At 38.9% G+C, this 144,179-nt stretch overlaps 1 protein-coding gene across 1 annotated transcript; it reads right to left on the reverse strand.

Moving 5' to 3' along the window:
• Positions 1 to 61,210: 61,210 nt before the first annotated feature.
• LOC137173783 (uncharacterized) lies at positions 61,211 to 111,729 on the reverse strand. The gene is made up of 4 exons (XM_067578857.1): positions 111,537 to 111,729; positions 65,701 to 66,007; positions 63,292 to 63,386; positions 61,211 to 63,084 (listed from the first exon to the last, which is right to left on the reverse strand). Exons 1-4 carry the CDS (start codon positions 111,727 to 111,729, stop codon positions 62,840 to 62,842), a joined length of 840 nt encoding a protein of 279 aa, XP_067434958.1. The 3' UTR covers positions 61,211 to 62,839.
• Between the last annotated feature and the right edge of the window lie 32,450 nt (positions 111,730 to 144,179).

The following is a 144,179-nucleotide window of genomic DNA, read 5'->3' on the forward strand; positions in this document are numbered from 1 at the left end:
ATAATGCTGATCTCACTGAGAATCAACAGACCAGTTTTCAGATTTTTACAGATTTCAGCTCCTTGTTTAGGTTCAAAGGACTGTATGGTTTAATCTTTGTGACACACTCCAACCCTTCCGTATGTAAATATGGTTAAGACAGTTCCACCTTATGATCTCACTGAAGCTAGTGTATTGAAGAGATGCTGAAGTAATTAAGTGAAGAACACTGAACGTCTGGCAGAGCATAGAGGGCCAGGTATTGTTTATAGGAGTTGCTCAACCAAACTGGAACTAAAACAACAGTAAATATTGGACTGTTGAGCACATGACAGTCTATTGGACACATGACTCCACTGGGATGCTCATGTTGCTCTGTGTACTGGATGTTTACATATAGGCAACTGTTTGGTAACACATTAGACATACCAACTTGGTAATCCATTAGTACATCAACACTCATTACTGTGAGAGTGTTTTCAAATATTTCTGCAGCCTTGTGGTCAAACATTGCAGAATGCAGTTTAATAAATCCTTTTTGAAGTGGAGCCAGTCTTGTCTGGGTTGGATTTAGCCAAATTAAGGGGCCAGTATGTTTCAAACTAAGTGCTTGTTGGATTGTTGAACAGCACTGAATCCTCCTCTTCCCACAGCTTCCCAATGTAGAAATATGAGGTCTGTTTCCAACAATTTCTGTGACTGCGAAAACAGACAATCGAATAATCATATCCACTTTGCTCAGAGATTGGCCAGGTGTGTGGAAATGTGACAGTAAGCAGGGTTTTAAAATCTCTCTTTAAAATCTCTTTTGTTTTAGCTTGTTTTTTTTCATCCTTTACACAATGTATCATTTTTTGCATGTACAACTACAACTAATACACATTTTGATCACTGTTGTTTGCATAAATGCTATTAAAAGTAGCATTCTTATAAGTAATATTAGCAGAACAATCTCAAGTCTAAGTGGTTAAGTGGTTATTTTAAAACTTCCCTTGTGAGTTTTTAACCTTTAAGGCATGAAAATGGTCAGATTCAAACTCTTTAGATACAGCACTTTCCTACCCTCCACCCATTACACACACACTCAGAAGTTATATTATAAAACCAGTGATTATGTTTTATTTTGTGTTTTATTTTTTTTTAAACCAAAGCTTTGTGGGTCGTTATTCTAATTGTCAAAGCCGTAGGCCTGTTCTGTACATCGCTGTGATAACTCCAGTACATTATCATTCGGTGCCACCATGGGCACCCATTAATAAGCACCCATAAACACTCTCATCATAATGCATGTGGAACCCCAGCCCAATCCTTACTGAAAATGAACAAGGATCTGATCTGGGATTCGGAGGCCTAATTCATCCCTTTAGTGGCAATGGGCGAGCCTCAGCCGGCTAGGCTGGGGAGCATCATTTATGCTAACAGGGCCTGTGGAGACTCAGCCAAAAAAGAGGGGAAATATCATTAACATAATGCTTCATTTACATACCAATCCTAGCATCCACACAAAGACACACACATAAACACATGCATACACACATGCACGAATACACATACTTTGTGTTGGTTTAGGAGTGGATTTAGTCTTACCACACTCACACATGTACTCATGCACATGTGCATTCATGTACATGCTCACACATATGCATACAACCATGTACAATATATATATATATATATATATATATATATATATATATATATATGTTTGTATTTGTGTATATATATATATACATACACACACATATATACAGTATATATTCTCTGCACAAACACATACTGTAGATGGACACACATGCAGATACACACACACAAATACACAGTCATTGTGAGTAGAGCAGACAGCGGTGGGGGTTGGATCGGGGTTCAGTCCCAGCTCTTTGTTTGATGCCTGTATGGCTGTGGCTCCTTTTAATGAGCTCTAATGGCAGTCCAGAAGGATTCTAATTAATCTGCACACACACAAAAGGCCTGTCTCTTCCTCTCTGTCTCTCTCTCCCTCTCTGTCTCTGTTGACCTCTCTCTCTCTCTCTCTCTCTCTCTCTCTCTCTCTCTCTCTCTCTCTCTCTCTCTCTCTCTCTCCCTCTCTCTCCTTATCCCCCTCCTACTTCCATGCACTCCATCTCCAGCTTTTGAGAATCCTCCCTTTCTTCCCTCCCCAATCTGTGGTGGATATTAAAACCAAGGCATGTATGTGACAGGAGGTGAAGGCCATAAGGGGAAAAATGGATGATTTAATTGCACCAAAGATGGCTATTATTATGAGATTGCAAAAGCTATTTCCAACAGCACCAGCAGCCAGGAGTCATCCAAGACCCCCTGTCACCCACCATCCCCCAGTCTTAAGTGCCCAATGTTCAGCTAGCAAAGGTCTTGCCACTGTTGTCACCACTCCCCAAATGAAGACACTAATGAAAGGTTTGACATTCGCTCTATGGCCCAGTAGCTCCATCAAGATTCCCCCTTTTACTGGTAAATCTACTTCATTCTTATTACACTAGCTTTGAGCTAAGCTCTTGAATAACCAAGAGGCTGACATTAGCAATCAGAGGGATGGTTCTAGAAGCACAATGACTCAAACAACCCTTTGATAATACTGAAGATCCCACTATGGTTCTTAACAATGTTATGTATAGCATTTAAATATTTTTAAACACCATGAACACCTGAAAGGATAATTTCAGTTATTGCAGAGTTAAATCCTGAGATATGGGAACATGGCTGCAGATGATGATGCTCAGACAGAGCTAGAAATACAGTCACTCAATCAGGGGGGTTAAACAAAGCTTCAGCTTAGAGAAAACAAGGTTGGGCACTTGATTTTGTATCCGATCTGTCAGTTGAGTGCACATACAGTGTTCCTCTGCAATGAAGGATTATTTTCAGTTTTACCTCCAAAAGTGGTGGTTTAGATAGTCTGGATAAACTGTCCAGTTGTTTGACTGTTTGACTTTGCAATAGCAATGTTGCTATTAATTTGGTGAGTACAATGTTACCTTAACCAATACATGAAGACTAAAGGTGTGTTCAGAAAGAAAGCAAAGCAAATTTTTGCGTTGTGTCATTCACACAAATTCAGTTTCTGGACTGTTTGTGAAGTCCGTGTTGATTCGCCTCAGCCACTATATCGACTGTACAGACTGTAGATGTAAGCTAGCTAGAAACAGACACACTGGCCGTGTGTGGAAATGTGTCTGTGTTCAGCTCAGCTTCTGACTAATCTTAGAACTTACAAGAAATTCAAGTTCCTTCTTCCATTTCCCTCCAGCTTCTCTAATTTTTTCTCATCAGTGTACATTCATTATTAGGTTCATAAAGTTCATAAATCTGAACTTTTTTGCTTAAATTGAAACGTTATGAACTTGCATGGATGCAATTTCACATCTAACTGTGCCAACTTGTGCAAAATGTGCTTTCACTTGTGTTTTTCCATTGACTTTTTATGTAGTTGTGCAGTGTCTTGCACTGCCTACAGCCACACACAGCTCTGTGAGGCTGTACTCAGGCAAAGCAGTACTTTGAGCTAAATGTTCAGCATGCTAATATGTGTACAATGATGATCGATACTTGAGACTTGAGACTTCCTTGTCACATCCTGCCAGGACTTTCTGTATGTGTTGGGATTTTTAGTGTAATTCCTGTTTTATTTTGAAATGTTTTCTTCTTGTGTTTTGTTACCTTTTACTTCCTGTGTTTTCCTGCTTTTGTTGATTACCTCCTATGTTTCACCTGTGTCTTATTTCACTCACCTGTGTTCAGTTTGTAATCATTCCTTGTGTATTTAAGTTCAGTTTTCAGTTCAGTTTTTGTTGAGTTCTCTGCTTCTCTGGTCAGTTATCCTTGTTCCGGTGTCTCAGTCTTTTGAGTTATTCAATAAACATTCTGCATTTGAGCCTGCCTGATAGACAGTCCAGTATTTGTATTTGTATCTGTACTTGTTGAGGCAGCAAAGTTATTTGTATTGTATTTGTATTTGAATAAAAGTGGAAAGAGGCTTAAAAATCCTGTTTTTGTTTTTATTACACTTTTAATTTTAGAAAATTAAAGTGTTGCTGTCCCTAGATGCTGGAATCCATGCCATTTTAATTTTATTTGACGTTTCTGCTGCTTTTGATACAGTTTTGATACAGTGAAAATACTTACAATCTTCAGTCTCTTTAAGTTGTCTTAAGGATGTTAGATGCTGGATGGCCAAAAATGTTGTTCAGCTAAATGAAAGTAAAACAGAAGTTCTTATTATCGGTCCTGAACATGTCCCTACTGGTTTAGCCAGTTCTCTGGGGTCTCGGTCCTCAAATTTGTCCTCAATTTTCATTTCAGATTCTTTTATTTCTTTTCAAAGCTCCAAATGGTCTGACACCAGTCTACATCTCTGATCTCTTCAGTCTATATTCTGTATCCAGACCCCTCAGATCCTCTGCAGTTACTTCTCTCTGTCCCACATTCTCAGTCAAAATCCAAAGGTGACTGAGCTTTTTCCATTGCTGTTCAGTTTCCCCCTCTGCCAGGTCTTCCCCATCTATCACCACTTTTAAATCCCAGCTAAAGACCCACCTTTATAAAACTGCCTTCTATTCCCCTTCCATCCTTTTTAAATATCATGATAAAGTTTTTAACTTTGTAGCTACAAGTATTTATCAATTTATTTTTTGTTTTGTTTTAATTATTTAATTGTATCTTAAATTTCTCTGTAAAGTACTTACAATACAAATATTAACTTAAATCTACATTTATCCATCAGCCTTTAAAAACCTACCTGGGGATGTAAAGGAACCTCATCTTGGTAATGTTAACTGAAGAATGTAGGACTGGAGGGAGACAGGGTTCACATAGTCTTACTTTTTTTGAAAAATGGAGTTTAAATAGTGGTTTAACATTTTCTATTTCTATTTACATCCCTAAAAGACAACTAAAGCTTCATCAGCATCCTTTGGTAAACAGCAAACCATTTACTGATGACATTTGCACAATGGAAGCTTACATTATACCATGCAATTACAAAATTTGGCAAGTCATGTCTTATGAAACCTCTCTCATTCTCAGGGATAAGATCTCTGTAGGCAACATCAAGAGATGCTGGACATTGTATTGGCCAATAATGGGAATATGTGTACTTACTAGGGGTGTGCCTAAATACAAATAAGTTATTCGGCAAAGCACAAATAGTGTTTTTTTTTTTGTTTTGTTTTTTAACAAATATTTGTTTCATACAAATATTTAAAAAAATATTTGTTTTTGGGAAGAAAAAAAACCCATGTCAAATACCAAGCAATAATTGCCTTTTTAAGTTCTTCCCTACACATTACACAGTGTGCTGTCTCTGTGTTATGGGTGTATAAATAAGTAGAGGTCTGTCTGCAATGAGCCGATGAGTAAAGTTTTAGTTCAGTTGTCAACGCAGTCATCTATGATCTGGGAGACTCAAGTTGGAGATCTGGTGTGGGACCTCCTTCATAAGATTAAATTAAGTTAAGTTTATTCATGAACACTTATTGTAACACTTTAATTTTCTAAAATTAAAAGTGCAATAAAAACAAAAACAGGATTTTTAAGCCTCTTTCCACTTTTATTTGAATACAAACACAAATCATTTTGCTGCCTCAACAAATGTAGATACAAATACAAATACTGGGCTCTCTGCACATCCCTAGTACATACACCATTCTTACATATTGCAGCACACATTGTTATATTGCCCCTGCATTAGTCTGGCACATCCACCATGGCTTGGTGGTCTATAATATTTTGGCCACCTCTCCTGCCTTTCACCAGATTGAAATCAGCCTCATCCACGAACAAAAGGGTGTGAGGGATTTCATTTCCTTCCAGTTCCATTATTCTCTATAATACAGTAAACATCAATTTTAATGTAAAATTGTACAGTTATATACTGTAAGTATCAACAGGCCATAATGAAGGAAAACCCATAACACTGCACAATATACTACTGTATAGTGCACACCACGGCTTTATCTGTACATACTGGTACCACAGCTCCTTCTCTCTGTCACAGTTTCTCTCAAATGGTACCTTGCAGAGTTGTTTCATGGTCATCTGATGTCTCTTCAACACTCTGTCTATTGTAGAGATGCTGACAGAGTTGATATTTTGATAGACACCACTGTCCCCTAAGATTGCACTCTGGATCTCTCTCAATCTAATAGCATTATTTACTGTCATCATGCTGCAGCTCTCTTGCTCTTGCTGAGGTGTAAAAACTGCTCTTCTGCCATTAGCACAAGGTAGTTGTTCAGAATTATTGGAATTCAGAAATAGATCATATTACTGTATTTGTACTGTAATGCACTGAAATGTGCTGTACAGTGCAGTATGAGTTTCAGACATGCATTGACTTTTAGTTACTGTATTGCTGTAACTGGAATACTATAACATGAATAATTACAGTATTGAGTGAGTACATACCTGTTTTCCCTGCGGAATGTTTGGATAATTGAAGACACACTAGATGGGTTTACATTAGGCTGCACTTAGTGACCAGCCGCTGCCACTGTAAGGCCATGCTTAATTACATGGCCTTTCATCTGGGACAGTTCTATGTCATTGTACTCTTACTCCTCTTCCTCTGTTTTGCTGTCTTCCCCTCCCTACACCACTAAACATCCTTACTCCTCTTCCTCTTCCTCCTGTTCCATGAACAGGCAGTTGCCTCTGTTCATTGTTTACCTGTTTACCAGGTTCCTCCGTGTTCAGAAATTGCAGTGATTCTTTTGCAGCCAAGGTCTATAAATATGTTTGACAATAACCGTACTCATGAATAGCACCTGTCATCAAACTTGACAGGATGTGTGATTGGTTGATGTAGAATTTGATTTGATTACTTACACATTGAAATAATTCCTACGTGTTTTGGAGAGACCACTATTCGAGAAACACAATCAGTTTTGATAAGCAAGACATTTGGTAATTGTGCAAATTGTAGACAATTGTACTTATTCATTTGCATAGATGTGCCAAAACATTTGCAATTTGTCTAAAATAATAAGAAATTCAAATCTATTTTGAAGAAGTGGCCAGTGGTGTGGACATTTTCACATGTTACTTTGAAAATATTCATTATCATTTGAGAATTGGGCCAAAGCAACTAGGAAAAAACTGTAATATGCCTTTTTGAAAGAAAGTCCTGTTTGAGGCAAATAAATATAACTATTTCAGAATAATAGTATTTAGACATTATTTGTGCAAAGCCAGTTGCTTGGTAGGCGATCATGGTGGTACTACATGTGGCCAATAAGACATTTATGACTCAACTGTAACATAATATAAAGAAATCCATCATGAGCGGATGTCAGCTCAGGCTGAAAGTAGAATAAACTGTTGGAAACCAAGTGTTCAGATCCATCTGAAGCTGGTGCTTTTTGCACACAGGGATTACTTCTACATACGTTTACCTTGTTATTTGACACGTTGGCCACTTTTAATACGAACATCTGACATTGTGACATTATATATATGACTGAAAATAAGTAAAAGCATAATAGGTTCTCTTTAAGGAGTTCCAAGTTTACAAAGTGCACTTCTTGTTAGTCATTCAAGGAAGTCGACTGAATCTGTCCACGTGCCTTTCTATATCCAATCAAATCCACACTGTAAACACCACAATGTTGCAAGTTGTAAGTTAATGTTAAGAACATTATTTACATGAAAAAGCATTTGTTTTGTTTGTAATTAAAAGCATTTTATTTACATGTATTTACATGGGGGAAAACAGTCAGCCAACAAAATGGTGACTGTGTATTCTGTCTTTGTTACAGTTTTCACTCTGTCTGTATAAGATGGTATAAAGAGCCACAGTAAACAGCAAGTGAAGCTTACTACCACTCAAGTCATCATTTTGCAAGCAAGAGTTTAGCTAGTTGGATAGCTGCAGTTCCTGTAGTAAAGTAGCCCCTGTAGCAACAAGATTGTATCTGTTTGGTTCTCTCTCTGTTTACAGATACCACAGGAAGCTGTGCTGACTGAGTGACTTGGCATTTCAGCCAGTGATGATGTAGTCCTTCTTTTTGCTAGCGCTAAAGACACAAACCGATCTCCCACAAACACTGAGCTGACTTGCTTCCAAACTGCTGCATTCTTAAGCCAAAAAGAAATCATCTTAATTTTATACACCACACAGTACAGACAGTACACAGTATACAGGCAACATATTAAAATATACCCAGTTTTCTTACTGGATTATGGTGAAGTTGGTAGTCAAATACAAGCAGAAAAACACTTCCAGCTGGTGAAGCAGCGGGGTAAGGCGTCATGTTATATGGTGGGTACGCTATGCACTGTACTGCACAACTACTTCCATGATGAATGGGTCTATCACAGGCCAAAGCCAGAAATCAGCATCAGTGTGTGTTTGTGTGCATTGTTGTGTGTTTGTGTAAGTTCTGTTGAACGGTGTGTGTGTGTGTGTGTGTGTGTGTGTGTGTGTGTGTGTATGTCCTACAGTGGGCGTAGGACAGTGGTCTTAACACCAGACAGATTAGAAAACCGATTTCCTGGAGATGCTGACACACACACAAAGACTTTTCTTCATTTTTCACTCATTACACTTGAGTCTGAGCTGGCTGTTTTTTGCGGTGTTATTTGTGCGGCAGCAAAGGCTGGCGGCCCGCACTGTGTCAAGGCTTGTTAGGGGGTTTAGCTTCTGGTAAATAATGAAGCCACAGCTCAGAGGGATAATGCTGTACTAATGGTCGACCGGCAGTTGAACATCTAAATCTTCCTTCAAATGTTGACTAAAGAAATATCACTATTTTATCCCATATCTCAAGCTAAACGCAGACAGTAACAGTATATTAGTGAACAGTTGAGTGAATGATCTGCTGCTCTTAAGTGGAGAGCACAAATACGTAGATGTGCAAATGCAAATGCTAATGCAAGGTGAGCAGGAACGTTCTGTTCAAACACTGAGGAAAGGCAGTCTGTTGTGTTACCGCAGAGCACAGTCATTTGGACACTAAACACTAACCTTGAGATAGATGGGAACTACACCCGTAGCCATGGTAACTGTACACAACAAAGATGGTGTCAGCTGTAGTCTCAAAATGTTTAGAAGACATACAAGTAAAACATGCATGACAAAATATATAATATCTTCAGTTTTTGTTGACCCAAACTAACAAATGACAAACATTTGACAGAAACTAATGTGTCAGTTTGATAGGCACTAGTGTGGAAAAACAAACAGCAAAAATTCTTTAAGGCTGTATGAATGAAACCTTGTCTGACTCGGTGTCTTGTGTGACTCACTCCAGGACTACGTCCTGCAGTAGAAGTCTGTATACATGGACTGTTGGTCCCTTGGAAGACACACTGCCTGTGGCTGCTGAATGACTGGGGTTTATGTAATGTAATTGTGTTTGCTGAATGCATACAGGATGAGCTGTGCTGTGTGTGAACGTGGGCATGGACAAAGACATGGCATGACAAAGTGATACAGTATGTAGGCGTGTTGGTACATGAATATTTATCTTCATCTATCTGTGGACTGTATGCTGTAATCATTTGTCTGGCCTGTCTTTGGATGTATCATGCCCTCCATTTACAGGTGTGTGTCTCTCATGTGTGGCAGCCTGTGACAGACACAAATACGGACAGATAGCAGTAAGCTATAATATATCTGTTCATAGCAATAAAGCCAGTCATGGTTGAAGGTTGTCCCATCTTTTCACAGGGGCAGGAGTGGTCCGCAGGAAGTAGGCTTGTGACTCTTGGGTTGTGGGTTTGAATCTCTGCACTGACCAAAAGTAGAAATGTTATGTCTCATAAAGTCTGTGTAAAGGAAAATCAGAGATTTCTTTTTAAACACATTATACATGTTAGAAAATAAATTGCTGAAAACATGAAAAGACTGTGAACTATGTAGTATTGAATTGTGGAGTTAGAACGTTAAACTATTTTTCACCATTTCTGTTTTCAGGATTTTTTGGACGGGCCTGAAATGGTAACTCAATGACATAGAGGGATTACTAGCATGACCCTTCCCCCACTATATAAACACTAGAGTACAAATACTCAGTTACTATTTTTACACTGGGTAGTTTTACAAACTTTCATCAGAGACAATTGGGATTCACTTCGGTTAATCCGCTGTTACTGGTGAATGGGGCCATTTTTGTTCAATGTTAGCGCTCATGGAATTATTTTGAACCCTGAAGCATCTGTTGACAGGTGGCTTCAGCACCAGCTGTACAGCTGGGAGGTCCCCGGCCAGAGGAAGAGCATTTGATGGGCAGCACTTCACCAAAAAGCACGGTGTGAGAGGCAATTGCTCCAAGGGTGATGGCCACTATGAAGCCGCCAAGGAATTTTCAACAGAGGAGTGAGTAATGCACCGATCTCCATTGAAAAGAATGACAATGTAACATAATGATGATTGGTCTTGGATCGCTAGTTAACTAGTCACTTAAGTTATATTTTTACTGAAAAAAAATCCACATTTACCTACAAAATATGTGCTAAATTAAACAGTGGCTCCTAATTTTACTTTATCAAACAAGGCCTATTTTAAATTGTGTATTTTTATATGAGAGTTTAAAATCTCACAATCTGATTGGTTGATAGCCATGGTATAATGAGCGAATTCTATGGCTATAACATTTAATGTCCTTTTACAATTCTATTTTTAAAATCACTCTTCAGCTACCATTACAGTGTTTCCTGTAATCTGTAAGCAAGCAGGGATGATGCAGAGCTACACCAACCAAGCAACATGGTGCAAAAGCTTTGTACGATTCTTGTAATGTAATTGTTATTTACTAAAACTGTTTTTATTGGATTGTGTCTATAATTTCTATATTGTAATATTTGGTAACTATTTTATATTGTGGCGGTGTATTGTGATTTTATACCATGGTCTGGGTGAACACTCTTTTCTGATTGGCAGGCAGGTGTGCGTTAAAACCATTTAATGCAAGCGCAGTTCAGCTCAAGTTTAATCACGGTTCTAAATTCATCTGCTACCCAACCTGTAACCATAGTAGCATTAAAGAGCACAGCTGTCAAAGCTTACTCATTATGAAGTTTTGAAGAATGGGAAACAGCAGAGGAAAAAGAAAAGGCACAAGGAAATGACACCTGAAGAGCTTAAAATGATAGAGGAAGAGAAGGATGAGATTAATACGAAATGGGCAGTTAATGTACTGACTTTCTCTACCAAAAACAAAAGAACACTGATTTTGTGACATATTCTGTAGTTATGCTTAATGACACTTTAAGTGAATTTTATGCCTCGGTGCAGGCTGGCGGCCAAGGAGCAGCCTACTTTGCTGTGATATATCACAATATACCACCGCCAGTCATGAGATACTGTTTAAGTATGTAAGTTATTACACAGTATATATGTGAAAAACAGTGTATCAAAATATATATCTATATATGGTATGTAAAGATATATAGTGCATTATAAAACATGTTTATGATTTTAATGGGAAACATTAGTAGTTAAATTATCAGTTGTAAAATGGGACATATTCTGCACATTTCCAGGTCTACATTTTTATTCTTGGGCTCTGCTGGACTATCTTTGCTTGATTTACTGTAAAAAAAAATCCTATTTACTATTTCAAACCTACTATTTTATACTCTTTAAGAGTCCCTCCCAATGAGCCCAATCTGCTCTGATTGGCCAGCTCCCAGAAGCTAACCCTCAGGAGACTTCCACCAGCTCTGGAGGCTACGTCAGTAGCAGTAGGATTTCACTTTTTCTTCTCATTCTTTACTCGAAATGTCAGCTTCTAAAATCCATCCCTACATGTTGGAGCCCAAAATCCAATCCGAAACTGGACAAAGCAAACACCATAGCAACCAAGGCTATTGAACAGACGGCTGTTTGTGGGTATGCGCCAACAATCTGACGTCAGTTCAGTGGAGAAGTAATGGGTACTTTACAAAGAAAGTGTTCAGAGCAAGTTGAAGCCCTGGCTTTTGAGTTTCAGGGAGCACTGTTACATACGTTCATCTCATACTTTGTAACTTTGACCATGTTTTAACAAAGATATCCAACATTATAACAGTATATAAATGACAGAAAATCACAAAAAGAATGATATGCCCCCTTTAAAGAAGGAATAAAATTACTAATATACAATAAAACTATAATTTAAAAATATGTATTGTGGCAAAAAGGTGAATTTACCCAACATTATATATCTAATAATACATTATAATAATACAAATAATATTAACCCTGGTATTCAAAACCTCAGTAAAATAGTAATTCCAACTTTGCCTCAGATATTGTATCCTCAGTTACCTAAAAGTTATAAAAACAGCAGTTTGAAGTTCTTTCTCAATCTTTTGTCAGCAGGACTCTTGCTCTTGATCCTTTGCTGTGACCCAGGGTGGTCAGAGGTCAGGGTTCAGGCCTACAGCTGGAAGTCGTGTTTGAAGACACCACAGCAGGACGCACTACAAACCACAAAGACACCCTGCCAGCCCAAATCACCCAGACACAAAATAAGACCATTTTAAAGTTTTCGTTTTGTCAAGTTATAGAGATATTTCTACCCCACACTCAGGCATACACACATCCATATACCATCTTTTTTCTTAATCATAAATGCAACTATTGTAAGCCATGAGCATGCCCGTAGCTATAAATGATACATTATTGTCATATTGTAGTCTCTACAAGTGCTTTTTTTTTAACATGTGCTGTATTTGAGCAATAATCCTTGATGAGCCATGTTTTATGGAAATATCATAGCTGATATACAATCTCTTTCTGACTAACACTACAGCCTTAGCTGTGATATAAGCTTCATTTATCACAGCCTGGAGGGTTATTGTTTTGATATACAATTTACTTATTTCCACATGATGTGTAATAACTTGCCGACATAGCCTTACTTTATTGAGAGCCTGAAAGCAGTGTGACCTTGAGAAGAAAGATGATGAGTAAGAAATGATCAGATGAGTCTAAGAGAGGAGTGTGTCCAGCAGGTTGTCTTCAAGCAGCTGCTGCTCCAGTTTGATCACAGTAGGCAGTCTTAATCAATGCTTGTTACAATGTTGCTATTTCTGTCTAATGATCATCCAGTGATATGTTCAGAGTCTGTTGCTGAGGAGGCTGTGGTACATGACAACCACAGAGCAGTTAGAATGCAACACTGAAGTTACACAACAAGAACACAGTATTGTTCGGGGACTCTAAATTCAGGTGTCTTACACACCTGCACCTACACCAAAGATACACTTTTCACTTAGTGAGGCATGATTTCTACCACTGTAACATATACAATACCTGTTTGTAGGTAGGGCTAAAATAATGATATTGATAGCAATAATACTGATCAGGGTTATACATCTTTTACAGTCTATATGAATGATGAAGTAATAAAAGAAAAATAAGCTCTTTAACAAAAGGATTTCTGAATTTTTAAAAATTTGAACATTAACAACATTTACTACTAAATTTTTTTCCCCAGCTATGTTGGACTGACGTATTCGTATTATGTTCACAGGAGTTACTGATAGAACGTCGGGGTGGATGGAAGTTGTACAAAACACAGGACTTTGACACCAGAGACCAAAGTTTGCATCCTGAGTCCAGCGTGTGTGCTTAGGTTTAGAGTTAGTTAGTTAGTTAGTTAATGTTAATAAATATGTTATGATTCAAGTCACCATGGACTTATTTCTGTTTATACCAAGACCATGAACTCCCCCTAACCTTAACCAACTGCTGTCTAAACTTTTTGATAACCATTGAAAAGTTTTATATTGCTGTAGTTACCATCAGTGGATGTTGGACTGCAAGATCAGGGGAAAACTGAAATGCATTGTCACTGAACATTTCACTCATACATTCAGTATGAACATTTTTGCAACTTGCCAAATATGTTAATTAACTTTTTCTCATTAGGTTGAGAGAAAAACAGCATCAAAGTAAGACCTCTAAAAACTCTTAGGCAACTACAGCCTGTACATGATGCAGATACTGTACCAAAACACAAAAACACTCAAAAAAAAAACAAACTCAAATCTCTACCAGTTAGGCAGATAAGGGATTTTTGAATACTGCTACTGGTCTGTAAATCACTTATAAGACAAAGACCCAATTATAATTCTGACATGCTTTCTCATTCTAAACCTTTTTCGTTTTTTTCATTTTTGTGATCTGAGCAGAGTGTTTTTGTTTGTGTGCTTGATTGTTTATTTTGCACAGGAGGACTGTAGATTTTGACCCCCATCACTTACATTGAAAGCACATTTGAAGGGGATCTTTTAATAGCCAGTATGAATAGGGGGATTACAGCCTCTTTCAGTGTTCATATGGGCACCTGTCTGTTGTTTTAGGACAGACTTGAAAAATCGTGAACCTGTCCTTTAAGCACTGTCCATGTTTAAATCTAAACATAAAACCTTTTTTGTTCATTATTGCTGATATAGTAATTGAACCTTTGCCCCGCTTTGTTTTTACTATTTATTGATCTCATTTAAATGTTTCGATTGTGTTGTTACTTTCTTATTGTCTTACTCTGTGTATGAAATGTAAGCCTTGCTATTACACTTGAGTGAAGTAATATCTTCCAAAAAATACATGCTGTTACAGAAACGTAGTTCCCAGAACCTCCTGTTTTCTGAGTCTTCAGTTTCCCAGTGAAGCTGCTGCTGGACAGACAGATGGATACATTGTTTGGTATTTTCTGCTTTTCTCCTGTTGGATAAAACTTGGATAAAGTCTGCCAGCGTGACTAAACACACATGGCCTATAAGTCTCCAGAGTCCTCTAATAGACGATAAGAATAGATAGTCATTATATATAATATCTCCCCAACTCCCACATTACATCTTAATAATGCCGCCTTCCTATTACAAACATAATACCAGGGTCCTGATATGAAAGCTGGAGCGATGCCCCAAAATAGTCGTGTCGCTCGCTGTATCACCTTGCATGGAATTAGGCCTCAGGCAAATGGCTTAACAAGATTAGCTGGCCAACCAATTTAACAAAGGCGCAGTAATTGTTTAATGAAGATATTGAATATGCAGGCCATATTGTGTTCCATAAGCTATGACTTAATAACTGTCTGCAGTCCAAATGAGAGCCATCCTTTAAAATACTAACTGCTGTTCCAGGAGAAAAAAAAGCGCTGCCTCTGATGGTAACAATGAAGCTTTATTTCTTTGTTAACAAAATCAGCTTTAACAAAGATCCAAACTGCTGTCCATGCACTCAAAGGAAAGGGACCGAAACACTGACAAAGGTGTAATCAAAGCTTATATCACAAATATTCACTGCACACTAGACAAGCAAAACATATACTGTACCTAAAAAAGATGGTTACAGATCTTGGTTACAGATCTTATTTGGATATAAGGAGCAATCTTTGCTTGTAAAAGGCTGGTGACCACTGATGTAAGCATAATGGATGATGACATTTCATTGAGACAAATATGGGCTCAGTTTTCCAGTTTTACAATTTTGGTGACCACAGGGGCAGCCCAGCACAACATAGAGAGAGTGTGAATACATTATTAATATGGCATACAGAATCAGCATTTGGAGTCAGGGCAAGTTTCAGTAACGACCAATCGCATGAGCTCTTCTCATCAGGGGAGAGGTTGAGCTCTCTGAGAGAGAGAGAGAGAGAGAGAAAAAAATCATCTACATGAAGAAGTTCCAAAACACAAATTCACAACATCCCAGATATTAATATACATCCCCACAAATATGCTGACAATGGCAGAATGAACAGACTAATGCATAGTGCTGCAGCTGCTGAGATAAGGGCCCTGGCAGTTACAGTTGTGCAAACTGTTAATAAAGACTCGTTAATACATTTAAACTCCACGGTTCAACTCCTTCTCTGCATATTTGAAAATACTCATTTTTGTCTTTAAAGTCCAATAAATATACATGCAAAAACTTTACATATTTATCTAGCAATAAATAAATGAATAAATAGTCCTCATATCTTTACACAAATAAATACAAAATGGGGTTTGGAGACTTCTAGTGAGACTATGAAAAGCGCATAAATTCTATCAAAAATCCTGATGTTCTGTTGAATGGTATGTTCAATAATTAATGAAGGTATTCAGCTGTGCCAGATGTGCATAAAGTTAGCAGGATTTTTCGAGAGACATGAGTGTGATCAAGTTGGTCTGAAACACAAAAGGCAAAGACAAAAAAAACATAATCCTCTGAAAACATGGAGGGTGTTTCTGCCTCTGTAATCTACACGTATCAGTAGGCTTTTTAAAATGAATTTATTTTGATGATGTATTTATCTCACCTGACTGTTGTGCGTCTCTACAGTGTCCTGCACCATAAGCTCTTGCCCGCACTGTCCAGCAGCAGCAGCAGCAGCAGCTCTGAGCCTGGTTCTGATTACAGGTCAGCTCATATTTTGACGGGTTGTGTCAGGTCAGAAATTGATTTAGAAATAATTGCAGGTAACAGTTTCATGTTCGTTCAGTTCATGCTGAACTTTGGTGGTGTGGGGTGAGTTGAGGTGTGTAAAGTGGAGCTGTGCAGGGCTCCAGAGTTTAAAAAAAAAGCCCTCATATTTTAAAATTTGTTTTTAATGTTTTCACTTCTATGTTTTATTTGTTTATGAGGGAACATTCTCACCTCCCTACACTGGCTCCCTGTTAGCTTTAGAACTCAATTCAAAATCCTTTCACACAGCTCTTATTCCTGCTTACATTAACTCCTACTGTCAAAGACCTGAGCTTTTCTGACCAAAGACCTCTGTCAACAGATCAGGGGTCTCATTTATAACCATTGCGTACGCTCAAAATAGGGCCTGAAAGAGGCGAACTCAAAAGTTGTGGTGTATGCGCAATTGTACGTAAACTCTGACCCATGCGTATGAACATTTTGGAGACAGGAGAAATTGGCAACACAGATGGTGAGGTGGTGAATTGAAGTCTGATTGTTTAATGATGCCTCTCATCATTTAATTTCATTTAATATCAAAAATGAATTGTAGATCCACTTTATCATAAACATTCAGACCAGCAGTGTTATCTATACTTGTGCTCGTAGTGAGCCATAACTATTCCATAAGCACCTTTCAATTTGAAAAGATATAAACCAACTCAAATCTTAAATCAAAGTCGGCTCAACATTTCATCAGCGCTCTCACCTGGAGCGCAGAGGAGAGGGTCAGCTGAGGAGAAGCACAGCAGCTGCTGCAATGAATGATGTCAGGATGTGGCAGGTGGAAGGATTCAGGAAAGTCTGGCTGGCCCTTCCTCCATATGAACCCTGAATATACTGATTCCTTTTCAACTCAACCACGTTAACTAACTGATCAACTTATCATCATCGGTTGTAGAAATCCAAGATGACATCAAATAACTTAAACAAACGTAAATTGCAGAGCAGAGCACTAATAGATTATTAATAATATCTTCTAATACTGTGCATATATCAGCAGGTTTGATTTTAGTTTCCATATAGTTTATGTGTGTAAAATCACTGCAGTGAACACAACTGTGCTGTCAGGCACACAGAGCGCACTGGAGACACCACGGTGGCTGCCACACACTCTTCCTTCTCCCGTCACCTCACCGGCACATCTTCACAACCTGCACTCATATATGGACTGTGTAAATTAGAGAAACACATGCATGCTGGATTTTGGAGTAAATATAAATGAATACAGTGTTTATTGTATTGTAGATATTGAGCGTGTGATGTAAAAACTACTTAAATCTAGCTAACTGGGAAGTGGCCCACTGACTTTACGATCCACAGGACTGTTTATTGAAGTTGTGTACGGTTGTTTTGGGTTACACACATAACTTCAAGAAGTCCGAAGCTGCTGCCCGAGTGCAAGTGTCTATCGAGCAAGGCATCTAAAGACAGAGAGACCAATTGGTCTGGCGAAAGAAATGTATGCACATAAATATTCGTGAGTACTTTTGCAATGACCATTTGAATGTCGGCATGTAGACGGCTGGATACGAGGCTGATCAATGTCAATGTTTCCAGGTGGACTGTGATTTATAAAGGGAAAAATACCTGCATTCATTTGTATGCACAGATTTATAAATCTATAAATTATTTTTTGGCGCATGTCATTTTCGGCTTTTGTGCTCATGTACACTTTTAGTGTGGATTCTATGCACTGTTTTATAAATGAGACCCCAGATCAGCTGTTCAGATATTTCTTCTAAACCCTCTATTTGACCCTGTGCCTTTATTATTATAATTATTATTACTATTATTATTTATTGTCTTTTCTTCTCTTGTGTTGTTGTCTCCTTTCTTTCTGTGTTGTGTGTAAAGTAAGTAAGTAAGTAATAAAGTTGAGTTGAGAGTTGTTTGCGGCATGCAGGATGGATCATATCGTGGTGTTAGCAACTTGGAATGTGCTGCTGACATAGAAATATTCTTTGTTTTGGATGACACTATTTCAAATATTGGTTATATGTATCCATGCACTGAAGCCATAATTACTGCAAAGATGACAGCAAGTGACAAACTGAATTTAGACTTTTGCTTAATCAGAATGTCCAGACAGATTTGACTCATCTTGTGGACAACCGCATTACTCCAAATGATTTCACAGTTAAACCTGGAACTTGTGAATACTAGCTTTCCAGTCTGATGTTTAGAGAAACACAGAACATTAATTACTGTTAGATCCTGAAAGATCCTGTCAACAAGTCAGGAGATTTAAATAATTAATGAAGTCACCACTGCTGTACCATGTGTGCACAAAATTAAGCATGGCCTCTCTCAAATCAGATGTGCTTTTTCTGTTAGGTGCTCATTTGTGCCCACTGCCTTCAGACTGAAATCAGTAACATCCCTAAATATCTCTCTCTCTCCCTCTCTCTCTCTCTCTCTCACACACACACACGCACACACACACATCTCATGTCATTGACCTGAGATGTCACACTCAACACCCCCCTTTCACCCTCTCCAGCTTCCAGAGCTTTGGACTGTAGTGACTATTTTATACAGTCAACATACCTCTAGACCTCCCAGTATTTGACTTTAATGTTGCACTTTACAACAAGCACTTAATAATATACCTGCACTGTGTCCTCCATTCTCTATCCCATTTTCACTACTATTATGGAAGTGGCAGTATAAGAAGTAGTGGCATATCTAACACACACATTGCTTTATATTACTTTACCACTAGATGATAATACTTTTTACTACTACATTGTTATTATATTTTTATAGTATATGCTACATCATAGTATTCTTTCCAATTTCTGTTATATGTATTTCATATTATTGTATTATTACCGTGGTGTCCATATATTACATATACCGCACATATATTCTATAACACTATATACTCCAATATATTACAATATATTACTTGTGTATTGTATTTATAATTTATACCTATAGTCCTATTCTAATATTATACATCATTCCCAACAACTGTTAGAGTTGCACAACTGGATTTCTGGATTTCTATGCACAATCCCCATATATAGGTATTGTAATGTATATATTGTAAAGTATATAGCCTCTAATGTCATCTGTCCATGTCCTTAATTGTGTATTTTATTTGTATTTATTTCATTCAAAGAGTTCTTTATCTCTTTTTCTTACCTTGCAGTCTGTCTCCTGTACTGCTGAAATATGTGGATTTTCCCAGGGGATAAATAAAGTCTTATCTTATCTCTTACATGAGTCAGCCTATGAACCATCCACCATATGTGAATTTGGCGTATTGCTATAGTCCTCAGTATAGTACTCCAAAGTCCTCAATAGTAGTTACAGCCCTGAATGTGGGTAAATACAGTATATACGGTGTATGACTTGTTATACAGTATAATGCATGCTTTATTTGTCAGACAAAAGAAAAGAGATTGCCAATGTGAAAAAAGAACTTTATTGTATTATATCACATTTACAAAATGCAGACAGCACCTGTCTAACTCAGATGAGTTGACTTGAATGATCCCACAAGACTAGTTTAATAAATACAACTGAGTCCATTAGATTTGGAAATCCAGTCTTGAATTATGTAAAATTTTGAGATTTCATCTTTGATTCAACTTTAAATAGTATGTCTCTCCACTCTATGCATGTTCTATGATTTGTAAAACACAATGTGAAAGGTTTTTGCAAATGATTCATAAAAGTTGGATATTAGTGTCCATGGGAACAACTTACCATGTAACTTGTGTAATGTGTTGAATAATTTGATATTTTTTTACTTGGATATTTTGGAGTCTTATTTGTTATTGCAATGGCCTTTAGTATTCATAGAGGAACAAAGCAAAGACAAAGCAAGCAACAACCTGAATGAAATCAGCAGAGGTAAATAAAAGGTGTGTAAAACACATGAAAGCAGTGTTTCTCAGTTCTCTCAGTGCACCCAGAGACGACCTTGACTTTGAAAACAGGAGGCAGAGGAGTCAAATCTAGAAATACGTATCCCACTACAACAGCAACCACTTCATGCTTTTCTGGCAACATGATGAAACTTCCTCGAAATATCCTGCAATGTTGGAATGTCACTCATCCTATTAGTGTGTGTACTGGAGGATATTGAATTGTACTGTGTGTGTGTGTGTGTGTGTGTGTGTGTGTGTGTGTGTGTGTGTGTGTGTGTGTGTGTTTGTCCTGCTTTCCATTCAGACCTACATAGTTGCTCCCTGCTGTGAAATTGGTGAAACACCATGTTCCACAGGGTCTGATGCTGCATTCAGGTATTATGGGAAAATGTTAGATGTAAGTTTTGTACTATAATATTCCAAGCACAGTTTCACTCAGTTACAGTCATATTGGACAATTCATAATTTATGTCAATGCCAGTGTTTAGAACCAATACAGAAAGTAGACAAAAAGAATGGGTGTGTTTTAACTGCCCTGCATTAGAACAGTACAAGGGGCTGCAGTGGTGGGGACGTGTTGTTTGAGGAATGAAATGAAATACAATCCTGGAGGTCGAGCTGGAGTTACACATTACTAATGCATTCAAAGGCTTATCAGATGCCAAAACGCAGCAACACAACGACTGTGAGGTAAACAGTCGAATATGGCATTCATGTTACAAAGTTATCCACCGGCAATGTACGTTTGTATGTGTGTGATTGGTCAAAAGTTGAGCCTGGTTCAACTTTCTTTTGCCAGATGACCGCTGTGTTTTTTTACCATGCCATATGCGGTGACATCCCCAATGTGTGAACACACTGTCCCCATTCAAATGAATGGGAGGGCTGCGATTTTTCACGCAGAGCTGATGTCGGTCTGAACATCGCCTAAGGCTTAAAATTTCATGGCTGCTGTTACCGGCAGTATAGGCAAATGTTAATGGCACAGGCAGACAAAGGACACAGAAAAACTGATACATGCAACAATTGCAGAGGCAACTGAGCTGTTGAGAGTTTATGGTCATTTAAAAGGTTTGTACCAGACGCTGTAGAAAGAAACCCTTTCAGGTTTTTTCACTTTCACTTTAATAAGCCCATGATTCTTATTAATAATCTCACACACAACTGTCCTCCCAAGAAAAATGAGAGCCCTAAAGTGACAGAAGATGTCCAGCAGCTGTAGTAATTATGATAGGAGCAAAGGAAGAAACCTTAACTTTAGTGTTTAAAACATACGTATTTTTCAAAAGTGATTTGTAATGGTTTTGTAAATTGCAGACAAATGATTCCATGCACCAACACTGTAATTTGTTGTTTAATTTGGAGGATTTGTAGGTATAATAGTAAGCTTTTTGTCAGTTAAATACCTGTAGCCATCAGCAGCAAGAGTGTGTGTACTGCTTCTGCAGTCTTCAGTTTTTGTCTCATAGCATGTAATTTTACGCAGGTAACTTCATTAATTATGTTAATGTTCCATCACATCCAACACATTTAGATCTAAATCACTTGGAATTGGGTCTCTGTGCTTTTTGTATGAGCTGTTCCACACAGGTTTAACTGAGATGATTTGTATAGCAGCGCTTATTTTACTCTCTAAACCCTGTTTCCTCTGGATAATTAAGGTAGTAAAGGGAGTCAGAGAATTAACAGTTTATGTAAACGGCTGAAGTATTTGCAGGAGTGTTGTTATTATGCACATGTAAATGTGCGCTTATATCACTAACTGAAACAAACATTTTTAATCAACTAGTTTAAAAGGCACCCTATAGCTTATGTATAAGCTGCACAGGGCTTTTAACTAACTCCAATGTAAACCCATCTGTGGCGATATTAGAGGCCTAGAGCAACTGCTCAGGCCATCCATTCATCCCAATGTTAATCTGACTGCAGTGCTGTAAGATGCTGTGAGCACCAGTCTGGTGGGCGGACCAGAGGACGTGCTGCCTAGAAATATTTTCGTTATTGTCAATTCCCATGTTAAGGTTTTATTTTAAAGGTATCTTTAACATTTCTTAACTCAACAATATGATAGGTTAACTTTATGGCCATCAGTTTTATTTCTCCTTCTGAGAAATTTAAGGCCAAATCCACAAAAGGATTGCAAGGCTTTTGCGGCCGCTAAATCTGTGCAAATAAGACAAATAGATATGTGTATAACTGCACATTCAACGCAAAATTGGCCCCTTTCTATGCAAATAAGCCTTGTTGTAAAAACAATCTAATTCACAAAGACCAGCGTTAACCGCCACATGCATTTAGGGTGGAGTTATTAGCTTCTTCAGAGAGTTGGTGTTAACTGCATGCACACTCACCCCTCCCTCTCTCCCTCTCTCTCTATCTTTTCAAGCTTGTGAGGCTTGAATGATATTGAATTGATATTGAATGATATTAAGGGTGCAATCTTCAGTCAGACATGGGGGGGATCAAGTGGGGTTGTGGGTGGAGCTCAGGATTCAGTGGATGTTTGTTGTTCGCTATTGTTTCATCTGTACATTTATGTGTAAATAGGCTTGGCCTGTTGTGTGTGAATTTTTGTGTCGGATCAGAAGGATTAATCTGAGAACGTGTATGTGTGTGTTCATCATGTATGTAGATGTGTCGGTGTGTGGTGTCGGACTACAAAAGTGCTCTGTAACATCACCTTATACTCATACATCAGTAATATAATATAATAAAGTATAATATAATAAAGTTTTTCTTGTCAGTTTTGGATGGCTGAAGGCTACGTTACCCATGATCAATAGTAACCAATGCTATGGGGATGAAGGCAGTCTTCGTTTTGTTACCCGTTACAATTTATTCCAAACTGATTAAGATTTTGTGTGTTCATGGAGTCCCCCCCTTCACACACACACACACACACACACACGCACACACACCATGTACCATGGCCACATAAGCCAGATGAAGATTGTCTTATTATGAAATCGAATTTTTGGGCAATATGCACACAATAATCAAAGCTTTTCTGCTCATGTCAGGATGCTGCATGCTTGGAAGCCCCTTCGACCCTCTGGCTCAGGTGACCTCACAGAGCACACAGGCTATAAACAACAAATAACAAACAACTTAAATGGCTGCCATCACTTTATTGGCTGAGGACATTCAGTTGTGGTGCAGCCCTTTTATAAACACCTGGAACACAATATGTGCAATTAAGATACAAATGTACTTCTTACATCTTGTTCCATAAGCAACATATTATATATATCTGTAATCCTACAACACAATGATCCACAGGCATTATATTTATATATGATTTGTATCTGTGTATAACTGATAATCGTGTGCAAATAAACAAAAACAAGCAGTATGAATGATTTGTGTATGAAATTTATTTTTATTATTTATTATTCTGAACTTTATTATCCTGCTTTGCCTATACCATGGTCAACCAAATGTTATCAAATATGAAACATCAGTATCAGTGTATAAGGCGTTATGATGAATTTATCATTAAGGGGAGAAACCAGGCTGAAAAGATGCCTGGGCATATAAACATATCCAGTAGACTTCTGACAGAATGCATAGGCTGCTATTTACACAACCCTGGAGATTTTTATATCTGTATGATTCTTGGTTTTGGGATTTTATGTCAATCAGAATCTGTTTTATTAGCCAATGCGAGCATACAAAGAGTGTGTCTTGGCATTTGCTCTCAAAAAAATGCAACACAGAAGAATAAAAATAGACAAAAGTAAGGTAATAATAATAACGAAATAAACAAAGTGATATTAAAATCAAATTAAAATAATTAAATTATGTAATAGTGGAGGTTGAATGCAATACACACCGTAAAATCCAGTTTGATGAAATATATGAAAGTGACAAATGCAGGGATTAAATAAAGGATGTGAAATGTAAAGTCCAGTTTGATAACCTCATCTTCATCCTCTTTATGTGGCCATGGTACAATATTTGTTGCAATTTAGTGCAAATACAGGTTAGGGTTAGGGCAGGGCATTGTGTTGTGGGCAAATGCAGCACCTGTGTCCATAGCAACAGTGGCCAAGGATTATGGGTAATGTAGCCTTCTGCTATCCAAAGCTGACAAAAAAAGCGTTATTTCTCAGAATCAAATGAAAAATAATTAAAACTGATGTCCATAACATTAACCTATCGTATTGTTGAGTTATTAAGGACACTTTCATGTTTTTGTGTTGAGAATGTTAAAGATATCATTAAAAGATAACCTTAACATGGGAATTGACAATGATGAAAAAAAAATACTTCTGGGCAGCAGGTCCTCTGGTCCGCCCACCAGACTGATGCTCACGGTGTCTTATAGCACCATGGTCAGGTTAACATTGGACTGAACGGATGACCGGAGCATTTGTTCTGGGTGTCTAATATTGTTGTGGATGGGTTTACATTGGAGTTAGTTGAAAGCTTGGTGCATCTGATACAGACACTAAAAGGTGCCTTGTAAGTCGGTATCAGATGCTGAGGGATGTGACAAAGCAGCAGTATTTAATGACCTGGGAATGACATTGGGTTGATTTGTTCCTCCTAAAGAAGAAGAGTCATCAAACATAGTCTTTACTGTTCACATTTCTATTGTTTTCACTAGACCACTTATCCAGCTGCCTTACAAGACATGTTTATAGTGTTACATAGTGTTTCCTTCTTCTGTTATTGCATATGTTTATATTGTTTTATGCTGTAATTGCATGTATATTTGCTGTTTTTTAATCCTTTTTATCTGCCTTTTGCACCATCTCCTAGTAGCCACAAGACACTTTTCTTTGTATGTCTTCTCTGCACTGTATAATGACAATAAACTTGTATTGAATTGAAATTTTCTTCGGAAAGCCAGCTTTGTCTCTCCTGTCTACTGCTTTTAAAAGGTTAAAGAGAATGAGAGGAGCTGATGTGATAATTTTATCATTTTAGATAAAGGCTTAAAGATATTTAAAATGGAAGGGGTAGGGGAGTTGCATTATCAGATCTTACATCAGGTGCCACTGAGGCTAAAGCTGGAACTGCAGACCTGCAATTAATGCTCACCTATTTATAAACCATAACCATGATATTTCTCTAAACTTAACTGAGCTAAACATAGTTTATTTGTCATGATCACAATATTTCCCTAACCTTCACAATAGAAAGCAAACATTTAAAATTAAAAAAACATTAGGATTGAATGCAAGATGTTTTCAAGATGCTGTAATATTCAGTCTGTAGCTAAATCACTGAGTATTTTTACGTGTGAAAAAAGTGCAGCTAAACTCTTTGTAGATATGAATACTGTCTCTGTCACTGTGTTTTTTTGTTGACAATGTCCCAGAGGGAATCATTACAGTTTCCTCCTTTACTTTAAGTGTCACATCATTTCAGTTTATATTCCCTGGAGAAACAAATGCAGCATCATGTAGTCTTTGTGTAATGGGAGTGACAGCTACGTGTTAACAGGAAAGTCCACAAGCAGCAGCTGTCCTCATCTTCACAAATCTCTCACATTCCAGGCTTGGTGCACCCATGGGTGCTGGTCAACTTCTCACACCTGCACAACATCACACTTAGCAGAAAAAAAAGAAAAAAAGAAAAAAAAAGTTTATGCTAAACGCAGCTTTCCAAATTATAGTATAACAACATGCTTCATACAAGGGCTTGTTTTTCACACATGCCTGTGTGTATATACAGTAGAGCTACAAACATGCACACATACAGACTTTTTTCTATTACTATTATTACTATTACTGTGATTGTATTATATCATTAAAAGATAATCCCACTTTATTACATATTGGGTCTTATCTTCATAGTTTTGACCATCATTTCTAATTGCTGAGATCCTGGAATCCAGCAACATCATTAGAAACACGTCTGACAGGTCATGAAACATGAGCAGTTAGACAATCAGACAGGTTGGAAACAAATCCCCAGGTTAGTCAAACTTATTTGGAAGACAAAACAAAAACCAACAGTAAAATTATTCTTCAAACTGTCTGCTGTAAACATCCATCACAGTTTACAGAGCCACTTACTGCTTCAGTTATGACCTTCTATAGTAACTCTATTTGTGTGCACAGTTTTCCTGTGAGGGATTATTAGTGGCACTTCATTTGCACTCAATTTCATTTTTTTTCTCAAGTGGTTTAGATGATATTTAGATGAAAGACTTTGTTGTAGTGATGTCACTGTGTACATAGCATTAGCATAAAACATCACTAAGAACGAGGCTGTCAATATTGCTAACTAATCTCATGTTTGGAGCCAAACCAACAATGAATTGATCTACTAAGAAGTATTGCGTGTGTATCAAAGCCTGATATATCTTATTCCTCTGTCCCATAGAGCTCCATTGTTGTCCAAAAACTATTAATGAGCCACACCGCTGCACTGGATGACATGTTTCTTCATTACCATGAACACTCACTGTAGTTTATTTTGACTCAGTCCCACACACACCATCCTGCTGCCACAAATACTGAAAATAGTCCCCAACGAATGCACTATTTCCTCCTGTTTGAGTAACATTTTGTAAAAACAGTGACCAGCTGTTTTAGGTTATTACTGAGACTTTTATAAAAATAAAATTCCATATTTGTGAGCTGTTGTTAAAGATTTATGTCTTCAGTAGGAATGCTTCGGGCTGAAAGCCACAGAAAGAGAAGACAGGAAATATTGAGGAACTAACACATTGTTGGTTTTGGTATTTTTATGGGATTTGTTGACATTTACAAAAATGTAGAATATTGCCAGCTTTATCATTTATATCTTGACTTTATTCTAATTAATCCTAATTGTAACAATGACCTCTACCCAACCTAAAGATAATTAAAATTCATCTTAAGCCCATTTTTGGTCCTCACTAATATATAGTATTACAACCACACACAAAGCACACAGACCACAGGAGGAAGAAAAAAAATCTAGGTAACCAAAGCAAAATGTCACAGAGCAACTTTTAATGAGTGGGTAAAGCCCAGTGAGAGGGATGTATTTTCCATGGCAGTTGGCAGGACTGTACATTAGGCTGCTATATCCCCAGCTCTCCAAACTCAAGTGTTCTCCTTAATTGCAGGTCACTGTGAATCTGACGCGTCAGCTGCCATAAGCCTTAATTAATTCTGCGTTGAAAAGAAACCTGCGACACCCACCCATCTGTTTGTCTTTAACCTGTAAGAGAGAGAAAGAGATAAAGAAATAAAGGAGGAAGCGAGGAAGAAAAGTCGCTTCGGTTCAGTTAGGATGGCCCTTTACCTTGTGCAGCCGTGACCCACTGAACTCACTGCATTACAGACATCATGACCAGCAACCATAGAGGTGGGGGGTGAGCAGAGCTTTAATGATGATCTGAGTCGTTTGGGAGACACTGCTGCCTCTCATTTCAGCACAGTTTGTTTGGACTGTTCGTAATAACAATATTTATCCCAGTTACTGTGGATTAAGATTCAGAATCAGTGTAGGACGTAGTGATGTTCATATACACTATCCTTGTTCAGGGGCCAAACAAGGGTATGTCCTTCAGAGGATAGAAGACTAGAATGCTGCACCTCTGTCCCAAATGAGACAGTTCACAGCAGTGGTTCCCAACCTGGGGATCAGGGTCCCTATAAGGGCTTACAAGATAAATCTGAGGGTTTGCAAGATTATTAACAGGAGGGGAAAGCAGAAAAGACATTTTTTTGTTTTCTGTTTTCTTTTGTTGGGGGTTTTTGGGTTTTTTGGGGGTCATATTTTCCTCCACTTTCTGTTGAGAACACTGCGGTCAATGAGATTTTTTTTAGACCTCTGTATTGTTTTCTGGTAATTTGGGTGGTTTAGCAATGTGTAGGGAGTTACATTCTACAATTAAAACCTTACAAAACCAGCCAGTGTTTTTAGACTAAATATTGTGTATTTAGCCTTTCAAATATGGACATGTGTCATGTAAAATATATAGTATTATATGTTAATCACATGTGGAGCACCCTTTCACATTTCACAAATTTACATTTTTGAACATGTGGTTTTCAGATATTTTACATATATTTTAAATATCACATTATAACATATCTGATATCTGTCACTGTTTATCATATGAGGAATTTACATATAGACATAGGTGATTTTCATGTGAAATAGTGCTATTTTTGTAAGGGTAAAGTTAACTAAATAAATGAAAATAGGATTCAGTATTTCTCTCCAATAATTGTATTAATGGTAGTGTCGTGAAGGCTTCGAAACAGTATTTAGACCTTTATGTTGCAGTATTTTTAAAATCCTGACTATGGCCCTGCAACCAGCTCACAAACTGTTTGCAACTTGTCTTTGCTTTATGGGGTAACAAGCTAAAAAGGAAACATTGTTTGTCAGAGGATTCACCATAACATCAGTGTGTAACTGTTCCTGTCTCTATCCTCACAGAGAGCAAAAGTAAAATTGTGTACAAACAATTTTTGTCAGGGAATGAAGCCAGAATTTTTCAAGATTACACATCTAGATGGCTAACAAGAAGAAGATTTATATATTTTTTTAAATTTATTTTCTTGGCTGACCTTAATAATTCCTTAACAATACTTCAGTCGCCAACATTGACATTGAAAGAATATCAAATGGAAAAAGATTAGCAGTGAACATTTTGCAGATACTGTCAAGATAAATGTTCAGTCTGATAGATAAAGAAAAAGGAGAATCCATGCATTATAAACAGCAGTTTAAAGAACTTGACTAGGTGATTCATGCAGAAAGGCTTCCACAGTCTTTTTCTGATCTTTCTTCTTTGTTCTTTGAATTTTTCCTTACAGAGAAAAACAAAGAACTGTAAGAACAAGCTGCTTCTTTGTCATTTCTCCTTGTCTATCCATTCTGCATCTCAGATTGGCACTGCTGCAATGTATCATTTATGTACATGATCCATGTGATGAGACATGATACAGCAGACTGATAACTGACCTCCTGCCTCTGATAGTTTGTTGTCTGTCAGATGGAACAGCGTTATCCAAGTATAGGCCAGGCTTGCTGCCAACAACACAATAACACTGAGTCTTCAAAAAGCATAAGAAATAGAAGTGGTGAATGAATTGGAGGTGGCATTCTTTGGAAAGTGCAAAAAAGTTAGTTAGTGAAAGCATAAAGGTAGGTTGTTTAAAATCATGTTCTTCTAGTTGTATCATACTGCTCTGTGAGTCTGTCATTTGCTCTAATTTGAAAAAAACCCACAAGAGAAAATTTATATTTTATATTTTTTGTTTCTTGAAGGCACCTCTGTCTGTACATTAATTAGTCAGAATGAATCAGTACCCTGTCAGCATAGATGGATAACTTGGTTTCATATAGCCAATCAGCAGCAGCACCACAGCACAAAAAGAGCCACAGACTTTGAACAACAATGTTAACTTTATGTTAATTTCTCTTTGTATTTAAAAAAAAAGCATGGGCATATGTCTTGTCCTGCACCTTGGCCTGCTGAACAAATGAGCAAATAAACATCCTCTGCTTGTGCTGTGATTAAAGATGCAGAAATTGTGTCTCTGAATGTACAATTGATGTACAATCTGTACATTAGCCAAACAAATGATAATAATATTGAGATGAAACTTAAAAGGTTTGCTGAGTGAAATATCAGCCTTTAGATTAAGCTACAGTTCAGCTAAGAGTTTAAGTCTCTAGAGTGATCTATCGACCATTAACGACATTCACACTGTAGCCTGCAGGTCTTTGAGAGAGTCATTACACCCGGTAATCACAACAGATAGAACAGCAGATAGTTAGAAACTAGCATTAAGTATTTTGCAAATTCCCATTTGCCAATAAGCTGCACAAACTCCCCCACTCCTCCCAAGAATCTTGCATAGAGTGACATGAAAAGCACAGCACAGGAGCCTCATTTGTTCATCTTAATGTCAATACAATATTAAAGGCCAAAGAGGATTTTGTGATGTACCTCAAAAGATGGGAAACCTATCACCTGAAGACATAAAATGATAAACTGAAGCCAATGTGTTGAGGGATCTTTTTGTGTTTGTAGAGTGCTAGCTATCCCAGTGAGTAAAATATAAGTTTTTTCTTCAATAAGTGCTGCTTCACTTTTCACTTTACATGCTGCCTGCTAGGTGTCTGCTGTATAAGTCCAATTAACAATTTGTATGGATAATGGAGTGCTTTGAAAATGAAAATGTACAGTTATATTCCAAAGTTCAAAAGCTATATTTTGTGGCCAGGGTTCAGTCTGCCACAGACACAACTTAATTTGCTTTTTAGGTAAAGCTCCACCATGGATTATGGATTCAGGATACAAGATGCTCTGCAGGGAGCTCCTGCCACTGGCCTGGCTCCAGGAGGGGGCCACAGTGTGTCTCGCCCAGGTGAGGTGACTGACAATTCCAGCCCCTCAGTTGGGACAAATTTCACAAGGATGTGCAAATCCCTCCAGCCTGATGAGGTGCCAGTTCTCTGAGGTCTTGAGTTTTGTAACCAAATGAGACTGTGTATATAATGTAGGTGACTGAAAGGGGAAAGGGTGAGCAGCTCAGGGGCAGACCCACGACGTGCTGGAGGAATTACATATTCCATCTAGCTTGGAATGCCTCAGGATCTCCAAAGAAGAACTAGAGATGTGGCTCAAGGGGAAGACATCTGTGCTTCTTATCCTGCAGCAACAACCCATTCTCATTCCCAGGTCATCGAATACTGCTGCTTTGTCATGCTCCTCAGCGTCTGATACCAAGGCACCCTATAGCATATGTATGAGATATGCAGGGCTTTGAACTAACTCCAATGTAAACCCATCCGTGGCAATATAAGAAGCCCAGAGCAACTTCTTCGGCCATCCATTCTCTCCAATATTAACCCGACTGTGGCGCTATAAGACACTGTGAGCATCAGTCTGGTTGGCATACTGGAGGACCCACTGCCCAGAAGTATTTTCCTCACTGTCAATTCCATGGTTAAGGTTTTCTTTTAATGATATCCTCAACATTTCTCAACACAAAAATATGGAAGTGTTTTTGATGACTCAACAATAGATTAATGTTATGGCCATCAGTTTTAATTATTTCTCCTTTGTTTCTGAGAACTAAAATTTCTTGTAAGTTTTGGATAGTGGAAGGCTATATTACCCATGATTGTCAGCCAGGGTTGCTATGGAGACAAAGATAGTCCAATTTGCATTACATTACACACCTTTTATTTACTATCATATCTGAAACGTTGGAGTGTTTTAGGCAAGTTTTTTTTTTGTATAACACATTTCAACAATACAATTCAAAGTGCTTAAATAAAACATAAAAGGCATCGAGACAAAATTTAAAAACAACATAAGGCAATATAAAAAAGAAACAGAAACAAAAAATAAAAATAAACTAAAATAGAATGAGACAGATAAGACAGGAGAGTTACAGTGCAGTGTAAGGTATTAATCAAAGTTTCAAATTTGATTTAATAAAAGGCAGCAGCAAACAGAAGTTTTGTTTGTTCCAGATACATGGAGCATAAAAACTGAACGCTGCCTATCCATGTTTAGTTTTGATTTTGGGGACAGAAAGCAGACCTGTCCCAGGTGACTTGAGAGGTCTGGATAGTTAATAAAATAGCAGCAGATCAGAAGTGTATTTTGGCCCTAAACCATCCAGGGCTTTATAAACAAACAGTAGTATTTTGAAATCAATTCTTTGACAGACAGGAAGCGAGTGTAAAGATCTGAGAACTGGACTGATATGATCAACTTTCTTAGTCTTAGTGAGGACTCAAGCAGCAGTGTTCTGAATCAGCTGCAGCTGTCAGACTGATTTTTCAGGGAGACCTGTAAAGACACCATTACAGTAGTCGAGTCTGCTGAAAATAAACACATGGACAAGTTTTTCCAAATCCTGCTGAGACATAAGTCTTTTAATTCTTGATATATTCTGCAGGTGATAGTGGGCTAACTTTGTAATTATCTTAATGTGGCTGTTGAAATTCAGGTCTGAATCCATGACTACACTAAGATTTCTGGCTTGGTTTGTGGTTTTTAACATCACCACTGTCTTGGCTCCTAAAAACAATTACTTCAGTTTTGTCTTTGTTTAAATTCTGGCACATCCAATCATTGATTTGTTCAATGCACTTACTCAGCACTTGTACTGGACCATAGTCCCTGGTGATATGGTTATGTAAATTTGTGTGTTGTCTGCATAATTATGAGAGCATGTAGATGTTGAACAGAAGAGGCCCCAGAATGGAGCCTTGGGGAGCTCCGCATGTCATTTTTGTCCACTCAGATGTGTAATTATCTATAGACACAAAGTAGTCCCTGTCCTTTAAGTAGGAATCAAACCAGTTTAGTACTGTGCCAGAAAGTTCCACCCAGTTTTCCAGTCGGTCTAGTAATATGTTGTGGTCAACCGTGTCGAATGCAGCCCTGAGATCCAGCAATACTAATACTGAAATTCTGCTACTGTCTGTGTTTAAGTGGATGTCATTGAAGACTTTAACAAGAGCAGTCTCAGTGCTTTGGTGTGATCAAAATCCTAACTGAGGGACATCAAAACAGTTGTTTAGTGCGAAGATGTTGTTCAGCTATTGAAAAACAGCCTTTTCAATGATTTTACTTAAAAATGGGAGGTTTGATATGGGCCTATAATTGTTCAATAGTGAGGTGTCTAGATTGTTTTTTCTTTTTTAAGAGTGGCTTGATGACAGCAGTTTTCAGGGCCTGTAGAAAAACACCTGAGAGAAGAGACATGTTGACATTTTTTAGAAGATCTTAGGCCATGCAATTAGAAATATTTTTGAAAAAGCCTGTTGGCAGAAACTTTAACTTAATCTTGTGGTACTAACTTAATCTTGTTATACTTGTACAATGATGATAAAGATATTCTATTCTAATATCAAGGCAGCAGGAGGAGGATTTCAAATGTTGCATATGTCCTCCAAGTATTTATGGTTGATAGGATCAAATTGTCTACCTGGTATGGAGGCAGTTGCTGCCTGTCTAATTTTCTGAAGTTAGCCTGTCAACAGTAGCATACAAGGCATGTTATTATTATTGTTTTTGGTGATGATGTCAGAGAAGAAGGACCACATTGCATTTCTCATTTCCAAATTATAAATGCAATGTCTCTCTTTATAGATGTGATAATGAACCTGGAGATTTGTTTTTCACCACCTGCGTTCAGCTTTTCAACACTCTCTTTTTTTCTTTTCTGACCAGAGTGGCATTTCTCCATGGAGATCTTTTCTTACTAGAGACCACCTTCACCTTAGTGGGTGCAATGGCATCAATAACATTTGTAATTTTAGAATTGAAATCATCTACAAGCTCATGACTGAGACCCATGAGAGGGCAGGTGTGGAAGAGAAAGCCTGAATAAATATCTCAATGGCGTTTTCAGTGATATACCTTTTTGTGATTACCTGTTTGAATACTTGTGCACATAGAGATAGTGCTCTCAAAGACGCATAAACACACAATAAGTACAAACAAGAATAACAAATAAAATGAACAGTAATCATATACTGCAAACTCTCGGTAAACAAATTCTCATAAACAACATAAATACACATTATAAATAAATATTACATGTCCAAAAGGGAGTAGGAAGAAGTATACTCTTATATGGTCCTACCTCATCTTCATAACCAATTAACTCAATATTTATCATATATACAACTCACAAGAAAACTACCCCACTATTATTATGTACAATCCAAATATCCACCCAGTGTCAATCAGATATAATCTAGACAATTACCTCAACATTCATCCTACCAACCCTTCTTCATCACTATACCTCTTAGAAGTGATTTTTTTGTGCATATTATTGAATCAATTCATATTTGGACTTTGCTTGAGTTCTGTATCCAAACCATTCCACAAATTTATCCTGTTTCTTGCTTTTATTTCTTGCTTTATACATTGTTTGTGCAGTCTTAAATTCTACCAGATACATGAACTTCAAAGCATGTGACTTTAAAAACAACATGTTAGTATATTCACAATGTCCTACATTGTTAACTGTCGTTATGGCTCTTTTTTGTAGTATGCATATAAATATAAATATATAAATATAAATTGCTTTTGTATGTGTTACTTCACACCTCCACACAGTAATTCAGATATAGTAATACAAGTGAACAATACAGAATGTACAATACTTTATGATCCAGAATGTGCCTTGTTTCCCAGAATTGCAGCACTCCTTACCAACTTTGCTTGCACATAACTTATATGAGGTTTCCATCAGATTTTGTGGTCTAATATCACACCCAGAAATTTATTTTCATATACTCTTTCTATGTTAACATTGTCTATCATCACTTGTGCATGAGTGTTAGTTACACAATTTCCAAACAGCATAATCTTTGTTGTGTTCAACTTTAATGATAATTAATTTATGTCAAACCATGATTTACTCATTTCCATTGTGATCACCTCCGAAACCTGCTGTAAATTCTCCCCAGAACAAAAAAATATTAGCAAATAAAACAAATCAAATAAAACAAATTTCAGTATTTTTGATAATATATTATATGAATATATCATTTATGTACAAAACGAACAATTTCAGGCCTAATCCTGACCCCTAAGGTACTCCACAAGTGATATCCATGCATGTTGATTTCTTTACAAATTGTTGCCTGTTTCTTAAATAGCTTCTCAATCACTTCAGCAAAATCCCTGATACCATACCATTCCAATTTATCTAGTAATATATCATGATCAGTGGTATCAAAAACTTTTTTTAGATCTATAAAAACTCCCACTGAATACTGTTTTGGTCTATTCACTTAGTAATTTCTTCTTTCAATTCAATTAGCGCCAAATATGTTGATCTGTTTGTTCTGACTCCATACTGACTGTCAGTCAGCAAATTGTGCTTCTCAATGAAATTGTCCAACCTTTCAATGAAGAGTTTTAGAGAATTGGGAAAGTAAAGAAATAGGCCTATAATTTGTAAAGTGGTGTCTGTCCACAGATTTATATAATGGTATTACTTTTGCAATTTTCATTTTGCATGGAAAGTTACCAGTTTGGAAGGACGAGTTACAAATACCATCAATGACGTTCTTAACTATTGTGATGTCAATTTCATTCCAGTCAGTAGACATTTTATTCTTACACTTGCTAACAATATTGATGATTTCTTTTTCCTCTACTGCTCTAAGAAAAATTGAACTTGGATTTCTTTGCCCATAATGATCAACAGCCCCCCTTTCTTTTGTTTCTGGGTCTTTGATTTCTTCTGCCTATTCTGGTCCAAAGCTTACAAAAAATTTATTGAAACCATTGACCAAATGGTCCATATTAGTTATGGTCTTACCGTTATCAATAAAATACTGAGGATAACTTGAGTTTCTAGATCAATTTCTAATAATTCTGTTTAATACACTATATATGCCTTTAATACTGTTTTTGTTATCCTCTAATATTTTATTATAGTATTCCTCCTTATATACTTTCATAATACTAGTTAACTTATTTTTATACTTTTTACATTTATTTTCTGCTTCTGTATTTCAATACTTATGAATTCTCTATATAGAATATTTTTCTTTTTGCAGGCATTTTATATTTCTTTTGTGATCCATTGACATGTATTTTTGTTTTCTGCTGTATTGTTTTATTGGGCAGTTTTTGTCATACAATGCTTTGAATTTTTTTTTTTTTAAATTACACATATGTTGTCTATATCTTCTTCTTCATATATTGTTTTTCAGTTTTGTGTTAGTAATTCACTCCTAAACGCGTTCATAGATTCTTCCATTCTCATTTGTTTGTATTTAAAGTTATTGGCATCCTTATCCTTCCTATAATTACAATCACAGACTACAAAAACTGGTAAATGTTCACTGATGTCATTTATTAATAGCCTGCTCATTGTATTGTAATTGTAATATTATCTATTAGAGTGGCACAGTGTGATGTCAATCTACTAGGTCTAGTGATCACCAGATATAAACTCATACTATACATTGTCTTGATAAACTCTTCAGTCATTTTGTGCTTATTTGGGTTTAACAGGTCTATACTGAAATCACTGCAAATGAATATAACCTTCTGATTTGTCTTAGCAAACATTCCCTCCTTAAATACATCAGTGTTAGATCCAGGTGTTCTATATACAGCTAATAATTACATTTTTCTTTTGTTCACATCATCAATGCTAGTAGTCATTTTTTTTAACTACCTTTATAATTGAAGCTTTTATCCACATACAGGGTCACACCCCCTCCTTTGTTGTTCTTTCTATTCATATAAGTCAATTCATATGCATTCAACTCAGAATCCACATTCTTCTCAGAGCTGAGCCAAGCCTCAGACATAGCTATTACATTGAATGCTTTTCAAAATATTCTCTGATGTTTTAAAAGTTTGCATATACACTTCTGCTGGTAAAGTAATATTTGACATTTTATGATCTAACTTGACCTTCAGGTTGGACTGATTATCTGTGTATTAACAGCAATGGTTGTTAATATCGTTGAAGAAATTATTTAAAGGGTCAATATCATTCTCCATATCTTGTAATTTATGTTCTGTGTGTTCAAAAGTTTTCAATCTCAGCTTTCCATATTCCGTAGTCGATTTTATTTGTTGTTCATTCATCTCCAGATGGAGATGACTGACATCTGTCAAAGCTTGTTATGGAAGTGTCATCACTGATACTTGTCCAGATCAGTGATCCTCTGGTGATCCATTCAGTTTTATGAACACTTAACAGTTTGTTGTCCACGTGGATTTGATTTTGTTTTGTTTCCTCAGGAAGCGTGCCTTTCTGGCAATGTCAGCATTTTTCTTAGTCAGGTGTTAATTGACATACACGTTGCTTCCTTTCAGTTTTTTCCCCTGTCTTGGCAGTGCTTGTTTTTGTTTCCTGCTCATGAAACAAATCATTATGGACAGTTTCTAGCCTCTGTTTTTGCATATGACCGGGGCTTGGTATCTAACCCACTGACAATAATGTCATTCATTCAGGTATACTGCTCCAGGTCTGCCACTCAGCATTCCAAGAGGGCAATCCTCTTATCCTTCTCAGCATTTTGTCTTTTCAGTTCCTTTATTTCACCCATCAAATCCATTATAATTTCATACTGATTAGAGACAGTTGTAATCTCTTCTGACAGAAAGTTGAATGCTTTCTTTATCTCCTTGACTTCCTTGTCCATAATCGCACCATTCTTCTTTGGTGGCATTTCATTTGTTTGTGCAATGTATGCTTAGAAGACCAAGCATAATAGGTATAACATTAGTTGCAGCAGCCACTGCAAGCCGTGAAACAGCCAAATTGGCTAGCAAGCTCATCGGCATCAATCTTTCAAGTCTGTGTTCCAGAATTGGCATTGCAATCCAGGCAATGGTCAAGACCTAATATATCTCTGGTGTAAATAGTCCTAGGTCCGAAATCCAAAATAAGTTGTATTTAGTGAAAATACTGTCAAAAGGCATAAGATGAGAGGCATGAAAAATATAGATACACACTGTGACACAACAGATACACAGCAATCACACAGTGGATACACCAACTTCTTCAAGGAATGATCAAAAAGAGCAACATCAGTCACCACGGCCTTAGAAATTTTCAGACCCTTGGAAATGATTAAGTCCAGAGTGTGCCCCTTGTTGTGTGTGGGCTCTGTCACATGCTGAGTCAGATCATAGTTGAGTCAAGAACACAACACAGTTCTTTATTCCCTCTGTCCTGGGGGTTGTCAACATGGATGTTAAAATCACCACATATTCAAAAGAAGCGAAATTGCCATAAGATATCTTCTTGCATTGGAGGGATTCATTAAACAAAACGGAAACTCCACTTCCTTCTTTATTCACTCAAGATTCACTCATGAAACTGAAGTTGGGAGGGGTTGACTTGATGCGAAAACTTTCACTGTTATCTTTTTCTAACCAAGTTTCAGTTAAAAACATAAAATCAAGATTGTGCTTGATGATAAAAACACTGATTAAAAATGTTTTTCCTGCCAAAGACCTGGCGTTTAATAACACTAAATTTAGTGTGTTAAAAGCATTAGGCCTATCTGCCCGATTTTTTTGGGAGAGGCTGTGGTTAATGAGGAATGGATGTTAAATTTGATACATTTTCAGAATTGGTTGAGTGCTTCCTGTTTCTTAGAAGATTCACCATTCTTTTTCTATATCTCATCAAGACAGGAATCGAGGAAGCTAACAGCACACTAGGCCCTTGCTTGTCCTGGGAATATTCATGAGTGCCATAAGCCTTGCAGCCTGGACCCAGCAGATATCAGTAAGAGCGTGATGTATTTTATACACAAAAACTGAATGTGCTGTGCTTTTATCAGGCTGGTTACCTTGTGAGGCAGCTGGATTCGCAAGATCACAACATCACAACATGGTCCGAACCACCGATGGTGGACCAATCAGCATCCTATGAGGATTCTTACGTGATCTTGTGATCTTGCAAATCCAGCTGCCTTGCAAGGTATGACAGTGATAGATGGTTCATCCAATCACCTGCCAAGTGTTTTTGAAAGTTTTCCAACAATTCCAACAGTCAGAAGATGATTCTGATGTTGTTTGGGGGGGGACATAACTATGACAAATGTGTCAAAACTGGCTGAGAACGTAAAACCAATGGTTGAGGGGGGTTTAGGGAAGACAAAATGGGAGTAGGGTGGGGGAAGGGGCGGGGTGTAAGTTCCCAGCAGTGACCACCTCCTTCATCTGGTCAGTGAACTCCAAGAGAGGGGAAGAGGGAGAAAGGGTGATTGGAAAGGAGACTGACCTTGATGGGCTTTGGGGGAGTGAAGACTCTACTTCTCAGCTCTAATGTCTCATGTTTAAAGTTCTCTTCAGGTGGAGGCTGAGGTGGCACTCTTTCAAGGTTTCTGCCACGTCGTGTTATGTCTTCCTGTTTTGATTCCTCTTGTCTCTGGTCCTTGGCGGAGGGAACAGATGGGTGACGCAGGAGGTAAAATAGGTGAGAAATGAACAGTTTTACTCCTGACTTGTTAAGGCAAAGTCCATCTGCCTTAAAACGTTGTCCCAGAAATTGTTAATAAAGTGCACTGAATGGATGGTACATGCAGTTGAGAGTCATGTGTTTAGTGCCAACAATCTGCTGAATCTCTCAACTCCTCTGACTGGCAATAGAGGGCCACTGATACATACCTCAGCATTCAAAAAGCTGACTGGGTTAGACAGATCAATAAATTCTCGTTTCAGCACTTCAGACTCTTGTTTCACAACATCATTGGTCCCTATGTGCACTGTGATGGTTTTCACAGTTGGATGTGCAACCACGACATGCATGATTCTTTCAGTCATGTCAGCGACTGAAAGAATCCTTATCCTTGGGAAAACAGTATTTTGGTGTTTTTACCACTTGTTTCTTATATATTTTACAGCAAAGTCACCCACAATCAGGGTTTGAGTCCCAGTCATTGGCTTTCCCTGTACACTTTTATTTTCTGATTTACTCTCAGCCCTTACCCTGCTGTGTGTAGATGAAAGAAGGTCATCAGACAGCGACCCAGGGTCCTGCAACAGTGGAGCAAATCTGTTCTCCAGTTGCATACTTGGTTGTTGGGGAGGTTTGTTGCTAGCTCTCCCTTTCGCAGCTGTCCACAGCCATGTCCTACTAAGAACAGGGGTTGAAGAAGCGCTATGCCTGGATGATAATGCAGGCCAGCCAGTCTGCCTGTTACTCGTCCTCCCATTTCCCAGGGAAATTTACTCTTATGGTGTGTTCACGCAGAGCACAGCAGCTTTATGCCTGATAAGAAACGGAAACAAGACTAGGCTCAGAGTGAGAGGTTTTAATCCTGACAGATTTTCAACTCAGGTCACATCACACACACAAGGAAAAAAAAATCACTGATCTGTGCTCAAATCAAGAACATACTCAAACTACAAGATTATAAAATAACAATATATTACACATAACAGGATATTCAGATTATCCTTACAGAGGGAGCTTCCTGTCACCCCTCTCTCTCTCTCACTAATGCACTCTCTCTTTCTCTAATACCATTTTAAGGTGCAGATCTGCTGATACGCTTTCAACCTGCATTGGTCTTGTTCATATCTGACTGTTGGACACATTATTGCAATTCACATAAAGCCATTAGTTACAGCTTTACAGTATACAGTATAAGTTTAATCAAATATATCGCTTCCTATTAGGGGTGGAGCCAAATCTGAATATGGTATTCAATAAAACATAAATAGTGGGTCTTTAAAAAAAAAAAAACATATGTCATAGTTGGTTTTCCTCATTTGAGTGTGTGTGTGTGTTTGTGTGTGTGTGTGTCCCTGCTAATCTGTATATAATAAACAAAAAACATAAACAATATGGGATATTTTCAGAATACAAGGCAGTCTTGGAAGTACACCATGAGTTGGACATCAGGTGAATCTTCCAGTAAAATTGCAAAGTTGTCTGTGTTTGAAAGTATTGTTGTTGGCTTGGTTAAGTAAAAACTTTGGGGTGAATTCACAAAAGGAATTTGTGGAATTTGAGGAATTCTAGCAGCCACTAGACCTGTGCAAATGACACAAAAAGAAACCCTGTAAAACGCATCCCAAACTGCACTGCCAAGGAAATGGCATTTCGGTGCGGCCAAAAAAGCATTTTCCCCATAGACCACTATTGTAAAAGAGACATCTGTAAAACTGTTGACAGGATCCCTTGAACTGCAAACAAGATCAATTATGACTGTTTCTATTATGAATTTTTGATGCATGGAGGTTTTTTGGGTTTTTTCTGTAAAACTTTCATCTAGCCGAGAAAAGCGATTTAAAAATCTGTGATGTCATCACAATGTAAAGTCTATGGGCTGAGCGGGAACTCGCGGGTGGGGCCAGCGGGGGAAACACTACTGCACATATTCAGTGGGCTGGACAACACGGAAGCAAACGTGAGAGCTAGAAACTTTTTTTGGCATATGCGCCAGCCAAGCAATTCTTATAAGACTGAATGGGCGCCAGTTTTAGTCCCGTATCCAGCTCTTGTAATACATCCATGGATGGTAGAATTATCCATGACTTTCAGCTACTTAAAAATAAAAATGTCCTGACAGCACTGATGGAGCTCAGGATTCATCCATAAGCGCTGCTTTATTACAAACAATTCCACGGTATAAACCTGGAATCTGTGTGTAACAGCTGACCTGTGTAGATGTGTAACAGAACAAAATAATTACCATCAGATCCTGACCATTAATGAAGTTACCGCTGCTGTGTCGCATGCGTAAATGTGCACAGCCTCTTTCTCAGTTTGGGGACGCACTTATGGTTTCAGCTGCTGTGTGATGCTGCAGCCAGCTGTGACACACAGCCAGCTGTGGGCAACAAACAGAACATCAGTACTGATGTTTCTGCAAAATTCTGGATACATTCAGTGACACCTGAACAACATTACTATAAGATTCAAACATTAATATAACATTTTTCAGACCCGCCCGAGTCACATTAGTGGTAGTTGTATTTTGACATTTGACATTTCAGTAGATGATGTTATAGATGCAAAATACTAGAGAAGTAAAGCAAAATACATGAAAGTTGGTTTATGATTGTGGAGTGCTCCTTGTGTGCGCATCTCATCATTATGGACTAATCTGTGTGCTGAAATGTGGAGAAACACCTGAAACACTGGAAACCGCGCTGATCACTCAATCAGACGCAAAACAAGGGCAAATTGCACTCAGCTGCAAAACTTTAAGAGCGTGTTTGTGCCGTCATATCATTAGCGTAATATCTTTTGCGAATCAAACCTTAAAACAGGGCAGATCGCAGTTGCAAATGACAAGACAATATGATGGTATCAGTGGCTGCAATCCATTCTTTGTTAATTTGCCCCTATGTCTACATTTCCCCTGACTGAGCAGCTGTCCAGAGCTAACAGTTGCTAACATTAAGTTTAGTTTGCTGCTGACTGAGCAGTTTGTCTTGACATATTGGTGCCAGTGATATGTTGGTGGTTTCAACTTGTTTTTTCCATCACAAGCTCAGTGTGACATGTTTCCCAGTATGAGCTAACACTATTCTCTCTCTTGTGAAAACGGGAGTGCAGAGCAAATTATGTTCTTTTTCTGCTATTTTGCTAATTGTAGCTCATGGCAATGTGGGTTAGCTTGCACCCGTTTTTGAGCTTTCACGACTGTTAGTGAGTGTATCCTTATAGCTGTCCTCTTTTCAAAACAGTAACTTTATGTGTGTTTGTGTGTGTGTGTGTGCGTGCAGGTGTGCGCCACATTGTGCACAGTAATGTTAAATTTTAGGCTATGCAATGCATATATTCACAATGTTCACATAGGTATTTGTTTAGAGTTTAGTTTATTGGTTTGAGTGTGGATTAGGATATGCATGTTAGTTTTAAAATGATTTTCTTTTCAGTCATGTTTATGGTTATATGTGTTTATTGCTAGGCTTATTAAAACCATAAACCAGTATTACATTTTAGGGTTCATAATTATAGTTTATTGATGAACACTTATTTTAACACTTTAATATTCAAAAAATAGAAGTGTACTAAAATCAAAAACAGGATTGTTACACCTATTTCACTTTTATTCAAATACAAATACAAATAATTTTGCTGCCTCAACAAATACAGATACAAATACAAATACTGGGCTCTCTGCACATCCCAGTTTCCTACAAATTTTCTTGTTACTGATGTCACATGTTGCACATTTAGTGTTTTACCATCTGAAATCAGCATTTCAGATTTTTCATTTTTAGCAGAAATTATCTATGATGTGACAACTAAGGTGTGAAGCATTTTCTTGTAAAAATGCAGTCTTGTTTTGGACACGACGCTAACATCAGAAGTCTCTTTTGTTACATTTATGAAATGTGTTGACAGCTGTGAGGAAAGTGTAACACAAACTGTGAGGAACAGTAAAGTATGTGGTGATGGCAGATCACTGAGTGGGTTGGGATTCATCATCATCAACAGCAGCAGCAGCAGCAGCAGCAGCCCAGTTCTCATCCCCCCCAAACTGGAAAACAGCTCTCCGTCTGCCCACTCATGACACAAGCCGTTGATTCACAAAATGGATGCCTACACATCACAGGACGGCATGCAGCCTCATACGAACAGGAGTGTGTGTGTGTCACCCTGGGGTCCAACTCTCAAACAGTATACAGGTATTTACACTGCAGAGTTCAGCTGAATGGGCAAGTCACAAGTACTTACTGTCAGAACACACACACACACACACACACACACACACACAAACACACACACACACACACACACACACACACAAACACACACTGAGAAGGCTAGCTTGTAGATGTCTCAGTACTCACAGGCTGTGTGTGTAATCACGAGAAAGGAAAGATGAGGAGAGGACCAAAAGGACCAACTCCACTTGATATGGTGACTCACTGGGGATCCTATCAAGTGGACACAGGTAAGAGAGAGACATGGATCCACAGTGAGAGAGTCAGAGAGAACTAATATCACCATATTAATATCATTATTTTTGTTTTTTATGCAAAAAAATACACTTCAAAAATTTTGCTTTCTGCTGCAAAAACATGTTTGACCTTATGCAAGACCCATTCATGGCAACAAGAGAATTTCTCATACATTCATTTTATTGCAGTTAGAATTTTCTCTTAGGTACGAATGAAATTTATTAATGATCCAGACCTGTTGTATAGATCATAAAAAGACAGTTTGCCTGCCTCATCATCATCATCATCATCACTGTCACATGACAGTGTAACATCACCAACTGTAGGCTCTAAAATTCTCTCCTCTAATAACTCTGTGACTGTCACATGACCGCATCTCATATTAGTCATGGAGCACTTTGCTATAGAAAGACGTTTTTTAGCATTTAACTTAATGTCAAAGCATTCCGTCTTTATTTCTGTCACAGTACAGTGCTGCTCTGATGGATTCATATTTTCTAACTGTTTCAGCTCCTCTAATACGACTACTGATACTGATAAATGTGTCTCCTGATTTCTGACTGCAGGACTTGAAGCTCTGGAGTGTGAAATTCTTCTTTTTACTCTCTGGTTATATTTTTGTGAATGAAACTCACCCACAAACAGAGTGGAACAGGAAGCCATATATGGGTTTTAAAACTTGTACGAGCAAACTTCACAGAAAAAAATCTGAGAGGTTAGGGATAAAAATAAGAAAATGTTCTTGGATGAGTCACAATGTTGCCTACAATAAATGACAACTCAGCAAAGGTTTATATAGAAAGAAACAGAGGCAGAAAGTAAAGAGAAAAATAGTGAGAAAAGCCAGATGAAATGTTGATTATCAATTATGCCAAACACAAATATCACAATATACATCATGGAGCTGTAGCCGATGGATCACAATGTCAAGCAAATCTTATCAGTTGCCTTCCGAAAAATTATGAGCATAGTGTAGAGCGAAAGTGGAGCAGTGTTGTGTGCCTTATTGTATTTCAAAATATTCCCATATGTTATATCTGAGCTTTGTAGATTGTGGAAGAAACACTCTTTTCCTTGACTTCATCGTATTGGAAACTGTGGATGTGAAATGAAGCAGTTAAACATAAATGAGAGTGATAACTTAAATCATGACAGGATAAAACTTTACTGAAAGTCACATATTACAGAAGGACAACAGACTAAGAAGTACAGAAACACACAAAGTGCTATGTAATTAAATAAATAAAAAAAGGAAATGAAAGACAGACAGATAAATGACATTCAAACAAAAGCTTCATACATTATTACAAGACCTTAAATGAATGAATTGTGGAAATAATATTATGTGCAAAAATAATACAGCAGTGCAGCCTATAGAAATAGGCAGCAAAATGTATGTACTTTACATAATATAAATTTAGCTATGAGTAATAAAAACAATATGCACACAACACAAAGCAAGGCTAAGCAAGACATCCCACTGTCCCAATGTCCTCATCCTTAGCCACATTTGTAGTTCCTCTTGGGGGATCCCGAGGCCAGATATAATCCCTGCAGCATGTTCTGGGTCCGCTGCAGGGGCCCCTCTGAGCTGGACGTTCCTTGTCAGTTTTTGTTGCCTGGGGTCAGCAAATCAAGGACCTTGCTTTAAAATGGTGGCCCCACAAGGAGCCAGCCCCATGTCATTCCTTCAGGCTGAACCCTTACCGGGCCTCATGGGTATGGGCCCCAGGCCCCCTAATCTGGTTGAGGGAGTTTGCCTCTGAAATTGCAGCTCCTTCTGGCCTGGGACCAATTTCACCTTGGGTGACCCTACCAGGAGCTACTGACCCAACAGCATAGTTTCCTCATAGCTGTCAACAGGTTCATATCCAGAGCTCTGTGTGTGTGTGTGTGTGTGTGTGCGTGCGTGCGTGCGTGCGTGCGCGTGCGTGCATGTGCATGTGTGCGTGTGTGCCTATGTGCGTGCATGTGTGTGTGTATGTGTTCGTGGGGAGGCTGTGATGACAGCTGGCTGTAGCTGTTGTCACACATCCTGTTGTGCAGTCTGATAGGTACAAAGCAGCACCTGAAGCACTCTGTCTTGGATGGAATTAGAAAAGTTGGTTAGTACAAGTTTATCTGAACTCCGTATGGTTCCTACAGATTTATTGAAAAACTAGTGGTTTACCTTTGCACATAATGATGTGTGTATGCAGTGTATGTACTGCTGTGTAATACTGTTGTCTAAGAATTGGGTATACAATCAAAGGAACGCAAGCATTGAATTTTCATGGCGAGCTGGTGACAGATGGTACCTTGGTGCGTGGGTCACTATGTATGTTTGTGTGTGTGTTTGTGGTGGTGTATTCTAATACTGTGAAAACAGGTCTGCTGATTCTAACAGGGTGTAGAGGCATCTCTTTGTTTATAAGAATGCTACTGTATATAGCACATGTACATATGTCAGTTCTCTTGGCAGCTCACACCTCACAGTCAAACGTGAGACTGTGTGAGTGTCCTCACAGGTTTCATTTCAGCTGCTTCTTCCAAATCATTTACAGAAGAGCAGCAGTGTCTTTCAAGTGTGTTGTATACTGTGCTGTAGTTATTCATCCTGTATAGCATTACTACATGCAGTAGTGTTTTAAAGTGATGCAATACTGCATGTAGTAATGTTATACCCAATACATCTGACATGGTCTGACAAGACACGACGATGGACGGCAAAACATTTTCCCTTCTTCTGGTAGTTGATGTCATCTTGTGTGATCCCAGTCAGCAGGTACATTCTCTCTATAAATACTGAAAGTAGTTTGTTTGCATCAAATATTAAATGTGTATTTGCCAAATGGAATCAGTTTTGAATGAATGATGCTTCATTACAGCTAGAAGAGGATTCTCTTCAATGAGAACATGAATGACAGCCTGAATGTTCTCCTCTGTATACTGTAAGTGGATGCACCAATTACCCACAGACCCAGAAGAAGGCCGAATGGCATTATAACAAATTCATTTTCTTCATCTAATATCGCCTGTCCTCACAAAGACCATTTCCTGCTACATCTCCAGATGCAGGTCATGGGGACAGATCTTGAGGTTTTCCCAGGCCATTGTGTTCTGCTCTGTCCTGGGAGTACCTCCATGGGGAAGTATCTAGGAGGCATACCGATCACATGCTTAACCACATCAACTAAATCCTTTCAACATAAAGGAGCTGTAGCTCTACGCTAAACTTCGTCTGGATGCCTGAGCTGTTCATGCTGTTTCTAAGTCTGAGCACAGACACCCTGCAAAGAAAATGAGGGCTGCAAAGTAGATCGACTGATGACTAAATGAGGATACATTCTAACTAATCAATAACACAGGATCAACACATATACATTAAGTCATTTTCGATGCAACACAGATGCAGAACATCAACAAAATGATTTATGTGGACAAAGCTTGTTCACATTCAGGCCTACAGATGGGTGGCAAATTAGAGGAAACACCAACAAAACCTGTCATTCAAGTGAGACTTTTGCTGAACTGTGGTGGGAAGTGGCAATGGCAAGTTACAATTACACATGTTTTATGTTTATGATAAAACAACTGGAATGTTTATCTGTGGCATACCAAAATGTAGTGTACCAAGTAGAGAAGTAGCGTAAAAATTCAACAAACTGACTCAGTAATATCAGTTAAACAGCAATATCTATCATGTGTCTATATGTTTTCATCTCTTTTAGTTTTTTTTTGTTTTTTATGGCCCACAACTGTTATGTTTTGGTTCAGTCTCGCAGCGCCCATCAACTGGGTTTCCAGCAGCAGACAGTGGTTATAGGTGAAAAAGCTCTGATAAAGCCTTTGTATACTACCTGCCCAACACCAACGGCAGACACACATAGTTAGAGACTACATTCTCATGGAGTTTCATAACATGACCTAAGTATGGAACTTTGGTCACGTGATGGCAGGTATGTTGTATAACCCCCGGACAGTGTTCAAAGATGGCAGGAGATGTGAATGTCCTGATTGATCTTTCTCTGGTCATCCACTGACTCCTGGTCGATGACCTTTGACCTCTTCTCAGTGGATGCTGTCAGTGGTTTTGGTCTGGTGTTCAGACAACTGATGTCATCTGTTGATGGTGTTCATTCAGTGTTTTTGAAATTAATTTTATTCAGTGACTGAGGTGCCAGGCTTCACGTAATGGTAACTCAACCAACTCCATGACAAGTGAGCGGTTTCCTTTTGCTGACAGACCATGAAAAACAGTTGAAAGCACTATAAAAAGCAAAAAAGTGGACACTGAGTTAATAATAATTTGGTCAGATGACTTCAATTTGAAAATAAGATCAGTTTAAAAATAACCTGTTAAAACTTTGTGTTTCAGGGTTTCTTTGTGTGTTTATGCATTATGTGGGTGTATTCTCTCTACTGAACTCTACCGCTACTGTAAATCATCATGACCAGCACTGTTTGATGGGCTCCATGCCGGCTGTTTGCCTTAATTTTCTACTGTTTGCTAAGAGATCAACAAAACAGATACAGCAAAACATTGTGACTAACAAGAGACAACTACCTTGGCTGCTTAGTGGATATGAGCAGGACCACCAGAGGCCTAGACACCACACTGCAACTAACAAACAGCGTGCATATTACTATTTCTCGTTTGCACTGTATTACTGAGTCTCCCCATTGTTGTTGGACCTAGTGCTCTCAAACTAGCATGGGATGAGAAATGAGCTCTCATCAATAACCAAATCAACTAATTTGCCTTGGACAACCAGTACCTGTAACATTTTGGTTATGCATGCTATGCATTCTATCAACTGTTGTAAAAGTCAGGCACACACACATGCAGAGTGCAGGCTAAAGACATAAAAAGAGTAAAAAAGAAAGACTATATGACCTAGCAGTTTTCTTTCGTTGACACTAATGGCTGGAGACATACAACTAAACCCAGGCCTCAAAGACCAAGATCACCTGGAATGCGACCTTGGAGTCACGTTCATGGATCTGCAGGGAGCATGGGAGCCGTACACGGGGGAGCTTCTTGGGCGGCGCACCTGCCTTTGCCTGTGCTGGAGGTGGCCTGCTGCTGCTGATGGTGGACCAAGCGCTGTGCTCACTGTATCCCACGGGAATGCAACACACTGGTGTCTGGCTGGGCACTTGCCCCAATCATCGGACAGCGGCAGGTGCCAACGCTGCCTCGTATGGCCTCTTTGTTGACATTAACAACAATGGATTCTTAAAAAGTCGCCAGCCCACTTGGGAAATAGAGATGAGCAAACAGGGAAAAGCTTGACAGGCCTCCTCAGCACGCAAAATGACCAAGGACAATCAGCTTGCACAGGCACGAATGGACACAAACATTTCGCAAGGTAAAAGCTCAACTAACAAAAGTGGTAGCATCAAGGCTCTCAACAGTAATCTCAATCTGAATAAGAACAGAAAACAATGCTGTTTCCTCCAGACTGTAAACCATGCCAAAATTATTTGGGATCAGACATTGAAACCCAAAGGTGTTTTTGGAGGACATCTGAGCCTGCTGCCCAAACATGGCCAAACACATAATCTCCTGATTCATTCAAACTTGGAGTTCCTGACACTTTCTGAATCATGGCTTATCCCCAACAGGGAATGCTGCTGGATGTTCAGGGGAAGATGGAGGTCTAATAACGTATGTTAAAAATATCATTAAAATCTGTGAAATGGAACTAGAATCCTAACTGGAATGTATGGCTGTATATATTACGCTCTCACCCCAAATGTCCTTTGATGTGCTGGTCATGTTTAACCCTCTATAATGATTCTGAAGTACTGTTGAAGAAGTTGGATCATTATAAAGAAATATATGTCCTTGGTGATTTTAATATTAACAACAACAACATAACTTCAAAGTTCAATCTGAAACAAATGGTCACTAGACCAACAAAAATCACCAGAAATTCTCAGACCTTGATTGATTTGATTTTTTTCAAACAATCCATGTTGTGTAATTAAAACATACAATTTGATCACAAGTCTATCTCAGTGTAACCTGACTTTATTTGCTCACAAATTAAACAAAAAAAGATTCCATGCCAGTAATTCAGTGACAATAAAATACATTCCAGAACACAACTGGGCACAATTTCAATCTGAAACATCAAAAACATTATGGAGAAGTATACACAGATTTGGAAAACAAAGCCCAGGAAGAATGAATTGCCTTGGTTGACAAAGGAAATCTGGGCTCTAATGAAAAAGAGAGATCAGGCCCTAAAACACCCACTGAAATCAAGAAGTATCACTGACATCATAACTTTTAAATCTCTAAGAAACAAGGTGTTCAAAGAAATGTGTGCTGCAAAAGCACAGTGCTTTACCAGGCTTATTGAAAATGCCAAGGGGAATGGTTCTAAAGCTTGGAAACAAATATACAATTTGGTCAACCCTAAACCTCAGAAACAAAGCTCTGTTAAGGAGCTTAACACAATTGCAGACCTTACAGAGATTGCAAATGGTTTTTATGATTTTTTTATTGACTCTGAAGATGAACTTGCTAGAAATGTTCAGTCAGTTCAACAAGAGAATAATACTACAAGAGACTCAGACAGCTCTTTCTATATCAAAATGACCAATCAGGATACAAAATCATTACCGATCTGTTTAATTCACATGCTAAAGATGCCTTTAATCTACACACAGCATTCTTGAAGAGACACTCATTCCCTCTTGCAGGAACCAAACTCATAAACTTGATCAGGTAACAGAAATGTTACCTGATCACTGGAAAACAGCTCTGATTACCCCCATTTTCAAGCAGCTAACCTGGCTACAGATTACAGGCCAATTTTCCATACTTCCTTTTTTTCCAAAGTATTTTTCCACAACAATTAATGACATACTTGTGGGATAACAATCTTTTTCACTCAAATCAATTTGGCTTCAGACCCAAGCATTCAACGGAATCTGCTAATAGCTATCTACTTGAAAATATCAAAACCTTTTTGGATAGGGGAAATATAGTTGGTGCAGTTTTTCTAGACCTCAAAAAAGCATATGATACTGTCAGTCATGACATCCTGCTGTCCAAATAAACTAAATTTAATTTCTGTTCTCAAGCAAAAAGATGGTTTGATTCTTTACTAAATAGGAGTCAACAGGTCACCATTGGTCATTCTAAATCTGAATGCCGTGAAAGTAAAATGGGCACATCACAAGGATCAGTTCTTGGACCTTTGTTGTTTAGTATGTATATCAATGACATCTCTGAGCATTGCACAGGAATTGGACTTTTGTTGAATGTCATACCTATCTCTCTCGCTCCCTTGTTTCCTGTCTGCCTCTTTACTACTGCCTGCTATCCAAAAAAAATAAATATATATATTAAAAAAAAAAACACCTACTATTGCTGCAGCCAAACTAACAGACTGCTTGGGCTAGGTGGCACACTGGCTTGACACTTCCTGCTAACAATGAATGATGAAAAAAAAAAAATTGTCACTATGTGCTTCTCAATCAGAAAGCACCCAATCACAGACGCTTTCAAAACGAGAATGAAAGACAATGAACTAAGGACAGTACAGGAGTTTAAGTAAGTATTAGAATTGTTTTGGACCCTCAGCTAAGGTTTGACAAACATGAAAAAGTTAAGTAGAGCTGTTATGGCCAATCTTCAAACCTTTAGACAAATCAGACACTACTTACCATTTCATACAGCTCTAACATTTATGCATGAAATTATGTTTTCTTATCTCTTACACTGCATAACCTTTTGGTCTCAGGCATTAGCCTCCACCATTAATCCACTAACATCCCTTTATAACCAAGCTATCAAAGTTCTGGCCAAGAAACCACTGAGATTTAGTCATTGCACTGCTCTAAAGAATTATAATCCTCTCAGTTTCTACAATTTCATTAATTACTCTAACCTCACACTCACATTTGTCTCCACCATCTAGCTCCACCCATTTTCAAACCTTTCAGAACTGCTGAGAATACTGTCTCATCATCTCTTTTTTTTCTGTCTCTGTCTCTAGTTTATTTTCTCTCTCATAAGTGCTCATCTACCCTCTGAATGCTGCATATAACAACTGCAGTAAAAACATAAGTCACATTGGAAGGGTGGGTTTCACATATTAAAGGATAAGGCTGTCAATATTTCTATTTTTTCTTACAGTCAACAAATCTCATGCTACAAATCCATACATACAAATCCATCAACGGACATGTACCTCCCTACCTACAGGAACTGATCATACCAAAACACCCAGTACTAAGCTCGCACCATGGAGGATCGAGCCTTCTCCTCTGCTGCACCATGCTTGTGGAACAGCCTTCCTAACCATCTGAGGGCAGCACAGACCCTTGTCTCTTTTAAAGCAGGCTTGAAAACCTTTTTATTCAGGAAGATTCTTTTTTTTTTTTTTTTATCTTAAATCTTGCTATTTTCTTCATGTTGTGTGTTGTATGTTTTTAAAACTGTAGCATGTAGCATTTTGAGATTCATGAAAAGTGCAGTACAAATTAAAGGTATATATTATCATTATTTCATTATGTACAGAGCCAAACCTACAATGAATCAGTCCACTGAAAAATATTGTGTGTGTATCATAGCCTGATATATCTTATTCCTCTGTGTCATACAGCGCTGTTGTTGTCCAAAAACAATTAAAAATTCATCAATGAGCCACACTTGGTGACATGTGCCTTCCTTACCATGATCACACACACGTTGGCTTATTTTGACTCAATCCCACACACACTGATTAATCCACAACTGAAAATAGCCCCCAACAAATGCAATATTTCCTCCTGTTTGAGTAACATTTGTTAAAAACTACATTGGCCAGTTGTTTTAGGAAATTGCTGAGCCTTTGTTAAAGATGAAATTCTATATTTGTGAGCTGCTTTAAAAGATTTACATCTTCAGTGGGAACCAATGGGTTTAGGGCAGAGAGCCACAGACACGGTAGGGAAGTCAAAAAGTAGACAAAAGGAAACAGACTAGATACTTTTTTGTTGGTTTTGATCTTTTTATGGCATTTTTGACAATAACTCCTGAGTGCACAAAGCAACCAGATGAGCCATCAGACATTCTAAAAACAATTCACAAACCCATAATGTCTAAACCACAAAGACAAATGTTACAGTTATTACTGGAACTCAGAGCCACTACCTGGTCCAGCTTTGACCCTCTGAACCTACTGTCATTGTGAGAAACTGGGCGATTTTAACTAAATATATAAATATTTATTTTCTGTTTCTCCCACCTCCAGTTTCACTTCCACATCACTGGTTTATCAGGGTGTAATGACTCATTCACTGCATCAATGCACTAATGATTAATTATGCTGATTTCTCTGCATCAGTCTTTTAAGTGAAATAATTGGATTGAGATTAGCTTCAGCACCAAGCAATATGCAAAGTTTTGAATCAAACTAATTACTATTATTCAAATAAAGATGTAATATTTTCCTGAAGTCCTCTGTAACACAGTCGTCAGGTCTCAGTAACTCAATCATCGGATCTTTTTCTTTCAGGGGTTTCTGTACTGAAACATGCCCTCTGACCTTACAAGCCCATACCACCTGCTATTAACCTGTGATCTGTATGTGAGTCATGTGTTAATGCAAGTGTAAATGCACGCAGGACACATTGTAACTGAATTGCAATCTAATCAATTAGACTTCATCCAGAAGTGTTCTGATTCACAGTGTGACCTCATTCCCCCCCCCCCCCCCCCCCTCCCAAAAAAAGAAAAAAATCCACCCAACACATTGATAGGTCACCTGACTTCACCTCTTCCTGTTTCCTGCAACCTGTTAAAAACCTACAGATGAGCCCATACAACACATCACTTCAGAAGATGCTCAAAGGACAACTATGATATGCAAGATGAAGGTGATGAGAACATCAGCGTTATTGTTGAAAATCAGCAAGCACAATTAAAATGTGGCAAAGTATAATTTATAGTTTTTTTTCTTTTTCTTGTCTCATAACACTGAAGACTTCAGTGTTAAACTGCAATCCTTGACTCAGTTTTCATTGAAATAAGTGAAACATTTTTATCTCATGAAGAATGAATACATAATTCATGAATAAATAAATAAAGTCTAAACCTGAAGATGATGAGCTGTTCTTTGATATGATATTTATGTGGACTCCATCCCCAGTTGAAATTACATGAACGTTCTTCTTCGTATATGCAGTAAAGGTGTGTGTGTGTGTTATGATTCCAGTTATGAGGAAGGTGTGCAGGTTTTGAGGCAAATTGTGTCAACTTTGTGACAGATTAATTTAGAGGAAAAATACATTTGACCTCACACATTTAGATGCTGTTTGCATTTATTGACTTACTGGTTGCATTATTTGTTCATACTTGACTTGTTTGACAACATGTTATGACTTAAAGAATTTCAGAATGAAAGAAAATTAAGAATGATGGCCACATTTACAACAAAAAGACCTGGGTTGACAAACATTTGATGAAATCAAATCAAATATAAAAATAAAAACAAAGAACTCAATTTTGATTTTCCCAGCACTTGATATTGCAGTGTAATGTTATTCATACGGTCCAAATAAACTGTGCTGACTGTAAAATCTATATCTTATTGGCCTGTTGGAATGTTTTACAACACCCTTCTTCTCAAAGTGTCGGCTATGAAACATGAGCAGAGGGCGGTTTATGAGGAGTCATCATCTGTGCTCAGATCGTTTGGGGTTATTTGTTTTAATTGGATGCATCGCAAGGAGAGAATGCTTGTCATATTCCTGTTTCTTTTTTTTTCTCCCTTTTCTGTGTAAGCAGCCCAGAGAAGAGGAGTTGGAGAGGAGCTGTGAGATAAAAGAGGAGTGGAGGGTGGGATGGAGAGGGCCGTCCGCTGAGGATCGGACTCCCCCATTCAATCTGTGCAATCTCCACAACAGCGAGAAATAGATTGCTTTTTAAATAGATTGCTTAGCTCCCTATCTTGGAGCCACTGATGTGGATACATTTCATAGCGGCTCTTGTTTAAATGAGTGCCAGCGTATTTGATAGCAGAGCCACTTACCCCGCTGTTATTAAGGCTGCAATACTGTTAGTATAGCCCTCATCCCCTATTTGGACTCCAAAAACAAATGGGTAAAGAGAGTGAAAGAGATGCATTATAGACACATTAGGAAGGAAGGAAGGAAGGAAGGTGGGAGGGCACCCTCCTTTTGGCATCAATGGCTAAGAGAGATATATTATATAGTTATTAATTGCCAGATATTTTGTGTGTATAAGCTTCACTGAGTCCTTTATTAGAGTCAGTATTATGCTCAAAGACGAAAGAGGGGATGAGAGGGGAAAGAAAAAGAGAAACAGAAGGAAATGTCTGTGTGCTTTTGTCTCAGGACGAGAGGAAATGCAGCACATTTCCAATTGATTAATACTGCAGACAGGGCTTGTTGGCGGAAACCACATTATGCTGCCGGTTGGTGGGTGGGTTGGGCAGGGGGGAGGAGGAGGAGGAAGAGAGCCAGAATTGTTATCACGATTCAGTGAGGGGAAGAGAGCGGCTCAGGAGACACTTTAAGCTTCCTCTCCCTCAGTGCTTCAGTCCTGCTGCTACTGACTGTCCTGAGCCTGCTCGTCCCCAAACATGATGCTAGGGTTCCTTTACATCATGGGATAAAGGCTTTGTTACCAAGAGCGGACGACAAGAAAAAAAAAAAAATCGAAAAAGAGAAAAAAAATCTGCACTTAAAAAATGTATTGTTTTGAATAATTGCTATATGACATTTGGTCCATTTAACAAAGAAAAGCCATTTGATTTGAAGAAAAGAAAGACAACTTAAGGGGCTAAATGCAAAATAATGTTTACATACTACTAATTTATTTTGACAATTATGTTTTAACAGACATGATTGTTGTCTGGATGAACTGCTACATTTTGCTTCCATACGGAGGTGATCAGTGGACGATGGGTGAATGAAGCAGGACTTTGACAATGTAGATCAGTTAAAGCTACTACAAAAAAAAAAAATATTGGATAGGGGAAGATGGTGGTTTTGTTTAAATATTAATAAAGTAAACACATCCTGTGTCTTGCTTCAAGCCACTTGACTTTCTGAATATGTAAATGTGACAGTAAAACCTTAACCCAGTGCTTTGAGATGCCAAAACAGAATTTAAAAAACCAAAGAAAAACATTAACATGCTTTAGCTGCAATGAGCAGATATTGTAGAAAACATACAATTCATTGAGAGTGAATATTTTGCATAAAAAACATAAAGTATTAACATTTCATTATTATGTTAATAAAAATTGTAATTCAAGCTGCATTACATTTGCCTCAAAACATAAATAAATAAACATAATTAAAATAAATATTTTTTTCTAAGGTTTGGCTGTGGCCCCAAGTCCATTGGTTCCTACTGAAAAATAAATCATTAAAAACACAAATATATAGTTTCATTTAAAAAAATAAGTATTTTCCTAAACAAGCTGGTTAGTGTAGTTTTTAGCAAACGTTACTCAGACAGGAGGAAATAATGCTTTTCTTCAGGACTCTAGTGAGTATTTAATAGTTTTTGGTCAACAAAAATAAGATATTCCAGGATTTAGATATGAACACAATTCATTGACAGTTTGGGTCTGCATACAAGATTTGTTAACACAAAGAAACATCTAGAATATCACCAGACTTATACTTTATGAACAACTGCTCACCACATTCTGTCCTATAACCCTGCAAAAGCCAGCGGGTGTTGAGAAGGAAAGAAGGCCAATAAGGCAACAGCACCTGAATAAACTTTTTTAATAAACTTGAAAATGTTTGAATACAACTCAAGCTTTTTGTTATTCATAACACTCACTCCATTCAAATCAAAATTTGACTAAAATGTAGTTTGATATTTATCTCATAATACAGCATTTTTTAAGTTTCATATCAAAAGGGGCACACAGTAGTTTATATTTGTCAGTTATGAGGATTTCTTCCTTTCTACCCGCTCAGGCGTGTTCTGCTACATTACACCCAGTTTCAGTCTACAGAGAGAGCAAAGTAAAGATGATGCATAATTAATTGGTACAAAAGCTGAATATTTCCTGTGGCGTTTCTGCCAAATGAGCCTGGGTCCTATCCTTCCCATCATTACCGTCAATTTTCCTTAATAGTGTGCTTAATAAGTAATGAGTTGCCTGAAAACAGCTACAACCAATGGCTGCAGAGCCTTCATCAAGCTTTAAACTCTTCCCTCATGTTGTCAGTAACACACTGCAACAGTCAGAAACAAATACTGTCGCAATTTTGACCAAAACCTGATGAAGTCTTAGATTTTTTATTAACAAAGTATCAACATAAAAATATTATTCTTGATTGAAATTTTGAACTTTAACATTGCTGGCTCATTGATAAAATAGGATTTGAGCCTATGAAACAAATATAAATTTAAAAAGAAGATATTGTGAAGTATATTGCATCTGTGGATACACTGGTTACTAATGAAAAACAATGGATTGTGCTTGGCTGCACTGTGTGTGTTTTCGGTCCAGCCGGGTTGGTTTTGGGATTCTAATTACTGCGGTTTTAACAGGATTACAAGAGATAAAATGTACTAAGATGCTCGGGGTGTTTGCGGGCTAAATTAAATAGGATGTAATATGGTAAATCTGCTGCATGGCGATAAGCGGATGTAAATAGCCAATGACAGTAGATCAGTTATCTCGAGTGAATAACAGATTTTTTTGTTTTTTGTGGTAGTTGTAGGTTGCAACTATCTCATTGGGTCAGAGACATAATCCATTTCATTGATTTACATCAACATAGGTGCACATTATAAATACAATATCAAGTTGTAATTGTTGTTTCTATTTTTTTCAGATTTTACTTGTATTTTGCTGTTTGCTCCTGGACTGAATTAATTGTGACATTTTTGACAAGGAAACTAAAGTTATGTTCCCTTCATCCCCAGTTGAAATTATGTTTTTGATTTAGGGACAGATTTAGAGTTATAACAATTACTTCACTGCATCATTTTTAAAGAACAGCGTACACTGATTTGTGTGGAGTTTTGTTTTGTTGTTGTTGTTTTTTTTCTCCAAAAACAGTTAACAACCCTCTCATGTTGACATTTGTATCAAGAGTGAAAGAACTGATGTAGTCACTGAATTTAAATAACTTGGCCTTATTCTGGATCCAAATCTTAATTTTAATAAATGTCAAAAAAAGTCAAAGAATTAAATACAACTTGGCAAATTTGAGATGAATTAAATACTGCCTCTCTGTGGATGTAGCATGCTGTTGTATGACGTGTTGGGGGCAGGCTGGAGAAACTTATAGTTATGGAAATATAGTCTTCTGAGTTTAAAGGAATTTAAGATTATATTTAAATTTTTGTCTTGTGTATAAAACATCACACAACTTTTTTTTGTGACTATTTTCTTTCCTTCATAGAACACTTTAAAATCCTCAAGAATATCCTCCATAAGATTGTACTGTACTGTTTCGTCACACTGTTTTCAGCAGTCAACCAGACAAAACACAGTTACACTTCTGTCTGTAGCTTTAGAGCCAAATTGAAACGTCTGAAATGAGAGGAACTCATCTATGTTTTGGATTTGCTTTGTATAAAATATCTAACTTTAATTTGTCTAATATACATTTCTTGCTGGTGTGTGTAATTTTGTTTATTCAGTGTTGTTCTGTCATTGTTTTAATCATGACCTGCCGCGGGACAGCAGATGAAAATTAGCTTTAAACTAACTCTGGTAAAATACATCAAATTGTGATATTTTCATGTAATATTGTGCATGGTCCCTTACAAATTAAATAAAGAAATTCATCATTTGAAAGTTACATATTTAAATTCAAATTCTAAAACACTATCAGCAGAGGCCGGATCTGTCTTCAAAATAAGTGTAGAGAAGAAATGAAGCAGAAGTTAAAAGCCCAGACTGGCTTTTTCTTCTTCTTTGGAATGTGCTGGTATAACTCCCAGTGAGAAGGCAGAGCAGAGGAGGAAATGGGTTTTAGTTTTTAATCTTATGGTTTGTCTGTGAGATCACTGGAAAAGGCCTCCGGAGTGACATCCAGGAGGTTTTAAAGTGCAGAGACAGAAAAATGTTTAGGCAGCAGTCCATAGCCGATCCTCCAGCTGAGGAGGACGTGTTTAGGGTTTCAACTTTTACTTCCACAGGGCCACACGTCTCTGTATTTTTACAAGGAGGACAAACATGACTGTAATCCCCAGACCAATCTGAGTCTTCTTTAAAAATATAATTTAGAATCTCATACCATGCTTCTTTTTAAAATTAAGAACAGCTAAAATGGGCCTCAGGTGCTAGAATTAAGGCCTCATTTCACATCTCTCTTGTATTACGTTAATTAAAGCTTCATTTCACATTTCAATTTCAAGAGAGGCATTTATTGATATTTATAGCCACATTTTATTGACAGAAATAAGGCACACTTACAGGGGAAAATGACATTCACATCACTGCTGCTTTTGAAATGATTGAAATGCATGCAGCATTCGTCTCTAGTTAGCTTTAAAACAATCGTTTCCATCATCATCATCATCATCAGCATGCCATGAGTACAATAGCTCTTTGACTGCAGAGAAAGATGTGCGGAAAAATGGCATTCACATTAGATAACCAGCAGTTTAGACATTGCAGTGCCACCATCAACAAGTATTACAATACTCAGTAAGAGGACATAAAGCTTCATCAATTAAATCATGAAAGAAATTGTCCGTTGCATTTGATATTTCAACGAGGAGAATGTTTAACAGCATGGTAGCTCTTTAAAACAGAGACAGTCCAAAAACAGGCTAGCACACAGAGAATGACACTACACAGCACTTTATACCACATCATTGTCACTGACAAGCCTTTTTTTTTTTTTATAAGTGAGTGGTTATTATCGTATCAACAACGCATTCAAAAACCTGATGTGCTTTTAAATCCATAAATGTGACAAGAATGTAGTTTTGAGAGCATTTGCAATTATTAAAGTGTTAAATTTGATCTATTATTATAGGATTTTGAGTTCACTGTGGACAAACGTGGCCGCTCATTAAAATAAGTCATTTAAGGCTCACAGTGTATCAGTGAAGGTAAGTATGAAGTGTTCACATGATGCAGAATGACTGGCAGCAGTGATGTGAGCCAGCCGAGGCCCTGCAGCAGCAACAGCAAGCAACCCAGAGACACACGGATGTACAGGAAACAAGCAGCAAGAGGACGTCCACGCCACACCAGCTCAGACTACACGGAAATGCGGGGGGGTGGTGGTGGTGGTGGTGGTGTGGGGGGTGAGGGGGTCGGTCATGTGAATGTGTGTGTGTGTGTGTGTGTGTGTGTGTGTGATTTTTACTCATTTGCAATTACGCCACAAATGCTCCATTTTACGTCTTCCTACACACATTTTAGCACGTCGGTGTGTTTGTTTCCATGAGAAAAAGGAACAGTAATTATCAGCTAAGCCAAGTGTTAAACATATAATTGTATTATTTGAATAATCTGCAATGGTAATGACCGGGATGATTTGTATAATTACAATCATGAGCATGTCTGAGTGACTCTCTTAAAATGAACTCGTGTGAGTAATCCTGCCTGGCAATATTCTACATAACAATAAAACAAGGCACAGAAATGGACTTCCCATTTCATATTCCATACCAGCTACAGAGAGGCGTGTAAAAAATGATTTACACCAGCTTGGTGCGATGAGGAAATCTCCAGTGTATGATCATGGGAGGTGACATGTGTGAGGACATGGTTGTATGAGTCAAGTTGATCCTATTAGGTGTTTAAATGGATTTTACATGGGTGTTAAGGTTCAGAATGTGCCATCAGACATGGAGAGGGAATCCATATTCATGGTGCGTCGCCCTGGCCGACAACACGGAAAAAGCTGGTTATAGACCATTTGAGCCAGGGGTAATTGTTTATCTAGACGCCTCCCTCCTCAATGCATAAATTGAGCTGTCGACCGCTCATGGTGGACATTTTGTTTTCTCAGCCGTATGTGTGTGTGTGTGTGTGTGTCTGTTGTGTGTGCGAGGCTCAGCAGCAGTATTACATGTGGCGTAAACCTCACTGCGATAAATGTCATTTGAGCAGCCATTTGCATAAAAAAGGGGTGTAAAGGGGGGAAGGTAAGAGTCGGCTCGGCTCGGCTCAGCCCCATAATAAATGCACTACATGGAGTTGAATAAGAGGAGGTTCCACTCTATAACCACAGCCAGAGGAAATACAGCACAATACTGTCTGCTGATACCTCATCAAATATTACAGACACACAATACTGTTGAAGGTGACGCCAATACTTTTGGAATGAAGGTGCTGCGACTAATATTGGGTGAATTTTCATGTTATTAAATGCAGCAACATTAAAAAAACGATTGTTCTCATTCTAGTCTGTTTTCTTATGAAACAGCTTTAAGACCACCAGCAGATGTTCAAACATCCCGCTGACATCAAACAGACTGGTTTTTATTTGATTATTCATTTTAAGCTCTTAATAAGACCCCTTTTTTCATGCTCAAGCCCGAAAATCACATAAACAAAATAAAACGGTTACTGTTTTAGAAGCCTTTTGATTACAGTTATGATTAAAGCTATTAGCAGTTAGTCAAGTAATTGATTAATTGATCCACATAAAGTCAACAGACTACAATTTTGATAACAGATTAATTGTTTAATTCATTTTCCAGGCAACAATACCAAACATTCTCCGGTTTCTAGCTTTAGAGGATTTTCAGCTTTTCTCAGTTTTATGTCATTGTAAACTGAACATCTTTGGCTGGTCAGATGAAATTGAAGACGTCACTTTGGACTCTGGAAAATCGTGACAAGCAGTTTTTATGTCTTCTTCTAAGTCTTGATGTTTTACAGACTGCACTGTTATTCAATTAACAATTGAAAAAACTATCAAAAGATCAAAAATAAAAACAATGGGTTTGTTGTAGCTTTATGTCAAGATTATTGTATCTCCTGAAAGTTAGTTTATTATCGAGAAGTCCACATTATACTGGACCGACTTTACATTTACATTTTTTTTTACATTTTTTTTTTCCTCATCTATTTCTAATTGTTTTTATTTCTTGTTTTTGCAATGTATTCTTGTAGTTTTGGCTGACAGCAACTGCCCTGGGGCCCCACAGCTCCAGGGGCCCCACAAGCTCCAACCTTGTGTCAACTGGTTTGTGCTAATTTCATTAAAATACAATACACACTGACATAATAAGGGCCTTATGGTGGGTCCTGCTTCAGTTCCTGATCCTGAGGCCTTGTTTTAAATCTAGTTTGTAGACTTTCAGTTTTTCAGTTGCTTACATGTTGCCTAATCCTAAATTAATTTCTGTTTAATCAAATTACCACACGGCAAACCTGGTGCCAGGTAGTATTGCACATTGCACAAAGGGTTGGTGGAAAAGGGCCCCTGGGCCCCTTAGCAGGTTAAGTCAGCCAGGCTGGTCACCTTAGAGACACAATGGAGCCATAGCCACAACAGATCCTGCTCCACATGTGACAGAAGCACTAAAACTGAGCAGTCTTTTTCAAGGCCATGTCAATGGTTTACACAGATAGACTTTTAAATGATGTATAGTATGTTGAGGTTGCAATTCCTAAGTGAGGGAACAAACTCCCCTACCAGCCCATGTTGAGACTGCAGCTTATTAAAGCAAATATCGACCCCACATATCTGCATACCAATAATCAGGCCTGACCCTCTAAAATATACATTTGTGTGTTAGTATGCAGACTATCATGCTGGCTTTGCACAGACAGTGTTCATGCAGAAAGAGTTACATGATCAGAAGTTGCTGTCAGACAAGACAAAGAGCCACTTTTCTCTGTGAGACCAAACAATCTCCAAGCAACATGTCCGACAGACACACACATAGAAACAAAACACACACACTACGCTGTCCATCACCACAGAGACAGAGACAGACTGACAGATACATAGTGGGACAGACGTGAGGACGCTCGACTTCGAAACCGTGGCTCAGCAGACAGGAAGTGGGCAGGGGAAAAAAAACATTGCAATGCAGTACAGATCAAAGAAGAGGAAGGTGAGTTTCTCTTTTTGGAAGGGTGGAGAGTGGAGGTGTGGCTTCACCCAACCTGACAGTCCTCCATGGGTGGGTGGGTAGTCGGGGTGAGGTGTGGTGAGGTGGGTGGGTGGGTGTCGGGGGCTGGGGAGGTGTTGCTGGTGTTGGGCGAAGAGAGGACTCTCCTCGACTACGCGTATTCTTAAGCAATAACAACGTGATCCGTATTATCCACCCAAGAATACCCGTCACCGAAGAGAGTCTTTCAGTAAACACAGGGAGCTAAGCCAGAAACCATGTGAGCAGTGCCACTGCCATCGCATCATCATCATCACCACCACCATCACCACCATGGCCATCACCGCCGCCATCAGCAGCCCTTCTTCAGGCTCCAGTGGCAAACAGACACATACACATATAGAGAAAGTGGGGCAGTCGCATTGATTGAAGACGCCTCGCTGCAGCGTGAGGCAAGGCTCCATCAATGGCTCCTCTGCAAAGGAGAAAATTGACAACGGTGGCATTTTAAATCCGAGCCAGCAGCGTGTGTTGAGGGGAGAAACAGAGAAACAAAAAAAATGGGTGTGTAAAAGCTGAGGTTAGCTTGATTCACTCTCTTGGTTCTGTACACAAAACTCTGGAGGTGACAGGGAAGAAGGGAGTGTGGTGCAGACCAAACCCCCCACAGCAAGACTCTTACCTGGGCTGTGGCCTTGTAGCGCTGCCCCTGACTTCTGGTCCTCTTCCGGTGGAGACATTCGGTTTCCCTGCTGCTGCTGCCACTCCTGCTCGGCCCTATCTGAGTGTAATGAGATCAGGGAGGGGGGTAGCAACGGAAGGGGTGGGGGGGTGGGAGGGGGTGGTATAGGGGGTGGGGTGCACACACAGGGGAGACGCAGGGTTAGGGAGGTCAGGCCAGGAGCTGCTGCAGTGTGACAGTAGCCCCGTACACTCCATTACCACCACAACCCCCCACCCCACCCCCCACCCCCCTGCCCACCCTCCCCACCCCTGCAACACAAGGAGAGAAATCAACACATGGATTTTACCACAGGAGTGAGGGTAGAGTGCATACAGAGAACTAATTTGTTTGATTTTATAAAAATAGTGTTGCTTTTTGCAGCAACACACCAGTCTGGGTGATGCTGCGCTTTACTTTCCTTCAGGCTGTTTTGTGTTGCATATTGGAAAATATATATTCAGTACAATTCAAAATCCTGAGACATGTCGCAGCACAAGACATTTATTTCTTTCAAATTTGAAATGTTAAAATGGCTTTTAAATTAATTCCTAAATGTTAATTTAGCAATCATTATTATGATTTCCTCTCTTCTTTATTTTCAAATTAAAGCGATGAGTTTAAATGCCAGAGCGAGGCCATGAATAATGTATGATAAGTTCAAGCAAATTTATTCCATTTTATTCTAATTGAACTAGCTGGCTGACTACAAAGAGCATGCTCCAGCTAAGCCGATCCAAAATCATTCCATTGATTTGTTGTCTCTAATCAATATTTACAATTACTCTGTGGATGGTTTGGTGAGACGAATAGGCTTGTCGGTGTGTGTCTCCTTGACAGCGAGGGCTGTTAGATTAACTGTTTCCAAATTATAATTTCATTGTACATATTTATCAAAATTTAAGAATAAATCATTTGCTGCTGTTATCTCACAGCAGAGATTGACAGGGAGAGAAAACGCATTTAAAATTTTTAACATTTAACAAAAGACTGAACGGAGTGGATCTGCATTCAAATCAGTGCAGAAAACACACATTCTCATTCATCTGAATGAAAAATTCAAACTCTACAGAGGGGGCAGAGCAGGATGGACACACTGATAGACAGAATCAACAGCCCCGAGCAGGGTGGAGGGGTGGACAGAGGAGGGAAAAAAGGAAAGGAGAGGAGGAGGGGGTTAAAATGGAGAAAAAGTGAAACAAAGAATGAACAGATGAAGCAGGAAGAAAAGAAGAAAAGCAGATGAGATGCTAATCCGCAAGTTTTTTTTTTTCTCTCTCTCTCTCTCTCTTTTCTTTCCAGCTTCTTCTTCTCTATGTCCCCTCTCATCCTCCACTCAGCTGGCCGGCCTGGACCACTCGGTCTGAGAGACACACACGCATGGACACACACACTTATACAAACACACACATACCCTGAGCCAAAACCAGGAAGACCCCCACCCATCCACCTGCCCCCGAGCTGCAGAGAACTGGGATTTACCACCCGCAGCCAAACACACACACTCATACATACACAGACACACACACACACATCGTCGGCTAGCCTGGCCCAACCCAGGCCATCTGTAGAGAGAAAAGAGAACCTAAGGGCTTCAGCCAGAGATCGTCACACACACACACACTCACACACTCACACAATCACACACACACACACGAACAGAGGTCGGCTAGCCCAAGTATCATTGATTGTTCAGTGGAAGCACCCCGGAGACTCATCAGATTACTCTGAGAGCAACAGCTAAAATCAAACACCAGGAATCTTCCCTTTGCTTTGCTTTGCTTTCATTCAAACTTACACACACACACACACACACACACACACATGCACACACACTTATATATTCACCACACAGCAAACACAGAGTAGGCTACCACAGGTTGTCAGGAAAGAAAGCATGGAAGATGATGTGGAGGATGGGAGTGATATACCCTCTCTGATGCACATTTTTTTCCCTTTCTTTTTTTCTCAATTCATTTGCTTTCATGCAATCCCTCCTTCTCCTCTCTTCTAAACTTATGGGACGCTCCTTCCTACCACACACATACAGACACCCACCTCCTAATTGTTCTGATTTAATTGGCCACAAGTCCTGTGAATATGACAATAGTGGACAGGGCTGATGCCGATGAAACAGGGATGAAACACACTTACGGCAACCAAGAAAAGACAAAAACTACACGTTATGGTTGGAAAATTTGGAGAAAGATAAAAATAAAAAAATCTCCTACAGTCAGAGAGAGAAAGAAAAAAAAATATGTTAATTTTTTTCAGAAATTTTCCACAAGAGGAGAAGGCAGTGGAAAAAGAAAAAAAAAAAGGTGAAACTGCGACAACAGGTCCACTCTGTTGGCTGTGGTGGCCTCTTACCCTCTTTCTTCTTCTTTTCTCTGCTCTCCTGTAACCCAGGGTGTTGCCTCTCCTCTCCTTTCCTGATGTGCCTCTTCTAAAATTCCCTCCCCATCCTTCCTTCTTTCCTCCTGATGCCTTGCCGAGGGTCCGCGGCAAGCTGGGAGGTGTTGATCTCCCTCCCCCTCCCAGTTCCAGGAAGAGCTCCCTGAGGAGAAGGAGGAGGCAGATCCCGGTAGGAGACGGAGGATCCAGCAGCGGCAGTGGTGGAGGCAGCGGTGCTGATGCTGCTGCTGCTGCTGCTGCTGCTGCTGGAGAGGGATGGATGCTTAACAAAAGATCTCCTCCTCCTCTCCTCCTCTTCTTCTTCCTCTCCTCCTCGTCCTCCTGCACTTCTTCTTCTTTCACTCTTCCTGCTGCTCTGCCTTCCCCTCTCCGCTCCCAGCGCCGAAAGAAGCCAGTTGTTGCTCTGCCGCGGCAAATGAACTGACAGCCGGCGACGAGCCGGCGGAGCGAATGAAAGAGCAGAGAACAGACGGCCAAGAGAGAGAGAGAGAGAGAGAGAGAGAGGGAGAGAAGGGGAGAGAGAGAGAAAGGGAGAGCGTGTGGTGTGATGTGGCATCTGCAAGAGAGTTATAGAGAGGAGAGAGAGGGATACGGAGGTAGAGATGGACGGGGGGGCGGGAGGATGGACGAAGGAGGAGGAGGAGGAGAAAGACAGAGAGAGAAAGGTGGGGTGAGGCAGGATTCAGGGAAGGATGAGAGAGAGAGAGCAGACAGGAGAAAATAAAGAGAGAGAGAGAGATGTAAGGAAACAGAGAGAGAGAGAAAGAGGTATTGCAGCAATGAAAACCTTCAGCCACCAGCAGTCTGTCTAACGGACTCTGTCCCTGCTATGTGGAAAGCCAGAGAATAATTAGATTTGAGCTTCTCACACACACACACACACACACACACACACATCCTCTTCTTTCTCTCTCTCTGACACACACGCACACACACCCACACACACGCTGGCACCTAGTAATGGTGGATTAATTGATGTGCTGTGCGCTTCACGGCCCTCAGCCAACACTTCCACCAGCACCACTAAAATCCTGGAAAAAAAAAAAAAAGATCAGAAATAAAGCGAGGGAAGATGATGACGATGATGATGGGAAGAAGGAGAGGAGGAGAAGGAAGAGAGGAAAATGAGTTGCCCCTCAGGACTGATGAAAACATACAATGAGGATGGGGGGAGAGGCAGTGGAAATGAGATGCATTGACACACCACGCACGCTGCATCATCGACTGTGATCAGCGCTCACAGCCGACAAAAGCCTCCACACGCTCACACACACGCACTCATGCACGCACACACACATCAGCGTCTGTGTGAGGAGGATGACATGCAGAAACAGTGTGTGTGTGTGTGTGTGTGTGTGTAGAGAAAGGGTGAAGTGTGACAACATTTCATTTTTTCCCCTCTGCTGAAAAAAAGAAAGGAGACAAGGAAAGGTAATAAGGTGTTATGATTCATAAAAATGTCCCTTTTTCCATTTTTCTTTTCATTTAGTCTCTAATGGGGAGGAGTTCCACTGATATTGCTCACTGAAAGCCAATATTGAATGGATTTGACCATTTTCCTGTCTCAGAATTCTAGATGAAAAAAGGCATTTTCAGATGATTTAGTGAAACCAACACCAAAGCTGATGCTGATATTCCTAAAATGTTAAGTATTATCCCTGAAACTGTATTTCTTAAAAGCATTTAGACCTTCAGAAGACATTAAAACTGCTAACCAAAAGCCAGTAGCTTCTTAATTCAGGACTAAGACACATCATCACAGACCATCAAGGAAAATCCTCCAACACCACAGTGAAATCATTTGTCTGCTTTCATCTGATATGAAAATAAATTGATTGAATATTCACCAGCCGTTGTCAGAGAGAATCATCACATCACAGGCAGACGACACAATGACCACACCAGATCAAAATTCTTAATGAAAAGCCACAATCAGCAGACCAGCCAATATATCGGTCTGAAGCTCAGAGGGAGGACGCCACTGCCTGTAGAATTTCCCTGAAACAAAAATGCAAAAAGATAGGGAGGGGGAGAGAAAAAAAAAACTGAAGAATGAAAGCAAGAGGAAAAATGAAACCAATTTCCTCAGGGCTGATTTAAGGTCTTCTTAATGCCAACTGGTCTCTTAACTCTCTGCAACAGGCCCTGACTTTTCAAGCTGACATTTTCAATTAGTAAGGCTTAAAATTATTTGAGGAGAGAGAAAGGGAGACCCTGTTTTTAACTACAGCTAATGGTCAGATAGTATAAGATTCCCTGTAGGTGTCGAGACACACACACACACACACACACACACACACACACACAGACACGCACACACATGCAGAGAAATGCAGGAACAGATCAGTGGTAAAGGGACTTGTGATACTGTGCCATTCTTTTTCAAAGCAGCGAGGGACATGAAATGCACACAAACATCAAACAAGCTTTCATGTTCTTTTTTTCTTTACATTAGCTCCACTGAAAGGCCAAAAGCCTGAAAAGCCACACTGCACGCAGGAAATCTCTTTCAGTGGCAAGAGAAAAATTAGGGGATACAGCCGTTTCGATTGGTTTGCATGTGATAATGATTCTATTTGAGTCTATTTTGTCCTCGTATGATTCCCCCTTCCTTCTCATTTTTGAGGAAAGTCGACCATGAGCAGACAAAAAGCCATGCAAATGCTTCATTTCAGTGGCATCTTCATTTCAATGGAGCAACAGAGCAATTACATTTACATTTCTCTGCTGCCTTTGACATGCCTGAATCTCCAGAGTCAAAGGAAATTAAAATCTCTCAAGGATTCCACAGCGATCATCGGCTTCTTTGAGGGCGACTAGGGCGGTAAAATAATCATACACGGTTTTATCTTGGATGGAGATGGTTCCTTAATGTATAGCAGACAAAGGAGCCGGGCTGGGGACAAGCTCTGTTTCATGGCGGTGTAGTGCCCCCTAGTGGCAGCTGGCAGTATGTCAGCCGCTGCTGCTGCTGCTGGCTCATTGTTCAGCCACAGCAGGTGCTTTTAGAGGTAAAACAGCAAGAGGAATACAAAAAGATGGAGGGGAGACAAAGACACTATGTTTAAGTACACATGACTGATCTGTTTTTCTGCATTTGCCTTTCATTAGATAACAGCAACATGACAGCTACCGCATTCAGGTTGAGCTTAATCCCTGACCACAGCATGTGTTAAAAGACTCATTCATTCATCCATTCTGACATGTTATGTGAAAATATTTATAGAGATGTAATCCCGAAAAATAATGTTATTGTCATCAGAAGCTTTTTAATGTAAAACTGCGGTTGGTGTTTTTAATCTTGAAAAAAGATAAAGAAATACTGAACATATGTCACTATTGGCCTTTTAAATACATACATATAACACACACACACACACACACACATAATTTTCAACTGGCTTCTATTGAGATGTTTTGGCAAAAGCATTCATCTAACATTCATGCCTAAAAATCAGATTGGACAGAGAATTGCATTGATAGAAACAGAAGGAGCTGCATGAAGACAGAGAGAGAGAGAGAGAGAGAGAGAGAGAGAGAGAGAGAGAGAGAGAGAGAGAGAGAGAGGTACACAGAGGCTGGGGTGTGATGAGGCCGTGGGCAGCTTTTCTTCAGCAGGAATGTCTCATCTTTTCAAAACAGCCAGCCTTACAAAAGGCAGTGAATTGGGTTTGAAGCGCCACAAGGCCAAATATCTGCACAGCAACATGTACGGCACAACTGTAACAGAGAGAGAACAGTAACAGGAAAAAGAAAAAATCCATAAGCTATTAGCAGCTAATTAATCCCATGAAGCAGTTTACAATGACAAGACGGAAAAAGGGTTGAAAGCCGCCGTGTTCAACAAACCAAGTCTGTTCTGCTAAAAGTGGCTTCTACATGTGTCCTTCATTAGGGAAAATACACTTGTATTAAAGGAATAAATTAATAACCTTTCTTATTATCATAGTCTTAGCCAAAATAGCTTGAATAAGACCTGTAGGTAAATCCAAGCAGACAGCTTTAAGACGTTTTATTCTCACTCACCAACAACCAAGAAGTGATTTGGAGATCTAAACAAAATTAAAGAAACAGAGCTCTAATTTTCCATCTTTGTCTTCCGTTGATATTGTGTTTTCATTTCCTGTTCATGTATTGTCCCTCAAGCTGAAATATTATCTCTTAATGTTGAAGTGAGTTCCTTAATGCTTCTGGGTGGAGATGTTGGTGAATTTCCACTCTGGTTACCTTGTCCTCACTGCTTATTGTAAATTATTTATCTATTATTTGTTATGAGTCATCTGTACGCTTTGCAGGCCATGTAGGTAAGTGATATGTAGTTTGAGGTTACCTCATGGATTGCCATGAAATGTGGAACAGACATTCATGTTATCCTAAGGGTGATTTGTCAGAATATTAATGTGTCCAATACTTTGGTTTATGGACAAATACCTGCAAAACTAATGACATTCCCATCAGCCTCAGCTGATTGAACATTGAACTGATTGAATGTAGGAAAGCGCATCAGCATGTGTGTCTGTTACCATGGTTACTCAATCATTGGTGTGAACAGAAACATAGCTTATAGATGACTTATTATATGATCACTCAGCAGTTTAGCTCTTGAAACTATTCTAAAATCCCATTTATACCATCACAAAATTCAGTGATTGGTCTGTTTGCTTTCAGATCTTAAATAAACTGCACCAGAGTCTGCTTGGAAGTGGACTGAGACCCTCCTTTTCAGGGTGTTTTCAAACTTGTGATGTTTACGGCAGTTACTAAACTAGAACGCAGGACTTTCTTCCTGAGTTTACGTTCTCACTCCCGCCCCAGGCACATCTTACAAATGAGAGGAAAGAAAGTTCTCACCTGACATTTAGTGATGTATTTTGGTTAGATTTTTTACTGTGTTTATTCAGGGATTCAACCAGAGCAAACCAACTATAGGCTTGAAAACAGCCTTAGTTGCGTAAACATAACCAAACCTTACAGAGGAAGTTCAGAAAACATTCCTATGGGTGGATTTGGAAGGCAGTATCATTTTTTTTTTGGTGTGAATACAACATAATACACAAGGAAAATAATGTTAACATTTGCCAAATTCCTCTTTGGTGCAGAGTTTATGTTCCGGTATGCATTTGCATGCTTGAGCAATACATTTTGAGGTGTTGGGCTCTTTAAAGAATCTTGCACTGGATCTCATCATACCTAGCAGCCAAAACTGCCCACTGACTAAGCTTTTTACTGAGGTTAATACAATATTACATCATTTAGAGCACCCTGCAAGGGTTTTTTTCAAATATTGATTTCCTTGGATATTTTAGGAATATTAATAATGCTATATAAGTGATATCCCATTCCATAACCATTAATCCCATGCAATAATATCTGCTAAGCTGGGAAGCTTCCCACAACCTGGCAGGTTGTCCACATACTTTTGGCCAAACCTTCATCATTGTGATGAAAATAGAGGGTAAAGGCCACCTGGTAACCTCTCCAGGTGGAGATGTTGACTGCTGTTCAGGATTAGCTGTATGGAAGCAATGGACAGGAAACTGCAACAAACAGCAAATAAAGTACTGTCCTGAAAGCCCTGCTGGAGGAGGCTCAAAGCAAACGCCTAGACTCATTCACAGAATAATACTGAGGAGCTCAATCTACTGGAAGAAGTCCACATGAAGCTGAACAATCTTGTGGAGCAGGCTTCCAAACTGAGGAAGAGGTCATTCAACTCTAAGAGTAGGAGTTGAAGGGTAGGCTCTGTGCTGCAGTGCTTCAGCACAAAATAGCTAAGAACCAGATGGGGACGGCCATTTTGGAGTATGAGGTTCGCTCCAGAGTGGAATGAGACCTCCTCTATGACAAAAGTCAGCCTGAAAAGATGCTGAAGGCGGTCAGTTGAAGGAAGCTCTCCTAAAAGATGAAGAGAAGAAAGCTCTAGAAAATCCAGGGTTCTCTTGTGGCTCAGCTGGAGCAGCACAATAATGATAACAGCAAAACAGCAGCTGCCTTGACGCAGGACCATCTGGAGATCATCACCTCCAACTGCAGAAGAAGACTGAAGGAGCAGAAGAAAACCCAGACCTCACATCTGGCTCAGCTGGAGCAGCTGAATACCAACACGCAAAGATTATGGCTGCCCCTCAAGAACGCAGAGGATCAGATGGAAATTATCTCCTGTAGCAAACAACATCCTTCCTGAAAACTACAGAGGTCAGCCCAACTGAGCAGGAGAAGGAACTGGAATGGAGAAAATGTCCAAGAAGAAAAAGTGGTTCACAAGACACCCATGCGTTGACCCAGCATTAGAAGATTATGTATACATATTCACTTTACCAATGACCTTCATTTGATTTTAACTGTACATACAGTACTGTGCAAAAGTTTTAGGCACCAAAAGTAAAGTGAGGATACTTTCAAAAATAATGCCATGAATAGCTTTTATCAATTTATTTCTTAACCCAATTAATTTCATACAAAGTACAGTAAACAGTAGAAAACTAAATGAAGTCAATATTTATTGTGAGCAGCTTTGTCTTTAAAACAGCAGCAGTTCTCCTCAGTACACACACAGTTTTTCAGGTGATTGGCAGGTCGGTTGTTCCTGCATCTTGAAGAAGTTGCCACAATTCTTCTGTGGATTTAAGCGTCTCAGCTGCTTCTGTCTCTTCATGTTAATCCCAGACTGACTCCATGATGTTGAGATCAGGGCTCTGTGGGGACCAAACCATCTGTTGCAGGACTCCTTGTTCTTCTTGGTGATGAAGATAGTTCTTTATGACTCTGACTGATGTTTTGGAGAGAGCAGCAACAGCATGTGAAACATTGAAACTGTTAAGAGAGTGGTGGACGAGAAGAAATAATGCATGGTACCTTATAGCCTTTGCATATATAATAGACTCATATGATACAAAATGAGAAATATAGATACAGAAATAAATACAATGAATTGGTGTCTTATTATTTTCACATGAACATGGTCTGATCAGTTTCCTGTTGATTCATTTCAGGTTTATGGAGAGAAAGGGTGAGCAGATTGAAATTTAAAGTGTTGATTCAATCACAGTCTTGTTTTAAGTATTGATAAGGACTGACGCACAAAGAAAGAACTGTGTTAGATAATGTTGTAGGCACACAACATTCCTCTTATTAGGGGTGCACTCTGCTCCTCTGCTGCTGTCGTATGTGTGCAGTGATCACCTCATTAGTTCAGGGGCATCCATGTGGTCTAGGAGTTTAAGACACTGACCGTGTAATCACGTCTCTGCTTTAGAATTTTTTTTTTCATTTTCAAACTTGTAGTCTTCAGCCCCATCCGACACTGACTCAAGTCACATCACATGAGGCAATTTATCAGATTCCACATAGCTCCTCTGGAGCCACAAAACACTTTTACAACTTTTTACTTATATGCAGCAGTACTCCCAAACACCTGGAAACACACTTTAATGTGGAAAATCGGTAGAGTAGGGTTCCCCTTTAACCAAGGGAAGCCTCTTTAGCTTGATCCTCCACTATCCTGTCAAGTGTCCTTGAGCAAGATCTGAACCCCAAATTGCTCCCGATAGTCAGGCCAGCACCTTGCACGTTAACTTGCTGCCACTGCTGTGTGAGTGAGTGTGTGAATGGTTGGCAAATTGTAAAGGGCTTTGAATACAATATCTCATAATTATTGAGATCTTTTGTTTTGAGGTGCTACGTCATAATTACAACATACTTAGATCAAAGCATTATCACTTTTTTGGTGGGGTTACGATAATGCAGTTACATAGAGAGGTGAGAAGAATGTTATTTTCTCTTCTTAAGAAATATTTCAGCTGCAGGTACAATAAGCATCAATAAGAAAAGCAGCAGATATACTATACAGCACAACATAGTAAAGTAACAATATATGTCAGTAGTCTTTCATTTTTGCATATCACCTTTAAAGTTAGAATAAAATATACTTTTTGTGAATAAAAACTGAATATTAAATTTGTAATTTAAGAATATGTTATATAATACACAAAGCAAAATGCTCATACTAAATTAGTATCTTTATTTTACCGGAGCCATCTTGACGAGAGACACATCAAATAAATGTGTTAGCATTTGCATTAGCTTGTCTGTAATTCAGCATCCGTGTTACACCAGAGCCTCTGCAGACATCCTGTTAATGAGTAACAGTGGTCCATGCTGTAATACTAAGGAGCTCAGATGCTACGCTAACAAGCAGCAGCCTCCAAGTCAAGGCAGAACTGCTCCATTGTGGGTTGTCAATTGGTGACCTCTGGCCTTGATTCACAGAGCTTTGCATAACTAGAAACCTCCACCTGGGCTTCTGGTGCTACTTGTGGTTGAAGAGGTCAGCTGGATGAAGAAGGAGGTTATCATGTGCAAAGCCTGAGACACAGACAGAGACACAAAGGAACAAAGCTGGTTTCTCTGGCAGTTTTAATGATAACATTCTGAGATTTTGTCATTAAACTGTTATGTGTTTAAATAAGTGTAAGTGTATATGATCATATATATTAGATGGATTAGCATTTTTTAAGGGAAGGGTGATGCAGGTGTCAGCGTCCTTCATCAGAATCAAACCAATGACGCAGTCCAAATGAAGCTAATCATGGCCTGCTCCTTTAAAGTTGGTTTCTTTATTGCTTTTTAATCAAACTTTATAGTGGATAGTGCTTAAAGAATCAATTTTTCACTTAAATTTTAAAAAATCTACATATTATACATATAATAATGTAACTCAGGCAGCATTTGGTTTCTAACAAAACTTGCCTTTGCAAAATGTATATATGACTGTAAGTTTTAGGAGACAGGGTTGCGCCTATACATTTGGTGAGAACTTAAAGTTGCAGATTTCAGTTTTGAATACAAAGTAGCATTTAGAAGCTGAGCAGAACATAATTTTCTTAATGTATCTAGGGGAACAGAATCCTGTAGTGTAAGGTGCATTCTGCAGTAAATGGTCTGCTCTTATGAAAAAAGTTGTCTTAAAACAACAGTCAGATGTCCATATGAACAGTGAAAGAGGTTTTCCTCACTGTAATTATTCCTCCTGTTCATACTTGCTAATAAAAGATCCTTTTAAAATGTGCTTTCAATGTAAGTGATGGAGGCCAAAATCCACAGTGTGTCCACACAGTCATCTTACAGATTATCAGTTTTTCCAAGTCTGTCTTAAAACAACAGTCAGGTGTTCATATGAACCACGAAAGAGGTTTTCCTCGCTGTAATCATTCCTCCTGTTTATACTGGCTATTAAAAAATCCCCTTAGAATGTGCTTTCAATGTAAGTGATGGGGGGTGGGGGGGCAAAATCCACAGTGTGTCCACACATTTTGTGCCAAAATGCATTTAAAAGTTGATGTGAAGCTTATATGAGGCTTCAGCAGTCTGAGTTAGTCATATCAAGTGTATATCTGCCACATTTACAGTCTTTTAGCATCAAATTGCCTCTTTAAAAGTTAGTTGTTTTCGGGAAGAAAAAAAAAAACATGTCAAATACCAGCTCACAGTTTGGTTACATCGCTATCTCAGTCTCTCTCCTCTGCTCCGCTGTTGCGTCTATCAGCAGGTCTCAACAAGGAGAGTCACATCAACCTGCTACATGACACACATTTCCTTATTTGGACATCACACCCGGAGTTGGGGGTGTTCCTCAGAGATAAAGCTGAGTTACTGACACACGTGAAGTGCTCCTAAGGGACTCTCCATAACCTGTTGTTAAGTTTTAGCTCAGTAGTCAGCGCAGTCATCTATGATCTAGATCTAGAGACTCAAGTTCAAGACCCAGTGTGGGGACCTCCCTCATAAGGTAGTTTATTCATGAACACTTATTATTCTAAAATTAAAAGCAGGATAAAAACAAAAACAGGATTTTTAAGCCTCTTTCCACATTTAGTCAAATGCAAATGCAAATAATGTTGTTGCCTCAACAAATACAGATATAAATACAAATACCGGTTTATATGCTGTTTCATTTGCTGCAGCTGGGCAGCTACTTAGCTAACTAGCTTGCAAACTGACGCTAGTTTAGTTTTAGTTGCATCAGCTATAGTAGCTGTCGTAGTAGTTTATTGTAATTGTTTTTAACCTAACTAATTTGTTTGTGTGACTTAAGTGAAGTAGCTGCTGTAAAACAGCAATTTCCCTTTGGGTTAATAAAGTACTGTATCTACTGTATCTATTTGTGTTGGAGTACTTAATATATCACTACCGCTGGTGACTTAAAAGATTGGGGAGGACAGGAGGAAAACCAGCCTACAGCGTCATGTTATTTTACGCTAGTTGGCTACTTACCTTTACTTTCTTATGTTCAAGTTGTTATGTTCTTATGTTCAATGCAGGGCCGTGCAGAGACCTTTAGCAGAGCAGGTGCTCAAAGTTAAAAAGGGGCACATGAAACAAGATTTTGAAAAAACATACAACAACATAATTTATAGCATAACCTGTTGAATTATAGCAACCCATATTCAAAGAGAATGTAACATGGAATATTATGACAAACCGCATCATAAATCATGAAATCAGAGGGGTGATAGTTTTATATGCCAATAAAACAATTGCCCCAGAGTGGTCAAAAGGCTGCCTCTTTAAAGACATTTATATATATTGTTTCTAAACAGAAAGTTCTCATTCTATCCCTGGAGTGGTTCAGAATGTGTCATTTTACCAACAAAGTTAAACAAAGTTAACTTCAAATTTATAGTATTGTTTTATTGTGACAACAGATTGATCTTTTCATCAAAAACAGAAAACATATCACATGATTTCTTATTTATTTTCTTAGTATACAGAAATATATAAAGTACCACAAAGCTTATAATCTGGTACAGGTTCAGATCAATTATGAATACCAGACAGATTGAACACTAAAAACATTCACAGATCTAAAGGTGTAGGTTCACAACAAAAAGTATTAATGCATGTATCACATGCATGACTTACACACTCTTATCTATATGCACGACATACAAAAAATAGCCTATAAAAGCTGACATGTTGACACTGTTGTTATTCTAGTTACTATTAGTATTTAGAAAGTCTTCATTCTAGTTACCTCAGCTTATTACTCAATATACGGCTCATCTTAAAAATGAAGAAATTCTCACAAACAAGCAGCCAGACCTGCTGCACACTCATTCACTAATCACACAACATCAACAGGTGACTGAACAACCAAATCAATTCCAAATGAATCAGACTCTTTCCATGTGAGTCCAGACAGCTCCCTGTAAGTCTTCAACAGCTTCAGTGTCCAGCAAACTACCTTCAGCACATTATATGATCTCTGCTGCATTCTGGTTGAGGAGGTAAATTCACACAACAGCCAAAGAGAGACATTTAACCATCAGAGAAGAAATGAGCCACCAAAGAGACAGAGAGAGAGAAGCTGTATCTGACTCACGTTATCTGATGTTTTCTTCTTTCTTTCATGGAGATGAAGTGTTCATGTCATAATGTGCTACTGTATTTGTGGCTGTTGGTCATCTTATAGTTAACAATTTATACATTATAATTTCTTTTCTCATCTGCTATTATATGAAATATGAATTTATATATCGCTTTACTGCCAGTTCGTTACACTCACATACAATACAGCGGTAGAGAAGATGAAATTTGGAAATTATCATCGGACCAACATGTTGTCAATATTGTATTCTGGTTGTTGATTGGTTCGGGAGGATGTCCTCCTTTGGAGCATCATTTTATGTGTTTTGGCCAATAACAGATTAGAATGAAAAAAATGATGCAGATGTCACTGTTGAAACACTTTAATCAGAATTTCAATAATGGATTTTTTCCAAAGAAGAGAGAAAAAATATTGAGATTTGGTTATGGTTTATTTCAACCAGTTACTCTTTCTTATATTTTGATCTCCCTCTTGCCTCTCAAAAATAGAGGAGGAGCAACCTCCTCTATTTGAATACATTACAATGGGCTCAACATACCATAAAATAAAACAAATTTGACAAAACATACTGTATGTGGCAGTGCACCCCAGTAGTCTACTGGTTAAGATACATGCCACATAACTGCAATGTCCTTTGTACACAACATGTTTCAAAGGTGCAGAAACACGTTGTGTACAACAGAGGTTTACAGACACAAAAATATGTGTTGGTTGATGTTAGTCAAAGCAACTCAGATTCTACATCTCACCATAAAAATGACTATTTCTGAGGAGCCTGTTAAAAAAACACAGATTTGTTTTCTCACATTAATAAATCATGCTCTCACTCTCACACATTACTTCATTTGTGCACACAAATTTGTCCACGTTAAATAATATTTAACATTTATTCAACAGACAGACAAACAGGGATTGTTTAGATTAGATTATCCATGGCCTGACAACTGTCACCAATATTCAGCATCACAACTGTATATCTGTCAAGGGGACAATGACAAATGTTGAAAAGTGATGACCTGAGAATATTAATATGAAGGAGGACCTCACTACCAAACACAGCTGCTTGTCTATTTCCATTTAATCCATACTCCTCTGAATGCAGCAGCCTGAACAACCTGTAACTTCAGTTCATTCACTCTTACTTTCTGTAATTCCAGAGCAAAAACTACTGATGATAGTTAAGTATGAGGATAGAATTTTCTCATTACTCATGCAGTGCTGATGTAGGCTGGGCATTTAAATTTGAGCTTGCATACTTAAACAACAACAGAGTATGTTTTTGACTTCTAGGCCAAAGATGGAGCCCAAAAAAACTAAACAAAACAAAACAAAATCCAAAAAACTCCATTAAAAACACAATGACGCTTTAGCACAAAATGGATAAAGGGGAGAAGAAACAATAAACTTGTTTTCTACCACTTTCAAGAAGCACACAAATCCTACTTCCCCCTACCTCCATCCTGCCTGCCAATGCAGCCTGGAGAGAGTTATGGTGCGAGCATCTGTATTTATAGCCGGAAGGTAGATGAGCTTCAGAGAGTGGGCGGACAGCCGGGGAGTGTTTCCGTGCATATTTGTGTCCAAACTGTCCATATATTGACTAGGAAGACTGACCTCTACCAGCTGCTGTAAGTCCTGGGCATGTCTCTCTCTCTCTTCCCTCAAATGACCCTCAGCTCTAGGACTGTTTGGTGGGTCAGGGTCAGTCATTAGTAGAGAGGCCTGTGTGTGTGTGTGTGTGTGTGTGTGTGTGTGTGTGTGTGTGTGTGTGTGTGAAGCTCAAATCTAATTATTCTCTGACTTTCCTCACACATATGTGTGTTTGTGTGTAATGGCTGTAAACCAAAAAGCAAATGAAGGGCTGTGAATGGTGGCGATTCTTGGGAGATGCACTTTTCCAGCCCGTTCTCACAAGAAAATGACAGTATAGGTCGAAAATTCAGGCCAGCAAAAATGACCTATAGCAGGGTTGCCAACTCTCATGCTTCTGGCTTGTGACACACACTTTCACCGTCAGTCTCACGCTCTCACGCTGCCCGAACAATACTCAGATGAAAACATTGTGACAGCAACAGAGATGAACAGTCAGAGTCTTTTTGGTGTAGAATGAGACAGTTATACACAGGGCTGTAATGGAGACTAAACGCACATGAACGCTGTTTAGCCGCCTCTCAAATTCTAAAATAGTGTTTACGCAGACATCCCCTTACGCTTTCTACAGCAGCTTCTGTTGTATCTTCTAGGAGCGCTCGTTTTGTTTTCCGTTTGAACATTGTATCCTTGTATGAGACATGGAGACAGCTGTTACTGTTAACAAGGGGTGACCAACAATCCACCGCCCACTCCTGCTACACGGGTGTTTTAATCAAATAAACCCTCCGTGCTGAAGCCAGCAGGCAGACTGGAGCCGCTTTCATGAGACAGAGGAATGAATCAGAGTTCAGAGGATCATCTATGACATTAACTGACGTGCAGCATCAAATAATAATGTCAGAAAAAGTTTTTTTAAAAATTGACATGAGTGTTTTAACCATCCAGTTTATCTATCTGTTGCTGCTTTAGCCTACTTTACAGTAATGTTAATGTAACATTAGCTTGATAGTTTGGATAGATTGGCGGCTGGTGCATCCCCACTGTGTGTTTTGTCCACAATTTCTGTAATTAACACCATACAAGTTAAAGTTCTGCTTCATGCTCACTCACATTTTTAAAGGCTTTTTATATTTTCAGAGTGAGTGAAAGAATCAGGAGAGTTGTGACAGAAGTGAGGAAGAATTGCAGGATGTAATAGTGTTGAAAGGAAAACAAGAAGAAAGTAAAGAACTTTCAAAAAAATTGAAAGAAAAAGTTTAAGGAGGAAAGAGAAACACAGAGGCCACCCAGGTGTCATCTGATAGACAGACATGAACAGATTCAAATCAGGGAAACTGGTGAGGAAATTACAGCTGTATCTAGATGAATTACTGTTCTGGTAAATATTTTTAAAGGCACAATCTGTTATTCAAATGTAGAGACATCCCACTAACAAAAGTCAAAGAACAAGATTGAAACCTGCTATAAAATGACATTTCATTTGGGCTGAATGAAATGATTGGATGGGATTATTACAGGCCTGCAACGGTCACAGATACTTGATTTTCATTTCATTTATTGATGGCTGTCGGAATGTACAGAGAATTTCAACAAATACAACAAAAACGCTTCTAAAATACATTAGATACCCTAGCTTTAAGGTAAACCTACTTTTAAGTCAGATTGTATTGGCTGCATTACATATTGTATGTTGTGACATGACAAATTAGTTGGCAGATTTACTTCATGGTTCATGGTCATATTTGGCTGAGTGACTGTGTGTGTGTGTGTGTGAGTGAGTGGGTGGGTGAGTGAAATAAACGTTGTAGTTTTGATATCGGAAACACCACGTTTGACTTTCATTAGTGAGCGAACCTGGCTGCCCTTTATTGGATTAGTGTATGTTTATTGTGGTGTAGTCAGGCTATATATATATATATATATATATATATATATATATATATATATATATATATATATATATATATACATACATACATACATATATAAGACGAATAGAAAAACCACGCAAAAACATTTCTCCATTCATTTGCTGATATTTCCTCTCCTTGCTCTGCTTTGCTTTGTTTTTTTGTTGTTGTTTTTTTTTTGCTGCTGTCTTTGTCTACTTCTCTTCATTTCAGAGCCTTTCTTGTCCTTTTCTTCTCCCAAATTGACTTCACTTTTTTTTGTTTTATTACTTTTTTTGACAAACTAGGGTCTCTGTCAGTGTCTGAACTCTGAATGTTTCACTGTCATCACTGTGTCTGCTGCCGGACTCAGTTAGCAGCAGGTAGAGTTAGCATCAGCAGCTAGCAGCCTGAGTGTATGTCAATATCATATTTGTACATACTAACATTTTGGCCTTCATTGATCATGTTTTAAGTAGTCAGAGTAACTTAAGTCACTAATAACAATAACAGTAATAACACTAATAACAGTAAATATTGCTAACAACTGTGCTAACTGTGTAATTAAACTTGCAAGCTGAGATGCATGGTAGCTAAAGGTAAAAATCTGCTTCTCACTAACTTCAAACAAGATAAAAAACTGACTTTCACTCAGTTGGTGTTTTTATCAGTGTCATACATAATTATTGTGATAAAATAATCAATTTGGTGGTTTCAAAACTTAAGATTGAGAAACATTTCATGATAGTTTCAGCTCCTTCAACTACAGTCACAGAGCAGTGAGGTCTCATGGTAAACCTGATTGGTCCTCCTGTCTACATTCTGAGCACTGATTGGTGCTTTGCAGATGGAACTTTATAGCACCAAGTTTGAGATTGATTTTTGAGATAGAACCTTTTCTTTTCTCAAATTTCAGGGACAATAATGCAGAAATCAAAAAAATAAATCTACACAAAATGTGAACAACTTGTCAAAGAATAGTTTCATATGATAAACTCATTTTTGACAGAATGTCAGATAGAACTTTGTGTTTGTCTGCTAGAAGCTCTGTCTTAAATTGACTTTTTATCCAGTTTTAAGACACATTTTTATGATACACTTTTAAGATCTCTTTAGATTCCCTCCGCTGGCTGGGAACCTGTGGCCTCTTCCACCTCCCATGATATTATGTGAGCAGATCTCCATCGCCCCCAACCCCCCCACCGAGCATACCCCATGTCTCTCTGCTCAAAGCCAAACTTCACTCTGCGGGGCTCTTCTACTGCCCACTCCTCTGACCATCCTCCTTCATCAGCTCTCTTACTATGAGTGCAATCTGCACCACCACCAGTTGCTTCTACCACCACCATTGTTATCAGTGATTTAGCAGAGATCAGCAGAGACAAATTGTTTCCCAGGTGCTGAGGTGGCTGACATCCTGGACAAGATCCCCTGCCTCTTGGCGAAACATCCCTGCGTTCGCAATGTTATTATCGATGTCAGTTGCAACGATGTTTCCAGCCAGACTTCTGAAATTTAAAACAGGATTTTAGAAAGCTACTTCACTTGCTTAATGACTGCAGCAAGCATATTTTTTTATCTCTGGTCCCAACCCTCCATTTGGCCAAAGTGATTGTCGTTTTCGCCAGATCCTTAGCCTCCGTACATGGCTCCAGTCTGTCTGTACAGTGCACAGCACAGTTTTAATTGACAATTTCAACCTCTTCTGGAATCATCCATCCTTTTATCTTAGGGATGGTGTCCATCCTAGCAGACTATTTTAACACATAACATATTATATACAATTTTTAACACTCCTACAGTTTGACTATCCTCTGTTGCATGTCCAGACAGCCAAGAAGGCTCAACACCAGTCACTTCCAGTCTCCGATTGCAAGCTGACCTCTTCCCCGCACAACTGCCGTCATCTCAGGCATAGACTCACTAGCTCCCCCATGTGCCCAGATGCTCTCAATGCCCATGGTCTTTTCCTAGAGTAGCCCACAAAACAACAGGGAAACTGCTTCTAGCTACTATGCTCCAAGACTGTGGAACACCCTTCGTTAGATATGCAAGCTTTCTTGTCATTTTTAAAAAAAACAACTGAAGACCTGCTTACTCAGGCAGGCATTTAGTTAATGTAGTTATCTCTTTCTACTACAATATTTACTAAAATAATTTCTCCGACTTTTTTTTATTAGATCTTTTATTCTATTTTATGAGCGTATTTGTTTTTTGTATTTATTTATTTTTAGTATTCATTTTTGTATATTGTACCCTCATTCTTGCATCTGATTTTATTTTAACCTGTTCTCACTGTTTTATATTGTTGTGCTCACTTACTATTGTATTTTGTTTCATCAATCAATCAATCAATCAATCAATCAATCAATTTTTATTTATATAGCGCCATATCACAACAGAAGTCATCTCAAGGCACTTTTCACATAGAGCAGGTCAAGACCGTACTCTTAATTTACAGAGACCCAACAATTCCCTCATGAGCAAGCACTTGGCAATAATACTTTACTGTAAAGGATCATTGAACATTTCACTCATACGTTCAGTATCAACATTTTTGAAACTTCAACTATATTAATGAATATTAATATTTTCGCATAATGTCATTGAGCCAGCATTATGTGTCCATCAAAATGTATTTACTGTTGCAACTTAGTAGTATACAAATATAATTTCCAGTAGACAGGGTTGCCATTATTTTAGTACTGTAATACTTTGTTCTGCTTTTGTAAATATGTTTGTCCTGTCAAACAGGAGGTCATCCTTACTCTTTTCAAAGCACAAACTAAATTCTATTCCTCTCCATTGTATTGGAGTGGAGACAGAAATCTCAAAACCTGGACAAATAAAACCAAAACTATCTGCAAACAAAAAAGATCCATTTTTGTTTTAAATATTTGATTTAACAAACTAAAATATAATTTGGACCCATATATTAACAAACCTATATGATGATGTAACCCTAATGTGTGTGCAGATGGTGATAACAAACCCTGAGCTATTTGTGTGAAAGCGTGACTCCAAGCAACAGGAGAGAAATCTCTGTCAAGGTGAATAATCAGAGAAAGTAGAATGGTTTGGCAACGGACACAGCTGAGCAGAGAGGAGCTGCGAGGCCTTCAGCCTTCAGCAGATTGTCTGTCGAATGAATTCGACGACACGTCCCCAAGGACCAAATAACAGAGAGACGCTCAGAAACACTCATTGCTGCTCTGATTGCCATATTCTCCAGATAATTAACTGTCAAGGTTATTGTCACCGCCCTTCCTCCCCCATTTCTACTCTTCTCTCCTTCTTTCTCTATCACCTTCTCCGTCACTCTCTCTGCTACTTCTCGGTGGTGCTGCGGAGCTTGATCGGCCCCTCATTACTTGGTGGGCACATATTAGCAGTGTTTATCCACGAGCGATCGGCTATCGCACAGAGCAGGGGAAGGAGGCAGGCCCGGGGTAGGGGGGTGGGAGGATGAGGGGGAGGAGGGTGAGTGAATCGAGGTGGAACTAATTTTTTGACAGGTCCTTGATATGGGATGGGGGGTGTAACAAAACAGGGACTAAGCCTCTGAAATCCTCTGGGTCGGGGGGTGGAGGGGTATTTTGTTATTCATCCGAGTGATGCCGCTGTCTCGTGGCATCCTGGCTCTCTGGTAACACTTGTTAGAAACAGCAGTGGAAAGGACTGGAGCGGTGGAGAGGTCAGCCCAGGTTCTTTAGGTCACAGAGAGGCTGAATCCTGGAATTTTAGAAAGCTCTCCAAAATTCATTACAGACTACTGTCCTACTGTGCAGACAGATCTAAATGATAAATTGTGAGTTTGTTTTTTTTTTTTCTTCTGATCATTCACACTCGGATATATGAAGTTCACTAGAAAAAACCCAACAACAAACAAGAAAACATATGTGTTACGTGTGTAACAGACAATATGTGGCCATTTAATTGGATAGTGCACCTGTATAGTCAAATACACAGTGATCAAAACTATCACAAATGTTCCCCAAATGACTTTCATATCAGATCAAGAGATCAAAACTTCAGCTGCAGTTTTACAAACCTGCTCATTCACATGTTCACATTTAGTAGGCTTTTCAACACGGGAGAGCTGTTTGGTCTTTGTCAGACCAGACTAGGTCTACACTACTCAAAGGATGGGTTCATAATTCCGCCACTTAACAATATCAATAAGTCATTTCAATAAGTTTGTCTTAAAACAATAGTCTGTTATCCAAATGAACAAATGATTTTTCATGCTATGATCATTCCTCCTGTTAATACTGACCATTAGAAGATCCCTTCATAATGCACTTACAATGTAAGTGATGAGGGACAAAATCCACAGTCCTCCTTCTGTTCAAAAATGTATTTACAAGTTTATCTGAAGCTAATATGAAGCTTCAGTCGTCCAAATGAGTCAAATCAAGTAGATATCTTTCAACGTTACAGTCTTTTTAGTGCCTTCTTTTTGTTCCTATACTTCCACCGCAGCTCAACAGGGAAACACTGAGCAAAAAGAGGGAATTTGATGCTAAAAAGACTATAAATGTGTCAGATATCAACTTGATATGACTAACTCAGACTGCTGAATCCTCAAATAAGCTTCACATCAACTTTTAAATGCAGTTTGGCACAAAATGTGTGGACACACAAACAGGAGGAATGATTACAGCGAGGAAAACCTCTTTCATGGTTCATATGAACACCTGACTGTTGTTTTAAGACGGACTTGGAAAAACTGATAATCTGTAATCTGTTCTTTAATCTGGTAATAGCAGCAACACTTAGACATTCAAATGTACACACATACAAGCAAAGAATAAAAATAACAATGTTATAAATGCAATGATATTGTGATTGGTCTATTGACTATTTTTTACTCCATTGTGAAGTGACAGAAAAACTTTTTGCTATAAGAAGAAAGAAAAAGAAGAGAGGCAAACTTAAACTCAATGAAGCCACCAGTTTGTGCCATGCCAACCCCAAGTGAAATTAAATACTCAAATACAAATGCAATTCAGTCATAAAATGATAAATGATGATTGAATGATGATGTCATAATATGTAATTTGATGTAATATTTACTTTTTCCCACTCTAAACATCCAGTTGACATGTGTTGCAAAACAGCATCTAGGCCATAAATGCCCTGATGAGTGGCATTAGTCTATTCAGTTAATAATCTATGGTTGTGTTCCAAATCTGTCCCTATAATACAGAACATGCAGGATGATAAATAAATACATAAAGTGAATGGGTTCACATGACTTGACTGTGCTCCACCCCTGCAGCTTCAGTGAAGGACTCCACATGATCTGCTTTTTTCTCTGTCTCATCCATATATAGATGCTTTCACTGCTGCTGCAGACTTGCTGAACACAATTGCCTCCTGTGAATGAAATGCCACACTTTATGCCTGAAATGAAAAGTGAATTCAGGCTGTACAGTACCTCAACTACTGAAACTGCACCTGCCATGTTTGTTTTTGTTGATAATGTCACATTTCCACCTACTCACCTGCTTTGCATAGAGCACAGAAGAAATGAGATCGGATCACAATGCAGAGGAGAAATGCCAGGTGTAAATGCAAAGGGCGTGATCAGACTGTTCATTAACCACAGTACTGAGTTTTACTGTGATACTGTCTGAATGAATGCTCTTCTTTCCATCAATTCTGTGGGAGGAATTGAGTCCTTTAAGTATTTGGAACTTACCTCTTCAGTCCGAAAATGACACAACCAGCCTCAGACAGCCATATTGGCTGAACCCTAGTGGTCACACTGATTGATCCTTTTTTTCAGCCCTAATTAAACATTTAGAGCCACCGGCTCCCCTGTTGTTCAGTGCAATTTTCTCTAAATTCAACAGTGGCTCAGGCCAAGAAATCATTATTATTGGCACCAGAGTCTTGAGCCATAACAAGGACTAGAAGGGGATGAGGGCAATTTAGCCAAATCCAGCCTGGCCTGTCCTTAATCGGACTGCATTGAGCTGAGGAGGGGAGGAGGGAGACAGAGTTGGTAGAGAAGGAAACACAGGAAAGGAAAGTAAGAAAAGAGAAATGAATAGAGAACAGAAAGCATTTGCAGTGAATGGAAAGAAAAGTTACTAGAAAGAGTATTGGCTTGTATTGGTAGAGGTTTCAGCCCCAATGACCTTGAATTTACAGCAGGACCAATGAGAGTCCTCAGAGAAGGTGTGTTGGCAAAGGAGAAGTTGCTCAGATGGAAAGGGAGTTTGTAAAAGGCTGTAAATCCCAGAAGGTATGGTAGTTTTCATACATTGTTGGGACATTTGGAAGCTTTTGAATGTAAGCAACTGATTTAACATCAGTCAGTGTTACCCTGTCTTTTACAGATGTAAGTGAGCATGATGTACTTAATGTCATGGACAGTGACAACATTGTTTGTCATGACAACACATTGAGTCTCCTTGTCCTCCTTCAGCTTTCCCTCTGCCACTCTCACTTCCCTCACTCCTTGCATTTGTATGAAGCTGTCAGGTCCATGTGATTCATCACCTGTCCACCAGGAGCCTTCAGACCCTCCTGCCTTCCCAGTCACATCGATGCTGCATCCAGGCTATGGGAAGCATCTCAGCCGCCGCCATATTGGACCAGCGTTCTGGCCATTCCAGAAAAATAAAAGCCAAAACCAAGGTACAAGGAATAATTCCATATGCAAGTTGCAAACATGTTGAATTTAATGTACCGTTCTCACTGTAACCAATGTTAAGTGGCTATGAGTCTTTGTAGTAGGACTTTCTTTCTCTGAATTTGTAGCTTCCATTTATTATTATTATTTATTATTCCATTTATTGAAACCTGGATACATCCACAAGCACACACACAAGCCAGTGTCCAAGCACCTACCACATGATCTCCTTCAAGGAATAAAGGCTGCTTTCATATTAACTAAACTTATTAGAGCATTAAATATATATTGTTCATGTCTCTCATACACAGACATGCAGCCCACAACTCATTTTCATTTTCCTGCTGCTTATACTGGAACTACTCACATGAACTGATGATATAACTTACTATATACATAATTTATGTAATAGTGCATATAGCATGTTTGACATGTATTGACATTTGACATTTTTAATAGTTATAACTATTAAAAAATGCATTGAGTCTCTATCTTGTATTTTTTAAATCATCATAGTAACCACATTACAACACAGTATGAAAATAGTATATACTTTTAAAATAATTACATAACATAGGCTCAACTTAAATTTACTGTAGTAATGTCAGCATCAAACAATATTTTGGTATGAAAAACATCATTTTTGATCAACACAGTATTCCGTATGGGTGAATATATTGGACCAATATGGCGGCTGTGTTGACAAATCAACACAATGACGAGCAGCTCCCAGTGTGCTACGTGTATATACTGTATGTCACCACACCTGCCCTTCATTCTCATTTCAAGCAATACCTGTCCCTTATCACCTATGCTGTCCATATATACTGTGCCTCCCCACAAACACTTGTTCTCTGGCAGATCATCAATGTTGTGTACAGTGATAGGTTCTCAATGAGCTCAAGACATCCAGATCGACCTGTTCCTGTTCAAACCAACCGAACCTGTGTTTTGACCTGCTGCCTGTTTTTTGGGCTTTCTACCAGCCTTTTATAGCATTCATTTCATATCAAGTAATTACGAGTTTCCAACTTGTAAATAGTATTCACATCAACATCCAAGTCACAATTATGACTGGAAAAGTCAGGTTTTACTGATATATCTGGCTTGGCACATAATACAGAAGTGCCTGTAAACCACGCAAACATGGAGTCCATACATCAGCCCAAGTCCATCGTTCAATTTAGTTAAACCCAAATTTACTGGATATAATGCAAATTTTTCAATGCACATTATTTTAAACCCTCACACAACCAACTCAATAATCATACAGCCTTGTCAGACGAGAGTTGTCAGATGATGTGAATGCTCGTAAGTGGTCTTTCCCATCGATTCTATAAAACATGAACACAAAGTGACTCTACTAGACTCGTATGCCTAGCTAGTCATTTACTCTCCTCTCTCTGGGCATTTGGTTCATTGTATGGCTGAGTTTAGTCTTGTGTTTATTTCCTTTGTGCATTACACAACACTGATTTACACCCTTTACATTGACTCTGGATCAGGAACATTTGAAGAAAGAAATCAATAAATGTACATAAACCAAAGTGGGGCAGTGGTGGCCTAAACGTTAGAGAAGCAAGCTTGTGACTGGAAGGTTGTTGGTTCAATTCCCAGATCGTCAGGATAATTCAATTAGCAGCAGTGCTTTTTCACAAGTCCTTTGTGCAAGGCCACCAACCCCAACCTCCAGTGGGGCTGCTCAGCGCCCGGCAGGCCAGACTGTGGTTGTACTGGGCCACTTCCAGGTGTGAATGTGATCAGGATGTTCCTGCAACAGAGAGGCTTCCTTTCAGTGAAACTTCTCTAAATAAATAAAGGTTTTTTTTAAAAAAAAAAAAACTATTGATAACTTTCATGGGAAGAATAGCCTCCCAATGTTTTTTTTGTGTTTTTCAAAAACACTCAGTCGACAGTGATAACAGTGGTATTTCTCTCTGCCAGACACAAACCTAAGAATTGTAAACCTGTAAACCATTTTAAAAAGTTGGGGGAAAAAAACAACAATCAATGATGATTTAAGTTTTATTTAATTTGTCAGAAAGGGCTGGTGTGTGAGTGTGTGTGCCATATCCCATAGTCTGGGGAATTTCTTCTAGTTAAACTGGCTGCCTTGAACATTAACAAGACAAATCCTTAGATGGAACGGGATGGATGGGAAATGGCCACCTGATTGGTTATACTGCCTTCTTAACAACATTACAGTGGTGTGAGTGGAACAAAGCAATCAATCAGCCCACGGCATGATGTTACAGTGCCTGGAGATTTCTACAAGAACCAGACTGGAAATGGCAAGGTTCAAAGGAAAAATCACATTCCCATGCTCAAAAGCTCACATAGTGCCATTACTGTAAAGCATTTACAAAGGCACTCCTGTTGACTTGAAAATGTTATCTCAAAAGACTTTTTCATTTATTTTCTGGGACAGAGAGAAAACAATGGGACTCATGCAAGAACCATTCATTAAGAGATCTTAAGAGGCACATATGAGTGATTTAAAATAACTCTCACACACATTTACCTATTTTCTCTACATTAGAAATGTTAAAGTTAATTAGAAATGTCCTTTACAAGCACTTACAACCTGTTGTATGAGTCCTGTACAGATAGTACTGTTCCTCTGTTCAACTGTTCCTCACAGGGAGATAAGCACAAGAATTATAGTGCTTTAATCTAAGTGAGCTTTGACTTTAAATTTGTTTTTGAGAAAACAACAACAACAAAAGAAAACGTGTTCTGCAGAGGGTGTTACATTTTGGTACTGAAGGCTGATGTTGGAATGCAATCTTAGCAGTATGATGGATCTTCCAAAATGTTCCCAAATTGACTTTATCTTGTAATATTTTTTTTTTCTTAACATTCTCACTTAATTGTCACTGACACAGGACCTTTTGTGGTAGAGTTAGGCCTAGCTACCTTGTTTAGGACAATACCAATACTGAGATGCCCTAGTACATCTCTACTACAACACAGAGCATTAAAAGACCTTAATCATTGGAGAAGCAAAGAGGAGACTTGAATTCACATAGCCGCTCCTTGCTAGCAAATTTGGTTCCAATAATGTCCCCTTAAACATACCATTGGGTGGTACCTGGTGATACCTGATTACCTGGAGGTAAATGTGGCTGCATTAACATGAATGTCTCAATGATGTAAAAACTGAGTCAATTTTAGGACCATTCACAGCATTTTCCTCTGACTTTCAACTGCACCATATAGTATCTGCACAGAATTAAACTGAGAATGAGGGAAAGTCTAAAGTGCGTATATCCATTTCCTCATAAGGCAACATGCTAATACTTGAGCAAGTACTTGAAGGAACTGTAGTTTTCCTGTGAAACCACCAATGCTGTGAGAGCCCAGATCATCTAAAGAGGTCAAAACTCCAGCAACGTTTGTAGTATATAGAACAACTTTATTGTTGTGTACAAGTGTTGCTGAAGTTTTGACCTCTTTAGACTTCTTTCCCTTCCTCATGCACCTTGGAAGTAGGTGAACTTGTGCTAGAAACCCCTACTCTGCATCTAGAGCCCAGATTATCACCAACAAGAAACAAGAAGATTGTTTCCCATACTACATTATCTGAAAATGTCTATAACCTTCAAGTTCCTTTAAATTATTTAAGAAGATAGCATAGTTTACCCAAAGACGTTCAAATCTCGCTCAAAACACAAAAGCAAAAGCTATGGTAAGTGTTGGAACAGAAAAATGGCTCATTTTATTAGCCAGAGTGAAGTAAACTTGCACAGTTGGTATCACTTGGTACCAGGGCTTTTTGTTGATGAGCTTCCATCAGACCACTGGCTCCTTGAACAGGTCAGGAACACTGTCCCATCACAAGCATCACTCAGCATCATCATGCACACTACTGCCAAACATCTTTTGCACTCTCTTTTAAAGGTTTATATTGAGCAGAGCAATCCTTCTTATTCTCATTAGTGTCCTGGTATACTCTCTTTTTTTGCACTTGTGGGCAAATCCCTTTATTGCATGTTTCCAATCACTACATCAATATCTGCCTGTAAGAAGTCTGTCGTTCCTTCATCTGCTTAGCAATCATCTAAATAGTTGATGATTTGGTTGTAGTTTTATGTAAGACCTGCACTTGTCTGACCTAACTTGTGCACATTGTCATAAGTTGCATATTCTGAATACATTTTCCTGAATAAACAGTAAATGAGTGCCTCAGTTGGTAAGGCACCTGGGGATACAAATGACTTTTCTGATCTAATCATCATTTGTGACAGCTAGTACCACTACCCTGAAAAGATCTCTGCCCAGGATCAAGCTGTGGATCTTATAATTTATTATGAGTGCGGTAAGTGTGTATTTTAGATAATTTTATTTAAGTAATAGGGTATTGTTGATTAGTTTTATGCTTTTGCAAACTTTGGGCAATGCAACTTTTAACTGAGTTAGTTAAAAAAAAAGCCAAAAAACTGACATAAAAACATGTCTATTTTCCAGCAGTAGTCCGAGTTGAAAAAGAGCAAAAGAGCTGAACTGTACTTCACTGACTATAGATTCTTTGGTTTCTTGTGTCAAATATAAGGACAAATCCCAACTTCACTGGTGCACATTCTGAATGTCTACATGATAGCTCCAACCTGCTGCAAGAGGCCTCAGCTCAAAGTGCAGTTGAGAGTGCAACTAATCAAAGCTACATTCAGAACTTTGTGAATATCAATGCTTATTTCATTAAATCATTTCATCCCACATGATAAAATGTAATGTAATTCTGTAATACTCTCGATTTCTCTGCGAAACACCCAAATATGATAGTTTTCTCAAGCATATTCATGTCCAAACATGTGTTTCCAATTTTAAACTACTAAAATGCCAGCCTCACAGGGCTTTCCCCTTGGACTGACTAAAAAAAAAAAATCTCATTATTACAATGATTCCTTTATAATGTGAACATGGCATCACCTTTCAGTGCAGTGTGCGAATCTTTCGTCTGACTCCTGATCAGTTTAATGCAATGTTAGACTACAATAAAGCCAGGGTTGCCAGGTCACTTTTGTCACGTGTCACTTGCTTTCAAGCTCTGGTCTCATGTCTTGATGCTATCCGATGCCATGGCAAAGACAGCAGCAAGAGGAAGCAACACAACCACTACTTGATTAAAAAAAAAAAAAACACCTTTCATTTTGAGTTCCGCCTCTTTGACTTTGCTCTACACTTTCTCATGTTCTACAGATTTAATTTACCATTAGATTAGAAATGAAACAGAGCTGGTTGAAGTTTTGTAAAGTGCTGCAGTGTGTGTTGGTCAGCTTGTATTATTTGCTAGTGCTGGAGTTTGGTGCTCTGCTAACACATATTCACAAAATACGTTTTATTAAGCTGTTAAATCCAAATGGTGCCCAAACCTTATTAACAATCTTTTTGAAGAGGAACTACAAGATAGCTAGCATGTGCACACTGTATACCATCCAGATGCTGCACTGTGCCCTTGTGGGTGAGTTCATCCAACAGCAGGTCACAGTAAAGGAAGTTTGTTAGCTTGCTAAGGAATTGGAGGTGTGCAGCTCACAGCTCACTGTGGCTGCTCCTGACTGTGCCATTACTCCCTGCAATCTTTAAAACTGATCCACTGTCAAAAATAATCATTATCTAGATGGATTTTGGATGAGCGAACACTGTCAGCACTAACCTCAGTGACAAATACCTTGAGTTTCCTGTGGCTTCTTCACAATCAAAGCCATCCCATGTTACACCTGTTGAATGTTTTAATGTGAAACAGCAGCAGTAAGAAATGTTGGGTTAGCATTGGCAATAAGTTAATACAGCTCTATGACATGTGAAAGTAAGGTTGATATCAATTAGTTCAAACAGTTTCATAGGTAGGCAATCTGAATCCAGCTTGGTAATGGTAAACTCCACAACTACCATTAAAATGGCTGTTTGAATGGCTGTTGCTAAGAAAATGCCAACCTTAAATAGTATCATAATTGGGGATGCCTGCAGCCATCATACAGCAGCAGGATTGATAGCTCTGTCTCTTAACAGAGACTTAGAATCTCAGAAATAGAATGTAAGGTGGAGATTGTGGCACATGAAGTTGTACAAAGATTGGCAGTTTGGAGCATGTTATAGTGCTGACAGTATGAGATATGGAGGTTCAGAGAGAATAGGAATCAGCTCAAGTTTATTTTGCATAGTTGCTGTTTTGCCCTGTCCTTCCAGTTAGGTCAAGAATCTTGGACAGCTTCCTTATTATTTTAGACCCCGACCAAAATAAGTCACTGTAAGCTGATTTTGATACCATTAACAAACACTTGCTGTGTTGGTTTCCAACCTGTTTGGCTTTTGTCATCCTACAAAACGTAGTGTGTAGTCGGGGTCACATTTCAGATGTCTATGAGTTGTTAACAGCTCCACCAAATAGTGATTTTTCGCTCTAAACTTCTTACATGGTTTCATTTCAATAAATGTTCAAATGATCCAATATTTCAACAAAAATCAAAGATTATACAAAAAGTCCAAAAACTGAAAACAGATTTGTGTATCTTCTTTCCTCCCATTAATCATCTCACAACCCCTCAGATTTATCTGGTGACCCTTTGGAGGGACCCGACCCCTAGGTTGGGAACCACTGGACTAAACTAGCTAATTTAGTAGATCAAACTAGCTTCACCTCCAGCAGCTACAACAGTAACATGCTGCTTACACACTGATGTGTCAGTATTAATAATCTAATGATGTCATATATAATAATCTGAGGGTCAGTCAGAGGGACCAAACCACTACTTTTGCTGCAATACTTTAACTACATCAAGCTCATAATACTTATGTACTTTTACTGCAGTAGGATTTTTCATGCAGGACTTTTACTTGTAATGGAGTGTTTTTACATTGTTATATTAGTACTTTAACTTAAGTAAAGGATCTGAGTACTTCTTCCACCACTGGTATTTGTAAAATACACACATACCTGATTGGCTAAAAATGTAAAAACAGTTGTATGGTTCAGTGGCATAGGCATAAATTCTATTTCAGGTGGGCCAGTACAAAAGTGGGTGGGCCAACTTTTCCCAGAAAAACTGATTCATGAAAAATTGGAAGAAGAAAAAAGAAAAAAACATAGACAAATTGGAAAAACGAGCAACCAGTTGACTTTGCAACATTCTGCATCACAAAGGCAATAACAGCAAAACACTGCCTATCCAACATGCTCAACCAACAAAGTATCAGTCTGTAAAGGCTGTACACAACAGTACAGACAAGAAGTGGTCCTCCCGATAAACCTGAGCTCCATCAGAGCTGTCTAAAAAACTATTTCAGAAGCTTAAAGTTTTCTGTCCTGTCATGTTGACAACTACAGTTTTTAGTAGTCGGGCTGTTGGAGACAATTCCATTCCACTATCTTTAGGGTCTATTTTTGCTGCACTCACAACAGAAAAAAAAAAAAAAACTATTGCAAAAACACAAATGGGCCTATAGGCTGCCAGCCACCTGGAGGCTGCAGCTCCCCCAGCACCCCTACTTCCTGCTGCTATGGGTAAACCCACATCAGGCTGACTGGGAGGAAACGCTATACCCCCAGAAAACAAGCGGTGGGGCTAACCTTGTTGTGGGCTGATGAGTCTGGTGGACTGATGAAAGGAGTTTCTTCTTCCTCAATTTTTTTCAAATAACACATTAAAATTAATTAACTTTGTTTAGCCATTGTTGTAGTGATACGGTTACATCGCCTGAAAAGCCAGCTAGTTGGCTGAAGGCAGCTCAGGAAAGTCTGTGTGTCAGAACTGAAGCAACCAATTTCATTCCAGAGAATTCCTACAACTTATTTCAACAGTTCCATTTTAATCAGAGGACAAATTCAACACACACATCAAGTCAAAATCAAGATTATATTTTTGAATTTTGTTATATATATTTTTTATTGTTATAAAATGTATTTTGATCAAACTTGGCTGGGTGGGCCGCCGGTGAGTAATGTGGGTAGGCCAGTGCTGCCCAGGCCCATTACTAGCTACGCAGCTGGTATAGTTTGTTAAGACAGTTCCTCATTAGCCTACGGACCTCCATCACGATAGATATGATACCAACTCGCACAGAGCAGGAAAATGAAGTCCACAGTATAAAGCACAAAATAATCTACTGTTCTTGACTTCTCCACCCACTAACAATATCACTCTGTTAATTACTAGTCATTGTATTTTTTTTCATTATTAGAATGTCTTATTATTGGCTTTTCTGCATGTTTAAATAATCAGCATCAACCCCTTAAATTGTGCATCAGTCGAAACCTAGCAGGTCAGGTCTGGATCCTGACATTACCTCCAGTCCCACCCGCAAGCAGCCCTGCTTCCAGCTGCAGCTGATAACATGTTATTACCTTCTAGCTGCTGGTCCAAGGCAGAAAGACAGCCGTATCCGTCTCTATCTCTTCCAGTGTGCCGCCATAATGGCCCTGATTATTAGAGCCCAAATTAAATTCCGACCGGATATTAGCAATACACAAGCTCTCGTCAACAGTGCCATTTCCCTGGCATATGCAGGACATTATCCAGAAAGCATTGCTCTCAGCCCAATTAATCCCCCTCCACCGCAAATTCACACACACACAACCACAGAGTACACAAACACTTACACATACTTGCCTGCCTCAATACAGTCCAATGTTATGCCAACCTATGACTAGAAAACACAAAGAGCACAGCAGCCAGCCAAACAGCGTGAACAATGCTGCAGTGATTAGTGATTTGGGATTGTTTTTCAGGGCGTGTAAATTGAAAAATTCCAGCTGGTAAGCATGCAGAATTGATTCTGCGGAGGAGGCCGGGCCGATGCGTTTAGCAGTTGTCCACACAAGCAAATAATTCAATGGTAATAGGAACGGCAGCTCGAGAGGGAGGGGAGGAATTGCATTTAAGTGGAAAGAACATTGAGTCAACATTTCTTTCTTTGTTGTTGGAGAGTGGAGTGTACACTGTGGCTTTATGAGAATCTCTCTTTGCTTTGTGCATGTGTGTGTGTGTGTGTGTGAGACAAAGATTCACAGGCAGCCCAAATAGAGATGTACATTGTGTTTTCCCACTCATAGAATGTTTTGATGATAGAAGAGTTAGGGTCAACATGTCTTTCTGCAGGTCAGTGTTCATATTTTTTGATTAGCTGCAAATATTTTGTGCCAGCCCTCAGTATCTTAATCACAAGTTACATTTTTCATTCACATTTGATTGAAACACACACAAATGAAATGTTTTGTAGGATTAGTGGCTCTTTAAAGCAGGGTGACCTACACAACAGATTGAAGGGTTAAACAGTTTCTTTCAACATATGATCTTATTTTTGTACTTTTGGCCATTATTGCAGTTATGATAGTGGTTCCAAATCTTTTACTGTCATGCTGCCCTTTAGACACCAAAAATATACAATTAACCTTAATTCTACTGACTGGGGTGCCCACAGACCCCAGAGGTATAACTTTGTCATATCTCACAGATGCTGGTGTTATATCAGGGCTAGCCTCTGTTCAACTAGCTTCTGTAACTCAATGTAGTCGTTTATTCAGCATTTCTTTCACCTGCCATTCTGAAAAAAAAATGAAGTATGTTCCTGAGATTTACTTTGCAAATTGTAGGAGAAAATGGCTCCACTACAGCACTTGCTATTAGAAAGTGAAACCTTTGCAATTTTAACAAAGTTAAACCATGATTATTTTGTGAGCACAGAAAAATTGCATGAAAATTGACCAGTGTGGGTACTTCACCATTGTAGTCAAATAATCTTTATTTGCATGAAAACTTATGTACCTTGATGTACCCTATTGCCAAAGCTCAATTACAAACTATTTAGTATAAAACTTTAATAAAGGAAAAACAGATACAATTACAAGACAACAAATACATTAATTTATAAAATAAAAAAAGTCCTGCTGTTATTACAGACGTGTCTGAGCTAACTGCAACCCCTCATCTCTCCTGAGTCAACAGGAAAAACAAGGGGGAGAAGATGCCTCTTCTATTGAGCTGTGATGGTCTAGGGCTTATGGAAAATAGTATTTGTTTGTGTGACGTCACCCATTGGTTTGCACTGGAGTTGCAGCTTATGGTCATCTTTTCTGTTTGGAGCCAGAACGTCCCAAATAAGGAGTGCGGGGTGTTGCTTTCCACACCCTTGAAACACATCCTGCTACCTTGGACCCAAGCTAACGCTAACTTACTGGGAACACCGAGTCAGAATTAGAATCAGAATCAGAATCTGTTTATAAGCAAGCATACAAAGAATGTGTCTTAATGTTTGCTCCCACAAATGCAACATTGAAGAATAAAAATATAACAAGAGTAAGTTAGTAATAATAATGAAATAAACTAAATATTAAGATTAAATGACAAAAATATTAGAGGGCCTGAATTTAGAGATTAAGACCATAAAGACAAAAAAAACCAAATGATTTACTTAGTATTTCTAGAGAGACGTTGAGGCTTTTTGAATGGGAGTCAGTTGGAGCATATAGCGGCTGTTGGTTGCATTTTAACGTCAGGCTGTGGTAGTTGCTGCTTGTGTTCATTAAAGGCAGCTAATCTGAATAAATAATGATATAAGATTGTTTTTCATCTCTCTATGTTGGGAAAACTATTAACAAAAGGAGCCGAGTAGAATTTTATTGAAATGACGATATCAAAAACATGAATTGCATGTTTTGGATTAGTTGTGCAAATAGGAAATAAAAATTACACGTTTTAATTCACACAAAAAGCGCAATATTCTCCAGCTACATTGACAGTGAACTCAAGATGGGCCTCTTCACATTTTAGATTTAACTGATGTTTTTGCTTACGCTTCCTCCATGATTACCTGTTGTTTGGATAAATTCAGTATACAGTACATTTCCACACCACTAATTCCATCAGCACATTGGTGGCTAAAACACTATAGGCAGTTATTTAGTTCAAGGAGTCAATGGATAGAGCTGAACACTTACTGATTTTCAGTTATTATTAACAAGCCAATATTTGCTCCATATATTGGTCACTGATCTAATCTTGCCAGTAAATCTTTTTGCAGACAGTGAGAAGACAATGCCTCGCTATATGCACCAGCCTGAGCCGGGTGGTCTCTGATTACATTAACAAATAGCATTCCCCATTCAAGTCAACAGAAAGGTTTTCAATGACAGCTCGCATGACAAAAGGTCAGCGGCAGGCTCAGCACTGCTAATTAAGTCCAATTGGTGAATGTCAGATCCACAAAGGGCAACGCTAATCCCCAGCCTTGACTAAATAGGGATCTCTGATGTGTGTGTGTGTGTGTGTGTGTGTGTGTGTGTGTGTGTGAAGGGAGATAGCTGAGACAGGGAGCGAGGTGATGGGCGGAGGTGTGTGTTTGGGGGAATACACTGCACTCAGGCAGTGTAGTACTTACATCCAGTGTATATGTGAGCATATGAACAGACTAGCACAGAGATCTGTTGTGGATGAAATAAACTTTCTCTTTTTTTTTTGTTTGTCTTAGTCATAGCATCTCTTTTGGTGGCTGCAGCATTCACGTTTTATTTCATACGTTGATTTTCATAATTTTTCTTTATTTAACTCCACTTTAATTGCTCATAGATATACAAAAGTGTACTTACAAATCACTGCAGGGTTGAAACAAATAATTATAAACTGAGAAAAGAAAAATCATTAAATTAATTTAAAAAATAAATATAAGATAAATACATGAAGTACAATAAAAGATGGATAGATTTATTGGCCTGACTGTGTGTCGTGTCACCTATGTGCACATTTGCATGTCCATTCATGTGTGTATGCACGAGATAAACAAAACAGGGACCCACTGATAAACTCAGAAAACTCAAAGAAGGGTAAAAATTAAAGCATCAGCAGTTAATATATCATCAGTTTTATTACCTACTGTAGTATCAGTCAAGCTCCAAAAATCCTGGATCCTACATTTCCCATAATGCAACCAATAGAATGTTTTTTTTTTCAGTACCCTCCCTGCTTGATAATATCTCACATCCAATCTGTAACTCAGACTTTTGTTATAAACTACAATCCCAAACTGATGTAACTCTGATGACATTGCTATCATCTGGGTTATTTATGAAATCTCCAGAGCCTCAGAAGATGTTCTACAACTGTTTTTACAGGCTGTCTACACAGAAAGCATAGTGGACAGCACATTAGCAGAGCTGCAGCAGCAGCCAGTGCTCTGTTTGTTGGAGGCATTCACGTACAGTGTTGGGTGTGGGTCATCCACGTTTTGGAAGCGCTCAGAGCCCAATACACAAGGAAAATAGACCTAAAGCATAAAAATAAAATATGCCTCTGGTTGTTATCTGCATATAGTGTAACTGTGTGAAACTCCAGGTATTATGTGGCCTGTATAGACAGCTGTATTTATTGATGACTGAAAAATGCAACTCTGTGTCGACGCAGTGTCATGACCTGTTAAAACTGACATTTATTGCATGTTAAAGATAGGTTGAGTGACCGTTCAAGCCAATAAGAGTTATACATATTTTAGAAAAATCTTGGAATTTGAAGACAGGCCATCAATAACATTGTAGAACCTACAGCTCCAATTGTGCCAGACACTAATTCGATTTTTGCATCATTGACCTGGGTTCAACATGCTTTTATATTCCTTTGTATCCAGATAGTCTGTATCTGTTTGAATTCACTTTTAAAGGTAAAGACAAGGCTAGTCCTGGGATCTGTAGAGAGTCTGATGGTGTAAGCAATAGGGGTGTGCCCGAATACAAATACATTATTCGGCAAAGCACAAATAGTGGGGTTTTTTTTAAGAATATTTGTTTCAAACAAATATTTTCGGAATATAAAAAAAAAGCATGTCAAAAACAGAGCGCAGGTCAGTTACATCGCTATCTCAGCCTCTCTCCTCTGCTCAGCTGTTATGTCTATCAGCACGTCTCAATGAGGGGAGTCACATCCACTTGCTACATGACGCGCATTTCCTAATTTGGATATCACTCCTGGAGTTGGGGAGAGGAACCTGTTGTTCTCCTTCTCCTTTCCACAAAGCTAGGTTGTAAAAAATAGGCAATAAATGAAAAGTGCAAGGCAATAATCGATTTTGAAGTTCTTCCCTACATGTTACATGCTGTGCTGTCTTATGAGTTGTGAGTGTATAAATAGGTAGAGGTCTGTCTGCAATGAGGCAACGAGTAATGTTTTAGCTCAGTAGTCAGCGCAGTCATCTATGATCTAGGAAACTCCAGTTCGAGACCCGGTGTGGGGACCTCCTTCATAAGGTCGTTTATTCATGAACACTTACTGTAACACTTTAATTTTCTAAAATTAAAAGTAATAAAAACAAAAACAGAATTTTTAAGCCTCTTTCCACTTTTATTCAAATACAAATACAATACAATACAAATAATTTTGTTGCCTCAACAAATACAGATACAAATACAAATACTGGGCTCTCTGCACATCTCTAGTATGCAATGGTGGTAAAATGAGATCTGGAAGACACCCTTCTCCATTATACTGACGACCTGCTGATCGCTTTTCCATCAAAGGAAGCTTGTTGTTCTGACTCCATCTTGCTCCTGTGGTCACAGAGCCTCTTTGGCTAAGCTGCAGTTTTGTCTGCCTTAAGTGACATACTTGGGACATGTATCTTGCGGCATCCAAGAAAGAGATGCTCTCATTTTTGGGAGACTGCTATGGACTCAGTTTTGCGGGCAGCCACAGTCCAATCTGCTCCTCAAACTGTGCTACGGACTAAGGAAATGCACAAAGCTTTCCAAGAATTGGAACATAAGCTCTCCTTAGCCCCAGCCTTGGGCCTTCTGGATTATCTTCAGTGGTTTCACCTGCATGTACATGAGAGGGATGGCTGGAAGGTATCCCAGTGAAGAAATATGGGTCTCATTTCCGGCCTGTTGTGTACTACCCATCTCGACTTTCGACTGTGGTCCTTGGCATGCCAGGTTGTCTTAGATCAGTGACTTCAGTTGCCACCATGATTGAGAAATCTTCTCCCATTGTACTAGGTCAGGACTGTGTGGTGCATGGTCCTTATTTCGATATTAAAAATGTGTGGGTTTTCCTGTTTTTTTTTCCAATTAACACTTTAAATGACAAAGGCGCTTGCAAATAACGGGGTAATAGAAAATGTAAACTAGACTTTGGGGTTTTATTTTAGGATGCTCTGCTATTCAGTATATGATGGCAGCACGTTGCTCAGAATACGAGACGATCATTCTTTCCACTTCCCACATACCTTTAAAGTGCTCACCTCCCTTAAATCCAACCACTCTCCTTCCTTTGATTAGACAGAAACTGAGCATGATTGCCTCGGTACTATTGAAATGAGTACATCTCCAAAACCAGATTTGTTGGGGACACCAATACCTAATTCTGATGTGATTCTCTACACCGATGTTTCAGCATGTAGACCATCTGATAAACGCTCTGCTGGCTATGCCACAGTGAATGGCTGGATAGTAGTAGAAGCTCGAGCATTATCCAATGGTACCTCAGCACAAGCAGCTGATTGTATTTACAAAAGCATATATTCTAGCCTAAGATAAAGTTGCAATCCTGTGATCCTGTGACGGGGAAATGTGCTGGTTGATTCTGCAGTCAAACAAGCTGCCATTTCCTCTTCCTCCATGGTACATCAATGTACCTCCTCAAAACCTGAAAATCTGATTTCTGTACAGTTGGTTGCGTGTCTATCCTCGGTCTCTATGTGCTGGTACATGTCACTCATGTTGCACATGTAGATAAACGGGGGATAAAGCAATGGTTTGGAGACAAAATAACAATAATTGGACACAAAATAACATGATGATGATGTGGGGGAACATGGGGGATGATACAACATTCCCATCAGAAGAAGATGCAATAGTGAAGACCACAAGAAGGTACCATAAGGTAAAGATAAATACAACCAAAGGAAAAATAAACAAATTGATAATTAAATAATGAAAAACATCAATGAATCATCATCATCACAATGAGTCATGTCTAGGAGAGTCTCAGAGTGACTGTAGAATAACAAAATGGGAAGAAGTCATAGCAAACCTTTAACTGACAAGTCTGGTCTAATGAGACGTACATGAAGGACTAATGGGGAGTACCTCTGACACCCCACAAAACCATTCTGCTTTGGTCTGATGAATACCTGACAGAATATGTTAACTACCTGACAAACCAAATTAATACTACCAGAAACATTGAGAAAGTTGATGATTTGATTTTGTTGAAGAGATTGGTGACTTTGTATTAATCAAATCTCTGGACAAAGTCTGTCTCTTAGGTAGAAAGGACCATTCCAGGTGCTGCTGACAACAGTATCAGCAGAAAAGGGCAGGGAGAGAGCCACACTGGTCCATGCCAGCCACTGCTAACAGGGGCTAGAACAAGGAGGATTTCCACACACCACAACAGACCGGAGCTGAGTAGTTACACCTGGCTAAGCCCAAGCCTGGGTGAACTCCACCGTCCCAAAATTAAATTGTGCCAAATTCTCAGAAAGAAGACATTGTGTGGAAGGAAGGCTACACACAGAACTGGGTGTGACTGAAATGATCAATTAGGATGAAAATGGTTAAATATCATGACATTGTGAAGAAAAAAACCTAATAGACGGATGGTGATTCATAAGTGTATCCTTATGTATGTCAGGGTTTGTACAGTCTTGAAGGTTTGGAAAATGCAAAATTTTAACCATTAGGGGCAGCGCTAAGTGCAGCGCAAGTCTCTTTGCTATTTTAAGGCAGACGCAGTTGTCATTTACCCATCCAGTGCCCACATTGTTAAAATAGAAATGGCACTTGCGCCCATCAGTGCGCCCATGGGTGTGTTGGTCTAAAAGTAAGGTGTGATCAGGCGCATTGTTGGCGCATTGCTATCTTGAGGCATCAGAGAGTGATTGCGCTATTGACCAACAAAAAACCTGGTCTAAAGTCAATGCTGCAATGTTTCACTGATATTTTAAGGGCGCATTATCAAGGCAGTAATATGTGCCTACAGAGGCGGGTGCACAATATACACTCGCTTGTTACACACACAGGATGCACAGCAGCACACAAACATGCAAAAGGTAACAAATAAAAAGATTACAATGTGAAATATTATTATTGTGTATATTAATATATTTAAAAAAAAAATACATGTCATAATGCTTAGTCATAATATTTATCAGAATTAACTAATCGCATTAAATTGTTTGATTATTTGACCAAATCGCGGCAATACACGTAGGTATTTAAACAGACGGACAACAATGGATCAGACACAGATCAACTTTCCTGCAGCTTCAATACATGATGACATGAGGAACATATGAGGAAATAAATGAGGTGAAAACAATGATTAAACTAATGAAGGAAATAAATCTGCACAGCAGCAGGATCAGAACGTTGGAGAGCTGATCAAGTCCTGATAACTGTGTTGATGATTCTTTACATGATTAAAATTAATGATTTAATTTTTGAACAACATTTAACAAATATTCTTTAACATTTTTGAGATTTCAGTGATCAGGTTTCCATACTTACAGCAATTAAAACCCTGCAGATTTGACCTGTTACTGCATGATTGAACAAAATGATTTTAAAGAAACCAAATCTGTAATTAAAAAAATAAACCTTTTTAAAAACCAAACAAAAATACAAATTACAAAAACAAATTAATGAACAGGATCTTAAACTGGTGGTCTGTGGCTGACCACAGGAGGGTCCAGGAGCAGCAGAGGCCAGTGTGCTTGTTACGCTTTCCCTTTGCGCACGAGCAGATCCATTTCCTCTGCAGAGAGGTGCTCCTTCTTACTACTTGGCAAATGCGCTGTCATATTAGCAATCCACCAAGGTGCAAGCGCACCTGGCTCTTAAAGGGAATGGAAGATGACACTATGATTGGATTATTGCATGTTATGCTGAAAACACACCCATGATTAATTAGGGGACTATGGCCAACCCTTTGAACCATGCGCCTGGCTCATCGACCATTTTTCCGCTGTTAAAATAGCAAAAGTGGATTTGGACACACCCTAAGTGCACTTGCACCATACTCTTCAGACCATGAGCTTTAGATCGTTAAAATAAGGCCATATGTTTTCAAGGTTGGGGCTATGTTTGAATCCAAATATACTCCTTGAACAATGCTTGATTTTTAACATAATATGGTGTTTCAACTAGAGCCCTGGCATGGATGTCTTCATATTTATCTAATAGGATACAATGTGTTAAAGTTTGTGATGAACTGTCCAGTAATGTGAAGTGCACAATGAATGTTCAACAAGGGTCAGTGATAGGTTATTTAGCCTATATATTAATGATCTCCCTCAATAATATAATGATGTAGAACTGCAAATGTATGCAGATGACACTGTTGTATACACACATGCAAAAACAGCTGAGTTAGCAGTTGCTTAGCTAACAGTTGCATTGGAAAAGATTATAAATTGCCAAGATCAATGTCTGATGTATGTTTTTCTCTAAAACCATGGCACAACCTCCTAATGCTGATATTCTCATCAAAGGTGAAAGGACTGACATAGTCACTGATTTTAAATATCTTATATTTAAGCATGCTATGATTCTTTCCCATATGTCTTATTGTATTACATGTTTGGGGCAGGCTGGAGAAACAGCCATAAGACCTCTTGAGTCCTTGTACAAACAAACTCTAAAAACCCTGGACAAAAAGCTAGTGCTTTTCCATCACTGTAGGGTACTGGAGAAATACAATTTACTGAGCTTTGAGAGTTTTAGATTATTTTCAAATTTGTGCCTGGTTTACAAAATTTTAAATGGTTTGGCCCCTCCTTCACTATGTAACTTTGTGTATACTCACTCAGTAAATTCTCTTAGATCCTCCAGAATATCCTTTATATGAGATTGTACCATACCATTTCATCACACTGCATTTGGGCAGTCAGCATTTGTTGTATTTTGTATTATGTGTCTTGTGTGTTTTTGCTTTGTTCTGTTTGTTATAGTGCTGTTATATGTTTTAATTGTGACCTACTGAAGGGACTGCAGATGAAAATTAGCTACAGGCTAACTCTGGTACAGTGCATCAAATGGTAATATTTATGTTTAACACTGTGCATGGCCCCACCAAATAAATATATAATAAATTAAAGACAATCACTCATGTAAAAAATATTTTAATATTTGAAATGAAATGATCCTGTACTCTTGAAATTAGCAAGCATTAAATAATCCTGATCAAAACTACAATCAAAGCTGGAAAAATGAACAGGGTGACAATATACATTGATTGCTGTGGGTATAATGGAATTCTGTAAACTTTATTTTTTCACAATCACATTTATAGTAACAATTCAGATGAGATGATAAAGGCTTCAAGTGTCTGGAAATTTTTGGTTTCTGCTTTGTTATGATATGACCTAAGCTTAGGTGAAACTCCATTCGCTGAGGAAACAAGATACAAGCTCTGGAAGTCAAGTAAAGATTTTTTTTAAACCTTCAGCTTCCAAGGAATAAACTTCATGCTCATTGTTTTGTTCCTTTAAATGTCTGCTTGCATGCAGTTGACACGGCAGTATGATTAAACCCCTCCTACAATACAGATTGGAAAATACTTTCTCTAACTGTTATTCAGCTCATGAATTTTGCAGGTGACTTCAGTGTTAAATAGGTTTGAGCTACCCATCAGCACATGAAACCATGAACACATGGATATTACTTTAACAGTTGACAGACAGCACCTGAAAGAAACAATTGTTCCAGTAGTGTGCTGCAGCTGAAATCAACTTTGGCACATTCTCAATAACAAAAATTATGCATGTGACCAAAACAAAGCACAGTAGTTGGCCTGAAAACACTCACTTATAGATAGGTTTTAGAAAGTAAACCATCTGTGGAGTTATGTTCTTTGCTCCACCAGATTTGGCTTGACTAGTTACAAGCTATTCAGTGAAACATTTCTTGAGGCTAGAAAATACATCTTGATTCTATAAAATACTTTGGCTAAAAATACCCTGGTTTCTCTTTGATCCCTTTTCCAACTATGTTTTTTTCCAGTGTACATATGACCTTTATATACATGTATGAAATTCACAGATATATTAGAATCTAACACTTAATAAGACTTTTGTGCCCACTGTGTGAACTTTAATCAAGAGTGAAGCACTGACACTATTTACTTTCTCCTGCTGTTTTTACCCAGAAATGCAGATTGGTAAATGCCTCAGCCTTCTCTTTCCTCGCTGTCTTCAGGTCTCTGTGGGAGGAACGTGTGCGTTGGTGCAATGTTTGATTATGAAGTCTCTCTGGGGATGTGTGTGTGTGTGTGTATGTGTGTGTGTGTGTGTGTGTGTGTGTGTGTGTGTGTGTGTGTGTATGTGTGACAGTGCGGACACATGTAGCTTCTAATGAGCCCCAGTGGTGGCTCTCCAGTGGGCCTGCCTATTGATCATTAGCCTGCTGTCCACACTCTAATTTCCAACAAGAAAGCGCCAGTTGCAACAAGAGGTTGGTCAGATTGCCTGTTACTAGGCATGTGCGTGTCCATGTGTGTATGTGATGATACATCTACCTGGGTGTTCAGTCTGATGTGGAAAGGTGAGGTTTGATGTGTGTGATGCGTATGGTGAGGCAGCGGGCTGCCTCTAGTTATTAGGATGTTTAAATTCAGAAAGCCAGAGGTTAGCAAGCTATGAGGGGACCATGCTGGTATAATGGGTCAATGCTGGCTTTGACTTTAAAATAGAACACGGAAGAGTCACTGTCATCCACCTTGATGATGGAGCTGCATTCCTGACCACAGCTACTGAGTATTGTTTATATGTCAGAAATAAACATAACAGTTGTTGTCAAGTTTATTTTTGGAGCTGTGTCAGGTGAGCAACCATGTGTTTATCTGCTGCCTACACGGTTGGGGGTTAATACATTTTATCAAATAAGATAAGAAATGTTGATTAAATTTGTATCTGACAGCTGATGTAGTTTGCTACCAGTGATCAATGAGTGTCATTTTAACTGGCGAAAGCCACAGTCAGCGCCAGATACCCTGACTGTTTTGTACACTGTCCTTTGCTAATAAAAAAGAGGAGTAGAAATAAAAAAAATGTAAAAAATAAATAAATAAATAAATAATTGAGAGGAGATTTGTTAGTGTCAGGGTGAGCAAATCTGGGTATTTTGCCAATCTGGAACCAGATCCAAATTGGAACTGGCTATTGGAACTAGAGTTCAGCATACTGACCTAACCTGTTTTTTCCCCATAAAGCTTTGGGCTCAGGTTGTAGTATTTTTTTCAGAAGTTTCAGATGTAATTTTATAAGAATATTATCTCACTTATTTTATGCCAATTGTCTGCATCGATGTCATGTGTTGCAAGTCGATACACAATGTCCACTGGGAAGCAGGAAGATTAGAGAACAAAGTGCAGCCAATGCATTAGCATTAGCTTCGTGGGCTAGCTGTCAGTAATGAATGAAATAAAGCAAAAACTTGCAAGAGGGGAGTTTCTTAAAATCCAAATGATTCAGGGAAGGCTGTTACACTGTGGAAACATTGTGACCTCATCATGACAACAGGTAAAAACCTCCAAGTTCTGTTCTGGATTATAACTGTTTGAAGTGTTGACAAGCTGGGAAAGATGTTTGGAGTTTACCAGCCACATTAATCTGGCCAGTTTTCAGAGAAGGCAAAGTCAGTCTTCCAACCAGTAAGGCATATAATTTATTATTTTAAGATGCTACAGTGTTACGTGTTGGTAGTTGAGTGCAGTGTGTATTGCTACTAAACCCATGGCCAATCATCTGGTAGAAGTCACAACACAATATGCTGTGCAATACTCTGTATTTGCTGTTGTCAGATTAAGGTTTTCTTTTATGTGTGAGAAAGCCTTGCCTAACTTTGTCTTTGAAGAAGAAATTACAAAAATATCTTCGGGTCTCAGGTTGTTTTGGGTGACAAATTCTGCAGGACCCAAAGTCTTCCATCAGGTCAGGTCTGAAACGCCCAATGATAGGATTCCTATCATTATTGGCTGCCCACAAAGTAACACTGCCTTGTGTTTGATGAGGTGCTGTAGCCAGAGAATTTGAATCTAGGATTTTTTCCTCTAGACCACCTGGAGGTCTAAGCGGTTGTTCAGACTGAAAATCTACAGTCCTCCTTCCATGGAAAAAACATTCAAAACAAAACTATGGGTTCTTCAGTTTTTGGCTCAGTTGTGCTTTTAAAGCATCTGATAATTCAAATAATGAGCATATGACAAAACATTTACATTTCTCAACACATTTTTACATACATACCAGGGGTTTGCCCGAATACAAATACATTATTCGGCGAAGCACAAATAGTGTTTTTTTTTGTTGTTTTTTTTTTTTTTTACAAATATTTGTTTCACACAAATATTCTAAAATGTATTTGTATTCGGGAAGAAAAAAAGAACATGCGTGTGCCTACCAGCATGCAGGTTGGTTTTATCTCTATCTCAGTCTCTCTCCTCTGCTCCGCTGTTACATCTATCAGCAGGTCTCAATGAGGGGAGTCACATCCACCTGCTACATGACGCACATTTCCTAATTTGGACATCACTCCAGGAGTTGGGGGTGGTTGCCAAAGATAACACTGAGCTACTGACACAAGTGCTCCCAAAGGACTCTCCATAATCTGTTGTTCCCCCTCTCTTTTCCACAAAGCTAGGTTGTAAAAAATAGGCAATAAATGAAAAGTGCAAAGCAATAATCACCTTTGAAGTTCTTCCCTACACAGTGTGCTGTCTCTGTGTTGTAGGTGTATAAATAGGTAGAGGTCTGTTTGCAATGAGGCAATGAATAAAGTTTTAGCTCAGTAGTCAGCGCAGTCGTCTATGATCTGGGAGACTCCAGTCGAGACCCGGTGTGGGTGGTTTATTCATGAACATTTAATTTTCTAAAATTAAAAGCGTAATAAAAACAAAGACAAAAACAGGATTTTTAAGCCTATTTCCACTTTTATTCAAATACAAATACAAATACTTTTGCTGCCTCAACAAATACAGATACAAATATAAATACTGGGCCCTCTGCACATTCCTAATACATACATACATACATGTACAAAGCACTGTTATATAGATATAATAGTTAAGGATACAACAGCATGAGCAAAAAAAAAAAAAAAAACACACACACACTTTATATGAAAACATTCATCTCTAACTGTTGAGGAAAAGTTACCTGGAGGTTCAAAAACAGAACACGTTACATTATGAAAATGGACTCAAATCTAAAACTTTGTTAAAACCACGAGATTCTACAGTTGTTTAACAGTGTGTAACATTTGAGATTGGAATCTGACCCCCTGTTTTTAATCTGTGTGGGTGTCTGCCCCCCGGACCAAATCTGGAAGATGGTTCCACAAGAGAGGAGCCTGATAGCTGAAGGCTCTGCCTCCCATTCTACTTTTGGAGACTATAGGAACCACAAGTACGCCTGCATTCTGGGAGTGCAGTGTTCTAGTGGGATAATAGGGTACTATCAGCTCTTTAAGATATGATGGCGCCTGGCCATTAAGAGCTTTATAGGTGAGGAGAAGGATTTTAAATTCAATTTTGGATTTTAAAGGAAGCCAATGCAGCGAAGCTAAGATGGGAGAAATATGATCTCTTTTTGATTTATGCTCAGTAAATCTTAGTAAGGATATGTTCACAATTTTTTCAACTCTTAAAACAACAGTTAGGAGCCCAAATGAACACTGAAGTAGTTTTTTCTTGCTGTAATCATTCCTCCTGTTCATACTGACCATTAGAAGATAATGTGTCATAAAGCAATTACAATTTAAGTGATGGGGGACAAAATCCACAGTCCTCCTTCTGTGCAAAAATGTATTTAAAAGTTTATCTGAAGTTGCTCTGTGTGATACTGTTTATCAGTCATTATCTGTGTACTCCAGTAATGGACGTATAGACTGCTTATACAAGCTAAATAAGAGTGATTAAATTAACATGTTGTCCTTTTTGGTAAATTCAACTTTGTTCTCCTTGATAGATTAACCCTTTGTGGTTCTTATATCCCTGGAGCCCTCACAATCTCCTCTATCCATTCATATCTGCGTGTATGGTACTACTCTCATGAAGAAATATGGTAAAAAATGGCATGCCTGGATGGCATATAAATGGAGAAGGACTTTTGGTTGGCCCCAAGGAAGTTCTGGCAAACCGTCATGTGACTCAGGAAGGGGAAGCAGGGCTTAGCCCAGGATGTTTTCAGCAGGGGTGGAGAACTGCTGACCTTGACTGTAGACATCGTCGGGCGGTGTAAGGAACACTTTGAGGATCTCTTAAACCCAACTAAGATGCCCTCTATGGAGCAGGCAGAGTTGGAAGCCTTTCTCATATCACTGGCGGTCTCTGAGGCAGTCAAAAAGCTCTTCAGTGGCAAGGCACTGGATGTGAATGAGATTTGCCCGGAGATGCAGAAGTTTCTGGACATTGTTGGGCTGTCATGGCTGGCACCTCTTCAGTGTCACATGGAGATCTGGGACAGCGCTTGTGGACTGGCAGACGGGGGTGGTTTTTCCCATCCTCAAAAAAGGGGACTGGAGGTTATGCTCCAACTATTGGGGGATCACACTACTCAGCCTACTAAGGAAAGCTTATGCCAGGGTGCTGGAAAGGAAGCTCTGGTCGATTGTTGAAACCTCGGATTCAGGAGGAACAATACAGATTCGATCCTGGCCATGGAACGGTGGACCAGCTCTTCACCCTTGCAAGGATACTTTTGGGGTCATGGGAGTTCGCACATGCAGTCTACATGTGCTTTGTGAACTTAAAGAAAGCTTACGACCGTATCCACCGGGGCACCGTGTAGGCGGTCCTGTGGGAGTATGGGGTATGGGTATGGAGTATGGGGCTGTTGCTGCAAGCTATTTGGTCCTTACATGACTGCACTGAGAGCTGTATCCATATTCTCAGTAGTAAGTCAGAGTCATTTTAAGTGGGTATTGGGCACCGCCAGGGTTGTCCCTTGTCAAGAATTCTGTTCGTAGTTTTCATGGACAGAATCTCAAGGCACAGCTCGGGGGAGGAGAGTGTCCAGTTTCGGAACCTCAGGATTGCTTCTCTGCTTTTTGCAGATGATGTGGTTCTGTTGGTTTCAACACACCGTGACCTCCAGCAGGCACTGGGACAGTTTGCAGCCAAATGAGAAGCGGCCGGGATGAGAGTCAGCACCTCCAAATCTGAAGGTGGACTGCTCCCTCTGGGTTGGGAGTTGGGAGTGAATTGCAAGTTTTAATTGTCTCAGGATCTTATTCACAAGTGAGGGTAAGATGGAACATGAGGTTTATAGGCAGATCAGTGCAGTGTCAAGTTCCAACCGTTACCTATGGTCACAAGCTTTGGGTAGTGACTGAAAGAATGAGATCGCGGATCCAAGCGGCCAAAATGAATCTCCTTTGGAGAGTGTCTGGGCTCAGCCTTAGAGATAGGATGAGGAGCTCGGACATTCGGGGGAGGCTTAGAGTAGAGCCACTGCTCCTTCGCATTGAAAGGAGCCAGCTGAGGTGGTTTGGGCATCTGGTTGGGATGCCTCCTGGAATGCCTCCCTCTGGAGTGTTCTAGGCATGTCCAACTGTTATGAGACCCAGGGGCAGACCCAGAACATGCTGGAGGGATTACATATCTCTCCTGGCCTGGGAGCACCTTGGGATTCCCCAGGAGGAGCTGGAGGGTGTTGCTGTGGAGAAGGATGTCTGGGTTTCCTTATTCAGTCTGATGCCACCATGACCCAGTCCCAGATAATTGGTGGAAAATGGATGGATGGGTGGATGGGTGGATGGATGGACACATACAGTGACCAAGCCACAAGTCTATAAATGAATGAAATTAAAAACTAGCAAAAATACCCAAGAGTTGAAAGGGTTAAGTAAAGTTGAAGTGAAAAGCGCCATAAATGTTCAGCTCCTAACTAATTCAGATAGTCCCCACCTGTTATACAGCTCTGGAATTGTTGTGCTGCTGACTGAAACCACCAACATTAACAATTAAATCCATTAATCAATACATGGTAATGGTATGGTTATGTAGACTTGCCTCTTTACACTATGTTTCATTACACTGACATCTTTACTGTATTCTGATATGTTAACCGTTGGACAGAACAAATGTGTTTCTGATTGAAGTATTAGCATGGAACATCAGTACTGATTCTATGTGTGCATTATATCATAGATGACCAATAAAATCATCTCCCAAAGGCTTGGTGTATGATTCCATTTTCAGTATTTATCCTCAATCATAAAACATTCATACTAAAAGCTTTTATACAGTAAGTCGCTTCAGTAGGACTTCATACTATGAATACTATGAGCTTTTTGTGGTACAACCACCAACAGACATACACACACACTTCAGAACAGCATAATAACAATAAAATATGCACATCAAAAACACTTCCTTATCATGAAAAATCCACATAGCATATGCAGAATATGTACAGCGCAGACCCAGACAGGTGCATACACACATTTACACACACACACAAAAATTACACACAATCAGTCACACAGCTAGGAGCTCTTGCGCAGAGACACACACAACAAACACACACATACAAATGTGCCTGATTTCCATGACAATTAAAGCTGCAGCGTTGGATGCAGGAGGGCGTTTGCACAGCAGGAGGCTAATGTGGATCCCTGCATGCTTGGCCAGGTGGCTACGTCCTCCCCACTGCCACCCACGTTCTGTGTGTGAGGGGGAGAGGCAGAGGGGGGAGTTAGCAGTGAATAGCAGATTGAGGGCAATGGGATGAAGGTATATGGGATGAAGGGACAACTGGAAAGCATATGAGGTTTATAAACAATGGTCAGTATGTTGTAGGAGAATTCCAGTGTTCCAGTGTTCCAGTGAAATGGTCGTTAGAGCATCTTTAGTTATGTGCAGTGTAAGGAGTAACAATACCGCATGTAAAGCTTTAACGTCGCATTGCATAAGTATTTTCAAAATCATGTAAGATTCCGAGTTGTGTGCAATGTGTGTGGCTGGAACCAGGAGATCCACTGACTGATTCAGTACTTATAACAATAAGGTTTATTCCATAAAAAATGACTCGTACAAACAAGTTCATTCTTAAAATGCACATACAAGTAAGAACATTTGTGGTATTCATCAATATTCTTGTACTTAGAATTTTCTCTTAGGTACAAGAGAAATTTACAAGTGGTCTAGACCTGTTGTATGAGTCATGAATAGATCATCTCTGCCTTTCTTCACAGGGGAGAAACACTTGTTTGACTCACAATTATAATGCCCTAATCTGAAGTAAATGTGAGTTTAAATAGCTATGATACCAGAATTAACAAAGAATATCTAAGTAAAACAAACTTAATGCAAATTTTATGTTTTGTTTACCATATTATCATCATCATGGCTGCCAATTTATATAAAAGGTTTGTAGATTTTGTGATTTTTACTGGCATATTTTTGCGCAGCAACTTATACATTTCAATAGTTGCTAGGAAACTTCTCTCCTACAGCTGCCTGTGTCTCTCTGAAGGTCTCTGTCCAGTAGCATCCTGTTTTGCAGCTGACAGTGTAACATGACCACCTCTCATCACGGAGCACTTTGCTTTATAAAGATGTTTTTTTTAGCATCTAACTTCATGTCAAAGCACTCTCTCTTTATTTCTGTCACAGTGCAGAGATGCTCTGAAGACATGTTAACTGGATTCATATTTTCGAATTGTTTGGTGTTTCCTACTGTCACTCCTAAATTTGTTACATGTTGTCTTCAGATTTCTGATAGCAGGACTTGAAGCTGTGCTGTGTTTTTACTATTTGGGGGAATTTTGTGAATGAAATTCACCACAAACAGAGCGGAACATGGAGCCATTTATGGCAATTTTAGGGGCGTGGATTATGCAAAACGATCACATCTCATGAACCAACACCTCCTCATGAACCGGTGGCATTCATCAAACTGAAATGAGCAATTTACAACAAGTTAAGGCAGTCAAGAGAGTTTGTTGAATCCCACGTAGAGTTCTCTTATTTTCCTCTTATTGCTTTGTGCAAGAACAACAAAAAGAAAAATGAGAAAACATTCATACCTGAGGCCCATTGTTCCAGTCTCAAGCTTTCAGCTTGATTCAAAACCATCATCAGGAACTGTTTGGTGTCAGGAAACCACAGCAAATATATACCAAAGTTGGAGACAACTCACAAAAAAGACATTTGTCTCTCGACAATATACAAAAACTCTTCAAAGTAAACGTTCTAGCATCAGCCATTAGTAGATTTAACCCCTCCTATGTATTGATATCATTGTTCTATCTTACAAGCTGTGCAGGCCTGTGACATCATCAGCATAATTGATGCAATCAGCTGGCAGGTGTGCTAGTGTACCAGTCAGTCAGAATGGATGTGCCAGTCAGTATTTGCCTGAAGACCTGCAGTTTTCTGAAGTGTCGCTAACAAAACCTTTGTATGAAAAATCATAAAAAACAATGGTGGTTTTTAGTCATGTTTTGATGTTTTCTGTAAAGCAGTTTAAATGCTTTGCACAGTTCAACACATATATTCCTACATATAGATATGGAAGAAACACAGTGCTACATCAAGTTTCTTGTAACTTTAAGTAAAGCTTCAAACACTATACCTGGAACAATACATCTGTCATTTATTGGAGTAACCTTTTTAACCTTGTGTAACCATTGGAGGGATTGCCATGAACTTTGCTACAAATACTCAAGGTGCCCACAGGATCAGTTTTAATAGCTTTGTTGATTCCTGCCCTTTCATCAGATCGAAATTTTAACTTGCCAGATACTAAGGTTTATGACCAAATACCTGCTAATCTAATGGTATTCTGACCAGCCTCAGCTGTACTATGTATTTAGTGCCAATTTAAAAAATGGTAGCACAATAATAAGCTAATCTCAGATGGTGAACTTGATAAATATTAACTGGTATACATCAGCATGCTGACATCATAATTGTGAGCATGTTAGCATTTAGCTCAAAGCACTGCTGTGTCTGAGTACAGCCTCACAGAGCTGCTAACATGGATGTTGACTAATCAGATTGATGTGAAAACCTTTTCAGACATTTAGGATAAGACCTCCTTTATCCAGACCATAGCTGCTTACTGCTTCAGTGAAAATTATCTGTGAACATTCAAACACTGGATATTACCTTTACGGGTCCCCACAGAGCTGCTGTAATTTAGAAGAAGGAAGAATGAAACAAATGCTGACTTCCCAAACTTGGCAGCATAAATGTTTAATGCAGGTGCCCCTGCATATTTTTAATCCTTATATAAATGAGGCATTCGGTGGCTTGCTGTACGGTTTATATTAGTAACTGCCCAGCAAAAGAGGTTTTCATTTTTTAAGGCTCGGGTGAGCACTTTATACCAGGAAATGTAAATGTTTGGGGGGGGTTGTTTTTTGTTTTTTTTATCCTCCCTTTTCTCTCTCCTTTCTTACACAGCCAATAATTACAATGACAAGCAGCTATCCATGTGTGTGTGTGCGCACACCATGGGTGAGGGTGGGGGTGGGGATGTGAGGGATGTGGGAGGAAAAAAAATAATTAGCACTGCATTTCAAATCTAATTTTGGGACCAATAACCCAATAGCAGTGTCTCAATTTTGTCCAGTGGGACAGAGCACCATCATGGCGTCTGATTAATACCTCATCTTCACTGGGATCTTTCATTCTCTGACTCCAATTCAACCTATTAGGCCCTGCTATTGTTATCAGGACAATTTATATGCTTATACTTGAGGGTTAAGTGATTTTTGGGAAGTGATTCCTGAGGGTGATGTGGTGAGGCTTGCTGCTGTCTATGACCCACCATCTTACTTTCCCTGGAGTTTCTGTGGATCATTCAGTCCCCCTAGATGCTCCATTGCTCTCCGAGCTCATAGAGGACAGTGAAGTGGAACCCAAAGCCCGTCAGAGCTGACTGATAAACCTCCCTCCATCTCATCCTGCCACACTTAAACATTCCAGTAGAGTAGCAGCCCTCACTTTATCTGCTGTGTGCCTTGGTCAACCATGGACACCATTACTCAGTAGACCAAATTCACTTTTCACATCCTTATATACAGACCATACATTCTATCATTATCGAGTCCAAATGGTCAGCACCAGAGACATTGGACAGACGGCATCACATTTTGTTGGAGAGTCTCACTATTAAAAAGTTAATTTTGTAACTGTTTCTATTTTTCATGTTTCAGTACATTCTACTGACTGTTTCCTTTCAGGGATACTGGAGGTTTCATCTAATCAATTGTGATTAAAACTTTTGAAAGAATTACTTTACCTTACCAAAGTCAGCTTTATGCTTCATCAGAATCTTAACTCATAGTAATTCTGGTTTACAACATGTGTCTTAGTTTTAGTCATGCTAGCCGTGCGGCTCTAGGGATGTCAGTATCGATCTGTCATTCAGTCTAACATTGGTTCAAAAATATCTCAAGAACTATGGATGGTCATGCAAGAGATTGAGATGTTCATCTTGTCCAGAGGATGAATGCTAATGAATCTGGTGATCCCCTGACTTGTTCTCTAGCACCACCAGAAGATCTTATTCAGTTAAAGGGGACCTATTATGCTTTTCCTTATTTTCAGTCCTATATATAATGTTGCAATGTCAGAGGGTCATGTTAAAAGTGGCCAACTGTCAAATACTGAGGTAAATGTAATCACTATGAGCAAAAAACACTGGCTTCAGACTGCTCTGAAAGCTTGGTTTCCAATGTTTTTTTCTACTTTCAGCCGGAGCCGACATCAGCTTGTGACAGATTTCTTTATATGGTCCATGCACAGCGTACAAGTTAACTGCTCTGCTCTACTAAATTTATGGCATTTTTCCATGACTCCATTACACAGCACAGCAAAGTAAAATAAGTAGTTTACCTGTTGGAGGTGGACATTACTGTGGCTATTTCTGCGTGTACTATTCCTCCCTGCATTATTTCTAACTGATCCGCTGAACAAACAGGTCCAAATATCTAGTTGTGTCGACTGTTTTTTAGCGCTGCTTATGAAGCTCTGCTAATTCGGTGATCCTTTCTTTCATCTAGCACCATCATCACATCCAAATTTGGTATATAATTAAATTCCTGCAAGATGAATGGCCTTCCAATGACCTTCAGTTGTACTTTGTGTTTAGCACTAATTAAAAATGCCAGTATGCTAACACATTAAACTAAGATGGATAACATGTTAAACATTATTCTGATCCCATTGCACGTTAATTGGGCGCAACTTCAATAGATAGCGAACACTGATAATAAATCAATGAATCCTCAGACGCTATAGTGAAGTTTAATTGTTTACTGTTCTTGTCTTCAGAAACATTAGTTGTAAAGTGCGTTGTAAAACTGGAAATAAACAAAAGAGCACAATTAACATGTGCTTAAAATTATGCAGTTATATTTCTATTAGCATCTGTAGCTAACACGAATAGCCTTTAGCATAATTAACATGTAACACAGTAATGTATAAATGCATTATTGAAATATTTACACTGTTACATTTGAAACAACATCTATATCAAGCATTGACATTATATAATGTACTTACAAGCAAAGCCTTTCCCAGGGCAAGAATGGTAGAGAAAAGAGGATTTCACCTTGAAACTAAGCGCTGTCACTATGTCACTGTCTTCTGTCACTGTGAGTAGAATACACTTCCTGCTTTGAAATGTGTGATCTATATGTGAACAAGCTTAACCAACAGGCAAGATACAGCAAATAAATCCAGCAGTAAATGCAATGCAACATTATGAAACGTGCACTAGGCGTTGCCAAATACAAGATATATTCAGGCATACCATGACAAACATTATACATGCTGAACATGGACATGCTAACATTCCACGATCGCAGTTAGTACAGACTCAGCCTCATAGTTTATTGCTGTGATCTGGTAATACGGTGACCTCACTACAACCAATTCTGACATGAGCAGCCAGATGAAAGACAGGAACAGTAAAATTATCTCTGCTATTATTTTGCTACTGCAATGACTTCATCATGAATCATCAAGGTTTCATTGTGTCTTACAGCTCAGTGTGATCAGTTTTACTGTCTCATCCCCAGCTGGCTTCAGGATGCTGGAGGTTGACTTAAAGTCTGTAGTGCTGAATAAGCAGTAATCTAATGGACTGAATTTCCCAGTCAATGATCAAACAGATCAATGACTCATTTCCTGCTTATATGGTGTCATTTTAGACTCATATTTCAATCACTGAGAAGTACAAATGGATTAAAATGAACAGGGCTCCATTTGACCCAACTGGAGCTGATAAAATGTACCCAAGTAGAACAAGGGAGCTCTGAGTGTATCTGAGCTACTTAAGTGTGCCGCTGTATTTAAGCTAATGGGAGACCTGGACAACTTCCTTCTCAAAATACAGAGTCACAAATTTAGGAAACTCACAGGATCCAGAAAGAAAATTCCACCTCTTCTAATGTGTCTTGGTGGCAATTTACAAATTGTTTATGTGCCTGTGTCACAAACTGACTGGTTTCTCAGGCAAATACAGTAAAATACTGTGTTTACTGCTTGTTTGACCCAGCTGAGCTCTACAAGGCAAAAACAATCTCACCAAAGGTCCATTTAGTAGCTGTTCTGGTGCTCCATCCTGTTGGAATGGAATTGTCAGTGTTCAGTTTTCTTCAGAGCATTTTGAGGACAGCACTACCATCAACAAGTTCCAACTGCTGGTGAAGATTGTTGTGTGGTATGATCAAAAGCCAATATAGAGTTGGGAGTGGGGGGTCTACTGGTTCCGGAAGTGTTTTTCCCTATTCTTTATTCCCATTTCAGAATTTTCTTGAAATAATCTCCTCAATGTTACTGAACATAGAAAATCAGGACTCTCCTGGATAATTTATGATCCTACAGATTTATATCATGATCACCAGTTTACATTATTTCAACTTCACGTGGTGATTTCGTTTCAAAATCACGTTTTGTCTGTTGTTTATGCAGATAGCTAATACAGAGGAAACCACTTATAGTGATCACCTCTGTCTGGATCAAATTGGTCACTGTAAGCAGATTATTATAACAATTTTTTTTTTCTTTTTCTTAATTTCTCATGCAGATTACCATCTAATTGACATTTGTGTATTTATTACATGAATATAAAGTAATGAAGTGGACAACTTCGCTATTTACTGAATTTTACTTTTATACTTTTATTTACTGAACTTTTTCCTTTTCTTTTTCCTGTCATGATTTCAATGTGCCCGCGTCACCAGCCTGAGGTCACCCACTGGCAGCAGACGGGTTTTGCGTTTAGGCTGTGGGGGTGGGGGCTGCAGGGATGCCACAGCGAGAAAGTTGAGCCAGAATCAACTTTTGAAGAAACGCAACCTCTAATGCTGTACAACCCTGCCATGAGGGACGACAAAAACATTACTAGGAAGAGGGGAGGACATTTCTCTTCATTTGATAACATAAAAGTAAAGTTAGGTTTTGTTGATGGCTTCCCGACTCATTTTTAAAAAGGCGAGAGAGGGAGAGAGAGAGAGAGAGAGAGAGAGAGAGAGAGACAGAGAGAAGCAGTGGTCGAGTGGACTAGAAAGTGAATGAGGAGACCGAGCAGTGGTAGTGAGAAAGCTGGTGAATGAGAGGAAGAAAACATTATTTTCTGATTTTCTGTTTCACCGCAGTTACAAATAAACACCCACACCCCACACTTCCACACAACCCTGCAGAGGTACACTGCAACACCTGATAATGGTGCCACAGCCACTAAATAGATATCATACATGAACTATGGGAGTAAAGTAAAATATAGAAATAGAATAGAAATAGAAATAGAAATAGAATAAAATAGAAATAAGAAAAATAGAATTACCATAGTTTTTTTTTTTTTTTTCCATGTTTTCATGTATGACAAGATCCAAAATGAACACTGTAAGTGGACTGCTTGAATACTATAAGCAAATTATTTTAAACAGCATTTGTATAGGAATGATTCTGTCCTGAGCTTTTTGTTTCATATAAGTGGTTGATCACTGTAACCATGATCACTATAAGCAGTTTCCACTGTACTACAATACCTATGATCCTCAGCTGTCATTGCCATGGAGAAGAGGCCAGTCATAGTCGTGAATCAGAGTGTGATGAATTCAAAACGCTTTGTTGTTGAAGTTTTAAGTAAAATGTGATGCCATAATTGCTGAATTCATTCAAAAGTTACCCAGAAATTAAATTGCCGTTAATAATTTAACCAATTAAAAATATGTTAACCAGAAGTGCAGAGGACGAGGGAGGTGCAGTGATTTATTGATTATTGATTAACTGCTGTTAATAATTTAACTAATTAAAAATATATTAACCAGAAGTGCAGAGGACGAGGGACATGCAATATAACGCTGTCTAGACAGCAAGCGTGATGCGAGCAGCACGTCAGCAGAGTAGCAGCAGCAGTGAGTGCTCTGCCTGTGTATCTAAACGTGTGAAAAATGTGTCTGACACGCTTGCTGTCTAGATATGCGGAAACAGCAGATTTGCTGTTGTACGCAGTTGCGCCACCAGGTGGAGCCTCTTACTTTTTAGTGAGATTGAGTTACAGGTGTGTGCGATGACTGCCCGTAACGGCTGCACAAACTGTAAAACAAATGCACATCCCTGCCTTCAGAGGAAGAAAAAAGTCGCAGTGTTCCTCGATCTGCTCACTGTGGCATATTTATCTGTCCATCATTTATGTCAATGTCATGTTATATCAATTTCAAAAACTCGTCAGATCTACATGAATCACACAAATCATATTTTGGATTCAAAATGGCAAATATCACTAAAGGGTGACAAGTTTGCACCCTTGAAATCCAAATCAACTCATGCTGCAGATTGTAAAATCAGTTCTCTCAACACTTTAGCTTCTGCCTGCTGTCAGAGGCCCATGTGACCAAATTTTAATTTCAGTGATTGACTGTTTCTTGCCTAAATGCACCTTCCACTTCTTACTAAAGAAACATATTTGCTAACATAGTTGTTCATCTTTTGTACTGAGGTTTAACCAAGTGAGTTTCATGTCGATCCAAGCTGTAGAAGTGCTCAAACTGTGAGTCACGCAACATTGTCTATAGGAAAATCAATGGGGTTTTTACTCCTGGAACCAGGGGTGCCTGAAATATCTTCTCCCACTACACAACTCACAACACCACACAATTAGCCTATCAGAGAAGTTTGTTTTCTTGCATAACCTATTTCTAGGTTAAAACATAACCCTAAACATATGTAGATATGATAATACCATAAGATTAATTTGTCAAACATTTAAGCAAAACTATAACAGAATCGTCCTGTTTACCTCAATTTCACCAGTGACTTAGAGCAAATGCCAAGACAAGAAACTGTCTGCTTCTGTGGGAAGAAAAAGCCTCAAAACTCTGAAAACCCGATGTGTGGACATAAATGTTTGTTTCTCTAATGGAAATAAACTGGGGTAAGAATGAGAAGGAAGGTCAGGTGAGAGGAAGAGAGGAAGTAAAAGCGGAGAAGGGAACAAGGAGACAAGACAGGAGCAACATCCTATTGTCCCTCCCCCTTTCCCCCTCCCCCACTTTATAAATAATGCAGAACGCGACGACCCCCGGTGTTGTGAAGTGTTTGTTAATGGCCGTGCTAATTGCAATAAACAGGAGTGGTGTTTGAGCCCTCTAACAGGCACAACACTCCTAATTAGGTTGGCTCGGCCTGATGGGACACTGGGACGGGAGAGGGGGAGGAGGAGGGAAACAAAGAGAGTGGATGAAGCAGAGGACCGGGGAAGAGGGAGGGAGGGGGGGAAGGCAGGTCAGAGTGAAGGAGGAGGAGGAGAGGGAAAATGGGAGGATGGTGAGAGGATGTTTCAGAGAGAGGCACTTGTACTTGTACAGACACTTGTAAGAGGAAGTAGAGGAGGAAGAGGGGGATACTGAGAAGAGGAGGGGTAACAAGGAGAAAAGAAGAGGAAGAGGACAATGTGAGGTTGAGAAAGGAAGAAAGAAAAGAATGCCAAGTAGGAGAGGTAGAGGAGGAGCTGAGTAAAGGTCAGATCATATCTGATCAGAGGTCTGATCAGGAAGAGGTCATGCTATCTATCTCAGCATCCCTCCATCACCTGTTGACCAGCACTGTTGCTCACAGTCTGAAACTGATGATTAGATGAAATCAACACACCAACACACACATAACACACACTTCAAGTTAAATACTCTTACTGCTCTGCAAATAATGCATGCACACAAACTTAACTATCACAATAAAATCACACTCAAACACCAATACACATTGGTGTATACAGGATCATTCCGGTTTTATTATGACTAAATCTTATTTTTGTAGTTTTTTCAGCCATTTTATATTGTATAATGTTATCATAGCTATACTTGAGCCAGCTGACAATCATATCGACTGAAGATTGAAGATTATTATTATATATTATTTCTGAAATATACATTATTTCGGACAACTTATTTATTTTTTGGGCAGGTGAGCAATGAATTGTATAAAAATCATAATCAGTCTGTTTTAGAATTCCACTAGTAACTTCCAAATGTCTTCTACATTCATAGAATAAAATATAAAACATCCAGCTCTGCTACTTCCAGTGTGTCTCCTGTATATTGGTACACATATCTGACGCTGGGCTCTTCCAGCTTCAGCTCTGTCTGTTCTGCACTCAAACTGATGTCATGTTTTGGAAGAGGACAGCTAGCCAAGCTGAAAACACAATGGGCTTCATGCAAAAAGCACTCTTACTAACATATCCGTTCTTAAATATCACGTACAAGTGATTTAAGAAAATGTGTGGCATTCACCAACATTCTTGTACGTATAATTTTCTCTTATTCAAGTAAAGTTAAGTCAATTTACATTTAAAAGCAAAAAAAGTTGACCAAAGTGCTTTACAGAGACTGAGAAATATGATCAAATAAAAACACAGACATAGTTATGAAGATCAAGGGGGAAATTAATAAAAGTTTAGAATAAAATAAATAAAAATTGGATTAAACCCTAAAAACACAACAGCATTGTGAGAACAAATAAATAATAGAGAAAAACAGATCAATAAAGAAAAGCAGAGTGTGACCATTCATGTCTTGATGGTGACTATTAAAAGGCCAAAGAAAAGAGATGAATTTTAAGATGGGTTTGAAAAATGTCAACGGGGAGGATCTAATAATGAGAGGCTTACTGTCCCACAGTTTAGGGCCAACAATGGAAAATGCCTGATCACCTCTGAATTTTAACTGGGAGCATGGAATGACAAGCAGCGATTGGTCAGCAGACCTGAGGGGACCTGAGATGGTCTGGGAATAAGGGATGAGGGGTTCACTAAGATAAACTGGTGCCAGCCCATGCAGAGCTTTAAAGACAAATAAAAGAACAAATTAAAAACAATTCTGTAGTTCTCTGCTAACCAGTGAAGATAGGCCAGTACAGGAGTGATGCGGTCTCTCTTCTTGGTACTATTGAGTCCCTTTACACCTTGCATTAAAATGCATTTGTATCCAGATTAGATCTAGATATGATTTAACCTGATTACATTTACACCTGGTATTGATATTTGTCTCCAGTGTGCACACTGAGATCCGACTGAGATCAAATCACTCTGTCCAGCTCAAACAACAAATGTCACATCCTCCTCATCCTCATCACCAGGGCAAAATGCGGGTCTATCGCCCAGCGCTGCATCCAGTTCATTAAAAAAGGGACAAGTGCCCCTGCCACTTTTCTTGCTGTTGTCATTGGCTTTTCTGTATGCCAGTATCATGTCTTTAATTTTTCTTCGAAATTGCAGACAGGACCAGTTGTAGTCATTCTCCACCATTTGCCCAGCCACTGCTTCATAAACGGCTCGATTGCGATATTAATTGCCATGTTTCATTTGAAAGCAGACACTTGGTCTTGTCTTGACCCTACAAGTGTCTTGAATATCCATAGCTTTCTTTCCTATAGGACACCTCGGGGTCTTCTCTTTAATTTTGAGCCTCTGCAAATCTGAGACAAATCTGAATTTATGTGAATTAAATATATCTAATCATCATGTTATGTTGTCTGTTGTAGAAAAATATAAAGAATGCTATAACTGTGATAGCTGTGTTGTAAACTGTTGAGGAGATATTATTTTTTGAATTTATTACATTTTTACTACATGTGACAATACTGCCATCTAGTGATAAGATTTTGAATTTTCTTATGAAGAGTTAATGAATGTTTATATGGTAACTGCAATGGTGTTCTACCTCGTAGACAATCATATTTAATAGTTAAAATAGATGAGTATTTGTATTGAATGAATTAAGTTTCTGAAGTAATAGGAATGTAAAGATATAATGTGTGAAGAATTTCAGGTTGAACATTTTCTTTCATTAGAAAATAATAGTCATATTGAATGTTTTATATTATGAACTATTATGAAGTTATGTTGAATTTATATTTGAGTATGTTCTGAAAGTGCCAATCTAATCACAAAATTATTGCTTTAAACTTTAAAGCAGCGTTCAACACTGCTGCCTCCACAAGACTTGCTCACAGCCCACAGCTCAATCTGGGCCATGCAACTACCAAACACCACTGGTGAATCTACACCCTTGCTAACTACAGACTGACCCCAGCTTAGCCCAAAACAATGCTGGACCTGTCGAGACAACGTCTCTGCAGCAACATAACTCCTCAACAGCAAAGCATTATATGGCTTTGTGATCAAGGGTTGATGTTAAATAACTTTAATATTAAATGATATTCTCTCCTCTAATATCTCTGTGACTGTCGCATGACCGCGTCTCATATTAGTCATGGAGTGCTTTGCTTTAGAAACATGTTTTTTAGCATGCCATGTCTGGCCAGTTCATCCAGTCAACAGTGTCCTTGGGGACTGGGGCTGGATTTGGAGGGGCATGATGAGGCAGGAGGCTAACCAACTCAGGAGCAGAAGTAGACTGGAGGCTAGCCGTCCCAGGTGCAGGCCAAAGTGCAGAGGAGGCTGGAATGACTTGGAAGAAACAGGATAGCTTGGCTGCTGGTGGCTAACAGGCTGAGGGCTAGGAGACCGGAGTGCAGGGTTGGAGACTACAGAAGAGTCAACTGAGCTGGTCTGCAGGAAATGGCTGAGCTTCTCATGGACTACATCCAGGTGGGGAAGACCTTCAAGCCTCTCCTTGAAATACTGATGCTGTATAAAGATCTTCTTCAGGAGTACGTGATGAGAGCGAGAGGCAATGAGTTTTGCCACAGTCCAGTCAAACTCAGAAACCGTTGCCCTGCTGGGTCCATATCTATCATTTGCTCTGTCATGGTATAGCAGAGCAAGTGGACCAAAATGCAGAGACCAAGGCAGAATTACCAATTTAAGATCTTTACTTCCACTTTATTTTTATTTTCTCGCATGCATTGGTCTCAAATTGTTTTGTTTTTTGTTTGTTTTGTTTTTTGTTGTTTTTACAGTCTACACTTGTTCAGTCTTATTCTTGGCTTGTCAGTCATCTGTGAATCAATTTGAACTGCACTAACCTGTACGAAAGGTGTTATTACAAATAAAGTTTGATTGATTGATTGATTAATGGACAAAAATTACAAAAAGAAGACCCAAGTTTTAATGAAGCTGATTTATCCTTTAAGAATGCACACACATGCATATAGAATAAGTACTGTCACACAAGAAGCACATATATAAGAGTGCCTCCACACAGATATTTTATTCTCACATAAAACATGTCACACACAAAGTTAAATGAAAATATGAACACAAAAACCACACACATGAAGTGCTTGCACTTACATACACAAAGCACTGTCACACATTGCACAAGAACATCGAAACACTGTTTGACATGTCCACACAGTGTATAACACTCCAGACTAATGATGTCTTCTCCTGTCTTTTGATGAGGGCTCTGCATGGCTGCCGGCATACTTTTTTGCACTGAATCCAGGCACGTAGCATCACATGGCTTTTTGGCTAAGTGTTTGAACCCAAACTTTGATGTTTGGCAATCAGTGCAGCCTCAAAAGTAAAGGCGACATGCTAATGTGAGCAGATGAAAAACTGCAGGGTCCTCTTATGCTGCATTCATGTGATATGGGATTTACCATGAATACAGCCTAGAAAAAAAACATGTTCACACCAGGACACAAGCAAACAAACTTAAGGTTTGAAACTAACCTTTGACTGTATTGGACACTGCTAAATCAACAGGGACCTCCAGCAGCATCCCAGTGGGGCTCTCTTATGTGACTGGACTGTCAGAACATCCAGCCAGTCTTCAATGAGTCAGCACTCACCGCAACCATTCAACACTGTAGATCTCTGCTAGTGCACCCTAAAGATAGGACGCCCCCCACCCCCCCTCCGGAGAGGAAGACTGGAGTGGTGTATGACATCATCATGACATCACATGTGACAGCTGTGGGGAACACTACATCAGTGAAACAGCAAGAGAAGAGATGCTGCATTCATATGCGATGGAAGGTAGAGATGGAAAGATTACCATGTTAAGAACTTGCAAGCATTCATTTCACACTAAGCATCAGTGTCCATATTTGTTTGGTTTTCAGGCCTTTTGTAACACTAGTGCAGTGCCTGTTCAAAATGTGCCCGTTTGGGATGGGCCGATCTCTCAATACCTAGAGAGAGTTGTGTCCGTCCCCTAAACGCCTCTCATGCAGGCTATCAGCAGACACAACAATTTACCGATGCTCCCTAAATGCCTGTGATGCAGGTTATCGGTAGACACAACAATTTACTGATGCTCCCTAAATGCCTCACATGCAGCCTATCAGTAGACGCTATAATTATAACCATGTTTCCTAAAGACCTCACATGCAGGCCATCAGTAGATCCTACAATTTACCGATGCTCCCTAAATGCCTCACATGCAGAATATCTGGAGACTACAACTTTAAGTTGAGCTGAAGTTGATCAGATGACCTGTAGCGCCTGTTCAAAATGTGCCTGAGACATCCTGCACTATGTCTTGAACATACATACAAAGTCCTGTGTGTGAGGAACGGGAATAGAGCTTAACTCTCTAAACTTTTTCAGTTCATTCTCTATGGTAGTTCTTATCACTACAGGTGTAATCCCACCTCCAACCACAACGTGGGTTGCAATGGCAGACTGGTGCTGCTGATATTTCCCCTAATTGAATCCACATGCAGAAGAAGAAGCAGACAGAACGTTGTTTATGAGGTATTATTATATATTTCTGAACGTGCCTGAGACACCCAGCACTAAGTCTTGCACGTACATGCCAAGTTTTGTTCAAAGCACACAGTTCAATAGTAGAGCTTAAGTCTCTTAAACGTATTCAAGTCATTATCACTGCAGATGTAATCCCTCCCTCAACCACAACGTGGATTGCAGTGGAAGAGTGGTGCTGTCCATATTTCTGCTCGTGACTCCACGGGCAGAAGAAGTAGCAAATCCACGTTATCAACAAGATTTATGAGGTATTTTTATATATTTCTCGAGAACCGCTCATCCAAACTACTTCACACATCGACATTGCACCTTCTCATTTCCCCAGCAATCCACCTGCAAGGTATGAAGTAAATTGGATGAACGGTTCTTGAGATACGCAAAAGACAAACTTACATACATACATACATACAGACAGACAGACAGAGATTCTTTGCTTTATATAGAGAGATTATTATAAGTGCCAAGTTGTATATATCGGAGCTTTCAGAAAAACCTGTTTTCCAGTCATAATTATGACTTGTTATGATGAAGTCAGAAACTGGTAATTATGATATCTCTGACATAACATTACATGAAGAGAGTGATATGACATTACATGAAGAGAGTGAATGAACACCAGAAACAGACAATATCGGCTGTCTGTGAAAACCAGACCAAACCCACTCATAGCAGCGACTGACAAAATGACCAAGGAGGATACACACTTCTGACATCAGAGACCATTTTTGAACACAGACTGAACATCACCCATATACAACCACCTTCTATCATGTGATCAAAGTGTACATGATGAAAACTGAGGAAACTCCATTTGCTGATGAAGGCGATACGGTTGAACACTCCTGAAAAGGCTATTGGTGGACCTTGGGATTATTTTTTCAACCCAAGTTCAAGAATGAACTTTCACTCCACATACAATTTTCTCTTTTGCACAAGTAGCTTTATGGTTGTTAAAATGAACTTCTACCATACTGTCTGGCAGTATCATATATTTTTATGTGTCATGTTGTTCCAGCTCTGAAGCTAATGTTGGACATAAGAAGCACCAACTAAATTGTGGATAGAAGCTTATAATTGGTACAGACTGACAGTGAAGTGCACATCTGTACAGACTGCATGTTGACAGGTGCTGATGTTTTCCATGACTTTTTAGTCACAAGAACAAGCCAGCTATACCAGCATTCACACCCAGTTGAGGCAACCTTTTTTTCTGGACTCTACCCAGATATATATATGAAGATAAATACTACAAAAAGATAGATAATGTTTGTGTTTTGTGTGTTTTTTGCCTCCAGAACATTATGGAAATTAAACATGGCTAGGTTCTCTGGAGATGGGACTGTGGTACTTTGTTTTCCTAAATAATTAACCAGCCCCCTAAAACATTACTACCGTGTGTGTGTGTGTGTGTGTGTGTGTGTGAGCGAGAGAGAGAGAGAGAGAGGGAGGGAGAGAGAGAGAGAGAGAGAGAGAGAAAGAGAGGGAGAGATAGAGAGAGAGAGAGAAAGTGACACAGGCAGAACAATAACAGTCTGCCATAATGAGTCCTTCTGGATGAGGAAGAGCAGGGAGGAGGAGGTAAGAGGGGGGCAGAGGGAAGAACAAAAAGGAAGGAAGGCGGAGGAAGGAAGATGGAGAGAGGATGTAGGATAGAAAAGTAAAGGGAGGTTGGGAGGTAGACAGGATTGGGAAGAAAACAGGAAGAAGGAAGGGAAGAAGGGAGGAGAGATGATGAATGAAGAAAAAAAAAAAGGCTGCTTGGGCTGAATTTTGTATTACTTTTATGTGTACACATCCTCTTAAATACATTTTACAGTTTACACACATCTATTTTAGTCGCAAATGCGAGTGACACACTCACACTGTCGAGCCCAGCAATGTGGTGAAAGATGTTGCTTATGTTGCTCACCTTGATCATATGTCAGCCATTTCTAACTGCTGCGAGCATGAGCGAGAGTTTCCGAACAACAGAAACACAAACCACAAAACGTCTAGCGCTGATGTTGGGACTCTTTCAGTGCCCCTCTCTTTGTTGGTTGTATATGACGCCACCTTTCTGAGCCAATCCAGTGACTGTGATAACAATCAACTCATCTGTTGGCTGTGACAAAATGACTCTGTTGAGAGCATAGACTGTATATAAAGATGGACGCAATGACAGCGCACCCAAAGTGAAGCCAAAATATCTCAATTGCCCCCTGATTAGTTGCGGTATAGGTCATTAGTCCTTCCCCCTCAATGTTAGTGGATGGGACATGAGCCAAAGTAAAAAGTAAATTTTTCCGGTGGTCATTTTAGGTAGTTCATATCACGCTGATGTATGTTCAAGTACTCATTTTTCTGATAAGTTTGTTTTTAATGAGTTATTTGACAATATAAAAAGGGGGTGTGGCATCATGATTGACAGCCGCCCTCAAATCTCCATCAGATGTGGCAGACGAGCTGACTGGCCGCAGCAGTTTCTGATGGAAGACATAGCAAGACAATTTTCGCCTATTTGGCACACCCAAATGGAAAAGCCTATAACAGAAGAACTGTAAGGCCATGATGCATGTATTAGCATGTGGCTAAAACACAAACAAAACTACATCAGTTCAAATAAGGCTCAAAAAAGTGTTTTTGGTCCTCGTCTATTATGAATCATATTTGAATAACAATAATTAAGACATGCTTTATGCCAGAACTATGCAGAACACCATATACCTTCTACATCTTGTCAACATGTATAAAATTCCAGACCTCTAGGCCTAACTTTATGGAAGCTAGGAGGTTTTTAGTTTGTGGTGTCACTGGTGTCCCCGAACCTCTCCAATCATCTCCAATTGTGCCAATTGCTTTTACTTATTACTACATGATGCTACTGCTTACAACTGGCTTAAGCAGGTCGCCGGCGACCCAGTGGATTTTAGGAGGTTAATCTATGTTTTCATCTGTGATTCACTACCAGCTGTAGCTGTTAGTTACCGACTGGTTTATGTCAACAGGACAGCTGTGAGTCAAGTTGAGGGGCGTTTCCCACAGCCACCATCCCGCTGCCCGACTCTACTGCGCAGACTCGGGTTGCAAATGACATCACACAAGCAAGACGGCACCTCCTGGAAACGAGATATTTTGGCTTCACTTTATACAGAGTGAGGCCAGATATACAGATATATCTGGCTTGTATACAGATGTCACAACATTCAATTGATGCACTTCCTGCAGCATTACCGCAGTGATGTCATGGCAATAAAAGTAGGGGTTAAGTGTGGGCTGCACTTGATAACTATAGATGCTAGGTGGCAGCAGAGTACACCCTCCGACCACAATGTGGGTTGCAATGGCAGAGTGGCGCTGTCTGTATTTCTGCTGACTCCACAGGAAATGAAGCAGAAGCAACATTTCAAAGTTTATGACTTACAGTAACTTCACTGAAAACTACAACCAAATTATGGAATATTCGTGCTGTGTTGTATTTGTAGTGAATGAAACTGGCAACTTTCTTTGTTGGAGCTGCCATTTATTCAGCTGTTTCTCCACTGCGGAACTGGATGAATGGTAAGAGGAGACAATGTGTACCTGTATTTATGTTTATTTATGTGTACCTGTGTGCATGGGGACTGCCCAATTTATCTATTTTTAAAGCCTTGACATTTTTAGCCAACTAAAAAGGAAGCTTTTTGAAACAGCATCTGCACATTTGCATGTCAAAACACACTAAGATATTAAGGGCAAAAAACTCCAAGGAGAGTGTGTATTTTTTTTCAGAGCAACGGGCCCTCGGAGCAGTGGGCTTTTGTTTTTGGGATAACAGGCCGTCAGACTAATGGGCTGTTAAAGCTGGAGTGTGACACTTTTGTCTCCGCCTTCTGGCAGTGAAAGTAAAGGGGGGCGCTCGGCTGTGATTGCCTGACACAGGCATGCAGCATGCTCTCATGCATAGCCCGAATGACAGGCACACAGAGAGGGACAGTAAAAATGGGCATGTTTTGACGGTCCACTGACCCAAAAACTTATTTTTTGAGGGTCCACCATTTCACCAGGATTTGTCCCAAAACAGTATGCCTGATAGCCACTTCACCACTGGCCATAATCTACTGTTGCGGCTGTAACAGTGGATAAATTGTTTTGAGCATCACACAACCCCCGTGAAATGACCCCATCGGAATTTGATCCATTCGGTCCGATAACATGCTGTCTGCCCTTACCCAAGTCAGGCCAAAAGCTGTTGTAAGTTTCACTGGACTGTAGGACTGTTATTACCATAGTTATTAATAAAATCCTCGAATAATTCATTGTTGAGCCTGGTGATGGTTAATGCATTGAGATTCTTTTATGACACACTTTTATTTACTGAAGTTGAGTAACACAGAGATGTACACCTATTGTAACACACAAACACACACACACACACACACGTTAATGTTTGTGTCTGGAATTGTCCACCATTAATATGCTAAGGAAATAAATGGAAGTGGCCATAAGGTATACTGATACAAATGTCCAAGCGGGAATGATGTTCATGAAAATGTTTCATGTAAATCAACCTCTCTTACACATTCGTATCACAATGTATCCGATGGCTAAAAAACTGGCTGTCTGCAACAGATCTTGAATGCTCACTCTCACCTACATTCTATGATTAATTCTTGCTGATGCCTGCTTGGCCTTTCTGTTATTTTAGATTAGATTAGATTCAACTTAATGGTCAAACTTTCAAGCAGGTAGCCCTCCCTGCCGCGCTGGGCTGACATAAAATGATGAAATTTAAGCTCCAATATCAGATTTTCAAACCAATTTATAGACATTAGTCTCTAACATTCAAATAAATGATCAATACAGTATTCTGTATTGATAATTTATTGAGGCTTTCCAGGTTAAATAGCGGACCACTATGTGCCGGTCAACATACCGACCATAATCAGGTGACATCTCATTCCCGAAATAAAGAAATTCAAATAAAACTTTAGTTTCCTACTTGAACCAGACAGCAGCAGCAGGGGGAGCGTTAACAAAAGGAAAACATGTGGCCAGTAACACATGGCCACACATGGGGGATGTGCAAAATTTTCATTCAAATATTCAATGTAACCCCCTAACCCACTCATGGAAAAGGGGAGAGCCTGCATTAAATAGTAAATATTTCTCCCACTAATTTCAAAGATGAATGTTGATTACAGATGTCACACTCATGTCACACTTGTTATTTATTATTTCAGTTCATAATGCTGACAAGAATTAAAAAATTACATAATCTTCATATTGTAGCCTATCTTTAATATTTGGTTATGTTTTCTGTTTCATTGCCCATGTGTGCATGATATCTGAGCAAGTCGAGATCAAGTCAGACAAAAATCTAACCAGCATGCATTGCATACTTTTATCAGCCAAAGAGACAGAAAACTTTTTTTCTCCTCCTGTCTCCTTGCATTTTGACTATTAATTGATGTTTTACTTTATTCCTTATTTGTTTGTACGTTACAAAATACATTTTTTAACAAAACGTTTTAATATAATAATTGATATGTACACAAAGTCATTCATATATATAAAAACACTATAAAAACATTTGTGCACGGCTAAAACCTCTTTAGTGATTCACTGATGTTTAGTATAATCTGATATTCCTGTGCTGCTGAAATAGGATAATTTTATTGTGAAGTAGATGGTGGGTGAAAGTAGACCGTGTGTTTTTGCTGAAAGTTTGGGGCTGTTGGCTGTTGTTAATCCAAGCTTGTTGGGTTTTGGATTAAGTGTGTCTCTTTGCTTAATGGTAGGACTAGTTAGCCTAAAAGTCATATTTGCATGTCTATATGGACAGTAGATCTATATGATTTACAAGATAATCACATCAAAACAATGTGAATGTATAAGAGTCATGATGCACAGGTGCAGCGGCCCCTCAAAAAATGTTCAATTCGCTAGAATTCATCAATATCAAATAACGGGACAGGACTGTTCCTTCCTTACTTATTTCTCTCGTTCCTACTCCCTCTTTCTTGCAACGTGCAAGTGAAAAACTGCTATGCACTGTGCAGAGATGCATACATCGCAGGAGAAGACAAAGGCTCGGGAAACTTGGAGGCAACCATGAGAAGGCAGGTGCTGCTCCCTGAAGAGGAAAAGAGGAGACAGCTGAAAATAAAATTTAACATCACATATTATATTGCGAAAGAAGAGGCGGCCTTTGTGAAGTTTGGACCACTTATTACCTTACATAAGAAAAACAGAGTGGAAATAAATCCAACATATGACAATGATAAAAAGGTGTGCAGAAATGATTGGGCAAATTGCAGACAAGATAAAAGAAAGCCTTACAGCGTAGCCGAGAGCAGAATATTATCTGGCTGTTTTGATTGACAGAGACAATGATATCTCAGACACATAATGTGAAATTGTGTATGCGGGGAACAGAAAGCCAATAAACCTTGTGATTGGACAACGGACCCTTGAACATTCACATGCCCTTGGTAAGAAAGTTGAGTCTCTTTTTAACATAATTTATTTTAGAGTAACATTTTAAAGTTACAAACAGTATTTGCAATTCAAAGAACTGAATGTCAACTTGTTTTTTTGATCATTATGGATTTTATGTTTTCCTTCAAGGGGTCTTGAATGCCACCAAGGCCACATTTGATGCACTTTGCCCAGGGGATGATGGAGGGTGGATGAGAAAATGTGTCTTTCAGTGCAGATGGGGCCATGTGCACCCATGGAGGTGTGATTGCCCACCTGCAGAGCGGGGCAGGGAGCCATATAGTCCCAATTCATTGTACGTCACACAGGCTTGTAATTACAACTAGTTATAATGCTTCTCTCATCAAATTAGTAAAAAAAAAAATTAGCACAGTTTAACACAGTTTGTGTGTGAGTAAGTGAGAGACAGCGTATTGTGTTGGAAGATACTTACCTGTCTGCGTCTTGCATAGATTGGAACTTGTGATACTCACCCTACAGAAGATGGAACTGAGGTGTCGGTAGTCTCAAACATGGAGTGGACATCTGCAGTCCCAGCAGTGTCAAGGAAACTCGATGGATCCCCCACAAACACATAGTTATAAAGGTGTTCCTGCAGGACAAGGACTCTGCCAGTGACCAGTGGTTCTTCAACATATGGAGAATCTGGCAGCCTCATCATCCACTTCTATTGAAGTTCAAGGGTGTGCAAGTATATTTTCAGTTAAAATTTTTATTTTATTATTAATTTACTCACTACTCAACAGATAATGAAGAGAATGGAGAGTACATTTTTCTATGTATTTTGCCACTTTCTTTGCGACCTGTTTGAGGAGGTAGCTACCCGTAGCCTCACACTATTTAGGAACGATTTGATCCTCCCTCAAGCCACCTCAGAGTTAACCAAAAAGACAGTAACCAGACTAGAGGCACTCAAGATAAAGCCAAAGCCAGGTGACTTGCTTGAGAAGATCCAGACCTCATTTGCTCAGCAGCAGGGTGATGAGATGAGATTCCAGGTGTGTTTAGGGTAAGTCAATATGTAGGATTTAAGAGAAATAGATCATCTTAAGAATTACAACAGGCACTTTCAGAATCATTGTATTAGATGCACAGCAGAAGGGTTTGGGGATGAGGGAAATGCAGCTGAGATCACAGCCATTATTTAAGTGTGTATGTGTGTGAACAACACTGAAGGGGAAAGTCACAGGCATAGAGCACTTTAAGTAAATGAGTTTGAAAAAGCCCATATTTTATTTTTTTAAGCTGAGCTTTCAACATTACAAAATCACAATTTAAGCATTGTATAGTTGCATATTGAAAGGTGAGAGTTGAAATGAATTTAAAAGATGTCATCTTCTCTCTTAGAAGATACTGGAGTTTGTGCAGATCATACTGGTACTCCCCAATCCAGCTGCCCAAAGAGGTTTTTCTGCCCAAAACCACATTAAGAATTCAACAAGCAGCTGCCCTGGAGTTTCCACAACTGATGACTTGATGCGGATCAGCTTGGAGGGGCCTTCAGTAGAGCAATTTGATTCCAGTCCTGCTGTGGACCCGCTGACTGAGCTTGAAGCAGGCCAGACAACCCATTTACAAAAGCTGCTGGACCAGTGATATCCTTTGTGTCTAAACGGATGGAGCAACTTTTTTTGGCATTTAAATCTAAGAAGAACTACTTTATTATAGACGTGTTCATACTGTTCATACCATTTATACAGTTTATTTCATGAATGATGGAAACACTGACAGCCAACATTCAAAATCCATCCCCTAAGTCATATAGCACGACAAAATCTCCATCTAGCCTGAAATTTCCAGTAAAACTTCAAAACCCATTTTAATGCAGTTTTGCTCCTTTCTCACCAAGGACCAATGCGCTGTCAGGTGGAGCAGAATGACACGCAGAGGTGATTTCTTTAGATAGGTTTGTCTCTCTTTATTATACAATGATTCTGGAACTTTGTTCTCCATTATGATGTAAAAAAAATAACAGTTAGCGACCTTTTTAGGCTTCAGATCTGTGCTCATACTGTATATTCCTGCCACAGCATAATAAAAGCCGGTCGTCTGTACGCTTTTGTGCATTATGCTTCAGCGTCTGCTACTGTTGGTAAGTACAGTTTGGTCTGTAAATACTGGAACATCACAGCAACTAGTGTCCCGAAATTCTTCTGAGCAACACATTGAATCACCGCCCACCTGTGAACCCTTCTGATTTTCTTTCTCTGTGCAACGTACAGCAGTAACAAGTCATCAATATCCATTTTCCTAAGCTGCCAACACAGCTGGAGCACGCAGCATGTGCTTGATGCCACTGTATACAGAACATTATCATTTGTTAGTGTGGATGCTCACATCATTATCATTACAGTTATTGTTATGGTTATAGTTCTTGGTGTGGACAGCCCTTAACTCTGAGAATTCACTTTTCACTTGGGATTAAGGTTCTATCCGCTGAGGCTTCACAGAAGGCTGTTGTTGTAAAAGGTAGACAGATTAGTCTTAATTTGTTTTAATTGTTTTCATTGCTGCCATTTTTTATGTAGTCAGAGTAACTTAAGTCATTATTACTAACAGTGATTATTTCTAACAGCTGCACTAACTGTAATGAAAGTCAGCAAGCTAGCTGACTAGCATGGTAGATGAAGGTAAAAATCTGCTTCTCACTGAGTTCAAAGATTAAAAAAACAAAACAAAATTGAATTTAACTCAGCTGGTGTTTGTACCAGTGTTATATATAATTATGTTGATAAAATAATCAATTTTGAGGTTTCACAACTTAAGATTGAGCAACTTTTCACGATCTTTCAGCCCCTTTAATTACGGTCACAAAGCGGTGAGGTCACATGTTAAAGAGGCAGAACCTGATTGGTCCTCCTGTCTACATTACAAGCACTGATTGGTGCTTTGCAGTTTGAGATTAATTTTTGAGATAGAACCTTTTCTTTTTCTGAAATTTCAAGACCAAAAATGCAGTAATCAAAAAATAAACCTACAAAAATGTTGATAACATGTCAAAGAATCGTTTCATGTGAACAATTTTTTGACAAAAATGTCAGACAGAACCTGATAATCCTAAAGTCACGATATGACAGACCTGGACATATTCCATGGTTGTCAGTTCTTCATGCATCTGAACTTGGAAAAACACAAGATCTCCATCACTATTTGAGTGGGTGAGTCCAAATAGCCCCTCTAGTAAGGTCCAGAAGAGAGACTTAATCAGATACATGACATTATTACATACTTAAAGTCCATAGGAAAAAGACCTGTAAATATAGTTTCTCAACCTTTGTATATCAGAGAAGGTGACTTACTGACTGCACTGCTGGGGACACATGGTCTCCACACACCTTCTCACAAGTTGAGGCAATGACATCACGTGCAAAACTGGGGTATTTTGTCTATTTAAATTTTAAAAGCTTACAACAGTCAAAATGTTGGTGATAAAGTTCTGAACAAAATCACACATCATTCTGCTGGTTTTGGGAAATAGAAAATTTTGTACTTACAGTACAAATTAAAGCAAGATGTTGAATATCACAAGCACATGATCTGACATACATGTATTGTACAAATTTTAAACCACAGATGGGCAGAAACTGGAAGATGCACATACCTTGGTGCCAGGATGGATTCAAACTGCTGACCTTACAGTTACACAGCATGTGTTTAGACCACCAGACCATCAGGACAATGCAGATGTCATTGACAGCAGTTGACACTAAACATTAACTTAAATCTGCATACAATTAGTAAATTATTGCATTGAAGTCAATAAGAGTGATTAACTTGGATAAATGAAATGTGTGTGATGCATGCAAACAAAACACAAAACCCTAACCCATCTGGAGGCCTGGGAGGAAGAGAAGAGAGAAGTTAACAAGGAAGCCACCAAAATAGGCTAAAGCCTACATAACCCAGGTGCAGGTAGTTTCCTGACGCCCTCTACAACCCGGCCCACTGTCTCCTGAGCCAGGAAGCCAAACCAACCTCACAAGCAGAAGCCAGAGAGAGGGATGTCACAAAACATTCTGAAAAATAAAATCACACATCAATATGCTTTTCTCGGGTGAATTGTCAAAGATATTGGTGAAATTTGTCAAAAAAAAAAAAAAAAACTGTAAGACTTGGCTACCGGGGGATTTGAATCCTGGAGATCTGAATCCCCAGATGTGACTTACTGTCTGCACCACTGGGGAGACATGGCTTTCCACACACCTTCTTACAACTTGACTTAATTGATTTTGCATATTTTTTGAAGGTTGGAATGTGAAATGTCTATAAATTTAGATTTGTTGTGATAAGCCACCCCCAATTTGATCAGTCATTACTAAATGCATGGACTGAGTTGTGATCCTTGATCGTGCAAACCAAATTTCATACAAATCTGTGCAGCCAATTACAAGATATAAACTTTTCACATTTGTGGCGCCCCCCATTGGCAGAATATCCAAAGACTGCATAGAGAAGCTCAGACCAAACATCTGAACAGGTGCACCAAGTTTGGTTACAACGGCTTAAGCCAATTTTGATTCATGAGTGTTTATGTAAAGTTTAACTTAAACACAAAGGTCTAAAAATGTATAATTTCAAAACAGATTGATGTATCAAAATTTCCTTGATAACTTAGGATCAGCAAAGTCCACAGATGATCCTCACTAAGTTTTGGAACGATTGGACCTACGGCTTCTGACAAGTTGTCGAAAATAGGATTTTGAGAAAATTGAGAAAAGCTTTAAAATTTGACATTTTTAGAGCAGAAGACCAGATGCAGATGACTTGAGAGATAAAATGATTACAGAATTTTGGTTTTGCTGGATAAACACTTTTAGCTAAGACAAATAAAGAAGAAAGAAAGACAGAATAATGAGAACAAAAACAATGAGGCTAAAGAAGCGAGCTTCGCTGCTTGGACCTAATTAAAGGAAGACAATGAAGGAACAGAGGATGAACATGAAGAGAAGGAGGAAGAGGAAGAAACAGCAATACAAAAGATGCAACAAGGTATGGAGGAGTAAGCAACAAAGGAAAGGTGGGAAAAGAGGAGAGTGGAAGCACAGGAAAAGAAGTCAAAGAAGTGAGGAGGGAGAAGAAAAAGAAGGGGGTTGGAATTAGGGTTAGGGTTAAGAGAAGAGTGAAAGCAGTCAAGAAATAAGGAGAAAAAGAAAGAGTGGATGAAGAGAGAGGAGGAAGGAGAATATAATATGTTTAATATTAGTCCCACATGACCATGTTTTGGAATGGAGATATCTTCATAACATTCACTCATTAAATTCATTTGAACTGATCTCATCTTTATTAATGTTGTCCATTCATTTGGCAGATGGAAAATAAATTCTTTGTCTGGGTGCATTGAGCCGCATTGTGCCAAGTCTTATCAGCTGACACTCGATGCGTTCATGCAGAACTTTGTTATTAGGATCTGTGATGGTGAGAGGTGATGCTGCATCGTGGGGATGAATAAATTTCACTGTTGTTAATTATTTCCAGAGAGGATTAAGAACAAGAGGCCTGCAGGTTAGGTAAAAAATCGACAAGCTGACCCGTTGACCTGATGAAGTGAGGTGCATCGTGGCAGATAGTTCCCAATGGTGTATGAGTGTGTGTTAGGACTTAGCACTGCTTTCAGAGGAGATGCTGTGGCAGCTTCCTTCCTCTTTGTCACTTGAATGTAAACATTTGTTTTGTGGCATTTGCTGAGACAACTGATTCTGTTCTTCTTAGGACAGTCTTGCACATTCACTCGGAAAGGTTGGGATTTGCCACAATAGCCTGTAATAACGTGACATACTGTAAATTCTTCTAGATAATTTAAAGCACCATGCCAATTTTAAACATTTTACCCCATTTACCCAAAGTTACCCATAATTAACATTACTGCCCACCATTTTCCAAACAAAATTATAAAAGTTTGGCATATGTCAGCCACTGAGTTCCATTCATGTCAGGAATATGAACATACGCTTGCAGAAGTTAGTACAGTTAAGTAAGTGCAGAGCTCGAAATGAATGGAAACTAATGCCTGGACAATAGGAAAACACATAATAGAATCATGTTTTACCAGTCATGTAAAATATATGTGATTTCTTATAAATCTACTGAAAATTACTGAAAAATAAAGTTACATTTTTTTAAACATCAGGTAGCAGAAAGTTTAGAAGTCTTTGCAACAGAGCAACATGAGAAACCCTGCGTTGCTAGTAAAGCATGGTATCAAATCATCACTTGGAGTTTTAGCTGGTCAAAAACAAAAGATCAACTCCTTGGCTGGTCACACTGGGAATGATGATTTGTGAGCAAGCAGCAGTTGGATAGAAATGGAGAAGATCCTGTCTCATGCTGTGCAGACACTGTGCATTTGTATTAATCCTATACAGCTCACTGCTCACTATAGTTTATATGTATCTTTTGACAGCAGCCATTTGAGAACCATGTGGAACTGCTCGAACTGTAGACAGCCAGAAATCCAACTGGTCGTCATGACCTCAAACTGCACATCAAAGACAACCGATCTGGCAGAATTTTACCCCGATTCAAAATTAGTCAAGGGGCAACCAATTTTGTGTTAAAGCCTGGCTTAATCCATACATTGTCTTCCTGGCTTTAGATATTGTGTGACTGGATCCCAGTTGGACCACCTCTTAAATGATTTGAGGCTGTAACTGAGGTGGCAAAAATGCTTTTGATTACCTTATTTTGTTCAAATCAGAATCTTGGATTATATGGTGACTATTTTTTCAGAGTCTGAACATTATTTGCTCCAGAGCAGGAGAAGTGTGCAAATATTATTTCAGATAAATAAAATATATTAAATGTATTTAATATAGTCAAACCCCTATTTTCTGCAAAACAAGTGCTTTTACTTTAAATACTAAGTAAATGTACCTGGTAATACTTTTACTTAAGTAGGATTGTAAATGCAGGACTTTTAGTTTTCATGGAGTATTTTTACCTTGTAGAATTTTACTTTTACTCAAGTAGAGGATCTGAGTACTTCTTCTACCACTGACACTCGGCACATATCTTGGTCACAGTTAAGTTATCGCTATGTTTATGGTATCTCTTTATGTTAAAAAAAACAAATATCGGCAAATATATATTTTTCAGATTCTTTTATGTCTCAAATATTGATACTGATATTGGTATTGGACTCAAAAATCGAGTTTTGCTCAGGCTTTGGTTAAAAACCATTCACTTTATGGGATGAGATCAAATCTATCACAGTAACACACTAATGTCTGTTGGTGATTCAGGCCTGAGGAAATGAGCTTCTGCTGTTTACAAGCCGATAGAGAATTTGATGTGTATAATTCAGCAGCTACAGGCCTTTTCCTCACCATGCAACCATTTGGCTGCAAAACACTTTTATGCAGCATGAGTTGTTTCAGACACATTTTATATTGTCTATGAATTAAATATTTCACTCTCCAACAACGTTAAGTTTGGTTGAATATTATAGATTCATGCAGGTAAAGAGATAAATACAATATGCAAAGATAAGGATGGAAAAAAGAATAAAGATACGGAGAGGGATGGCTGATGGAGGGACAAAAGATTCAAGTAAGAATGAATGAAGAGAGACAAAGGTCAAGATGACTAGAAGGAAAAATCTGCTGGCAATTTCAGAACACTGAAGGGTGAGAGTGGAAAAAGTACAATGACATTTGAAATATATTTTAATGAATATAACACTGACAAATGTTGACTGTGCTGCTAAAACAGATTTGAGCTGAACCGAAGAGAAAGCTAAAGAGAGACAGATGGAGAAAGTGGGTGGGGGTAGAGAAAGACGATAAATAAAAGAAAGTGAATGCTAATGTGATGGAGTACTGCAGGATACACAGGTAGCAGGTGGACAAGTGGATTGGCCTTAGATGCTTTCAAGCCCAGAGCTAATGGAAGGATTGGGGGTGGGGAGTGTCTCATTAGGGAAACAGCAGTGGAAACACTCCTAATCCCCATGCTGTTGTGTCACTTTATTAATCCCTCCTCTGTGGTTGAAATAGTCTCCCGTGTTCTGCATGTACACACTGGAAACACTCTGACCAGAAACTTTGATTGTGGTATAAAAATAAAAAAAATGCGTCATCATCTGGAGCTTTCACAATGTCTCTATGGTTTAAGATCACCGTGTGACTCACATCTCAACTGGCTTCAATCTGAATTATTCTGAATCACAACCACACCGACAATAAGGTATATACATTTGAAAATGTGCACATATCTAATTTGCTTCTCTCACAGTGGTTGTGATGTGAACAGCGTTGTTCATATACTTGTTTGCGTACTTTGTGTGTACCTGGAGAATAAAGAAGTAGGACTGAATCAACAATGGAATCCTCTTTGAGAACTTTGCATTTAGTGAAACATAATCATAAGTAAACATGGCTACACTTGAGGATTTTATCATATTGTTGCTATTAACATCATATTTAAAAGGGACATATTATGCTTTTAGTTATTTTCTGCTATTTATACAGTGTTAGCATATCAGATATTTATGGTAAACATGGTCAAAGTTCCAAAAGTTGAGGTGAACATGTGTAGAAATGCTCACTGCAAGTCAAAATTCAGGGCTTCAACCTGCTCTGAACACTTCATTTGCAACATTTTTTTCTACCTTGCTGACCAGCTGATGTCAGCTCATTGCACATGCACATAAATGGCCGTACGTTCTGTAGCCTTGTTGCTAAGATTGTTGCTAAGGTTTTTCTATGCGTTGTTAGCATTGTTCACTCTCATATTTCAGGTCAGATTTCAGCTCGAACATGTACAGATCTATTCAAGAAGTTGACATTTCGAGTAAAGAACAAGAAAAAGTAGTAAAATCCACCTACTACACTATTAACGCTATACTGCTATACTTTGTTTCATGAGTTGTTGAAGTGGCCTCCGGAGCCAGCAGATGTCTCCCGAGGTGTAGCTTCCATGAGCTGACCAATTAGAACAGAGTGGGCTTATCAGAGGGGGAGGGGCCTTAAAGAAACGAGCTAAAACAGCCTGTTTCAGACAAAGAAGTCTCAAATGAGAAGTTTTTTTTTTTTTTTTTAACTGTAAATCATGTAAAGATATTCCAGTAGAGCCCTGGATTAAAAATATAGAACTGGAAATGTGCAGAATATGTCCCCTTTAAAAAAGTGTCAGCAGTAACAAGCACTCTAGGATTTTCTTAAAAATTGTCTGACACTGTCATTTTTTTTCAATCTCCTGCTGACTTTATTTCACATCCTGATATACTAATATATAGGTGTTCATGGGTGCAAACTGTTGGACCTGATTCAAAATGGGCCTGTGGAAATCCTATCCAAACCCAATGTGTATAAATTTATAATTTATACACATACACACAATCTGAAAGTGTCCTAGTCAAATCTAATCAAAATAGACCTGAGGATAATAAGACCCGATCCAAAATGTGGTTGACTGAAATGACAAAACAATGGAGAGTGAAGACCAGCATTGGCAGCGGTACATGTTCACATCTACTGTCCGCCTCAAACAATACATTGGTAAAGAAATGGTACTAACATTGCTATGGATTGCTGGCCAGATAGGACTTTATGTTATCACTTATTGTGTTCTATCATAGCTTAACACACAATACAGGTGTCAATGACATACAGTATCTTTCTGTTAAAAATTAATGTGAAAAATGTGAAAAATGAATTAATCCTTTTGTAATGCAAAAGCGCATTTTCATAGTGAGTATCCAAAGCCATACAGCACGGTGGCTTTTAACAAATCACACAGTGTGGAAAAGTGCAGGAATCTCAACAGATTGTTTGAAAATTCATTACTGGCAATATACTTGTTTATATCCATAACTGTGTCCAAACAAGTGTCTTATGCAGGTGGCTACTTTTGCTATTGTTAGAGTGGGATCCAGGAAAATGGTCTGTCCTCAAGAGTCCGTGAGTTTGAGTGGAACAAGTAGGCCTGGTTCATATGGCCCAAGCTTCAGGATGGAAAATAGTAAGTAGTGACTCATACACACCATACTGCATGCTCAGTTAGATTACAAAAAGGGGGGGAAGTGTTTAGTTCTTATTGGCATTCAAATTATGCTGCTGATATTAAATATTTTCAAATTTAACACATAACAATTAGAATGTTAAAAAAATCTTCCACAACACTTCTGTCAATGACCATTTAGACCTACCAATGAGGTGACAGTGCTGCTCATAGAAAGCTTCCCATACCCCTCTCTTTGCCACTGTCCATGATCAGGCTGCTTATGCAGAGGATTAGCAAGATCCAGTGGTACCTCTGCCAAAGTAGCAGCATAGTCAAGGGAGCATGAGTATGAGGAGCTAATATCTGCAAGCCATCAGTCTCAACAATAAACCCATCACAGCTCTCTCTGAAT

Source organism: Thunnus thynnus, chromosome 21 (genome assembly GCF_963924715.1).
Source record: "Thunnus thynnus chromosome 21, fThuThy2.1, whole genome shotgun sequence".
Classification (NCBI taxonomy): domain Eukaryota; kingdom Metazoa; phylum Chordata; class Actinopteri; order Scombriformes; family Scombridae; genus Thunnus; species Thunnus thynnus.

Bases quoted from the DNA above. Each gene is read 5' to 3' on its own strand.
- LOC137173783 (XM_067578857.1), bottom strand. From the start codon at position 111,729: ATGCCCAAACCACCTCAGCTGGCTCCTTTCAATGCGAAGGAGCAGTGG. The intron at 63,387-65,700 runs GTAAGAGGCCAC...ACACTCAGATAG, and splicing joins AGAAAAGAAGAAGAAAGAGG to GGCCGAGCAGGAGTGGCAGC. The intron at 63,085-63,291 runs GTAAGAGTCTTG...TCTCCTTTGCAG, and splicing joins GCTACAAGGCCACAGCCCAG to AGGAGCCATTGATGGAGCCT.